General features: G+C 54.2%; 7 protein-coding genes and 2 pseudogenes across 8 annotated transcripts; 3 read left to right on the top strand and 6 right to left on the bottom strand.

Moving 5' to 3' along the window:
- Positions 1–5,196: 5,196 nt before the first annotated feature.
- Positions 5,197–5,290, top strand: LOC136382736 (U2 spliceosomal RNA; annotated as a pseudogene).
- Positions 5,291–15,378: 10,088 nt separating this feature from the next.
- On the top strand, positions 15,379–17,028 carry FAM240A (family with sequence similarity 240 member A). The gene is made up of 2 exons (XM_066351951.1): positions 15,379–15,521; positions 16,896–17,028. Exons 1-2 carry the CDS (start codon positions 15,379–15,381, stop codon positions 17,026–17,028), a joined length of 276 nt encoding a protein of 91 aa, XP_066208048.1.
- Positions 17,029–30,626: 13,598 nt separating this feature from the next.
- On the bottom strand, positions 30,627–54,492 carry ALS2CL (ALS2 C-terminal like). Of its 2 annotated transcripts, none has more exons than XM_066350695.1 (27): positions 54,394–54,492; positions 51,408–51,479; positions 50,323–50,447; positions 49,383–49,581; positions 48,954–49,022; positions 48,506–48,671; positions 47,780–47,911; positions 46,735–46,854; positions 45,255–45,313; positions 45,045–45,111; positions 44,285–44,481; positions 43,216–43,281; positions 42,713–42,811; positions 42,441–42,602; positions 41,621–41,732; positions 39,998–40,075; positions 39,122–39,252; positions 37,501–37,674; positions 37,281–37,377; positions 36,939–37,096; positions 34,720–34,788; positions 33,687–33,860; positions 32,988–33,027; positions 32,120–32,181; positions 31,864–32,013; positions 31,423–31,519; positions 30,627–31,060 (listed from the first exon to the last, which is right to left on the bottom strand). In XM_066350695.1, the coding sequence occupies exons 3-27, from the start codon at positions 50,423–50,425 to the stop codon at positions 31,007–31,009; spliced, it is 2,835 nt and encodes a 944-aa protein (XP_066206792.1). In that variant the 5' UTR covers positions 50,426–50,447; positions 51,408–51,479; positions 54,394–54,492; the 3' UTR covers positions 30,627–31,006. The 2 variants fall into 2 exon arrangements, with proteins under 2 accessions (XP_066206792.1, XP_066206793.1); XM_066350696.1 differs by having other exon boundaries at positions 39,122–39,216.
- Positions 54,493–59,554: 5,062 nt separating this feature from the next.
- TMIE (transmembrane inner ear) lies at positions 59,555–68,527 on the top strand. Its single transcript, XM_066350982.1, has 4 exons — positions 59,555–59,965; positions 63,101–63,218; positions 66,748–66,897; positions 67,162–68,527. Exons 1-4 carry the CDS (start codon positions 59,870–59,872, stop codon positions 67,245–67,247), a joined length of 450 nt encoding a protein of 149 aa, XP_066207079.1. The 5' UTR covers positions 59,555–59,869; the 3' UTR covers positions 67,248–68,527.
- Positions 68,528–69,714: 1,187 nt separating this feature from the next.
- Positions 69,715–73,624, bottom strand: LOC136381806 (probable threonine protease PRSS50). Its single transcript, XM_066350339.1, has 4 exons — positions 73,407–73,624; positions 71,692–71,975; positions 70,362–70,528; positions 69,715–69,945 (listed from the first exon to the last, which is right to left on the bottom strand). Exons 1-4 carry the CDS (start codon positions 73,622–73,624, stop codon positions 69,715–69,717), a joined length of 900 nt encoding a protein of 299 aa, XP_066206436.1.
- A 7,429-nt stretch (positions 73,625–81,053) lies between these two features.
- On the bottom strand, positions 81,054–90,353 carry LOC136381909 (serine protease 46-like). The gene is made up of 5 exons (XM_066350474.1): positions 90,272–90,353; positions 89,454–89,631; positions 89,070–89,329; positions 88,136–88,299; positions 81,054–81,308 (listed from the first exon to the last, which is right to left on the bottom strand). The coding sequence occupies exons 1-5, from the start codon at positions 90,351–90,353 to the stop codon at positions 81,054–81,056; spliced, it is 939 nt and encodes a 312-aa protein (XP_066206571.1).
- Positions 90,354–95,879: 5,526 nt separating this feature from the next.
- LOC136382281 (putative serine protease 45) lies at positions 95,880–99,697 on the bottom strand. Its single transcript, XM_066351370.1, has 5 exons — positions 99,643–99,697; positions 99,218–99,365; positions 98,478–98,752; positions 96,660–96,823; positions 95,880–96,335 (listed from the first exon to the last, which is right to left on the bottom strand). Exons 1-5 carry the CDS (start codon positions 99,689–99,691, stop codon positions 96,102–96,104), a joined length of 870 nt encoding a protein of 289 aa, XP_066207467.1. The 5' UTR covers positions 99,692–99,697; the 3' UTR covers positions 95,880–96,101.
- Positions 99,698–107,248: 7,551 nt separating this feature from the next.
- On the bottom strand, positions 107,249–110,713 carry LOC136381805 (serine protease 44-like). Its single transcript, XM_066350338.1, has 6 exons — positions 110,516–110,713; positions 110,345–110,417; positions 109,959–110,115; positions 109,092–109,357; positions 108,186–108,340; positions 107,249–107,488 (listed from the first exon to the last, which is right to left on the bottom strand). The coding sequence occupies exons 1-6, from the start codon at positions 110,711–110,713 to the stop codon at positions 107,249–107,251; spliced, it is 1,089 nt and encodes a 362-aa protein (XP_066206435.1).
- A 1,523-nt stretch (positions 110,714–112,236) lies between these two features.
- LOC136381804 (eukaryotic translation initiation factor 3 subunit K pseudogene) lies at positions 112,237–112,662 on the bottom strand (annotated as a pseudogene).
- Positions 112,663–121,963: the final 9,301 nt, after the last annotated feature.

Raw genomic sequence — 121,963 nt, 5'->3', positions numbered from 1 at the left:
CAACCTTTTTATACCTACTGCCCACTTTTGTATCTCTGTTAGTAGTAAAATTTTCTAACCGCCCACCAGTTCCACAGTAATGGTGATTTATAAAGTAGGGAAGTCACTTTAATTTATAAAATTTATAAAGCAGAGTTACAGCAAGTAAAAGCATATATGATAATAATAATTACTTACCAAGTACTTTATGTCGGATTTTCGCTAAGTTTGGCAGAATAAATCTTTATAAAATAACTTACTATAGCTAAATATCTTTTTATTTATACTTTGGTTGTTCAGCTACCGCCCACCATGAAAGCTGGAGCGCCCACTAGTGGGCGGTAGGGACCAGGTTGACTACCACTGCTTTAAACCATTGAATACTCTCTTCCGATTATTACAAGCTAATCTAAGGTGGAACTGAGGATGAGGCTTTTGAGTCAGTAGAGTTGATTACAATCAATGAAAGACAGTGTCTAGAAATGGAATGGAAGCATCTGCAAGAGGGCAAATGAGAGGGGATGGGGCAGATACTGGAGGTGAAGGACCAGGTGGGGACCCTGGGAGAAAGAGGTGTGGCCTGGGAGAGCAGGGAGAGGGAGGAAGCAAGTGGGCGGGAGAGGAAACGATCAATTGGATTACTTACTTGATGATTCGATGGGCACAGCGAAGCAAGTTGAAAAGCTAAGTCGAAGAGTAAGTTTCTATAGAAAACTATCGAAGGAAAGGACACCTGTCTTTTCTCAAGGTGTTGTAAAGAGAATAAAGTCTCCTTGGAATAGATAATGTCTACATTTCTCCAGCAAGAGTGCTTAATTGTTTATGGTTTTCCCCCCATACTACGCAGTTACTGCAACTGTTGTAAAAGAGAAAATGTTCCCAGCGTGCGTACTTGTAGACCAGGTGATAAAACTGTGTATTGTAAAACCCGTTTTAAAATAGATTGTGTATAAGCAAATAAATGCCCAGTAAAGATGGGAAGTATATTGACCCAAATGTGAACTGTGATTGCTTCTGGGTGGTGCCGTGACTGGTGCTCTGTGCTGGTGGGTTTTCTTTCCTCTGTGCACTGTTGTGTTTTCTGTGGTGAGGGTGGGTGACATCCGTTTTCACGGGAAATTGAGGAACTGGAAGAGCTCGGAGTTCAAGGCGCTGTCGGTGTTTCTGGCTTTGGTATGTGTTCTGCTTTGAGGGACAAGGCGCATTCTCATTTAGGTACTGATTGATCTACAACTCATGTTTTTCCAAATTAATGCTCTGCAGGTGCAAAATTCCAAGTGAGGGGGATTATTTGACAATGCCCAGTGGACAGAAGGTGAAATGGGTTAAGCAGGAAGCAGTGAGGACACCCTGAATAGCTCAGAGCCGAGAGGTGGGTGGCCCCATGTGGAGGGTTGGTCCAGCTGCTCGGGCTGCTCACTGGCCCCAGGGCCAGTTTCCCAGTCTGAACCTGGGTAGAACACTAGCACAGAAAAGGTTTTCAACAAATGTCCCCTCTCTTCTCTTTCTACCTACTCATTTACCACAGAGTATTTTACAACATTGTTTTGCCCAGAAATGGAAAATTTTAAAAATAAAAAACTTTGGAGTATTGAAAGAAACCTTCTCGTTTGCATGCAAATACTACATAACCACACAGAGAGGCTGGGACAGTTTGCCAAACGTGGGCATTCACGTCCCACCTTGTTTTGGGCCACATGATCTATATTTGATCCTTTTATTTATATCAACTTATTTTTTATTGTAAAATACACATTACATAAAACATACCATTTTAAGCATTTTTAAGTATAAAGTTCAATGGCATTAAGTACGCTCATGTTATTGGGTAACCATCACCACCATCCATCTCCAGAACTTTTTAAAAAAGATCTTATTGATTGTAGGGAATGGAGAGAGAGAAAGGTGGGGGGCTGGAGGGCTGAGAGAAGCAGGAAGCATCAGCTTGTAGTAGTTGCTTCTCGTTTGTGCCTTGACCAGGCAAGCCGGGGCTTTGAACTGGCGACCTCAGCGTTCCAGGTCGACACTTTATCCACTGCGCCACCACAGGTTAAGCCATCTCCCAAATTTTCTCATCTTCCCAGACTGAAACCGTACCCATTAAACAGTAACTCCCCCTCTCCCCTCCCCGAGCCCCTGGCCGCCCCATTCTACTCTCTGTGTCCATGAATCTGACTACCCCAGGTTGGAGGTAGAGTCATACAGTCCATGTCCTTTTGTGATTGGCACTCTCGGTCCCACTGTTCCTCTCTTCCCCCACCCCCGCCCTGGCAACCACGGGGGTAGGGCCACTCCATGAGCTCCATCCCCCCACAGGATTCAGATTCCAGAACACTCCATCATTGGCTAGTTTTCGAACCTGTCTCTCACTAGAATGTAAGGATCCTCAGCGTCTGTGCGCCAGCCAACCGCTGGGGGCGCTAGAGCTGCTCCGTAGGTGCGGGAGGGCGTTTCCTTATCTTCCTCACTAGCAGCTGTGCTTGTAAAACAATTAGCACTGCCTGAGTGCTACGTGCAGGCCTATATCCCCACGCAGGGAAGGTGAAAGGTAGACCGGGCAGTGGAACCATTTGACCAAAGGCGTCCCAGCACCGTCTGGCACCTCCAGCAGGCTTCGTTTTCCCTGCTGATTTGGCCAGCTGCACCTGCTGATCTGAAGGAAAAAAAAAAACAAAAAACACGGAGACATGAAGCAGAAGGTCCCCTGCCTTCTCCTAAGCAATATAGCACCTCTAAGCTACACAACTAGTCCTTACATTGAACGTGCGATGCAAATTAACCCTTCACAAATTAGCCCCAGTTCTGTAGGGCCTCCTCCCTGGCAGATGACAATACTAGTTCCAGATCACTCAGATTTCTTTTTAATTGGAAAAAAAGAAAAGAAAGGCAGGCAAGGACTATGGATGAGATAGATCAGCACGTCATCACGTCAATCAGAAAAACTGACAATTATTCTAGGATTTCATCCTCAAAAACGTCAAAACTGACTTTAGATTTAGCAGACACCCAAACAAAACCCACGTGCTATGAAAAGAAAAACAAATTTCATTTGGTATTAGGAAAAGTGAGATGATTCTTCTGTAGTACTTGGAGGCATTTGGATAAAAGATGCTTCCCCGCTATAAGGAACTCTGGGACCACTGGGTGTACAAATGCATCAGTTATACATAGAAACGTGGGCGGCCACTCTGGACAAATGATGGCCTTGATTAGATTCTTTGCCTAAGATCCTTCCCTCCAAGCTTAGGCAAATTACTGATGCTTTCTGTGCTTCTGAGAGCTGACGTGAGGCCTAGAGGTGACTTAATTATACAAAGAGTGGGACTGGTGCTTGGCCTAAACACATGCTCTATAAATGTCACTGTCACTGAGCCTTTGGAGGACTTAAGGAAGCTATGGACAAGGAATGCACATATGAAGGTATATATGAGGGCTTCGTGGATCCCTCTTGAAAGCTGTTCATGATCCGTGGACCTCAGGTTAAGAACCTTCCCTGAAACCACTGTGTATTCAAGCCGAAGATGACCTTGAACCCTCTCATTTACAGTTGAATAAAAGGAGGTCTGAGAAGGATGAGTCTTCAAGGCCAGACAGGGGCAAAGCCAGGTCTTAATCAGCCTCTGAGCTCTCCCAGCCTCCCAACCCCGCCCCAGGCTGCCCCCCTGGTGACACACCTTGGTCAGCAGGAGGAACCTGGAGAGAGCAGAGTCCTGGCAGACAGTGGTGGCCCTCGAGTCCACCTGCTGGCCTCCCCTGCTGTCCGGCAGCAGCCCCGGCTGGGTGCTCCGTCACCCGCAGATCTCCGGCCACAGTCCAGGTAGGGTCAGCATGCCTCAACTGGGCGCGTGTTCACACTTCCGCCTGTCCCCACTCAGCCAGGTCCCGGTAGAGGGAGGAAGAGGAGCCCCACCAGGCTGTCACATTCTCCTGACCCCTTCTCCACAAAGCCCGACCCCAGAGCTGGCCAGGGAGCTGCTCTGTGAGCCACCTCCAGCCTTCTGAGCTGTATATCCTTAAAATAAGAACGTGCTTGGCCGGACACGACTGGACTCAGCAGTCTCAATCTTAGTGTCTGGAAAGACCCCAAAAAAGTACTTGCCTAAAATAATCTTTTCCATGGCTCTGCAGGAGAATCTTCCCCCGTTGTCATTTTTCTTCAGAGATGACAGGGAAGACTCCAGTGCAGATGTCGGCGTAATCCGGGGCAGCTCACGAACCTCTGTCCCCTACCCACCAAGCAGAAACGGCTTACCAAAGGTAACAGAAGGCAGATCAGATCCACACAGGGGTAGGAAAGGTCAGGAGAGAGACTGCAAGCCAGGCCCTGACCATTTCGCAACTCTTTTATCTTTTTACCAAGCACGATTTTAAATAAGGCCCTTGCAGATAAATCACCACCAGGGAACAGACTTCTAATTCCTGATAGATTAGAGCATCACAAAGTGGTCCAGTGCTCCTGGCCCCAGGAAGGCACCAGAAAGCTCTGAGGGAAGGCCTCTGGCAGAGCTTGCTGAGGATGTCTCTTAGAGCAGCCCCAGCTCCCAGCTCTGGGTGAGTTGGGGTCTGCAGTGGACAGAGATCCGGGCTGCTTGGGAAACAGAACCTGTTGGGTCAGAAATTCCCGTCCTGCCTCTGCCTGGGCAGCCTGGCACTCAGGGGCCTGTCTACCTATACAAACCTCCTTCGCTGATCACCCCTCAACAGCAGCAGTGGCAGCGGCAGCGGCTGCGGGACTTGTCACACTGTCTCGTGTCTTCCATCATATCTGTCGTACTTATTTATCCCTTCTCCTTACCCTCTCTGGTAACTCATTAAATTAGACAATGTAACTGAAAGCATTTTGCAAACTAAAAAGTATCCAACAAAACCTGTTAATTTTTTAGCTCTGCAGGATCACAGTCATGACTCAGGACTTGACCTCCCCACAAAGTCAAGGGGAGTCTGGCAATCAGGAGCCAGGTCTGGGAAAGGAGTCGCTGAGACAAGACGGAGGGAGAAGTAAGATGCTCAGCGCTTCCCATGCAGCACTCATGGGTCCCGGTGGAGACACTCAGGCTTGCCCAAAGTGAGAGCCACCCAGGGACAGCGGAGTAAGGAACACAGCCCCACCATAAACTACTGCTGCAACTCTCAGACTTCCCTGGGATTTGGCCCAGTCTTCCAGAGACCTCTCTGCCTGCGGTGACCATATTTTACAAACAAACAAAAAGAGATATCATCGCTTCTCGGCCTTTTGGCTAAGATCAAGTGTAGTATCTGTTCTCATCAGTTTAAAAAGAGATACCATGGTTTCCAAGCAGTAGCATCCTCAAAAGTGAATAGGTTGGAATATTTACAGTCAGGAATGTCCTCAAATGTTGCTTGGGAAGCCCTTCGTATCTTTGTAACCCTGGTCACGGGCACCTTTTAACTGTCTGTGCTTGGTGGTACGGTCCTGTGAGGCTGCACACTCCTGAGGGCTTCTTGTTTTCCATTCAGTCCTTGGCCACATCCCAACAGCACTGGTCCTGTGTCACACAGCTAATGAAGTTGAACTGTCAGGAATCATGTGAAATAAACTGGATTCTAGAACCCACATTCTTAGATACCAAGCCCTCACTTTTTATTGACCAAACCCCAACAATCCCATTCTATTTGGTCATCTGTTCTTTAGCTGACCAGCTATTTTCTGTATAAACATCAAAGATTTAACTTTGAATCCCCGGCCGCCTCCTTATTTAAATAACCAGGGATGTTGATATCCCTTAGTCAGTGGTGGCTCAAATTACACCATGTGAACCAGGTTTTATATGGATAGTTACAGTTTGTGTTTTATGTGCTTAATATATGGGCTGATCTGGACAAACATATAACTTCAAGAGCACTTGCCTGCTTTGAGTTCAGCCCAACATGGGTCTGAGTCTCAGCTCTGCTGTATACAGCTCTGGGGTCAAGGGCATGTTATTCAGTCTTTTTTCAGCCACAGTCTTTGTATCACAAGACAAATTCATATGAGGACTCTCAGTGAAGAATCACAATATAACCTAACGTGCTTCACAATATAACACACATAAAAATTAATTTTATCTTCCCCTTCCCTCCTCTGGTAGAAAATTAGTCTCCTTTGCTTAAATTTAAACAAATTAAAATCTTTACTAATTTTACACTCTTTCTGACCGATGAAGCAGTTGGGATAACTAATATGCCCTGTGTCTGTAAACATTGTGAGCTCTTAGAGGGAACAGTTAGCTGTTAGGAAGAAAGATTATCTTATGTTAATAGGAAGGTTCAGTGTACCCAGCCCCAGGAAGACCTTTCTTGGACCAGTCAGCTTTCCCCAGAAAAGCATCCAAATGAAGGCCAGAAACACCGTGCCACCGTGCACCCCATTTAAATACTTCAGGTGTCGCAAAACCGACATCAGTGAGAGGTTGGGATCAGCTAAAGAAACACATTGGCTCCCTGATTTCTGCGTATTGAACTTGAAATTGTGCAGAAAAAGCCTAACCTTGTTGGGGGCAGTCCTTGCCCTCTCAATAGTGCATCTGACCGGGGAGACCCCTGGAAGTCTCCTCACCCACTCAATGAATTATAAACACAATGAAAGCTTGGAAATTCAGAAGATTGTCCATCCAAAATTCAGTTGAATTGGAAACTCATAAATGTTTTGTCTTTTGCAGTAACAAATTATGGAAGCTGTTCAATTCCATGCTAGGGGATTAAGTAGGTTTTTTCAGATCACTTCTGACCGCAGGGGAAGTAGCAACACTTAAGAAGCTTAATTTAATAAGATTTTGTTTTTTCTGAAAGGATTTGCTAATAGCTTCAATAAAGTTTAAGGAAGCTCATGTAACCAGAAAGGCTTACCCAACATTTAGCATGTTGTCAGTGAAAAAAAAAAAATCCTTCAAGATAAATTTTCACCTATTAAATATTCAGTTTCACTATGGATTTCTTCTAAAGAGAAAAAGGGACTATAAAAACTTTGACTACCGCTTTATCTATCTTCTCAGTTTGCCTAGAACATCAGCAGAAAGAAAGACACTTAAAGCAAAATAAGTCTTTTTACCTTAAAATATACTTCAGGGATATCAATGTTGCTCTGGGTGTCATTTTGGTGCTTAGAGGAGTGGCCCCCAAACCTACCTCTTGCTCTCCCCTATGAAAAACCCTCAACTGCCAGATTTAGTTCTGCTACTTCCTTAGACATTCACATTAGGGGGTGAGGCTTATTAAAATACCCCCACAGATTCAAAACCAGCTATTCCACCTGCTTCTCTACCCCAGGCTTCTGCAGTGGAGGTCTGAGCATCGACAGATATGAGCTATGGCCCAGCAGGGCCATTCCAGATGTTAACCTGAGAGTACAGCATGCTCTTAGAAGTGGCTTGAATGTTGCTTTCAGCTGAGAAGCCCTACTTGGTGTGATGCTGTTTCCTGGAAGACAGTCACCGTCCACTAGAAGACAGTCACCATTCAGTGCCAGACAGGTCACCGTTCACTGGGAAACGGTCACCGTTCACTAGGAAACAGTCACCATGGCCTGTCCCTGCTTCTGCGGCAGGAGAACTGAGCAGGCTGTGAAATGTCTTCACCACCCTCCATGCGTGGATTAGCGGCTCCAAAGAACAACAGGCCTCTCTAAGTCATCCTGTAAAGTGACTCCGAAGTGTGACTTGTCACACCACCCGAGGCTCCTTTACCCCCAGGGGTGGAGGGCGGCTTTGCCCCAGGCACAGCGGGTTCGTGCTCCCGGATAATCCAGAGCCTGTTCTGAACCATAAGGGGTTCCAGCCAAGTCATGGTCCCTGCAGGTTCTGCCAGAGCAGAGAGCTCTCCTGTCCTGGGGTGGGCAGGGGAGCAGGGCATAGGGGCTATTTTTCACCAGGAAGGAGGCCACCATGTTCCTGGAATGAGACCTCTGTGATTCCAGTCCTAATTCGGGGCCTGGAACCTTGAAAGGCTGAGGCATTTCTGAAATTTCGTCCACTGCACATATAAAGGGCCGGGACCCTGAGCTCTCAGGACCAGGCGTGGCCTTCGGAAGCCCCGGACCTGCAGTTCCCACCTCCTTTACACCATCACCACAGCCGCAGATTCATCTCCAAGGTAAAGGGTGTGGATTTGAGTGTGCCAGGGAAGGAAGTTCCTCCTGCACTTCTGGGGGGGAATGAGGTGGACATACTCCTTGCAAACCTCTCTTCTTCCAGCCTCTGGAATTCATCTTCACTACTGAACCCCTAACCATGCGTCTGCTTGGAGATGATTTTAGTCATCTCAATGGGGTCATATCATATCTAACTGATATATTTAGGTGACGCATTCAAAACAAGCTAAACTCAGTGCGGAAACCAGAAATCAGTACCAGCATTCAGTTAAAAAGGCTCCGAGCCTGACCAGGCGGTGGCGCAGTGGATAGAGCATTGGACTGGGATGCGGAAGGACCCAGGTTCGAGACCCTGGGGTTGCCAGCTTGAACGCGGGCTCATCTGGCTTGAGCAAAAAGCTCACTAGCATGGACCCAAGGTCACTGGCTCGAGCTGGGGATTACTCGGTCTGCTGAAGGCCCGCGGTCAAGGCACATATGAGAAAGCAATCAATGAACAACTAAGGTGTCGCAACGAAAAACTGATGATTGATGCTTCTCATCTCTCTCCGTTCCTGTCTGTCTGTTCCTGTCTATCCCTCTATCTGACACTCTCTCTGTCCCTGTAAAAAAATTAAAAAAAAAAAAAAAAAAAAAGGCTCCGAGCAGATGAGATTCTGTAGGAAAAACAGTGCATTTGGGGAGAAAGATGCTAACTCCCCCAAACCAACGGCCTCAAGGAACATCAACTAAGGAAGCTCACCCCTCAGTGGGCTTCACAAAAGACTGAGGCTTAAGGGGGTGTACTGAGTCTGGGTCTTTGTAATTCCCACCAGAACGCCTTCGACTTTCATATGCACGCGAAGCTAATCATAGGGGCTCTAATGAAAATGCAGATTTTTGATGCGGGCTGTGGTCCTGAGAACTCTGCCTTTGTAGCAGCTCCCCTCCCACCAAGCCCCAGAGCTGCTGGCTCAGGGGCAGCTGAGAAGCAGGGTCGGGTGGCTCTTCAGGGACTTAGACTTTTCAATGGCTGGATCTTATCAAATCCACAAAAAGTCAAAATACATTTTACTAAGAACATTTTCGTTCTGTTTTTAATTTTTTATTCATGCATTAACATATGGCAAAAAAAAATGGAGTCTTTTGTGTTTGCTCAGTTCTAGGAATCGGTCACACCTACAGCTCCGTGTAACCACCACCACAATCAGGATGCAGAACAACTCCCATCGCTCCCCCAAATTTCCTCGTGCTCTGCCTTTGTAGTTAACCTCTCCCCGACCTCTCACCCCAGGCAATTCTTATAGTTAATCTTTCTGAGGCCGTCGTATAAATGGGATCATAGAGAATTTATAATCTATTGAGACTGGCTTCTTCCTCTCAACCCTATGCCTTCGGGATTCCTCCAAGCTATTGAATGTATCAATAGTTTGCTTTTTTTTTTTGTATTTTTCTGAAGCTGGAAACGGGGAGAGACAGACAGACTCCCGCATGCGCCCGACCAGGATCCACCCGGCACGCCCACCAGGGGCGACGTCTGCCCACCAGGAGACGATGCTCTGCCCCTCCGGGGCGTTGCTCTGCCAAGACCAGAGCCACTCTAGCACCTGGGGCAAAGGCCAAGGAGCCATCCCCAGCGCCCAGGCCATCTTTGCTCCAATGGAGCCTTGGCTGCGGGAGGGGAAGAGAGAGACAGAGAGGAAGGAGGAGGGGTGGAGAAGCAAATGGGCGCTTCTCCTATGTGCCCTGGCCGGGAATCGAACCCGGGTCCCCCGCACGCCAGGCCGACGCTCTACCGCTGAGCCAACCAGCCAGGGCCGCTTTTTTTTTTTCTTATTGCTGCACAGTATCCCACTGTATGATGTGTGACAGTCTTTTTACCCCTTCACTCACTGAAGGGCTAATAGGTTGCTGCCACTTACCGACAATTACAAATAGGACTGTGCACAGGTGTACAGGGTTTTGTATTTCTCCAGGCTACATACCTGGGAGTGGGATGGCTGGTCATATGGCCATACGTGTAGTTTATGAGAAACTGCCAAACTGTTTCCCGGAATAACACCTGTACTGTGTTGTTGCCGTCCCAGCGGCAACACCCAAGAGTGCCAACTGCCCCCCCATCCTCTCTAACACTTGGCATCGTCCACATTTTTTATTCTGGCCCTTCTTACAGCGGTGAAGTGGTATCTCTTGGTGTTAATTTGCATTTCCCTGTGGTCAATGATGTTCAGCCTCTTTTAATGTGCTATTTGATATCTGTGTATCCTCTTTGGTGAAGTGTCTGTGGAAGTGCTTTGCCCATCTTTTAAAAGGGTTCGTTTGCTTCCATATTCTTGAGTTGCAAAAGTTCTTGACATCTTCTGGATACAAATCCTTTGTCATACACGTGATTGCAAATGTTTATTCTTCGTTTATATATGTTGTCTTTTATTCCCTGGGTGGTGCCTTTTGCACAGCAAACTTTTCATTTTGATGAAGCCCAATTTATTAATTTCTTTTGTGAATTGTGCTTTTGCTGTCTGTCATTTCTAAAAACTCTGCCTAACCCCCAAGCCACAAAAAATGTCTCCAATGTGTTCTTTTGAAACTTCTATAGTTTTTCATTTTGTATTCGATCTGTGATCCATTTTTAATTTTTGTATAAGGTATGAGGCACGTCAGGTTTTTGGTTTTTGTGGGGTTTTTTGCATATTGATATCTGGTTGTTACAACACCATTTGTTGAGAATCAGCTTGCGTTTATCTATAACAATAACCACCTTGGATTTTAATTAGAGTTGCAATAACTCTATAGATTAATGTGGAGGGAACTGATATCTTTGCTGTGTTGAGTCTTCCAATCCATTAACATGACCTCTCTCCATTTGTTGATGTTGTCTTTCATCTCGTTCATCAGCATTTTGTAGTAAATTTTTAGCATATTTTGTCCATGTTTTGTTAGGTAGCTAAGTACTTCATTTGGGGAGTTATTGTAGATGGTAGTGTGTTTTTCATTTCAGTTCCCAGTTGTTCATTGCTGGCATAGATTAATTTTGTGTGTTGATCTCATATCCTGCACCTTTGTGAAATACCCTTGTTAGTTCTAGGAATTACTTTATGGTTTGCTTCCCGTGCACTTGAACAGAATCTGTATTCTGCTGTCATTAGGTAGAGAGACCCATCAATTACACCTCAGTCTAGGTGGCCCAGGATGCTGTTCAGGTTCTCTGTGTCTGTGATGATTTTCTCTCTACCAGTGTCATTGTTTGGGATCAGAAAACATTGTGCAGCCCAGCGGCCAGTCTAGGCGCTCCGAAGCAATTTTTAAGGAGTCTCTTTCTGGAGGTCCATCCACCTCTGTGGAATCCCTGGGGATTTCCAACTCCTTGGACTCCCCTTTTTCTGCTGGCTGGCCAGAAACCCAGGGCTTTAGTTAACCTGTTCTGCCGTGAACCTCTGGTGGCCACACCCCTATCTGGGGTCAAACACCCAGGGGACTGAGCGGAACGCAGCGAAGATCCTCCCCGCCGGGTAGGACCACAGCGCCTCCTAGTGGAGCCAGTTTTGTCGTCCTCAGGATTCTGTGTCTGCAGACCCTGCGGATGCCGTCACTTCCATGGCTGCTGCCACGCCTCCCGCACCTTGGAATTTCCCGGAGACCCGAGAGACTGGAGAAAAGAAAAACAAGTGATTTCCCTCATCCTCTGAGCACTAGGTGTCTCCTTCCTCCCTAGAATCAGAAGGCTTCCGGAGCTCTCTCTGGCCATGTTCCCACTTGTGGGTTGCCTTGAGTCTAGACTGGGGATACCAGAGTACAAATAGGAAATTTAGCTCCGTGCAGAGGTCATTGGAATTCTGGTCTTCAGTGCCCCGGCTTCTGTCTGCCTTCCGAGTCCGAGTCCGCGGTCGGCTGCAGGGCGCAGTCTGTCCAGGCTTTGCGGCTGCGGTGGCGACAGACCGGGTGGCCTGTCCTTCCTCCTTTTTTTTTTTTTTTTCCTTCCTCCTTTTATCTGGAACTGGAACCCTCTGCTCTACTTCAAGCTGTAATATTTTCTCTTTTTTTTAAGATTTTATTAATTAATTTTAGAGAGCAGAGAGAGAGAGAAAGGCATGGAGGAAGAATCGGAAACATCAACTCAGAGTAGTTGCTTCTCATATGTGCTTTGACCAGGCAAGCCCGGGGTTCCCAACAGGTCAAGGTATAATCTTTAGGAAGATTTTTAAAATGTTGTGAAAAATAATTACTCTCAAAATAGTTGCTCTTAAAAGGTAGATACAAGAACTATTACGGTGGCATGCGCGGTCAGCTGGTGTAGACTCTCGCCAAGGGTCCTAAGAATGAGCAGTTTAAACCAAAAGTCTTTAAAAAGAAAGTAAGAAAAACACCTTTCACATTCCTCATCTTGGGTTTAATATTCCGGGTAACCTGAGATTTGGAAAATTAAGTGGTTGGCACAGCGTGAGGACTCACCACAGACAGATGTGCCTCTGTGTTGTTAGCTCACTGAACGGTGTTGGCCCCTCGTGCTGCAGAGATGCCGCACAGATGGTACGAGTTCAACACATTCGCTTCACTGAATTGATGGGCAGGTGTGACATGCTGTTGTTCTCTCTAAGCAAGATTCAATTTTGTAAAGTTCTTAACGGTCTTTGAAGTTATGGCTTCCCCGAGTAGATGCTGATTGGCCGGAAGGAGCGATACCAGTTCTCTCTGCGGACATGTAATCTGGTGGCTGGGTTCTTGGCCGTAGAGATACGGAGGAATTGAGCTATTTTTTTTCCGAGGACAATCCCCTGTGTTTTCCAAGGACTTTGCAACTATGGATAGTTTCCTCCTCACACTTCTTTCTGCAAGGTGAGGTAATGTCCTCATTTTAGAAGCCAGGAGACTGGGCCTGACCTGTAGTGGCGCAGTGGATAAAATGTCAACCTGGAACACTGAGGTCGCCGGTTTGAAACCCTGGGCTTGCTGGTCAAGGTATATGAAAGAACTACTACAAATTGATGCTTCTTGCCCTCTCTCTCTCTCTCTCTCTCTCTCTCTCTCTCTCTCCTCTCTATCTAAAAATAAATAAATTAATTTAAAAAATAAAAAAGAAACCAGGAAACCAAAACACAAGTGCTCACACATGTTACCTGTAAAGGAACAGGCTGGAATGACCCCTAGCAATGAGATGCCAACAGGGTCTCCCAGTAGCTTAGAGCCGGGAACTTGGATGACCCTCTAGTCCAGACACAGAAGACATTTTTCTCTACTTTTACTGGGGCATAACTTATGTGTAATAAAAATTCATCTCTTTGGTAAGTTTTGGCAACTGTATACAGCTGTGTAACAAGGTACACTAGAAACAAGGGACAGGTTACTTTTGTGACCTGAAGCCCTCTGTGCTGCCTTGCAGTCAGTCCCCTCCCCCATCCTGACCCCAGGTCACCCCCATCTTCTCCTGCCTCTCTGCTTCCACAGGACTGTCACCACAGGCCTCGGCACAGCGCGCTTCCCGCACCCTGGGTGCTCCTCCCCACCCCTCCCCCGTGTTCCCGCACCCTGGGTGCTCCTCCCCACCCCTCCCCCGTGTTCCCGCACCCTGGGTGCTCCTCCCCACCCCTCCCCCGTGTTCCCGCACCCTGGGTGCTCCTCCCCACCCCGCCCCCGTGTTCCCGCACCCTGGGTGCTCCTCCCCACCCCGCCCCCGTGTTCCCGCACCCTGGGTGCTCCTCCCCACCCCTCCCCCGTGTTCCCTCCCCCTAGGAAACGCCCTGAAGCCCTCAGACTATTCAGAGGACTCTCCTCCTGCCCCTGCCCCACCCCAGCTCCCGTCACAGGAGTTCCTGGTGCCTGTGACAATGCGTGTCCAGCTCACTCCATTCCACCTGAAACCACCTTCATGATCAAATTTGATCTTCAAAGAAATTTTTTTAAAAAAGGAAATGAGGCTCAGAGAATGTATTGACAAGCAGAAGGGGCATCGGGCTAATGGAAAAACGGATCTGGAGTTTGTTCATAATGGACAAACATCCGGCTTCAAACCCCTCTTGCCTCCCACTGGCCCCACGGCCCAATCAGACCCTGAGAGGGAGCCATGGTCCAGACCTTCATTCTGAGCTCCGGACGCAGGCGTCTAGATGCCCCTTCCAAAGGGGTTTCCCTTGGATGTCAGCACCCAGGCCACTCAGACTGTCCAGCACTGCTGTGGCCACCCCACCCCCCGAGCCCTGCTCTGGTGTTTCCCATCTTTGCACAGGCACAGTAGCTGGACCTCCACTGATACCCCGTCACCTTCATTCACCGAGCTGACAGCCCCAGAACACACTGTGAACCCGTCCACTCTCCATTGTCCTGGACACTGCTTCTCCCTGGACATTTCCAGTAACCCTCAAACTCCTTTCTCTCTCCCTCCAGTCCCTGCATCTGACCTGCCTGAGGGACCCACTGAGCTCTGGGAGTTGGGCAGAGTTTGTTCATGTAAAAAAAACAACTGAGCATTCTAGAGTGTCTGACATGTATCATTCCAAACACACGCACGCACGCACTGCAAACTGCTTGCGACAGACACTGGGACTCCTCCTGTGACAAACCTCTTTAGTGAAGGTCTTGGAAGCATTCTGAAGTCTGTGGCCTGCCGTCTGCTGGTTATGGCTGTGGGACCACAGGCGAGTTCTGTAACCCTTCAGATGTCCCACCTATAAACAGGGATGGTAACATCCGAGCATGGGGATGTTGTGAAGCGTAAATGCACACAATGCCTGCACAGGCTACGGTTGATGAAAAGCTGAGAAGCCGTTCTTCTGTGAGGAGGAAGGAAGGTCAGAGGTATTGACCAGGTGCCTCTGACTCGTCACACACCATGCGTTCCCATCACTGAATCCTGTGACTGTTGTTCTTCCCGCTGCTGAGGATCTGTAGCTGGGCAGGGTCTCCTGCAGATAAATGATGTTGATGCCCTCAAGAATCCGAGGGAGCCTGACTGGGCGGTGGCGCAGTGGATAGAGCATCGGACTGGGATGCGGAGGACCCAGGTTCGAGACCCCGAGGTCGCCAGCTTGAGCGCGGGCTCATCTGGTTTGAGCAAAGCTCACCAGCTTGGACCCAAGGTCGCTGGCTCCAGCAAGGGGTTACTCAGTCTGCTGAAGGCCCGCGGTCAAGGCACGTATGAGAAAGCAATCAAAGAACAACTAAGGTGTTGCAACGAAAAACTGATGATTGATGCTTCTCATCTCTCTCTGTTCCTGTCTGTCTGTCCCTACCTATCCTTCTCTCTCACTCTCTTTCTGTTTCTGTAAAAAAAAAAAAAAAAAAAAAAGAGTCCGAGGGAGCGTGTTCTCCCAGGGTTCAGCTGATATGTTTCGTTTCAGGGGATGAACAATCAGTACGTCCGCCGGGAGGTCTTCTGCCGGAACACCTGTCACGAGCTCAAACGCTTCTGGGAGAGGGAGATTGGCAAACAGACTTACTACCGAGAGTCGGAGGAGCACCGCCTGGGAAGGAGTGCGCTGAGGAAGTATGTGGCTGTTTGGCTATTTCTTATTTATTAATTCTTTACAATAGACTTTATTTTTTAGAGCAGGTTCACAGCAAACTGGAACAGAAAGTAGAGTTCCCACATATCCCTCCCTCCACACACAACCACCCCACGGTCAACAGCCCTCACCACAAACACACGCGGACACCCTCTGTCTGGGTCTTCATGTGTAGATGATTTTCCCGGAAGAATGCCAGATGGGCATCTCAGAGGACAAACTATTTTAGTTCTGCATGCATATGTTGCTGCCACCACTTACAGTTTGAAATTTTTCTCAAGTTAACCGAATGTATGGTCTAACTTTGATCTTTATAAATGAGGGGAAAAAATCTCTCCTCTCTGTCACTAGTTCTAGTGCATGAAGGCCACACTAATTTGGGGAGCATATATTTGGGTATTGCTTTTTTCTCTCCCATTTGATAATCTTTGTCCTTTAATTGGGTGATTTATATCATTAACATTAATTGGTTTGATTGGTTTAATTCTACTATCTCACTAGTCGTTTTCCATTTTCCCCCATCTGTTCCTTATGACCTTTCTTTTTCTGCCTTTCTTCACATTAATTTTTTTTATGATTCCACTTCATCTCCTCTGTTGGCTTTTTAACTATATCTCTGTTATTTTAGTGGTTGCTTTTGGATTTATATATACATCTGAACTTATCACAGCCTACCTTCAAGGATACATCATTTCTTGTAGAGTGTAAGATCCTAACAATGGTACAGTGCCATTCTCCCCGCCTGGCCTTCACGCTATTGTACAAAGTACATTTTGACTTCCACGTGTGTTATAAACCCCATGTTGCTTAATTGTCAGTTTTGCTTTCAATCAATGACTATCCTTTAAAGAGGTTTAGCTAGTAAAAAAGAGTTGTTAATATGATATGTACCCACACAGTTGCCTTTTCAGATGCTTTTTGTTCCACTCTTGTCCCGATTTCCATCTGGTGATTTTGAAGGGACTCCCCTGAACGCGTGAGGTGACAGTCTGCCAGGGATGAATTCTCTCAGTTCTTGCACATCTGAAAACCTCTGTTTTTGAAAGATAGCCTTGCAGGGTAAAAAAAATTCTAGAATGACAGGGCTTTCCCACCCCCACATACACACTTTAAAGATATTGCACCTTCAAAGGAAAGTTCACAGGATTAAGATCAGAATATTTTTTAACAGAAGTGCAAGTTAGAGAGTTGAAATGTGTACATATTTAAATGTGCAAGTCGCCTGCATACCTTTTACAGCCTGAACACACACACACACACACACCTTGGGGCGGCAGGGGTGGGGGGAGCTTTCCCTGAACCAACGGCCAAGGCGCCGCAGGCTCCGTTTACGGGTGTTTGGTTTCTATTTTCAGGCTCAGGGAAGAATGGAAGCAGAGACTGGAAACCAAGCTGAGGCTGCGGAACAATGCAGACGAGAATGAAAAGCGGGCAAACGTTGGCCGAGAGCTTCTCGCTTCCTTGACACAAGAGGATAGTAAGCACTGAGGTCGCTCTGCCAGGAGAAGTCAGTGCACGCGGCCGAGCCCCTTTCCTATGGCAACCAGGTCTCACACTGCGGTCTTCCCCCCCACACCAGGGAGGGGCGTGCCTGCCAGTCCCTTCCTAGTGCTCAATGGAATTATCAGCCAAGTCGGTCCTCTCTGCATGTCTCCAAAGATGAGATTATTTAATTATATGGAAATAAAGAATGCTCCAGGTGGCATCCTTTATTTCCATTTAATTGTCGTCTCATTTTGATCCAAATATTTGCGATTCTAAGCACGCCGGGAGGTCAGTCTCCATAACCGTACTCAAAATGTGGCACAGCAGTGTTGCCCCCATTTTACCCCTAGGAAATCGTTTCACGTAATCTTTTCTCTTGTTTTCTTTTGATGAGAAGAAAGATGCATCTACCTGTGGAAATAAAAGTATTGTAAAGAGTCATCAAAATAAGGTTTGCAAATAAATTGATCTATGCTGTTTTTTCTTCACATGAAATTAAGTTTGGCTTATTCAAAATTCAAAACAAACAAAAAAATTTTTTTGGCTTATTATCTAGACCCATTCAATAAGATCAGGGTGATTTTAATAAAACATAGTTGCTTTGCCATCACTGGTGTATGTGCTCTTCGTTTTATGGCTTTATTTAAAATCTCCACGTGCTGGTGCGGCTAAAATATATCTGGCTGCCCCAATGAAGTGTTTGCCATATAGATCCTGAACTTGGAGATGTCGCCGCCATTCCCCAGACATCCCTCAGGTCCCCGGGACAGGTTTGCTGATTCTTAAAGTGCAAACTGAACTGGGCCTGGGCCAACAGTTAGCCACCAGGGCAAGAGAGCAGAGAGACGCACGTGGTAAAGGACCTGACAGTTGTACCTCCGCGGCAAGAGAGCAGAGAGACGCACGTGGTAAAGGACCTGACGGTTGTACCTCCGCCCGTCCATGCGCGGGCGCAATGTGACCAGGAGACTCAGGGCAGAGAGGATTCTATCAATAGACAGTGTGGTGTTCCAGTCCTCTGAGTGCCCTGATGGGCCATGAAGTGCAGCCACCCACATCCCCAGGGAGCCAAGAAGGCTTCCTCAGGGCAGTGGGAGCCACCAGGAGGTCAGAAGCGTTGTGGGGAGCGCTTGCCGGGGTCCCACACTTCTACAACCCAGGGCACAGGGCTCAGAGCCCTCCCCAACTGCTCTGATCTCTCATGCAACCTGAGATTCAATTAAACTAATAAACTCTGGATTCCAGCTGGGTTCATTTGAGGTCATTTTGATGAAAGGAATTTTTGTTGGGCGTAGGAGGGAAATGGGAATTAAACAGAGGGAGGAGAGAGGATGGGGCTCGCAGGCTGGGAGGCTCTCCCCAGCGAAGGCCGGCCGGCCACGGCGGACTGCAGGGCGCTGCTGCTGGAATAAGATGCCGAAGAGCGAGGCAGGAAATGCGGGTGAAGATCCTTTGTTCATTCGCTGGTTCGCCACAGGCCCGGTCCTGCGCTCTACAACCAGACACAGCACAGGACAGACACCAGAAGCGCTGGCTCTGGAGGGGACAGCCTAGGGAAGACGTCCGGCAGATCAAGGCCATTCGTGTAAGGGACTGAGGCTCTGGGAGCCACAGCAGGCAATGGGGTCGCGCCCTGGCCTAGGGAGGGCTTCTTAAGAACAGGCAGGTTAAGACCAAGTCATCATAATCCAGGTGAAGATGGGATTCAGGGCTCCCGGGTCCTGGGGGCTGTGCGGGAATGCACTCAGCCAAGCCAGACGGGAGTGAGGAGAGGGGTTAGCAAGAGCTGGACCTGCAGAAACCGGCATGAACGGCCTGTTGCCTGAGAGGTGGAGCTTTTCTCAAGGGCCCAAGACGACGCTGAAGGGTGTTGACCCGGGTGTGCCACATGGCCATGGTTCTGGAGGGCTGTCCCGCCCCAAAGGAGGAAGGACAGAAGTGGGAAGGCCAGCAGGAGCTTCTGCAGATGCAGAATGGGAGAGAAGTGTGAGTACCATTTCTTTTCTTTTCTTTTTTAAGATTTTATTTATTGATTTTAGAGAGCGAGAAAGGGGGGAGAGGAGTTGGAAGCATTAACGTGTAGTAGTTGCTTCTTGTATGTGCCTTGACCCGGCAAGCCCAGGGTTTTGAACCGGCGACCTCAGCATTCTAGGTCAGCGCTTTCTTTATCCACTGCGCCACCACAGGTCAGGCCAGTACCATTTCTTACAGCACTGGAGGCCAGACGTCCAAGCTCAAAATGCCTGCATGCTCATTTCTTGTCTTGTAGATGGGCCCCTTTCCCACCATGCCCTCACACGGCATGAGGCTGGGTGTCTCTGATGTCTCCTCTTATAAAGGCACTGATCCTATCCCCACCCTCATGACCTCATCTAAACCTAATGACCTCCCAAAGGTTTCATTCATCTCCAAATACTATCCCATCAGAGGTAAGGGCTTCAACATATCAATCTGGGTGGAAGAGGGGGAATACAATTCAGTCCCTAGCAGAACGGGCTGCTTTATATCTGTGTAGCAAGTCCTGGACACATCCCATTCCTAAGACTGGCCCGGGTCGGCACAGCAAACACCGCGATCTGTGGGCCACCGCGCAGCTTGCACACCAGCCCGGGGCAGCCCAAGAGCAGCAGATCACAGCCATGCTGCCGAGGCTCTGGGAGGTAACTGACATTCGAAACAGAGCCCACAAACGCTGGCCAGGACATGCGTTCGTAATATAAATAGACTGACCGCCTGCTAAAATAGATGTATAAAAAGGGGAGTCTCATAAGCTTGTACTCAACATGTCCAGGGTACAGTCCAAAATTACTCCTCCCAAGAGCCAGGACAATCCTAACTCACATGAGAAAGCATGATCAGAGGACACAGGTGTTGGAATTAACTGACAAGGATTTTCACACAGTTATACCGACGCTCCAGCAAGCAATTACAAGCACTTCTTAAGCGATTTTAAAAATTAGAAACAAACAAACAAAAAATCTCAGCAAAGAAATAAAAATTGTAAAAAAAAGAACCAAATGGAAATTTTAGAAAGGAAAGCTATGATAACTCAAGGAATCAAACAAAAATAATACTGGCGGAGCTCAACAGCAGAATGGGGAATACAGAGAAGCGTGTCAGAAAACTTGCAGAAAGTTAATGAGATGATCTAATTTGAACAACCAAGAGAAAATAGGTTGTGTTTTTTTTTTTTGGGGGGGGGGTTGTTATTTCAAAGAAGGAATAGAGTCTCTAATCTACAGAAGGGTCATCAAGATAAAGCATGTATGTACCTGGTGGGTGGGAGGCAGGCTTTGAGAGAACTTGAGAAATGCGATTGGAAGATGCCATGACAGGCAGGTGCCATGCTCTGGGCTGGCTCTGGGCGCGGGTAAGATAAGATAGGGCAGGACCAGTGGTGGGATTCAGATAGCTTAACAACCGGTTCTCTGCCCTAATGACCATTTTAAGTATTAAAAAATGATATACCAAAAGGTACTTTATTATCTCATGCATTTAATACTTAAGTAAGAACAATAAAAGAGGTGCACAAAACTATATAGATTATAAAAAAGTTTTAAAATATAAATAAAAAAATATTAAATAATACCTGACCAAAAAAACCCACAAAACAATAAAACTGTTATTTAAGATATTTTCAATGACAGCTTGTCACCCCTGGTTGTTTGGCACTTATTCTCTTTACATTAGATGTTTGTTTACTGAAGTAACAAACACGAGAGAATTAAAATGTAGTATTTCATCAAAGGCATCATGAGTTTTATAATATGAATAAATATCACAAGCACAGTTCCGTCAATTTTTTTTCCACCTGTGGACGGAATGAACATGACTACAGGCACTTAGAATGCGCTGTTGGCGCAGATGAATGTTAAAAAAGAGTAAGGAAGGCCCTGGCTGGTTGGCTCAGCGGTAGAGCGTCAGCCTGGTGTGCAGAAGTCCCAGGTTCGATTCCCGGCCAGGGCACACAGGAGAAGTGCCCATCTGCTTCTCCACCCCTCCCCCTCTCCTTCCTCTCTCTCTCTTCCCCTCCCGCGGGGGGCTCCATTGGAGCGGGGATGGCCCGGGTGCTGGGGATGGCTCCTTGGCCTCTGCCCCAGGCGCTAGAGTGGCTCTGGTCGCAGCAGAGTGACGCCCCAGAGGGGCGGAGCGTCGCCCCCTGGTGGGCAGAGCATCGCCCCCTGGTGGGCGTGCCGGGTGGATCCCGGTCGGGTGCATGCGGGAGTCTGTCTGACTGTCTCTCCCCGTTTCCAGCTTCAGAAGGGTACAGAAAAAAAAAAAAAGAAAAAAAAAAAAAAAGACTAAGGAATGTAAATTTGTAATTTCCACATTGGGCGGCTGCCCAGGCGCCCACCTTAGAGAGAACCCTGATGACAAGTGTCATTTTAACAACCAGTTTGCCGAACTCAACAAAAAATCAGGTATTGGTCCTGCCGAACTGCTGCGAACCGGCTGAATCCCACCACCGCCCAGGACCCACACCCGGGGGCTCGGATCGTGAATGTGAAGGCAGAACCCTCGGCTGTCTTGGCATCCGGTACAGCCCTAGGGTCTGGAACAACAACTAGAACATGTTATGAGACACAAAACTTATCTGTTGGCTGAATGAATGGAGGCTTTGCGTGTAGCACAAGCACACTGCTTTATGAGAAAACTCCTGAACAACAGCCCGTTCACAGCAGGGCCCAGGAGGCTGGATCAACGTCTCTGGAGTCCCGTCACCTCCCGCTCTGAGCGGAGAGCCGCCCCGCTTGTCTGAGTTAGTCAACATGACACAGACTGACGTCAGTTGCTAAGCTGCAAAGGCTTCCCCTTCCTGCAAGGCCACTTCCCGACCAGGAGGCTTTCCGTGTTTCATAGTGTCCACACATTTCCATTTGGCCTATGAAATGAAGGGTGCAACAGGGGTGTGTTACTTCTGGAACCTTCCCACAGGGTGCCCAGTGCCGCTGAGTCAGGCCCGAGCCCGCCCCCGGGTGCGCTCAGCGGCTTCTCCTTCCTTTGTTGTGTTTCCCTGATCAACATAACTGTACATTTATACCCTGCATGGCTTGTGTGATGGGTGGTGCCTGCCCCACGGTCCTGGTCCGCCCAGGCCCCAGGGGCTGTCTTGGAGGACTTGAGACAGGACGAGGGGAGGTACAAAACTGAGAAAAGTAAAACCCACAGAGAAGAGAGAGAAAGTACCGTTTTCTGGAAAAACTCTTGTACGAGGGTGTGGAAGAGTGCAGTCTCCATCTGACTCATCCGGCTGGCAGAGGCCGGCCAAGGTCATTTAGTTGACTCACAGCGTTTAATTAAGCCAGCTGTGGACAGGACTTCAAGCTGCAGATGAAGCCAACCTCCAGTATTGACCTTAGCCACATCCCCCAGGGTCCTGGATCCAACCAGCTGAACAAATGCCATCAACCACCACAGATTGCTACTTTAAAAGCCAGGTGGCTTTCTCTGGCCCGAGGGGTTAATCCAGGTGTGGCAGAATGTACTAGCAGTTATAGACTCCACCTTGGCTGGCAAGGAGGAAGTCTGGGGAGATTCTACCATCCATAGCTCTGGCCAGCGACCTGACGCTGCCCTACTTGTTGTCCAGAGCCCAGGTGGTATCACTGACCACCCCAGCTAAAACCAAGGGCAAATATCCTGCCACCTTTCCTGACTGGCTGACACCACTGTAGGGAAAATGCCATCAGGGTTCCATACAGCGACTGAGGAACAAAGATAGCCTCGCTCTGAGATCTCCGCAGTTGTCTAAGGGCCACAGGATCCACAGGTGGTGTTTCCGTGAGCATTCAAAGTCTCTATCGTAACAACAACCCTAAGATACAAGTCTCCTGAGGGCTTGATCAGGCGTGTGGGCAGGGCTGGGGGCAGTCCTGTGGGACTGAGCCCCGTAACCTCTGGAATCTGACCCACCTCCAGGTCGATAGTGTCAGAATTGGGAGTTAAATCATAGGAAACCCAGCTAGTGACTGAGAATTGCTTGGTGGCGCGGGAGAGAAAAAAAAAAAACACACATGCATCGGAATTGGTGACCAGAGCCTGAGGGAGAATCCATTTCTTTGCCTTTTTCCAGCTTCTAAAGGTCTCATATTCTTGTGTTTGTACCTCTCCCCCATCCTTTTTTTTTTTCTTTTTTGTATTTCTCTGAAGTTGGAAACGGGGAGGCAGTCAGACAGATTCCCGCATGCGCCTGACCGGGATCCACCTGGCACGCCCACCAGGGGGCGATGCTCTGCCCATCTTGGGGCATCGCTCTACCACAATCAGATCCTTTCTAGCACCTGAGGCAGAGGCCACAGAGCCATCCTCAGCGCCCGGGCAAACGCTGCTCCAATGGAGCCTTGGCTGCGGGAGGGGAAGAGAGAGACAGAGAGGAAGGAGAGGGGGAGGGGTGGAGAAGCAGATGGGCGCTTCTCCTGTGTGCCCTGGCCGGGAATCGAACCCGGGACTCCTGCACGCCAGGCCGACGCTCCACCGCTGAGCCAACCGGCCAGGGCCTCCCCCCATCTTTGAAGTCAGCGACATTGATTGCATCTCTCTGGCCCTCCCGCTGAAGTCACCCCCTCCCTCGGATGCTCCTGTCCCCCTGATTAGCCTCGGCTCACCCAGATCCACCCAGATAATCCAGTCATCTGCCCATCTCCAGGTCCTTAACTTCATCACGTCTGCAAAGTCCCTTTTGCCACGTAAGGTGACACATTCACAGGCCCCTCGGATTAGGTCATGGACATCTTGGGGGGACAATTATTCTGCCTACCATGCCCAGCAATTTAAGAACTGAAAAGGCAAAACAAGACTACTCAAACAATTATAGGAAGCAGCTTCCTCTTCCTGGGGCTGGCAGAAACAATAGAAGAGGCTAACAATAGTAACACCTCAAAACCTGGAAGATGGGCCCTGTGGGGCAGGAGTCCAGCACCCTGAGACAGGGATGCACCTCAGCTGGTCGTGGGGCTTGTAAGGGGGTGCGGTGATGAGCTGGTTCTGCGCATGGTGAGAAATGCCAACTGGAACCAGCTGCCACCCACCCCACGAAGGCAACACCACCACCGAGAAACTGAACACATGGTTCTTTGGCCTCTGCGTCTCTTTAAAACAATTGTCTTCCACTTATTGTTATTGGTAATGGGTTTCCATGTATACAGGGGTATGAAGTTTCCCATCTCAAGGAAGTCCAGTTTTAAAAAGGAAGCATAGGCCTGACCTGTGGTGGCGCAGTGGATAAAGCGTCAACCTGGAAATGCTGAGGTCGCTGGTTTGAAACCCTGGGCTTGCCTGGTCAAGGCACATATGGGAGTTGATGCTTCCAGCTCCTCCCCACCTTCTCTCTCTGTCTCTCTCTCCTCTCTCTCTCTCTCTCTCTCTCCCTTTCTCTCTCCTCTCTAAAATGAATAAAAATAAAATAAATAAAATAAAATGAATAAAAAAAATTTAAAAAAAAAGGAAGCATATAACAAATGTTAATTAAATGATGAATAGTAGACACGAAGAAAGGACTGTTCTGTTTACTTATTGTTGCATTAAAAAGACACCACAGCCTGACCAGGTGGTGGCACAGTGGATAGAGCATCGAACTGGGATGCAGAAGACCCAGGTTCGAGACCCCGAGGTCGCCAGCTTGAGCGCGGGCTCATCTGCTTTGAGCAAGGCTCACCAGCTTGGACCCAAGGTCGCTGGCTCAAGCAAGGGGTCACTCGGTCTGCTGAAGGCCCGCAGTCAAGGCACATATGAGAAAGCAATCAATGAACAACTAAGGTGATGCAACAAAGAATTGATGTTTCTCATCTCTCTCCCTTCCTGCTGCCTGTCTGTCTCTGTCCCTCTCTCTGACCCTCTCTGTCTCTGTCACACACACACAAAAAAAGACACTGCAAAGCACTGGCTTGAAACACTAGCAGTTACTCATTTGTTCATGAATCGGGGCTGACTGGGCTCAACTGAGAGCTGCTGTTTGGGGGTGTCTGCACCCCTGGAGCTCCAGCTACGGGAACATGATCCCCGCCCCTCAGCTGCTGCTGCAGACCCTGACCAGCGGGTGTGTGCTCACACCCCTTTGAACAAGCAAACAAAAATGCCTCAGTGTTACTGTTAGGAATTAAGCCACGTTTACAGTGAAAACCAGGGTTTAAAGTGGTCATGTGAGTGGGGCCTTCGGGCCACTTCAGTGTCCTGGGTAGAAACGCAGAACCGGGATGGATGTCGCACGCTTGTCCTGGGAATCCTTGTGAGGTGTCAGCGCACGGCCACATGGGAAACTATGCCGGTGCGTGTGACACGGCCACATGGGACAGGCCTCCTGCATGTGACACCAGAACGCAACACACTGCCTCCACCTGGCGATGAACCAAGTTCTCCGTGCAGATGGAGCCTGCGAGTGTCAGGTGCAGCCTGGTTCGGCCACCTGACGTCGCTGTACCTCCACCAGCACAGGCAGCTGGTGGCCCCCAACAAAGCCAGGGGCCAGCTTGACAAGGAGTTTCTTGGACGATGGGGGTGGGTTCCCAGTGCTCTCGCCAACAGGCAGTCAAGAAAGTAACTGTTGGCCCTGGCCGGTTGGCTCAGCGGTAGAGTGTCAGCCCAGTGTGTGGAAGTCCCAGGTTCAATTCCTGGCCAGGGCACACAGGAGAAGCACCCATCTGCTTCTCCACCCTTCCCCCTCTCCTTTCTCTCTATCTCTCTCTTCCCCTCCCACAGCCAAGGCTCCATGGCAGCAAAGTTGGCCTGGGCACTGAGGATGACTCCATGGCCTCTGCCTCAGGCACTAGAATGGTTCTGGTTGCAATGGAGCAACACACCAGATGGGCAGAGCATTGCCCCCTGGTGGGCATGCTGGGTGGATCCTGGTTGGGCGCATGCGGGAGTCTGTCTGCTGGCTCCCCACCCCCACTTCTCACTTAGGAAAAATACAAAGAAATAAAATAAAATAAAGTAACTATTGTCCCATACAAGGTAGAGAAAGGTGTGTTTCTGATGCAGACACCATCACCCGTGATGGATTGAACACCTGTCAGCATTTGTCTTAACAGGGGAGAAGGCCACACCCCCAGGGGGGCTCTGGCCCCACCTTGTTCTGCAGCAGACCCTTGACCCCCACCTGCCTCCAGGGGGCGAAGGTGCTGCTTCACCACTGCCAATATTTCTTCAGTTTACTAGGGGGCTGTTTCGGTCCCATCAGCTGCCCCTACCCCTACTGGGGTCCAGAAACTAGTCTGTGTTCCGTTTCATTCGGCGGACAGTCTGCACACCCCTGCACATCCCGGGAGCTCATCCTGCCGAATGCACTGTGGAAATGGGTATGCCAAGTGTGAGTAACCCTGCTCCTCCCACAGTTAGGACAGTGGCAGTGGGACAAGGGCACAGCTCAGTAAGGCCATCCCCGTATAGAAAACAAGGGTGGATGTGGGGACAGACCACCACACACCAACCCCCGAGCTGCAGAAGCAGAGGTGCTGAAGGAAACCGCCCAACAGGCCGTATGGCCCTGGCCGGTTGGCTCAGTGGTAGAGCGTCGGCCTGGCGTGCAGAAGTCCCGGGTTCGATTCCCGGCCAGGGCACACAGGAGAGATGCCCATCTGCTTCTCCACCCCTCCCCCTCTCCTTCCTCTCTGTCTCTCTCTTCCCCTCCCGCAGCTGAGGCTCCATTGGAGCAAAGATGGCCCGGGCACTGGGGATGGCTCCTTGGCCTCTGCCCCAGGCACTACAGTGGCTCTGGTCGCAAAAGAGCGACGCCCCCTGGTGGGCAGAGCGTCGCCCCCTGGTGGGCGTGCCAGGTGGATCCCGGTCGGGCGCATGCAGGAGTCTGTCTGACTGTCTCTCCCCGCTTCCAGCTTCAGAAAAAATACAACAACAAAAAAAAAATAGAACCCTTTAAATTACACGTGTCAGTGACCTATGATTATACAGACTGGAGTCGGTGGCAGAAGGATGCTGACACTCAGCAGAGGTGACCCCTGGTGTTTGGATTACGGCAATTGCCAGGCATACGCCCTCTGAGCGCCGCCTCCTGGCTTGCACTGGGCCCTGGTGGGCAATGAGAGAGCAGCTCCCCACGTCTGGTTCCTCCCTGGCATACCCGTGATGGGATCAAGTGTGCCCTGTCCAGCAAGCATGTTCTAAAGTGAAAATGGTACATCCAAGAAACAAGTCAGCCGGCTGTCGATGGAACTTCCCACTGACATGTGAGGTGGCCAGGCACCCCCAGGTGCAGCTCTCCCCGACGTGGGGGCTGGGCCGGCATGTGGGCTCCTTGTGAACTTGAGTACACTAAGGTCCCACGGCAGCTGGGAAAGCATGAGAAAAACTATTTATAGCTATGTATGGAAGGAACACACAGAAAACCCTGCCCTGTGGACAGAGATGCAGACCATGGGACTTGTCCTGAAAAACACCCCCAGAATGCACCTTGTTACAATTTCAATGTGGTCTGGTACCTGACAATGGAAAAACTGGGTGATCAAGTCCCAAGCCCTGTAGGGACGAACACTGTGACAGCAGACTGTATGGAACCCATGGCCTCTGTTCATGACCCATACGGATGCCAGCAGAAAAGGACACTTTGGCCATGAACTTCAGTGGGACTAACAGGCTGACTGATTCTGCATCACACAGATGAAGACCACAGCCATGGGATACACCATCACACAGGGCATGGCATCAAGTTACCAATCAAAGCCTTCTGATGTCAGCACATGATGCCAGGGAAGCCTGGCTAAAGTGCCTAACTGCCAGCCTCACTGTCAAGTGACAAAGAGAGTCCCAGGGGGCACTGGACCTGCCAGTCCTGACAAAGAGATTCTCTACAACCCGTCCAGGGGACCACTGGGTGCTGACTACAGGGGACACGTGTTCTGGGTAAGACACGATACCCATTTGCAGAGTAAATGCAGACTATACTATCCAAGAACTCCTAAATGTACAGCTACGTATTTGAACTCCTTGAACATATTGGTCAGACAACGATGCCGCCCTCGTGGCCAAGAGTACCAGCAGCAGGCAGCTCTCTGGGAAGTCATAGGACATATCTGCCCATATCACCCACAGACAGCAGGTGCCATTAAAAGATAAAATAAACTCTTAAAAAAAGAAAAATGACCTAGCGTGCGGAGGACCCGGGTTCGATTCCCGGCCAGGGCACACAGGAGAAGCGCCCATTTGCTTCTCCACCCCTCCGCCGCGCTTTCCTCTCTGTCTCTCTCTTCCCCTCCCGCAGCCAAGGCTCCATTGGAGCAAAGATGGCCCGGGCGCTGGGGATGGCTCTGTGGCCTCTGCCCCAGGCGCTAGAGTGGCTCTGGTCGCAACATGGCGACGCCCAGGATGGGCAGAGCATCGCCCCCTGGTGGGCAGAGCGTCGCCCCTGGTGGGCGTGCCGGGTGGATCCCGGTCGGGCGCATGCGGGAGTCTGTCTGACTGTCTCTCCCTGTTTCCAGCTTCAGAAAAATGAAAAAAAAAAATCATAAAAAAAAAGAAAGAAAAATGAAAGGCCCTAGCCAGTGGCACAGTGGATAGAGTGTTGTCCCAGAGCACCAAGTCCTGGGGTCACTGGCTTGATCCCAAGGGCATCAGCTTGACCCCTGATGTTACCAGTTTGAACCCTGGTCAGGGCACATATGAGAAGCAATCAATTAATGACATAACTAAGTGCCACTCCTCTCTCTCAGAAAAAAAAAAAAAAAAACCTGAAAAAATCAGCAGACCCATATTGTGGCAATTCCCTAGAAATATACCACCCACTTAAATACACTGTTTAATTATGAGGTGTGTGCATTGGGGGTGGTTAGAACAGGTCCACAGGGTTACAAGAGACTCCAGCCACATAATGAGCCCTTGGAGAAACCAGGCTGCTGGGACCTCCAGGTGGCAGAGTGGAGCTGGGTGTGGGAGAGTCTCACCTGGGGCTTCTCTTCCCTCCTCCTCCACCTGCTGGACAGGGGCAGTTATGGACACTGGTGACAATCATCCTGAGTATGAGGTGGGTGATGTTCTAAACGGCACATTGTAATCACCTCAGGATAAACCCAGCCAGAGGGTGTGGGTTAGAAATGGTGAGATTTTTTTTAGAGAATCAAGTCCTGGTGCAGCAGGGAGAGGTCATGACCACGGGCTATGAAAGAGAGGAACCCCCTGGGTGGGGAAGGAGCACCTTGGACCGGGGAGGTCAGGGATGGTGGGTGGGACCATTAGCTCTTCTGGCTGTCACCTGCAGGACACCTGGCGCAACCTGTTAGGTCTGCCAAGAGGAAACACGAGGCCATGTGGGGTAAACAAAGTTTATTGTTACATCTGGGCGCAGGTGGGCTGAGGCCGAGAACAGCAGCCACAGCCAGTGCGGCTTACAGAGGCACTTTGACGGGCGCAAGGGCGGGAAAGCGGCTGCCCCTGCAGAAGGAAGACGGGGCAGACGTTCATCAGAGGCGGCTACGCCCACTCCTTGCGGTTAGGACAGGATGTCGGTCTCCAAGGGCTTATCTAGTTTCCCGGAGCACTTTGTCCTTGGTGGTTTCGTATACAAGCTGGGGTTCATCAGCCAGTCATCTTCCCACGATGGGGGGTGGGGGGCAGGGAGAAAAACTCGGCCCTTTCACTGTCGTCTCAGAATGCTGTGATAACCTTGCCCGAGACCGTGAGCACTGCCCCTCAATCCAGCTCCTGGACCCCCATTCTCTCAGACCTCCGACTGAGGACGGTTATGTTGACGGGAGGCAGGACAGCGACACAAGTGAATTTCCTAGATGCCGACTGTTCTCCCTTGGCCCCTCGTAGTAGTATTGCCAGTGCCCTGGGGTCTCTCTCCACTTGGTTTGCCAAACAAACCAAACCCAAACCTCTCTTGTGTGCTTTTTCCCAGACCGTGGAGAATGCTCCCAGTTTAACTGACTGCTGGGTCGGTCGTCCCCCATGAGACCAGACCGCCTTCCCCTCTCCTGATCTCTGCCAGCCGCCCTTGGATGAATCCTAATCCCTAATGCTAGCCCTAACACTGACCTTGACCCTAACCCCAACCTTAAACATATCCCTTTCCAAGGGGGCGCCCCAGGCCCTCGCTGATCCGCGGTGGGCTGTCACCCCTCTGGGACAGCTGACAGCCATGGCCATGTGGCCCTCACCTAGGTTCCTGCTTAGAGAATATTTGCTTCATTTACACGACACTGCACCCCATGTCACCCCCTGACTGCCCCTCATGTTCCCACAGCCTCCGGCCTTCCCTGGGGCTGCAGTGGGCAAGGGGCTCTGCAGCTGCGCATGGCTTCCCAGCACCCTTGGGGGGTTAACCTGACTAGACAGAGGCTGGGTCAGAACTAGGGTCCCTTTAGACGCCTGCCAGCCCCCACTTGGGTCAGTGATGGACCCAATTTCCCCAGCGTCCCCTTCTCTCCGTCTCGAAAGCACAGGTCGTCTGCTGGCGCCTTCAGGGGACAGGAAGCCAGCCCTCCTCACCAGAAGAGAGCTGAGACCATGTTTACCATGTTCCAGACCTTTAACCCATGCCCGGGGGCACAAGGGTGGCGCCTGGGAAGCCCCTGGTGAGGCTTGTTGACTGAGGCTGGGAGGCAATCCTGCAGGGACCTTCGTGGGAACACCACGGGGGTTTTTGGCAAAACCAGAGCCCAAGACCCTCTGTTCAAGCTGCCCCATGTGGTGAAACCAGTTAGAGAAAGCATTGCCGCCCCGCCCCCCGCACCCCCGGCTGAAGGCGCAGGTCTGGGTCATCTGAGACCGGTCTGGTGGCAGGGGGAGGGAACACCAGCGCTGGGGCCATGCCTGTCACCCCTCATTCTCATCCCGGTCGGCCGAGGCTGCCCCATCATCTCCCAGGGGAAACTCATCTCCTCCGAGGGCTGCCTGTGCCAGCCTATGCCACCCTCTGCGTGGGGGCCACGAGGGCCACGCCGGGCCACGCTGGCCCCACAGGAAGTCCACAGCGGCCCCTCTAGGCTCCACGGTTTGTCCAGGACAGGCTGAGCTACCAGAGCTCCCGGGAGTCCTAGTGGCTGGGCAGTCGACACATTTCGTCCCTCTGGATGTGCTGGTAACAGGACTGGAGGGAGAGAGGCGAGGCTGCAGCCATCTGCCCTGCCCGCTCCTAGCCACGTGCACGGGCTTCTGGGCCGATACCAGGGTGCGCCCACCTCCCAGGCCGGGACCACAGAAATGTCCCTCTCCCGCTGTGCTCAGGGATGCAGTCTGGGACACACTCAGGACCCTGGGGTCCCTCGGGCTCGGAGGAACTGTGGGCTGCCTCCCAACCCCTTCTTAACAAGGGTAGGACCAGGAGCTCCGCGAGGGCCCCTCCCAGAGAGGCACACACGTTGTGAATGTGAGTGAGCTAATCCCCACGATGGTGGCTGGGGCGGGGAAGAGGTCTTCCCCAGTGGCCCCGAGGACATTTCTGTCCCTTACCTCAAGAGCGGTGAGCAGGAAGTCATATAGGCCCCCTGTGCGGATGGGCTCCATCATGTCACGAATCAGGTGGATCTCGGCTCCCAGGTGCTGGATTCTAGAGAACCACCCCGCCCCAGGGAGAGGGGAAAGGAAGTCCGTCAGGGACAGGCACTCAGCTGCTGGGGAAGGAGACCTGTCCTGGGAGGCGGGACACGTGGGGTGGGGTCCCCGCTCTGCTTCTGACACCCACGGGGCCCAGGGTGGAACCCTCTCCTCTCTGGGCCTCAGTGTCCCTATCCGTACCAAGGAAAGCAGGGTCCATAAACCCTGACGTTCAAAGACTCCGCCGTTCAGAGCGTGTGCGGTGGGGGAAGGGCCGGGAAGGGGGGGAAGGGTCGGGAAGGGAGGGGAGGGGCCGGGAAGGGAGGGGAGGGGCCGCCCCGGCCCCGCCCAGCTCACCCGGCTCGAGACACCACATAGATGAGCAGCGGCAGCAAGTCGTCCATGGGCAGCTTGTGCTCCTGGCCCAGCACGCGCGACACGGTGGCCTCGATCTCCCCACATGTCCTCTCCAGCACCTCCAGCTTCTCCCAGGGGTTCATCGTGGCCCTGCAGCGGGGCGGCTGGCTCCAGATCAGGCGCTCGGGGCGGTCCCAACAGCAGCCCCAACACTCCAGCCTCTCACCACCACCCCCCACTCAGGGGGCAGACTCACATGATCTTCTGCAGGCACTCAGTAGCTGACAGGAAGCACTTGTCCCTGACCAGGGAGTGTCTCTGTGTGGCAGGGGAGCAGGGTGGTGAGGCCACAGTCCCCCTGTCACATCCACAGTCCCCCTGTCACACTCACCCCATCCCCATTAGTGGCTTCTGCACAGCCCTGCCCAGAGAGTTGAGTGACCCAGAGCAAGTCACAGCTCCACTGGGCGCCTCAATTGACTCACCTGTAAAGGGGGGTAAATGGTCGGCAGGAGGTTGGATGGAAAGGGAAAAAAGACAGTAAGTAGAACAGCCAACAGTCTGTGGGTGCGGCCCAGCTCTGACTGCCGGTGTCAATGGCTCTCGTACCCACAGACTTAGTGCAACGCCAAAGCCAGGGCCCCCGGGCGTTTCCGACTCAGTGGGTCTAGGGTGGGTCTGAGAACCTGCTTTTCTAACCGCTTCTCTAACTGCTGATGCTGCTGGTCCCACAGTGCCCAGGGAGTGCCAGCCACCTCCCCACAACCATCCTGTGAGGTGGACCAGTGCTGCAGCGGAGGGCACTGTCCCAGATGAGGAAACTGAGGCACAGGGATCAAATACTATGCCCCTGGTGGCAGAACCAGTACAACAGTGGGGCCTGTGTTCGAGCCTGGTCACTGGGGGCCACCAGCTAGTCCCTCGCCCACATGGAAATCAGAACAACTTGGGAAGTCTGGTGTCCCCTCCCTCACCCACCTCTGCCCCTCCCCTAGTCCTCTGCGGCCTCTGACCGGCAACATGAGGCAGAAGGCCACTCGGCAGCCTGAGCGAATCTGGGCTCCAGCTCAGGGCTCAGGCCACCCCTTGGGGGGGGGGGGCAGGTAAAGAGCCCACCCTCTCACCTGATTGCTCGTCAGCTTGAGGTCCTTGGGCCACAGGTGCCTGAAATTTCAAAAGTGAGACAGGAGGCTTTGCCAGGGAGAGGGCAGGGTCTGAGGCCAGAGGGCAATTTCCCTGTGCCATGTCCCCCAGCGGGGCTGAGGACAGGAAACGGGCCCACAACGCCATCCCAGAGCGCATGTGTGGAGCCCAAGGCAACAGGGGGCCGAGAGGGATTCCTGGGGAAGGTAGACCACTGGCCCCAAACACGAAGGTGCCTCGGCCGCTGGAGGGGGCGTACAAGAGAGACACCCGGGAAGCTGTGGGCCACAGCCAGCATTCAGGGTGCACTCAGGGCCCAAGCTAAGCCAGTGAGCTTTGCCAGAGCTGCTGGGAAGGAGACAGCAGCTCCCTGTGGACAGTGGGGGGCCTGAGCTGGGAGAGGAGAAACCTTGAGTGACTGGTGCTACGCCTGTTACCACAGGAGGCGTCACAGACAGAGCAACACAGAGAGAGGTACCGCTTCCCTTCTTCACGCAGTTGAGCACCTAGATCCAGCCACACCTGAACCAGACCCCAGTGCAACCCTAGAACTTCATGGATACATGGCCAATTAATGACCCTCTCTCTTTTGGCTAAAGACAGCCTTAGTGAAGTTTGTATCTGCTGCTACATAAAAGCCCTAGCAAAAGTGGTGGTGGTGGTGGTGGTGGGGTGCTTACTTCTGCACATCCAAGAACTCAAGAAGCTTGGTGTCCGAGAAGAGGCTGAAGTTGGTGATGCCCCGGATGTACAGACTGTCCTCCTTCTCATGCAGAAGCAGGTAGAGAGTGAAGAGCTCTGAGTAGAAGCTGGGTAGCATGAGAGGCAGCATCAATCCATACACCTGCTGGTCCCTAAATGACAGCGGCCAGGACAGGCTGGGGTCAGCAGGGCAGGAGCCTGGGGGTGGTAGCCACTACTTAAGCTGCCCTCCAATGAGCCCATATTAATCCTTGTCCCACAGCCGTGTCCCTGCCTCCAGCCTCCTCATCTCCCAAGAAAACCCTTCCCAAGCCTCCGTCATAGCAGTATGGTGGTATCTGTGGCCACCTCATTTGACTTTGAGAGCCCACACGGCAGAAGGAGCAGGGTTTTGAACTCCATTTGACTGAAAGCAAACCAGGGTCCCAAATGGACAAGTGACTGGCAGCAAAGCCTTCAGCGGCTCTTCTAGGACAGTCCGTTCCTGCCTCCTAGTTTTCTGTGCTTCCTAGGACTCCGGGGGGAAGTTCTCCCTAATCTCTAACCCCACTTCTCATGCCTCCTGCAATGCAGTGACAGAAAGGCCTCTCTAAGCCTGGAATCTGAAGGCAAATTGTAAAGGTTGATCTCGGGAGACTGGGGGAGACAGATTTAAAGACCCACATAACTCTTGCTGGGTGACCTCAGACTCAGCTGCTGCCAAGCCCCAGGTCCCCCATCTGCGCACAGGGAAGGGAGGGTGCCTGGGGCAGCCGCTCACCTCTGCACACTGGAGAGGCGCGGCTGCACTAACACATACAGAACAGGGAGACGGCTGATGCACTGACCCCTCCCTGGGACAGAGGTCATGGGTCATTCTGATCTTTGAATGCTCGATGAACAATGCTTGGTCAATAGCCTTAACTCCCAACACTTCCCCAGAAGCAAAGATGGGAGGCCTCCCGGGACTGGAGCCTGGAGGCCCCGGGGGGAGAGGACCCTGCAGACCCCATGGGGGCCCGAGGCAGCTACCTTTTCTCTGCGTCTTCCTCTTCCTCCAGGGCCTGGCCCTTGCGCTGTAAGGCAACCTGCAGCAGACCCCTGCAAGCCAGCGAGAGAGGAACAGTGTGGCTGCCTCCTCCCACAGAGCCCAGAGCTGAGCTCCACCTGCCCATCACCAAGGGCAGGGGGCTCCACCCCCCAGAACCAGGGGGCATGAACCTCAGAGCCCAGCCTCCTGGACCTCAGCAATTAGGAGCCTGGGAGGACAGGATGCCAGGCCGAGTCCTGGAACCCAGCACAAGAGGGCACTGCAGTGTCCACGGCCCATCCGTAATGACTGACGGGGGGCAGCTCAGCCATGACTGGCAATGGGGCCCGAGGCCAGGGCCAGGGTCGGGCTCAGCCTGCAGTGTGGTTCCGGTTCCCCTGGGGTCAGGGGTCAGCCAGGGCCTGGTCGGGCGGCACAGTGGCCAACCCCCCTCTGGTTCTCTCTCCACCCAGACCTGAGCGAGAGGTACGCTTCTCACCCGGGGCTCCAGGCAGAGCCCGGTCCCCTGGGGTCAGGGGTCAGCCAGGCCTGGTCGGGCTGCACAGTGGTCAACCCCCCTCTGGTTCTCTCTCCACCCAGACCTGAGCGAGAGGCACCCTTCCCGCCCGGGGCTCCAGGCAGAGCCCGGTCCCCTGGGGTCAGGGGTCAGCCAGGCCTGGTCGGGCTGCACACTGGTCAACCCCCCTCTGGTTCTCCACCCAGACCTGAGTGAGAGGCACCCTTCCCGCCCGGGGCTCCAGGCAGAGCCCGGTCCCCTGGGGTCAGGGGTCAGCCAGGCCTGGTCGGGCTGCACAGTGGCCAACCCCCCTCTGGTTCTCTCTCCACCCAGACCTGAGCGAGAGGTACGCTTCTCACCCGGGGCTCCAGGCAGAGCCCGGTCCCCTGGGGTCAGAGGTCAGCCAGGCCTGGTCGGGCTGCACACTGGTCAAACCCCGTCTGGTTCTCCACCCAGACCTGAGTGAGAGGCACCCTTCCCGCCCGGGGCTCCAGGCAGAGCCCGGTCCCCTGGGGTCAGGGGTCAGCCAGGGCCTGGTCGGGCTGCACACTGGCCAACCCCCCTCTGGTTCTCTCTCCACCCAGACCTGAGCGAGAGGTACGCTTCTCACCCGGGGCTCCAGGCAGAGCCCGGTCCCCTGGGGTCAGGGGTCAGCCAGGCCTGGTCGGGCTGCACAGTGGTCAACCCCCCTCTGGTTCTCTCTCCACCCAGACCTGAGCGAGAGGCACCCTTCCCGCCCGGGGCTCCAGGCAGAGCCCGGTCCCCTGGGGTCAGGGGTCAGCCAGGCCTGGTCGGGCTGCACAGTGGTCAACCCCCCTCTGGTTCTCTCTCCACCCAGACCTGAGCGAGAGGCACCCTTCCCGCCCGGGGCTCCAGGCAGAGCCCGGTCCCCTGGGGTCAGGGGTCAGCCAGGCCTGGTCGGGCTGCACAGTGGCCAACCCCCCTCTGGTTCTCTCTCCACCCAGACCTGAGCGAGAGGTACGCTTCTCACCCGGGGCTCCAGGCAGAGCCCGGTCCCCTGGGGTCAGAGGTCAGCCAGGCCTGGTCGGGCTGCACACTGGTCAAACCCCCTCTGGTTCTCTCTCCACCCAGACCTGAGCGAGAGGTGCCCTTCCCGCCCGGGGCTCCAGGCAGAGCCCGGTCCCCTGGGGTCAGGGGTCATCCAGGGCCTGGTCGGGCTGCACACTGGCCAACCCCCTCTGGTTCTCTCTCCACCCAGACCTGAGTGAGAGGTGCCCTTCCCGCCCGGGGCTCCAGGCAGAGCCCGGTCCCCTGGGGTCAGAGGTCAGCCAGGCCTGGTCGGGCTGCACACTGGTCAACCCCCCTCTGGTTCTCTCTCCACCCAGACCTGAGCGAGAGGCACCCTTCCCGCCCGGGGCTCCAGGCAGAGCCCGGTCCCCTGGGGTCAGGGGTCAGCCAGGCCTGGTCGGGCTGCACAGTGGTCAACCCCCCTCTGCTTCTCTCTCCACCCAGACCTGAGCGAGAGGCACCCTTCCCGCCCGGGGCTCCAGGCAGAGCCCGGTCCCCTGGGGTCAGGGGTCAGCCAGGCCTGGTCGGGCTGCACAGTGGCCAACCCCCCTCTGGTTCTCTCTCCACCCAGACCTGAGCGAGAGGCACCCTTCCCGCCCGGGGCTCCAGGCAGAGCCCGGTCCCCTGGGGTCAGGGGCAGCAGCTGTCCACTGTCCAGTGTGCTGCTGAGCTCACCGGTAGGCGGCCCAGAGCTCCCGGGCGTGCTGCTTCACCTCCTCCTGGGCCAGCTCCTGCAGGTGCTTGTTGGCCCCAATGCCCGTATACGTGGCCTGGAAGGTCATCATCAGCATCCGGACCAGCTTCCCCAGGGGGTGCAGCGAGCTGCTCAGAGCCTGGCCAGCGCATAGGCAACGAAGAGGGGCTCAGGGCGGGGGCAGGAGCCCAGTGGGCCCCCACAAGGCTGCCCGGGCTGCTCCCACTGCATACAGGGGAACACTGAGCCCTGAGTAGAAGGGGCCCACGCCCTGGGCCCTCAGTCAGCACCGGGGCAGTGAGAGGGGTCCCCCGGGCCCTCACCTTCCGGAGGCACTGCTGCAGGGCCTCGGGCTCCCGGTGCTGCAGCAGCTCCTCCAGGACGTCTTCCATTCTGCCTACACTGTCCTCCAGCGGGGTCCTGGGGCACCACGCACACACACACGGCTCTCAGCCACACCGGAGCCAGCTCCACCCCCTCCAGGAAGCCTCCCAGGCGTCCCCGTGGGTAGGTGGGCACACAGCGCACACACCCGGGCCTCACCTCTCACAGCACAGGTCCTCCTGGGACTCCCGCAGCTCCTTCAAGCTCTGCACGTGGAAGCCCAGCAGGGCCTCCTGCCGATCCCCGGGGCAGCCCGCGCTCACGAAGTCCCGGAAGGGGCCGTAGACACCCTGCCAGCGGCTCTCCACAGGGAAGGCGCCCAGGCCCAGCTGCCTGCGGTGGAGGTGGTGGAGGGAGAGGGGTAGAAACGGAGCTGTGGCGACAAGGAACCTTTCTAGGCCCCTGGAGAGGTGGGGCTGGCCAGCCTGGCCCAGAGGCAGGGCCCCGGAAGGGCGGACAGACGGGGAATACAGATGTAACTACCTCCAGCGTGCCAGGAGGAGGAAGGAGACGCTGAGAAGGACAGACAGAATCGACTGCTTGGTAGAGTAATTTTTAAAAGGCCACACAGAGCCCTGGCCGGTTGGCTCAGCGGTAGAGCGTCGGCCCGGCATGCGGGGGACCCGGGTTCAATTCCCGGCCAGGGCGCATGGGAGAAGCGCCCATTTGCTTCTCCACCCCCACCCCCTCCTTCCTCTCTGTCTCTCTCTTCCCCTCCCGCAGCCAAGGCTCCATTGGAGCAAAAAGATGGCCCGGGCGCTGGGGATGGCTCCTTGGCCTCTGCCCCAGGCGCTGGAGTGGCTCTGGTCGCGGCAGAGCGACGCCCCAGAGGAGCAGAGCATCGCCCCCTGGTGGGCGTGCCGGGTGGATCCCAGTCTGGCGCATGCGGGAGTCTGTCTGACTGTCTCTCCCCGTTTCCAGCTTCAGAGAAAGAAAAAAAAAAAAAAGTAAAAGGCCACACAGAGCCCTGGGAAGGTGACAGGAAGAGCTGGAGACCCAGTACAGCTTCGGCCTAAGAGAGACCAGTGCCCGGAAGTGCAGAATTCCCAGCCAGGAGACCCTGCTCTCGCCCTCCGTACCTGGAACCTTCCTCAGCTTGATCCTGTCTTGGCCAAAAGGCCTGGGGTTCTATGGAGTATTGCCCTCCATGACACACTCCCAGATTCTCCTACACCTGCACCCCACCAGGCTCAGTCACGCCCCTAAGGTTTGCCCTCCAAGCTCAGCTCCTACTGTCAGGGAGAAGCACGCAGGGACGGTGGGTCAAGAAGTTAGCTGTACCCCCTCCCCAATTCCGAGATGCTGGCTGGTACTGCGCTCCGTTAGAACCGCTGCCCTCACAGATGCCCTCGTCAGTGCAAAACCAAGTTTTCCTCCTTCACTTAGCAAGTTCCCTTCTTCCCCTTGGCTGCCAGGGAACTCAAAGCTAGACTAATGCTCACTCATGACTATTAGAAGGCCTATCTGCACCTCCCTTTCTTTTAAGTTCAACTCGCACTTCTATTTTCTATTTTATTCTTGTTTGTTTCATTTCATAGGCTGTCCTGTACCTTTCCCAGTAAAAAAGCAAAGCCTATGTGCACTATTTTATTCTAGGTTTGTGACATGTGGAGTTATCACCCCAGGGCCCTTGATTCCAAGAGTCTCTGACTTAAGGGTTGTGTGACCCGGGCTCTGAACTCTCCAAAGAGCTAAGAGGTTGGACGGGAAAGCCCCTCTGAGTGGACCTGAGTCCCTGGGGTGGAAACAGACACAAAGATAGCCCCAGACAGGCTCTCACCTCTTGTAGGTACTGCCTGGATCGGGCGGGAGGGCAGCCGTGTCCAGCTCGCCTTGGACGTGCAGTCCTGTCCTCGTCCCACGGCTGAAGGAGCCCTGCAGGGTGAAGCCATTGAGGAAGGTGATCTTGCCCTGGAAGCCCGGAGAGGGAAGCAGGGATGTCTGTCCACTGTCTATCCGATCAGGTGCCCTTCCATGCAGCCCCAGTCACAGAGACTAGGGACTGTGGTGGGTGGCCTTCCCTCCACCCATTTAATCAGCCCCACCCCGAAGGGCTCCCCCCACCAAGAGCTCTGCCCACCTCCCAGGGCATCCGCTCCGAGGGAGGAGACAGGAGGAGAATGAAGAAGGGCCTCAGAGCTCAGAGTGGAGGGAGCCACCACTGCGGGGCCTGGACGGGCCTGGGCCACTACCGGCCCTGGGGAGGGGCAATTCTTTGCTGCACGGGGCTGTCCCATTCCTAGTACTCCTGGTCGCCACCCATCAAATGACAGTCATAAAACCAAAACAGCCCCCATGTTTCCAAAGGCCCCACTGAGGACACAACTGCCCCCTGCTGGGTCAGCTCGGGCAGGAAAGCCACTCCAGGACACCTGCCCAAGACTCTGATGATGGGTTGGGGGGTTCCCAGCTAGGAGGGCTGGAGGAGGACACAGCCAGGGGACCACCGGCAACTGCTGTGCCCAAAGCGAGCCCACCTCTTTCATTCTGACTCCCACCAGGATCCAATCACACTCCACAGCAGGAGGGTCCCTGGGACGCGTGGAGGTGGGAGAGGCTCTCTCCTACCCTCTGGACCCGCTGCCCGCACCCTCCGCAGGGCTAGAGGTTACAGACTCCAGTCCTGGCCCTGGGCGGGAGCGGAGCCGGCCCTCACCTTCCCCGTGAGGATCAGGTCCCTGGTGAAGGTGCCCTCGTACAAAGAGTCATCTTCATAGAGAAGGATCCCTGGGCCCTAGGGAAGCCAGGAAGAGAAGTGGTGAGTTCTAAAGGGCCGGGAGAGGTGGGGGGTGGGGCACAGTAGAAAAGGGGGAGGTGGGCATTGGTTGATGGAGAGCAGGGTCCTGAGCCCTGTTGCCCTTCCCAGGACTGTGCTAGGCGGGATGCCAGCCCCCGGCTGGCTGCGCACGGAGCATGAGCCCCACGGGCCTCGTCCTCAGTTACCCTGGACAGCACCCTGGGGCCTGGCTCCTCCTCCCCAGGGACCTCTCTCGGGAAGCCTCCTAGGGAACCTCCCTTCACTCCTCTGGCTCAGGAAGGGGTGTGCTTCTCCGGATCACCCCCACGCTCTGCGCGGGAGGCGGGGGGGGGGGGTTGATCAGATGCGTTTGCCGCACTGGCTGCCAGGAAGCTCAGCGCCAAGCGGGGTCCGATTTCTGCTCTGCTTATCTCTCAGTCCATCTGAGGTGCCCATTCTTGCCTGTTCTTCCTCCTTCCACCCTTTCTAGAACAAAGTGTAGCACCAATAGACCAACAAGCCACGAGAGCAGCAGCAGCCATCAGGCCGGAGCTCAGCCAGGTTCCGGGGTCCCGGCAGGGTGCCGGTGAGCCCGGAGGTTAGCGCCGGGTGGCTGGGCTCAGGAGGCCTGGGTGAGAGCCTCCGTTCTGCCACTCGGTAGAACGCACCAGTGGGCAGCTTCTCTGACCTCGCTGAGCCTCACATTTGTTATTCATAGACTAGGGACAATGATGTGACCCACAGGGCTACTGGGAGGACCCTACAAGATCGTGTTAAAAGTCAGAGCCCAGAGCTAGGCGCTCAGTTAGGGGTCCATAAGTGGTGGGTGTGCAGGCGGCTGTACCACCAGTGCATGGCAACACTAACTTCAATCTTATTACTTCACTGAGTTTTGTGGGGTTTTTTTGTATTTCTCTGAAGCTGGAAACAGGGAGAGACAGTCAGAGAGACTCCCGCATGTGCCCGACCGGGATCCACCCAGCATGCCCACCAGGGGGCGATGCTCTGCCCCTCTGGGGCGTCGCTCTGTCGCGACCAGAGCCACTCTAGCGCCTGGGGCAGAGGCCAAGGAGCCATCCCCAGTGCCCGGGCCATCTTTGCTCCAATGGAGCCTTGGCTGCGGGAGGGGAAGAGAGAAGGAGGGGGGGGAGCGGGGGAGAAGCAGATGGGCGCTTCTCCTGTGTGCCCTGGCCGGGAATCAAACCCGGGACTTCTGCACGCCAGGCTGACGCTCTACCACGGAGCCAACCGGCCAGGGCTTCACTGAGTCTTTATGACAAGCAGTTAACTGGATTGCTGATGGAGACACTGAGGCTGGGAGGGGCAAGGGACCTGCCCAAGGCCAGGGCAGGTGGGTGGCAGGACTGCAGTCCTGACCAGGTCGGGTTCTGGTACCTGGGAACCCAGCTTCCTACCTACCACATCCCCCCCAACCAGCCTCAGCTCGGCCTCAGGGTCCCCGAGCTGGAGCAGGCAGCCCCAGAGTTCAGCCCGAGCGCAGGGAGACCGCAGCTCAGGACACACGCGGGTCACCCCACTCACCACCATCTTGTCTGCCTGGAAGGTCCCCTGGTAGCAGACTCCCGCCTGGGTGACCATGACCCCCGGACCATGGCGCTGGTCGGCCCGCCACATGCCGATGTAGCGCTCGCCCCTGGGGGGAGAGGGAGGGCGGCCAGAGCTGAATCAGAACCGTTCCCACGCCCCTGGCCTGTGCTCCGCTGTCGTGTGTGTGCATGGGGTGGGGGGGTGGGGGAGGCAGGTTAAAAAATGACATCACCTGAATCCACTCAACTCAGACACCAGGAAGAGGAAGTAAGAACCCCCAAGAGGGTGGATGTGGGAGAGAGCCTATCTGGGGGAGGGCATCCTGGCAGGCTTCCTGGGGGAGGTGGCAGGAAGGACAGATGGAAGGGGGATGCCATTCACACACATGCAAAGCCATGGAGGTAGGAGTGTGCAACAGATATGTGGGTATGTTCACCGGTCTGGAAGGCCGGGGGCGGCACACACGGGCGCCACGGCAGGAATGAGCTCAGAGGAGTAGGCGAAGCCTCAGGTGCCAGGCTGGGTCCCTGCACTTTGTCTCACAGCCCAGAGAGCCGAGACTGCTCTGAGCCTCAGATGGGACCAGATTAAGGGTTCAGAAACTCCCTTCAGACAGCCCAAGGAGGGGCCAGAGCAGCTTCCTGAGCCCGAGACCACCGAGGGAGCAAGGGGGGGGGGGCAGTGAGGACGCCAGAGACTCCGGGGGGCAAACAGGCGGCTCACTCTGACCACAGGAAACCCTGCTTTGAGGCTGTCTGGCCTGTGAGGGTCTCCTTCCCCCCCGCCCCGTCCCGGGCCGCCGTGGAGGGCTCACCTGTCACCGTCCTCCTGGACGCCATAGCCGCTCCTCAGGCCCCTCTCCCAGTGGCCCGTGTATCTGGAGGGCTGAGAGGCTTGCGGGGTGATCTCGAGGACCCCAAACCCGTGCCGCATGCCTGCCCGGAAGTAGCCCTTGTACACCTTCTCAGTGCTATACCTGGAGAGGGTCACCAACAGCTGGCCCTGCCTCCCAGAGGCGGCCCAGGGGACATGCCTGGACCAGGAGCCCCCTCCCCCCCCCCCGCCATCAGGCCAAGGGTCACTTACTCACAGATGCCGTAGCCACACATGCTGCCTTCCAGCCAGTGGCACTTGTAACAGTCAAACTTGTCCTCGGAGGCCTGGGGCACCAGGAGGACGCCAAAGCTGTCCGTGTGGCGGGCAGGGAGGGGTCAGCATGGGGTTCACCGCCCTCACCAGAGACGCTCCAGCATACCCTCTCCGTGCCACCCAGGAGGGTCCCTGCCTCCAGGGGCTTTCTCGGGGATGGGCGGAGCCTCACAGGTGCTCAGCCTGTCTCTCCTTCCCAAAGGGCCCTCCCAGGACGCCCCTCCGTCCTGCCCCCATGCACCCCTGGGAGTGCTTTCGGGCCCTGGACCAGCCCCTCCACGGCCCCGCTCTCACAGGGGAACAGAGGTGGGCGCTGGACCACTTAACCTCTAAGTTCCTGCTTGGGTTTGAAAACTGGGGAGGGGGCCAGGTTGGTGACCACTGGCAGAAGCGAAAACCACTCTCTTGCCCCAACACTCCCACATCAGCCCCAGCCTTACCCGTGCTCCACACCTTGGCAGAAAGTGCCCACGTGATTCCGCCCATCCGGCCACTTCAGGGTTCCCCTGGAACACAGTCGAGGTCCATGGGCATCAGGCTCCCCAGAGCCACCCTCCAACACACGCAGGACCCCCAGCCAGTCTCCGCCGCTGACTCTGCAGAGGCCTCGCTTCCCCTCGGGCGGGGCTCCGCCCCACCCAGCCCTCTTCTCTGAGCCCTGTGGCCCCACAGGCACGCTCAGCCCTTCCTCTACCCTGGGCACAAGGGCCCCAGCAGCCTTGAAGGGCACACTCACCACATACTGGAGGGAGAGTTCTGGGAACATCCAGGTTCCCTTTTTGCCTTGACCAACGGGAAGCTCAGGACTAAACTTTAAGCTCAAGCCAAACACTAATCATGGGGGTTCCTACCCTCCTCCTCTCCTGTTCAGACACTGCATGGTCTTGTCTGGCTTTTTGTCCCCAGGCTTCCTCAAGCCCTTTAGGAAGCGTCAGGGTATCAGAGCCATCAGACTTGCGAGTGTAACCTTGGCGAGTCCCCTCTGCGTCCTGGGCCTGTTTTCCCAGCTGTAGCACAGGGCGGGCCACGTGTTCTTCATGTGGGGACGGGTGGACCTGAAACTGTGGCCAGCTCACCCTATGCCGCCCCCCTCCCCCGCCCCGAGGCCTTGGACAAGTCAATGCCAATCATGGGCGTCAGTTTCTGTACCTACAGAACGGGTGACAGCACTCCCCCAGGGCATTCTCGTAAGGACTGACGAGGACAAGCCACCTCGACCGCCACACAACGCTACGAAGATATGAGGACTGTTCTCCCACCCCCAAGAACAGGGGGCGTCTGCACAGCCTGCAGGCCAGCCACCTGGCATCTGCCCCCCTGCTCCCGTGTCACCAACACAAGTCTTTATTTGGCACAGACCTACTGTGGGCCAGGTCCTGTCCAAGAGAACTTCAAGGAAATGCTAAGGGACAAACAGAACCGACCGACTGGCCACAGGAGTAAGAGCCTTTGGTTCACGCCACGCGGGTCCTGTCCGCCCGACACCCAGGAGGAGCCCCTGGTACTCACTGGCCGTGGGGTCTGGCCCGCCACCACTTGCCGTCATAGGTGGCCTGGCAGAGGTGACCCTCTGCACGGAAGGTGTACACGGCGGTGCGGCAGGCGGGGGTCTCTGAGGTCTCCTGGCCCGCCCCCAGCACCGGGAAGTCTTTCTTCTCACGCAGGGCCTGGCACACAGCCTGGGTGACCTTCTGCCGCCAGACCACCTGACGGGGACAGGGGAAACAGGACAGGTCCCCGCTGGTGGACGCAGCCCCTGGGGAGCCTCCTCTCTGAGCTCTGTGACCCCACAGGGGCTCACAGCCCTCCTCCACCCTTGGCACAAGTGCCCCAGCAGCCTCCCAGGGCACACTCACTACAGCCCGTAGGGAGGATGGGGACTCCGGAACAACCATCTCCAAGCCCGCCTGCAACCCCGCTCGACCACTAGGAGGAGTCTCCAACTGCTCCACGCTGCTCCCTGGACCCTCCGTCCAGACCTGAGCCCCTGTCTGCGGTTTCGGGGCCTGCCCCGGGCAGGCCGACAAAACCACCAGACAGGGATCAACACAGGCCCCGACGTGGTCTCTACAGAGAAAACTGCCAGCCTCGACGGCATTCTGATGCTTGAACCCGGGCAGCCCCTGACTCACGCCGACCAGGACACCCAGGGAGCCTCCAGGGTTGTAGACTTGTGCCCCCTTCTCCCCTCCCCTCCCCTCCCCTCTTGTCTTCTTCCCTTGGCCTCAACCCCACCCCACCCCCCAAGTCACAGTTCATCCGCACTCACTTGGCCCTGGGACTTCTTGCAGTAGAAATAGAACTCCTCCTCGGGTGTGAGGAGGTAAACCATGCACCTAGACAGACGGAAGTGACAAGTAGGCCCCGGTTCTGTCCAGAAGGGTGTTGGGGAGGGCCCAAACTGGAGCCCTGGGGTGCGGGCAGCTTTCATGGAGTCGAGGGAGGAAAGGCCCGAGTGTCACTGGTGGAGGGGGCTCACCTGTCCTGCTCAGGTTCCACCCACACCAGCTTCAGATCAAAGGAGTGGCCACTGTTGCCCTGGAAGTAGACAGGGCACAGGTGTCATCCAGAGCCACCTATGCTTCTGGCCTGGCCTGGCCCCAAGCACCAGCCTGCTAGCACCCCCCTCAGGCACCCCCCTCAGGCTGCTCAGTGCGCATGCCCAGCACCGAGTCCCTAACCACCCCTATCTGCTCCCCACCTCCAGGGCAGTGCCTGCAGCTCCCTTCCCAACCAAGGGCCTGCCAGGGACCCCAGGATCGGCCTCCCCTGCTCCCCAATCCTGGTCCACCACGGCCACCAGAATGCTCTCTGGGAAACACAGCTCAGGCCCCATCAGCCCCTGTGGGAAACCTAAGGACCACGCTTCCCGGGGAGGGAGACCTCACTGCTGAGCCCACCACCCGAGACCACAGAGCCCTCCCACCCACCCTCTCCACGCCACGGCGCCACGGCCACGCCACGCTCACACCTCCTTACGCCTGCCCCAAACGCTCCTCCACCTGCCGTTCCTTCCACCTGAAACCCCATCCCTGCTCCGCCAGCCAGGCCGAACACCCCTTCCTCTGGGAGATGCTGTGCATAACCTCCCACCGGCCAGGCAAGCGGATCACTGCCCCACTGCCGCAGGGGGAGAGGGCGCCAGGCCCAGGGCGGATGGGAAGAGGGGTGCACCAGACACAGGCCGGGGAGTGGAGTGGGTCCAGCAGAGACACAAGAGCATGCAAAGGCCCAGAGGCAGGGAAGAGCTCCGTGCACTGAAGTGGCAGTATCTCTCCGGTGTACTTGGAGCAGAGTGTGAAGTCAGGAGTGGATGGGAACGCAAACCGGATCAGAACAAACCCCAAAGCCAGGCTTCAGGGGACGCCAGTTTGGGCGTGGCAAGTGGCATCTCCCCCTGTCTGCAGGGGGGTTACAGACTGACAGGTTGGGGGACAGGGGGCAGAGAAGACAGTGCTGTGGCCATCACAAGGGCAATACGAGGTCAGGGGGATGAAGTTCCTGGCCATGTCACAACCCGAAACCCAGGCCTTGCTCCCCCGCCCCCGACTTCTGCGTGCTGAGGGCCCAGGCCCTGCTGCTGCGAGGCAGTCTTCCCTGGAACCCTGGCCACACCCTGAGTGGTTCATTCAGCCCCTCTCAGCCACCAGGCCCCCCCCTCCCCCGGACCTCCCATCTGGGGCTCCTCCCCGATCTGAGGAAGAGAACTGAGTTGTCCAGCATCAGCCTCGCTCACAATCATCCTGTTCTCCAGACGAGGACCCCAAGGGAAAGACCGGAGCAGGGACACCAGCAGCCTTTCTGCACAGCCCACACCCCTTCGGGACCACGCCTGCTCCTCCCCCACCTCGGCCTTCTGTCCTTCTGCCCCCACACATGCCCAAGTTCGCACTCCCACCCGCTTCTCTCTGCCCCACTCTTTTCTCCGCCAGACCCCAGGCCCCCAGACCTCCTCCAACCTGCAGAAGGATGAGGACATCGTTGAAGAGCAGCACGCGGTCTGCCCACAGCGGGCTGACATCCACGAAGATTTCCTCGCTGTCCTGCAAGAGTCGGCGAGCCGGGGTGCAGAGTGCGTCCTGGTGAGGGAGGGGAAGCGCGGGGCTCAGGCACCTGTCCTGATAGGGCAGGCCACCCCCCTGCCTGCCCCGCCCCTGGCCTCCCCCGCCCCCAGTCCCACCGTTTCCGGGAGGCCCCTGCGACAGGGAGGGACACTGATGGACAGTGACGGGGCTCCCAGGTCTGTAGAGTCGTTCCCAGCCATTCCCAACAGGGTAGCACAGTCTCTCCTGAAGTGTCACTTTGTCCCCCCACCCCACCCGCCTCGGGCCACGGCCCCTCCTTAGCTCCTGCCCACTCTCAGCTGGGGGTCCGCAGTGCCCCGCCTCCCTCTGGCAATTCTCACCCTCCCCAGCCTGTTCTCCTGACCCTCCACCCAGGCCCGAGCCTGTCACACCCTCTTGGGGTGCACGGGATGGTCCCCCCTGCAGGGACAGTACGTGCCACATTGGGCAGGGACCAGGCATGCAATCCTTTGGTGGCACCCCAGGAGAGGGGGACAGTTCTGCCGACCACGCTTGCCCAGAGCAGCCCATGGCTGGGCCCTGGAGGCACTCAGCGAATGACTGAAGACAGCTAGACGGAGGGCGTGCACAGCCCCCTGCCTCCGCCACCACCGCCACCACCGAGGGCGTGCACAGCCCCCTGCCTCCGCCACCACCGCCACCACCGAGGGCGTGCACAGCCCCCTGCCTCCGCCACCACCGCCACCACCGAGGGCGTGCACAGCCCCCTGCCTCCGCCACCACCGCCACCACCGAGGGCGTGCACAGCCCCCTGCCTCCGCCACCACCGCCACCACCGAGGGCGTGCACAGCCCCCTGCCTCCGCCACCACCACCGCGTTTCCAGACGGGGACACTGAGGCAGGCAGAGCGCAGCGCGCAGCCCCAGCACCCAGCAGGCCCCTGTCCGAGGAACCCCTCCCCTGAGGCTGCACACTCACCCTCAGCTCGCTGTCCAGGCTACGCCAGAGGGCCTGTGTGGCCGCGGCCTGGTCCAGCGCCTGCCTCATGAAGGACTGGAGGTCTTCAAAGAGGGCGGCTGCGTGCACCACCAGCTCCCGGGCAGGGTGACCCTGAGGGAGACAGGGCCGCCAGGGCAGGGAGCTCATCAGGGCCCGCCCCCACTGGTGGAGAGACTGCAAGGGGCCCGGGGGGTGTGATGGGGGCATACAGGGTACTATATCAAGTTATTGAGTGGGACACTGGAAACCATGTCAACACAATAAATTTTAAAAAAACCCAGAAACACAAAAATACATTGCCCCAGCCAGTGAGGGCTGCCCCAGGCCTGGCCTGCATCTAAGCCTAAGTTCCCCCTTTCTCCCAGCCAGCGCCTCCGCCAGGCAGCGACCCGCATGCAGGTGCTTGCCAGGGAGTCGGGACCATCCCGACTCTCCCACTGGGCCCGAGCCCTGTGCCCGCACAACCCAGCCTGTGATTGCACATCTGCCCCCTGGGTCTCTGCCAGCTCCACCAGGGCAGGGCCAAGAACCTCAGATACCCAAGGGCAAAAACACATCCCCCCCAGAGCAGGGCCATGTCCCCGACGCCTGGCCAGGCCCTTCTCAAACCAGGGGCTCCTGAGCCAGGGCCCTGCATCTCCCCACCCCGGGCTTCCCCACGGGTGACAGGCCTGGAGAGCAGCACCTCGTGCCCCTGCCACGTACCTCCCCGGTGGTGTCCCTGAGGCTCAGCAGGTGACGCACATACTGCTGCACGTGGTGGGTGAGCAGCTGGCGGAGGGCCTGGGCCAGCGCGGTGCCCACCGGGCCCTCGGAGCCCACGCCCCGAAGGAGCAGCCGCAGCTCCTTCTGCTTGTCCTGCCAGTACTCGCTGAGTGGACAGAGGGCCCCACGCCGCCGTCACTCTCCCCTCCGCCCTCCCTGCTCCCACCACCCGCGGCTGGCAATGCCCCCGGGTCCCAGCACCAAGCCCAGACCCCAAACCTCTCTCCTACAGGCAAAGGCAGAGCCTGAGTGGCCCTCTTGGGAGATTTAGCAACAATATCTCAGCGTTTCAATGGGTTAGTGATCACAGCCATCCACCCAAGTAGGAGTGTCCCCCTTCCCTGCCCCAGGGTCAGCCCTGGCTAGTGGATTCCTGGAGTCTGCTCACCTCGGCCTCCACTTCACCGCCTTCTGAAAGGCCTGGACCACCATGCAGCTTGTGTAGCACTCGATGTACCTGCAGGCAGCGCAGGAAGCACCCTGCAGCTCCAGCCCCCTCCACTCGACACTCACCCCTTGCCCTTCTGGGGTCCCCAGATCCCACTCACTGAGTGGCTGCAGCCCTGAGGGCCTAGACAGTGGCCTGGCTCTAGGCCCGGGTGACCTCAAGTCCTGACTGATCCAAGGAGACAAGTCTAACCCACGAAATCTTTCTTCCCCGGGAGGCCTTCACGCTCGGGTCGAGGGTCTCTGAGCACGCACCAGGCTGTTGCCCACGCCCACGGAGTCCCACCCCAGGTTAGCCCCAGGCCCGAGCCCTGGCCCCGGAGAGCCCGGAGCCAGGTGGCACCCCGACACCCGCTCCGTGCTGTCTTACTCCATGTGGACCCGCAGGACGCCATCAGCGCTGCACAGCAGCTTCAGAGATTCCAGGCCAACGGCGGCCGGGAGGCGCAGCCGTTTCCGCAGCGAGCGCAGGCCTTCCTCCGTCGTCTTCTGCAGCTGCTGGGTGCTCCCCTGCAGCTGCTGCAGGAGCCGCCGGCACTCCCTGCCCTGGACGTCCAAGGGCTCTGGGGCTGTGTGGCAGGGCACAACCGTGCTGTGAGGGGGGAGGGGGCCGCTCCTCCGTCCAGGGAGCGCACAGAGGCCCCGGGTGGTCACCTGAGGGCCAGCAGCACCCCAGAGCCCTGGAGCTGCAGCCAGAGTCCTGCCTTCCCGGGGGCTCCTGGGGCAGGACTGGGAGCCCATCTGCCCCCTCGAGCTCAGCAGGGCACAGGCAGGCTGGAGGGGTGGAGCAGCTCCCTCAGGGACAAATACAGTCACCTATCCACCACCTCACCAACCAGGGGCAGCACCGATGTCCTAGGGGCACCAGCTACTAACTCCTGACTCTTGGCTTCCTGGGGCCCAGCATGTGGGGTCTGCGGGGTCCTGCAGCCCCTGCCATGCACAGATGCACGGGCACAGCCTCCCGAGAGGAAGGCACCCGGCCCAGGTCACTTCGCAAGCGGCACCCAAGCAGGAGGAAACACCTGCCTTCTTGTCATGCCTGGGGGACAGCCGGATGAGAATTCAGCCAGAGAATCCAGGCCTGGGCCCTGGGGGAGGTGGAATTTCAACTCTAGGCAGAGCTAGTTCTACACTAGCTTGGGGCTCATGGCCTGGCCCCTCAGGGTCCCTCCGACAGACAGCAACTGGGGGCCAGGACCCCAGTCCCATCAGAAGTTGCAGCTCAGAGGGCACAACAAGGTAAAACTCCTGTCCCTGGAACAGTTCCTGTGTCCCCCAACCTCCCAGGGCGGAGAACTGAGACCCACCAGGCACAAGCAGGGGCTGGAGGACATGCTTGTTGATTCGGGCAAGGGCGGTCAAGAACTCCTCCTCCAGCCGCAGCAGGGCCGTCTCCACAGGGCTGCACATGGCCTGGGCGCCGCCTCCGGGCCTGTGAACGGGGCAGAGATTAGATCTGGACCGCCCCAGAGGCAGCAGGGTCAGTGCCCACCCTCTCGGGCGTGTGCTAGAAGCAAAGCTCACGACCACCCCATATCAGAACTGCGCAATGAACTCAGGTCACCCCAAAGGGTAGTTCCCAGACTGGCCACTGAGCCCTGGCCCACTCTCTACCTGGGCCCAGCGGAAGGGAGCCTACAGGAGTCGGAGACAGGACTCAGAACTACCAAGGGAAGTATCCCTGGCTTGGTCACTCCTGGGCTCAAACACCCGCCATGGCTCCCAGGGCTCAGAGGGACATCTAGTGGTGCTCTGTTCTAGCCCTCTCTGCGGTGAGTCTCTGGAGACAAGGACAGGCTGTCAGAAGAACCCAGCCTTTCTCAAGGCCATGGCTCAGGACTTCCTGTCACCCCAACAGGGCTGGGTAAGCAAGGAGACATCTGGGGGTTTGAGGGGGATTCTGCAGGAGCCATGAAGGATAGGCAAGAAATAGAAAGGCAGAGAGGAGAACAAGGCATTGCCGGTGGGGGAGCCAGGAGAGCAAAGGCTCATGGGTAAGAGGGCCCAGGCTCTGCAGGGGGCCCACCAAGAGCACCCCGAGGAGCCGACAGAGGAACCGTGGAGGACCTCAGAGCAAGGGAGTAATGTCAGTCAGACTTGGGGACTGTTGCAGAGGAGATGGTGCCAAGCAGTGAAAGGGTGAGGTCAGGGTAGGCGGGAGCTAGACCCCCCAACCCGGCTGACCCATGGGTGTAGGCAGGTGGGCTCAAGCCTTTGGACTTCCTGCCCTGAAATAAAGGGAGCCTACAATCAGTCAAGGGTCACCTGGGAATGTGGCCTCCTGCCTGGAGAGAGGGGTAGCCAGGGGCCTGGACTTAAAACGCAGCCCCACAGACAGGCCACAGCCTCCGAGCGAACACAGCCCTCTCTCACCTGACCTTGGTGCTCTCACCTGGCAAAGGCGGTCGTCCGTCCAGCTGCGCCTCTCGCTGGCGCTGACACTCGGGCTCTGGAGTTAGCCGACCTGGATAGGTGCAAGTGACATCACCGAGGCAGCCAGTGATGGGCAGGGGACACAGGCAGAACCAAAAGGAAAAGTGAAAAGGGGTCTCCTCCCTCTCCCTCCAGCCCAAAGGAGCCTACAACTCCCAGGACATTGGTTCTGGGGCAGAGCGGGGTGGGTGCCGCAGAACCGTGGCCAAGGGCCGGGGCCCAGTCCTTCCCGCCCCACCTTTCCTGCTGGGGCTGCTTTGAGAGGGCGAGGCTGCGGCGGGAGAGGCAGGAAGGGGAAGTGGCTAGAAGCCAGCCACAGCCATCTGTCTGCCTGTGCAGCAGCCCTGAGCCCCCCGGGTGGGGAGAGGTGGCTGCACGTCAGCTCAGGCAGACTAGGGGAGCCCAGCCGAGGGGTCGGGGTGCAGCAGGGTGGCCTGGGCCCACCTGACCCTCACTCGTATCTCCAGAAATGGATGGAATGGAAAGGCCTTTTGGGGGGTGACCTTTCCACCCTCAGAGGGCAGGCAGCTGGGCTCTGAGCTGAGAGGTGAGGACAGTGGCTAAAAGTGGAGGAAGGAGGGGGCAGCCAGGGTGGGAGGTGCACACGGGCGCCCAATCAGGGTGAGCCCGGGTCTTGCAGTAAATAACTTGCTCCTGGGAGGCCTTGATCACCAGGACCCCCCACATTCACCTGGGCCACAGGCAGCCCCACCCACACCATTGTCACACTCAGGAGGAGGGGCTCTCTGCCCCTCTCTCTGAGCTACAGCTGCTCCCCTTCCCTGGAGCTGTGGCCCATTCCTCAGCTGCTCCCCCAGGACCACCTGGGGCCCCGACCCAGCTGTTCAGTCCTGGCCATGCCCCTGCTTATCCACAGCCCTGCTCCTCCCTGGGCCTCAGTCACCTCCTCTACTAAAGGACTAGATCAGAGCTTCTCAAACATTTGTCCTCCCTGAAAAGGATAAACTAGTGGAGGGGAGTGGCTCTGGGTTTGGGGCGGTGGTCTTCACCTCCCTCGCCTCTCAGAGCTGCCTTGGGATGAGCCGCACAGATGTTGTTTGCAGACACTACTCAGGGGCCCTTCCAGGTCTGGGGCCCCAAAAGGATCTCTAACCCTAGGAAACTGAGTCACACTGTCTGGAGGAAAGGCCAGAAGTCAAGCAAGGCTGGTGAGGTGGTGTGCAGGGGAAGGCTGCGGTTGAGGCTGGAGGTCTGGTCTGATGGCCCCCAAGGTTAGGAAGCTTTGGGCTTCATCCTGGAGGTGATGAGGAAGAGGGTGAGGGCAGAGGTGAGGCCGGGCATGAGAATGTGTGAGTGTCTGTGTCTGCAGGGGAGAGGGAGGAGGAGGAAGTACTGAGCTTAACACAAGAGGGACTCAGCAGGAGTCCTCCCCTCTCTAACCCCGTCCCACCCCAACCCACCTCTCTCTGATCAAGGGCATGGCTTCCTTTTTTTTTTTTTTTTAATTTTTTTTTATTCATTTTAGAGAGGAGAGAGAGGGGGAGAGAGAGAGAGACAGACAGAGAGAGAGACGGGGGGGAGGAGCTGGAAGCATCAACTCCCATATGTGCCTTGTCCAGGCAAGCCCAGGGTTTCGAACTGGCGACCTCAGCATTTCCAGGTCGACGCTTTATCCACTGCACCACCACAGGTCAGGCGGCATGGCTTCCTTACACCCTCTTTATCCACCTCTAAGGTTCCGTGGTGGCAAGCTGCACATGATATATATATATATATGGGGAAACTGAGACCCAGAAAGAACAGGAGAGCCCAGACACACTGTCTGTGGAGTACATACAGATCGGACCCAGGCCTCTAGCTCCCCGTCCCACCAGGCTCACCTGAGCTAGATGGTTCTGAGAAGCTGGGCCACTTATCTGAGGGCACACAGCAAGTTCCAGGCAGGGCCCAGCCTACCTCCTCAGGCAGCCTTAATGCTCACCTGGAGGTGGAGTAAGCACAGAACTGGCCAGTCCTGGCATGCCCAGGTGAGTCAGCTGCCTGTCTCTGTGTCAGTCTAACCAGTAGCCAGACCTGCTGTCTTCCCTGCATTCCTAGCCTCCGTCCATTCTGGACAGGGTCCCACTCGTGCAGGGTCACTGAGGTCTCCCCTCCCCTCTCCAAAGCCTGGCCCCTGCGGCCCCTCAGCCACACCCTGTCATGTCACCCATTCTGGTATTTCCTGGTCTGGACAGGCAAGGAAGTTCTGCTTGCTGTGGCGAATTTTTCCTGGGCTGCCGTGGAGACCCCCTGATCAAACCAGCAAGCCCAGGGTAGACTGCTGGGAGGGGCTGACCAAGGGAGGGGGCACTGAACCATGACAGCTGACCCCTCAGCCTCCACTTCCACCTCTCCCCCAGCACCCTTGCTCTGCCCCTCCGTGGTTCCAAGCTTCTCGTCCTGGAGGCTCCTCCACTCCCAGTCTGTCGCATACTTCACAACTTCCCTTCCTCCCCCTGCCCAGGCGCACACAGTCACTGGAGTTTTCCAAACAAGGGCTCCTGTTCCAACCACCAGGCATTAGCCTATGCAGTTCTCCCTGCAGGCAACACCAGCCGGTGTCACCTCCTCCTGGCAGTCTGTCAGGCCAGGTGAGGCACCGAGACACTTGCACGGTGGCCCAGGCCAAGCCCCAGAGCAGCGCGCTCTAGCTGTCGTGCAGGACCCGGCCCCGGGGCGCGGCGGAAGGGGGGAGAGGAAGAGATTGTCCCTAAACTGCCTCTAAATCTGAGCCAGCCCAGTGACCGCGGAGCAGGGAGGACGGAGCTTGAACCCCATGGGTCGGAGGGGACCTTCGGACAAACTCGTGCCTCCGGGACCGAGGAGCCGTAGAGTGACGGCGACACGGCTGCCCCGGGACGCGGAGGCGAAAGTCCCACCAATAGCGAGGAGAGCGCGGAGCAGAAGAGGCCGCCCACTGGCGCGCACGTCCACCCCGCCCTTACCTATGCGGGGCGATGCCCCGTAACCCCGCCGCTGTCCGCGCCGCCGCCCGCACGCTGCCTCCGCACGCGGCCTCCCCTCGCCCTGCCACGCCACGCCCCTCCGCGCCACGCCACGCCCCCTTGCCACGCCTAGCCACCGGTGTTACTCAGCGCCCGGAGCTAGGGGCCGGCCTGTAAAGAGGTGGCATTTTTCTACTCTGCGCCCCGAGGTCCCTTCTGAGGTTTCCCGCTGGTGTTCTTCAGAGTCCGGAGTCTCCTGGGACCCAACAAGGGGGAGGGGAGAGGGTGTGAACTTGACCCTTCGCCCCCACCCCCAACACACACTCACACGAGCCCAAGCTCTCTCTGCTCACTTCGCAGGCAAGGGCTTCCAGGAGAGCCAGAAGGGGCCTTCGTTTCCTCCTCCTCCCGGCAGGGCTTTCCCAGTTCACCTCGCCCCTCTCCTTCCAATTCTGATGCCCTTCTGTCCTGGGGTGTAGCCTGTGACCTCCTTGACCCGCAACAAGTCACAGAGGCCGGCACAAGTGGAGCGCGGGGTGGGTTCATGAGAGTAGGGTAAAGCCAGGCTGCCCCGCCACCTCTTGGGCTGGGTGGCCACGGCTAGCCACCACTCTTGTCTGTGACCTTGGAGAAATCCTCCCCCCCCCCACCCCACCCCCGCTCCTGGGTCTCAACGTGGTCCGGTAGAGCGTGAAGCCAGTGGTTGCCTCGCCAGGGCCTGTGACCTTGGAAAGGGTGATGTAAGCCTAGTCCCCAAGACTTCCTGGGGGAGGAGGGACCATGGTTCCTGCCTGTAACAAAGGAGCCCGCTGTCTGACCCCTTCCCCCTCTGGCCTCTAGGCCAGTGCCCCATCGCTTCTTGTAGCACACAGTTTTCAGGGGGTGACCAGCAACACTGGGCCACCTCTGCCTCTTTCCACTGAGAACACTGAGGTCAAAAGGGCTGGTTCAAAGACAGGCAGTGGAAGAGCGAAGAGGGTGGCCCACCAACCTCCTGCGCAAGTCTGAAGTGGTGGCAGGCATGTCCTCTCCTGCCAGGTTGAATGAAGAGAGATCTTGGTGGAAGGGGTGCATGGCCAGTTCTAGGGGTTCCTTAGCAGATGAGCAGGGTCTGGGGGGAAGACTGGGGGTCCCTTGGCACATGGGAGTGGGCAGGCAAAGGGGTCTTTGGGGCTTGAGGGGAGGGGCCGAGGGCTGGAGAGTGTCCATGGCCACATGTGGAGAGAGCAAGGTCATTCAGGAGCATGTAGCTCACCCCTTTTGACAAGTAGGGTAGGCAGGGCCCTAGGCAGGAGGGATCAGATCTTAGGCTGTGTGACTATGACAGCCCTTCCCCTCTCAGCCTCAGTTTCCTCATCTGTGCCTGTAGCCAAGGGAAGACAGTGCTGCTTGGGCTAAAGCAGGAAGGGAAGGGCCCCACCCACTTCCTCCCCAGAGTCCAGACTTCCTGTTCAGCCACATCTTGGGGAATTGGAAGAGAGGGGGCTAGTATTCGCTCACCCATTCCCCACTCACTGGGTGACATTGCAAAATCCAGTTTTATCGTCTGCCAGATGAGGCAAGGCCTGCCCAGCCTCTCTCCCAGCTCTTCCCTGACTTGGAGCCAGGTAATATGTAGTGCCCTGGGTAGTGCCCCGGGTAGTGCCCAAAGGACAGCCTCCACTGGGTCCACCTATCCTTGGCTACCTGCAACACAGCCAAGGGCCCTTGTCCAATCCCCCACACCCCCACACCCCCTGCCCGCATATACGATAAAACAGTAATGTGGGGCGTGTACAATCTGTGTGTGACACACAGACTCATCTACTGTTGAACCTACTGGCAGGGCCTGCATGTTGCACAACTCAGGTGGCAGCCCTGAACATGGGCACATGTATGCAGACCATTCGCCCATACGACACATGGACACAGACTCCATGGAATGCACACCGAGACTCACAACCAGACACACACACAGGCAAGGGCAAAGGGCACGTGTGCTCTTGTATATACACATGCCTTGGGACACAAGTGCATGCTTATGCACACACAGGTATCACCCAGGCCCAACCAGCCCCAGAGCTATTCTGGGCCGGGCCTGAGGCCAGCAGAGTCAGACACTGCCAGCTCCCAGCAGGCCAGCGGCTTGTCGTGGGCCTAGGCTGCCCAGCCCCCACCCCCAGCCCATGCTAAGTTCAAGATGCCCCAGGTCCCAGCCTGACTCTGACTGGGGGATCGCTGCTTCCTACCCCCTGACCTCCCAGAGCTAAACCTTGGGGTTTCAGGCTTCAGGAGAGAGCTCTCCACAATGTCCCCTGGCCACAGCTGACAGACTGCTCATGACTTCCAACCCCGAGGCCCCGGAAGCTGCACTGGGTTCTTGCAGGAAACCCACAGGAGCTAAACATAGTGCACAAGGGGCAAACAGGGCTCTGCAGGCCAGCATTCAGGCCACCAGGCATGGAGGGGACACTGACTTCCAGGGAAGTCAGGCTGGGGGGCCTGGGGGTCCAGAAGTCCCAACTATCCCAGACCTAATGGGCCCAACAGGGGGCAAAGAGATATGGAAACTTGCTGAGAAGTAGAAACAGCACTGGACAGTGGGCAGAGAGCCCTGGGCGAGGGGCTGAAGATGGAGTTTGAGGCTCCCATTCCTGAGTGTCTACAGGCAGGGCACAGCCCCTATCTGGGCCTCATTTCTTCGTGAGCAAACGGGGAAAGAATAAAAAGATGAATAAAGCTTTTAGCTGTTCCTCTCAACATGGTGTTCACTATGGAGAACTGGAAAGAAGGCTAATGTTCGACAGCAGGGTGATTGAACAAGATGTTGGGTTTCCCTACAGTGGAATGCCACACTGCCTTTAGCAACAGTGACAACAACAGTGGTAATGACTAGCATTTACTGCAGGCTTGTGATGTGCAGCTGCCAGGATACTGTAGTCAGCCCCATTGTACAGAGGACAGATTGAGCTCAGAGAGGGTAAGGAGCCCACTGGGAGCACACAGCTGTCAGTATGATTGTGCCCCACAAGACTGAGTTCTAAGCATTAAAGCACTAAACACTTTAGAAGTTATAAAGCTACACATTTACAAGAAACATCATTTCAAAGTTTAATTACTTAAATTTTCTCTATGGTAATTTAGTGAATTTGGGATAACTTTAATTTTTTTTTTCCATTCAACTTTTGCCACCTTCAGAGGGCAAGAAAGGACAGTTGAATAATAAAACTTTCACATGGTGCTTCTTATAAATTTGTAGCTTTATACTTCTGAGGTCATTAAAGCTTAAAACTGCACTGAGACTTTCAGAATACCTGGTTATTTTAAGTCATTTTGAGTTGAAGCCTGTGTGATAGTATTTGATGGTGCTTTGGGGTTGGGGGTAGGGGAAATCTGGGGTGCTGGTGTTGAGTAAAAAGCCCTGGGGAAAAGGTATGTGATAACTAGCCTACAGTGAGGTCTCAGCTACAGAGCAGTGGAGCCCACTGGGAGCAGTGGCCAGCTCAGAGGACAATGGGGACACACATGATTGTATTCCCTTTCGATTTCTTCATTGGGCTTGCCCTGCTTCTTGAATAGAAAGGTGATGAACTTTACAGGAAACAGTGACACCCTTCCCCTCCTGGGCTGAGCCGCCCTATCAGGGTGCAGTCAGCAGCCACATAATTGTTAGCTCGTATAACGTATAACCCTCCCTCAGCCCGGTGGTGATAGTCTTGTGCTCTCCACCTCAAGATGAGAAAATCAAAGTACAGAAGAGTAATGGTTTGCCCAAGGCCACTGTTAGCTTCACCCACCCCAGCCGGGTCCAGCCAAGTTCTCTCTGACCCCACATCCCAAGGTGACCCCATGTTCCTGGCTGGTCAGTGTGGTTTTCCCTAGCCTGACCCATGACAGATGGCATGAGGAGGTGGAGCATGGATGGAGAACTGAGGCAGGTGATTTAGGAATTCCCGTTTGCCTGGCCAGGGCAAGCCTGGGCAGGGGGTGGGGGGCAGCCCACCCAGTCCCCCAGACTTTGGCACACATTGTGGAGGGCTCCTTGAGAGGTCCCTTGGGCCAGCCATGCTCTGTCAGTGGCTCTTTGGCTTTCCTGCTTGCCCTGTCGTCTTCTAGTCCTGACACCTGTGAGTGTCGCAGGCCGGCCCTCTGCCCTCTGCTGCAGCCTGCCTTGGTGCTTGCTCATCTACAACACCTCCCAGCAAGAGCCCCACAGGCTCTGGATCTATGGGGTCCCCAGCTCTGAGCTTGTCTCCACTGGTGTTCTTGGTGATGAGGAATGCAGGGGTTCAACACCTGAGCTGCTTTCTCCAGCACTCAGCAGCCAGATTAATAATAATGGAGGGAGGGGGGAGGAGGGGGAGGGAGGGAGGGAGGGAGGGGGGAGGGAGGGAGGGGGGGGAAAGAAGGAAGGAAGGAAGGAAGGAAGGAAGGAAGGAAGGAAGGAAGGAAGGAAGGAAGGAAGGAGAAAGCAAGGAAGGAGGGAGGGGGGAGGGAGGGAGGGAGGAAGGAAGGAAGGAAGGGAGGGAGGAAGGAAGGAAGGAGAAAGCAAGGAGGGAGGGAGGGAGGGAGGAAGAAGAATGAAGCAGAAGGGTCCCCCCAGCAGGCTGCGGCACCCCCAAAGTCCTCCCAGGTCTCCCAGCCCCCCAGAGTTCCCCTCCCTCCTTCTCTCCATCCCTGCTGTCAAGGTTCACCCTGGGGTCAGGATCCGAGTGAGCTGTGGGCCAGGTCCAGTGTGAGGTCAGGGTTGAGGCTCAGGCTTTGGCGGAGGCTGAGGGTCAGCCAGAGTCAGCCCTTCCAAGGGAGCCTACCCTGTCCTGCTGGCTACAGATGCTGACTCTCTCCGGAACCTTCCACGGCACCTGCAGCCAGCCGGCAGCTCTGGCCATACTATCCCCTGCTCCCCATCCGCCACCCCCAGCTTTGGTGTCCAGGGTGACCAGAGCCGGCTCTGGGCAGAAAGCCAGCCCAGAGAGTCCGGGACTTCCCTAAGTGCCTGTCGCCATGACAACCTGCCTGCCCTGTCCCCCTCCACCTAGGCCCAGTACAATTTCTCAAACTCAGAATGTCAAAATGGGAAGGGCCTCCTAGATCAGCAGACCCCAGCCCCTCCCCTTCTCCCAGACGGAGAAACTGAGGCCCGGTGGGGAAAGGAGGGTGGGACCTGTTGTTCAAACCTGACCCCAGCTCGTCCTCCCTCTCACCCACTCCCACCCCAGGTCGGTCCAAGTCGGGGGTCGGGGTGGGGGAGGGGAGTCTGGAGCCCGATCCTCCCGGAGGGGGCCGGTCCTCCACCCGCGCTGAAGTGGCGGCGGGCGGCACAGCAACCAGACACCCACGATGAGTAAGTGATACCCACTCGCAGCCTGCGACCAGATCGCCACCGTAGAGCGCCAGCTGGCCAGGGGGCAGTCCCTGGGCACCGCTGGGCATCGCTGGGCATCGCTGGGCTGCTGGACCTGCGGACCCGAGCGGCGGCGGCGGCGGCGGCGCGAAGATGGCGGGGCGGCGGCGGGGCGCGGGGCCCCTCTGGGCGCTGGGCGGCGCTGCGCTGGGGGTCTGCCTCGCGGGGGTCGCCGGGCAGCTGGTGGAGGTGAGGCCTGGCGGCGTGAGGGGGCTCAGAGGGACCGACCGTCACCGTCCAGGCAGAGGATGGGGTGGCTGGGGGGGTGCCTTTCTGACCCGGAGCTGCCTTTCCTTCCCTCTTGCCCTGGGAGACCTGGCGTAATGGCGCGACACTGCCCTGCCCCGCAGGCTTCCAGGCTGTGCGGGAAACAGGCCCTCATCTAAGGTCCTTGGCCTGATGGAAGGACACAGCCCCTGATCTCAGGGGCATTCGTGTGACGGAGACTCATCCTGATCTGGTCTTGAGGATTCCCTGTCTGATTGGGAGATACAGCCGTGTCCAGTCGGCAGGAGTCACTCAGGGTCTCCCCTTCTAGTCTTCCCGTCTGACGGAGGCCCTGGACAGAGGGAGGGGGAATAGTCCTTCGTTTCGCTGACCTCTAGTCTGATAGGGGAGATTATTCCCTGATCTTAGGTGGAGGAAACAGCTTCTGCCTCCAAAGACTGTCCAGGGTCCCCTAGACACAGCCGTGGGAAGGTGAGGGCATTCCAGGCTGGAGGCTGGGGACAGAAGGGTGAGGAGACCCTTTATAGAGCAACCACATGTTGGCTTCAGCTGCGTGCGGCGGAGCATTTGGCCCTGGAGGGAAGGGGCAGGCCAGGCAGGACCCAGGGCCTTGGTCCTGGTGACAGTGGGGAGCTAGCAGAGGCTTCTAGCAGGGAAAAATCGCGATGAGCCCTGGTCTGGACGGAAGAGAACAAATTGGAAAATGGCATGTAGTTGGGGGAACTGGGAGGATCTGCTGAGGGTATCCAGGAGGAGGTGAGAAAGATGGCTGGGTGGCCGGCCAGGAGGGGCCGGGAGCGGCAGGGTGGGGCCCGTCTGTGTACCCCATTGCTGCCGAACCAGGAAGGAGCGCCAGAGGCAGGCCCGACCCAGGATTCTGAAACATGAGGCCAAGAGGAAGGACCAGGGAGGAGTGTGGGAACGGAGCCCATACTGGCAGAGTGTAGAGAGAGCAGGGAGGCACCCAGGAGACCCCTGAAGGGGCAGGTGCTAGGGAACAGGATGAGAGAGGGAGAAGAGAGCCTTATCCCGAGGGCCTGAGGGGACGCAGATGTGAACTGAAGGGTCTCAGGGACATGGGTGGGGACATCCTGGAGCCGGAAGCTAGCCTGTGCCTACTGCTGACAGGGGGTGTGATCAGAGGGCTGGGCTGGAATCGGATGTCAGCTCCAGTGTCCCTGTAAGGGGAGCCGGGCTGGCTTGAGCTGCATGGAGTGTATTTGGGTCCCTCACTGGCTGTCCTGAGGCCTCAGATGCAGAATTGAGCTGGGGGGTGGGGTGGGGGGGGTGTCAATCTGAGCCAAGGACTCTTCCCCAGCCCCCAGGAGCACTTCTGTCCCCAGCTCATTAAGGGAAATTGCATCTGGAGTCCATCTACCTGCCATCTGCCTACAGCCTGATCTGAGGGGAGGCCGAGCCCGGGGGATCCAGGGAAGCAGCAGAAAGACGGGCGTGGCTGGTCTGTGCACGGCACCACCCGCCCCAGCCCTACCGCCTTCACCCCTACGGGCTGTGAGGCTCTGATGGGGACCAGGGCCTTCGAACTTCAGAGTTCATACCTCCAGCAGTGCCCACCACAAGGAAATGCCAAAATACTACGTGTGACCCTCCGCCCAAGACCCCACCACTGCCCAGCCCCTGGCCCTGACATCACCCAGGTGTCCTACAAGCATGTGTATGCCCAACCCCACGTGTGCCCCACTCCGCACAGGTACCCTGACCCCACACCTGTGCCTGACCTTACATCCATGTGGTATTCACCCCAGTCCACCCCGGTGAAGAGAAAAGAGCTGGGAGTCGTGGAGCAGTCCTGGCACTAAGGTCCTCTGGGTTCCCAGGGGCATCTGCTGGTCACCTTCACATTGCTGAAGGGTGTTCATTAGATGAGGACGCACCAGGCTGTGGGAGGAACCCAGTCCGTGCCTGTGCCCCAGGGGGAAGGACGGGGTGGAGGGCGGCTCTGGGCTGCCTTTCCTCCCCAGAGAGCCGGAGAGGCTTCTCAGGAGTGTCCTTGTTTGGTTAATCAGAGCACATGTGGCACAGGTGTCCCGGGGTCCTCTCTCGTTCTGAGCACTAACTCCCATCCATACCCTGTCAGCCCCACAGATCAGGAACAGGTCTTGCTCAGACCCCCCCCGCCCTGAGCAGGGCTGGGCCCACTCAGGCCCCAGAGCAAAGCCATGTACACTTAGAACCCCCAGGGAAGGGCCATGTCTTCTTCAGTCCCCCAGGGCAGACCCATGTCCCCTAGAGACCTCCAGGACAGGGTCATGTCCCCTCCGTCCCCCAGGGTAAGGTCATTACACTCAGATACCGCAGGGCAAGTCCCCTCAGTGTCCCCTCAGTCCTCCAAGGTAGAGCGTGTCTCCTAGACCCCTAAATATGGGCCGTGTCCCCCTCAAGCCCCCAGTGCAGCTGGGTCTGGATGGGAAGGTGGGAGGCACCTGGCTCTGCTCTGCTCAATTTGCTCCAGCTGTGCTTATAGCTTCTGGCCTCCAGGTGTCGCTGCTAAATCATTTATCTGGTCCAGTCCTGTAAGGACTGTCCTTAGCCTTCTAGTCAGAGGAAGTGACTCTGGTAGGGTAGGCGAGTGTTGGTGTCACCTGGTGCGGGTCTGGGCCAGGCGGCAGAGTCATGGGCCCTGACTCCAGCCCCACCCCCCACCCTACACTGGGGATACAGGCGAGCCAAGTCCGGAGGGCAGCACAGACTTTGCCTTGCCTCTGGCCTTGGTCCTGAGTCCCCACCGCCTGCGGGGGCCCAAGGCTGGAGCAGGAGGAAAGTTCTATAGGCTGCCTGATGGGCCTTGGGCCTGATGAGGACAGACCATCCCCTCTGCCCCTTTGGGCCTTTGGTTTCCCCAAGTACCGACCACCCTTGCACCCCAAGTCCCAGCTCCATGTTTCTGAGGCTCTGCTATTTTCTCATTCTAAATAGTGAGGCCTAGTCTAGGGCATTAGTTGTGAAAGTCGAAGACAGCTGGTTCTGGGAGATTCTGAAACGCTTGCGCTGAGTATTTGCTGAGACCTGGGCCTCTCCCGGCCCAGTCCCACCCCGGCTGCTGCCTGGCTCACGCCCCGCTCTCCCCCTCCACAGCCGAGCACAGCGCCGCCCAAGCCCAAGCCGCCCCCGCTGACGAAGGAGACGGTGGTGTTCTGGGATATGCGCCTGTGGCACGTGGTGGGCATCTTCTCTCTCTTCGTGTTGTCCATCAGTGAGTAGCCGCTCCCTGCCCTCCCCAGACTGCCGCAGAGGGAGCGCGGAGCCCCCACCCCCCAGCACCACCCCCAGGGGCTCAGAGCAGCAATTCCGGGCAGTGCAAGCAGGTCAGGCGCCCGCAGGAGGCCTGCTGTGGTTTCTGGCACCTCCCGATCCACACAAAGTCCCTGTGGAGGGCTGACAGGCCCGTGGTGACCTGAAGTATTCTGCCCGACCGGGGATGCAGCCACATGGCAATTACGGTAATTACAGGGGACTCCATGAACCAGGACGAGGACGTGTCATTTTTCCCGATGGCAGGCCTCTTGATGCTTTTCCTGCAGTTTGGCCCAGCTTAAAGGGCCCACCCCCAGGGGCCCAGCAAGGCCACCCTGGCCGCAGCTCAGCCCAGAAGCTCCCCAGACGCCCTGCAGATGTGCCTCCTGGGCTGCAGACCCTGCCTTGTCAAACACCATGGCCTCGAGTGACTCACACCCCCCTCAATTAAAAGCAGGAGACCCCTTTCTCTCCTGGGACTGGGGGCTGCTTGACACAAAGTCACAACAGAAATGGGCTGGGCAAGCTCCTATCAGCTGGGCTTTGGGGGGAGGGGTCCTGAGTTAAGGGGAGGGGACAGAGAAATGCCAGTCGGGTGGGGGAGGCCACGATGGCAGTCCGAGGAAGGTTCCTACAGGCCAAGGGGAGTGGGGAGCAGTCCTCTGAGGGCACACGGAGGAGGATGAATGGGGTTTCCAGGCTGGAAAGGCACCCCATGTGGATGCAATGGGGTAGGCAGAGGTGAGAGGAACCGGCCTCCATGAAGGTCCCAAGTAAGCCCTCCAGGATGTTTACTGAGTGCAACCTGGATTGGGAGCTGTCCCGGATGGGGTCCCCTGAGAGCAGGCCAACAGCACAGGCCCATCCAGATGTGGGCTCCATGGGAGACAAGGGCTTCTGATGTCCATGTGCGTCTCCTGGCACCAGAAGTGTCCTCCCTGCGAGAAACTGTCCACCCCATCCCCCCACCATTTCTTCGTGACCAGGGTGGGACCGGGATTCGAGCAAGAGGCAGTATTTTGCTTCTAGCCAAGGCTGAGAACCAGTCGGGCTTCTCGGTGGAGGCCCCACACAGAGAGATGTGGCTTCGGCTTCAGTCCCGCTGCCCACGGAGGGGAACAAGCCCCACACCGACAGGCAAGGCTGGGAGGCATCTGCCCTGCTGGGGCCGCAGGAGCCATCTGGGGTGCGGACACGGGGAGCAGCTCTGGGGCACCCCGGGGAGCAGGGGTGAGGGCGCTGAGTGGCCGGGGCCGCAGGAGCCATCTGGGGTGCGGACACGGGGAGCAGCTCTGGGGCACCCCGGGGAGCAGGGGTGAGGGCACTGAGTGGCCTCTGCTGGGCTCTGCTAGGCTCCACACGGTCAAGGTGCCTGGGGCCACACAGAACGTTGTTGTGCCAGACCCAAAGAGGCACCCGGACATCGGTCACACCGACCGACTCCCCCTCCTCACCCCGTTTCCTAGAAAAGGCTCAGGGGCGGTCCTGAAGGCCCCAGAGCAGCAGAGCAGCACTGTGGACCTCCATGCGGGGGCTCTAGGAAACAGGGGTGTACAGCCCGGCCTCCTGAGGGTGGAAACAGCCTTCCTGTCCCCAATCTGCCTGGGCCGAGGAGGTGCTGCTGTGACGGCAGCATCACCCCCGGGCCCTTGTGAAGAGGGCTGGGCTTGGGTGGGATACCTCTGGGGGTCTCCTCCTGCCTGGGCCCTGGAACTCGGTCCAAGGTGTTTTGTTTCTCTCCTTCTTTGAAGAAAAGCAAGCAGGCCGGGCCTGGAGAGGGGGCAGTGTCTGCGCCCTGCCCTGGCCTCCAGCAGCTGCCCTTGGGGCTCCCTTTGAAGCCCGGGCCTCCCAGGGTGGGAGCGGTCCTGTGCAGAGCCCAAGTGTGCGTGGTCCGGAGGAGGTGCCTGGTGTGTGGCTGGAGGAGGGGGCCCAGGCCATGGGGTTGGGTTGCAGGACCAACCTTGGGCATCAGGCGTGCATGGCGAGGTCTGGGGAAGACCAGCACCCATCGCTTTGGATAGGCAAGGCCTTCTGTCTACTCAGGCCTACCGCAGACAGCAGAGTTCACTCAGACCTACTGCTGGGGCCCTCGTGTAGCCCCTCCCCAGAGTATTCCTAGACGCTATTGCCCCCGCCCCCGCCCCATTCACGCATTCAGGAGTCCAATCTTGTCCTCAGCAGCAAAGGCTTTGGGACTATCTCACTCACTCATTCATTCATTCATTCATTATTTTCCCTTTCATTCTGTGAATCTGGGTGAGACTCAGCAGGACCCTATTTGGCTGAAGTTGCACGAGATGACTCCAGAGGGTGCTCCAGCGCAGGCTACGTAGGTCCGATCCGTCTTCCCCAAAATGTGCCCGGCTTCTCCTGCCAGGCCCTCCTGTCCCCAGGAGTCTGCCAAGAAGTCATGTCTGGTCATCTGGTTTATAATAGGAAGCAGTTTCATCCCCTCCCCTGAGGCTGGGACCAAGGTGGTCAGACTGTGGGGGCCTCAGAAAAATAAACTCAGCCCAGCCAGGTCCTGGCAGCCCTGCCCAGCCGTGCCCATCGCCAGGCAGGCCAGCTCCCTGCCCTGGCTCAGCTTGCGTGGGTGCAGCCGCCCTCGGCAGGAAAACCGCTCCTGGAATAACTCTGTCTGAGGTGAACGCCCCAGGGCCGGGTCTGTGTCCTCTCAGCTGTCACAGCCAGGAGGAGCCCCGGCTGGTCCTCAGGGAGGTTGAGGACTCAGCTTGGGGCCGGGTCTGTGTCCTCTCAGCTGTCACAGCCAGGAGGAGCCCCGGCTGGTCCTCAGGGAGGTTGAGGACTCAGCTACGTCCTCCGGTGTCTGAGGCCGCTCTGGCCTGCTCTTAGGAGCCCGGGGAGGAAAACCTAGGACCTACACGAAGCCCAGAGGCCTGGCTCGCCAAGCCGTGGCTTGAATCAAGGTGCAGCCGTCTACCCTGCCTTCCAGGGATGCTCAGTCTAGTCAGAAGGACCCTCAGGACCAGGCCCGGTGCTAAATGAAAATATGAAATCCATTGTTCAAAAATTATTGAGAATTTCATGCCCGGCCTGTGGTGGCTTAGTGGATAGAGACTCGACCTGGAGCACTGAGGTCACCGGTTCAAACCCCGGGCTTTATCAGGTCAAGGCACATATGACAAGTAAGCAATCAACAGCTCAAGTGAAGCAACTACAAGTTGATACTTCTCACTCTTCCCTCCTCTGTAAAACCAATAAATAATATATATTTTAAAAAGTCACTAAGCATCTCAAGACAGTGAGGGCAGAGCATTAAGCCAAGCACCAGGCCCTTCTAAGAGGGGGGCCTTATGAGACTGCAGGGTCCGGCCCTGCTCAGGTGACAGCTTTGAAACCCCAGGGCCTACGGCGCTTTGGTCAAGATGTGAGACACACTAGGTAGAGGAAGGCGTGCCCGAAGGGTGGGCACCTTCCTGGGGGCCTGAGCTCCGGCCCAGGCCAAGCCCGCTCTGTCCTCCCTCCAGTCATCACCCTGTGCTGTGTCTTCAACTGCCGCGTGCCGCGGACCCGCAAGGAGATCGAAGCCCGGTACCTGCAGCGAAAGGCAGCCAAGATGTACACCGACAAGCTGGAGACCGTGCCACCCCTTGAAGAGCTCACAGAAGTCCCCGGAGGTGAGCGGGCCCAGGCCCCCAGCCCCGCTACCGCCCAACCCTGCGGAGCCAGCCGGTTCCTCAGACTGGCCCCCTAGTAGATTTAGGGAGGGGACCCAGCTCTGTCCTTGGACACCAGAGCACAGAAATTGGTCAGAGTGAGGCAGGTAAGACAAGGAGGTATTGTGCAGGAAGGAAGAAGAAAGCGAAGGACTGCAGTGGGAGGCTGTGGTGCGGGCCTTAGGAGGCTGGCTCACTCCTGTCGCATGCCTCTTTACCCCACAGGTGGTAAGAAGAAGAAGAAGAAGGACACTGTGGACACAGTGGCTGTCAAGGTAGAGGAGGACGAGAAGAACGAAGCCAAGAAATGATAGAAATGAGGAGAGCTTCCTGAAGGCGGCAGCAGGGGCTGGCTGGCCCTGGGGCTCAAGTCCTGGCCAAGGGCCAGGCATCTTGGATTCCAAGCTCATCCATGGACCACAGAGGTTGTAGAACATCCTCTCTCCGCTCAGAGGGGGCTGCTGAGGTCCATGGCCAAGTCCTTATGGCCAACCAGGGGCAAGGACAAGACTACAGGTGTCCCACCTCCCAGCCTGGATTCCGCTCCGGATTGTACTCCATCCACACAGCAAAGTTGGTCTAGGACAGTGGTCGGCAAACCGCAGCTCACGAGCCACATGCGGCTCTTTGGCCCCTTGAGTGTGGCTCTTCCACAAAATACCACGTGCGGGCGCTACCTTGATAAGGAATGTACCTACCTATATAGCTTACGTTTAAAAAATTTGGCTCTCAAAAGAAATTTCAATCCTTGTACTGTTGATACTTGGCTCTGTTGACTAATGAGTTTGCCGACCACTGGGCTAGAGCCACTGTCCCTCTGCAGATCCAGAGCAGCCTCAGATACCTGCAGATATGCCTCTGTCCCACCCCTTTGGCCAGAACCAGCAGTGGCTCTAAAGGGGGGATGGGATGTGGTTCACTTCCGGAAAGAGGCGTGAACTGGCTGGATGACCGGAAGCTGTGGCGGCAGGAGGTTTTCAGACGGAGCTAGATAGCAGTCCCGGGGGCGAGGGGTCTGCCCCAGGCCTCGTGGGGGCTCTGGCCCAGTGGAGCAAGCTGAGGTGACCAGAAGCAGAACCTCCGACCCAGCAGTCCAAACTTCTGGCAGTGAGATGTGCTTAGTTTACACATCGTGATGAAGATGAGGCCGCTGGGAGGCCGACAGAGGCCCGGGGCTCGGGGCTCGGGGCTGGGGCTGCAGGGTGGGTCACGGGCATCGAAGGCCGAGGCCAGAGGGCCGGGCGTAAGGGAAGAAGCTGGCACGTGGGCCCCCCCCTTAGGGAGCCAGGGGATATTTGAGATGTCAGGGGGGCCCTTGGGCTGTTCTGTGAGCATCTCCCTTGCTCAACAGTGGGGGGAGGTACCAGGGCCCAAGGGGATCACCGGAGGGGGCAGCTAGGGGTCCTGCCCTTCTCAACAACAGTGCCTAAGAGAAGCTCTGCTGACGGGAAGGCCCAAAGGCCACCGGGGGACAAGCCCCTTGGGATGAGAGACGCACAGAGGGCCTTCCCCATGGCAGCAGACACCAGCTGAGGCGTTCTGACCTTCCTGGGCCCGGAGACTAAGGAGACACCAGCGGTTCCGGAGCCAGGAGAGCTGGTGGCAAAGCTCGTGCCGACCCTGCAGCTGGCAGAGATTTGTAAATAAAGCCGAGAGCCTTCTCATAGCTGAATGATCTGGAGTCAGTGACCCCTCAGGACACCATGTCCCTGGAACATTTATGTGAAGGGCGATGCAGCCACCAGTGATCGGTGGCAGAGGCCAGGCTGAAGTTCCCTCCCCTGACTTTTCTCCAAGCCTGAATTAGGACGAGCTGGAGGGAGAGACGGCGACCAAGGGGCGAAGGGGCAGCTTCGGCCAGCTGGGCCCAGCTGAGACAGGGCATGGAGCCAGGGAGGGAGCTGCCCGCTCTCCACTCCCCTCCACTCCCCCCTCGGCTTTCAATAGCCCTTCGATGGTCTGAGCCCGGTGCTGGGGACATAGAAGAGTCACAACTGGGTCCTGACCAGGAGCAGTGAGGGGACAGAGACTTGTGGCAAAGGTCATTCTAGCCACACAGGCCAGAGCCCTCCTGTGTGGCTGGGCAGCAGAAGCCCAGAGGGGCAGCTTGTAAACCTGGGGGAGTCCAGGCCCAGGCTCCCTGACCTCTGACCTGGGCCTCCACTAGCCCTTTGTGAATAGGCATGGCTGTCGATGGTGAGGATAATTTCTGACCCCGCTGGGCACCTGCCCCAGTCTCCAGGCAGGGGGTGGCCCTGGGAGGTCAGAGTTCACTAGGGTGCTTCAAGTCAGTGACAGGGCGTGTTCTAGCCACTGACCAGGAGATGGTCAAATAGCCTGACCGCCAACAAGGCATCACAGAAAGAACCCACCCAACTCCCTGGCCCAGACGGAACTGTCCCCTCACCCAGCCTCACACCTGCCCTGGCAGCGCCAGCTTCAGCCTGGGCAGCACGTGCTAGGCCCGCCTTCATTTGACCCCAGTGCCAGCACCCCCACTCCCTCCTTCTGCAGGAGTCACCCCCAATCTCCGGCTGGAGGCCGACCCTGGGCCTCTGCACGTTTCAGGGCCCGGAGTCCCCGCCGCCCTGTATCCGGTCAGTCATCTCCCACGCAGGCAGGCCCAGGCAGGAGGGAGCACGGGGAGGAGAACTAACTGTTTAATTGAGCACCTGGTCTCTGCCCTGCCTTGTGAGGACCAGCAAGTGGCATCCTCTGGACACAGACGGTGAGGGGGGCCTGAGGAGGGAGGGCGCCCCCGGGGGTGGCCGGGGAGGGTCAGCGGGCAGCAAGGAGGCTGAGGGGCAGCGGCAGCGCCAGGAGCAGGGCCCCAGATGGAGCGGGCAGAGGCTGCCCGTTGACGCGCTCCCAGATCCACTGTTGGTAGGCGGAGACGCGCAGGAAGATGGGCGGCGCCTCGCCATTATTGCAGCCCGGGCCCCAGCTCACCATTCCCACCAGGTACCACGTGGTCTCCACGGGACAGGCCAGGGGCTCCCCGCTTATCTCCTGTGGAGGGGTGGGAGGACAAACAGGTCAGGGAGACATGACCCAGCTCAGGGACAAGCAGGGTGCCCTCACACTTCTTCCCCCCAGCCCCCAAGTGTCACATGGCTGAGAGGTACCCAAGATACCTTCTACAGCAGGCTTCACCCCCCCTTCTCTCTGGTGCCGTCCCCCTCCCCCCTTAAACCCACCCTCTGTCTTCCCAGCATCCCCACTCCCCACTCTCTCACCCGACCTCTCTTCTCCACCCCGCCTCCCCTTCCCCAGTCACCCCTGCTCATCCCCTCCCTGCCCTCCCCCTCCTCTCCCTCCTCCCTGCCCTCCCCCTCCTCTCCCTCCTCCCTGCACTCCCCCCGCCCCCCACCCCCAGCCCTGGCCAGGTGCCTTGGAGGTCAGTGAGCCAGGGGACAGGTGCTCACATAGCAGAACTTCTCCCTGTCGGTGTCTTCCGCACACATCATCTGAGAATTGATGACCCGAACCACGGAGGGGACTTTGGAGAATTTGTGGTAGAACCCGTTACACTCCCTGCTGTTCAGGATGGTGACGTCCTTCTGCAGAATGGTCCGGGACTGGGGCCACTGACCTGTGGGACGGAAGTCCCACTCAGGCTTGGTGGTTCCGCTCCTGCCCACTGCCGCCGACCTTGTCGTCAACCTTCCTGAGCTCCTCGCCGCTGCCCCAGCCCCGTCTACGTGCCACACAGCCCGGGAGGGCTCCCCAGGCCCAGCCCACCTGCCATACTAGCCGCCTCTTCCCAAGCACCCCTTGAGACAGGCTGGAGCTGCCCACCTTCTGGCCTTGCCGGACCTGGTCTTGCTTCTGGCGGAGCCCAATCTGCGGCGTCCATTCCCACCTCAGCATCTTGGCTCCTGCCCGTCCTTCCATCCCGGATGCCTGCCCAGCCCCTCCGAGGTCCAAATCCCTCCTTTTCTCAAGCCCTCCTCAAAGGCCTCTTCCCCCCAGACACCCCTCCATGGGTCCCAAGCACAGCTTACTCCTGTCTCTGTCCCTAGCCCGAGCTCCTGGGAGAGAAGAGACTGCTGACCATTCACAGCCGTTCCCCAGACAGGCCATGGCCAGGAAGACCACAAGCCACTCCCTCCCCTGGGCCGGAGCCCCTGTGGGCTGTTTTTAGGCAAGCTGACTCCATGATGTTACAGGGTAGGGCACCTTTCTAGTGGGAAAGAATAGGGGTCCCTGAAGGGAGTAGCCATTCTTGGGGTTCATAAGGAAACGGACCCTTGGATGGCCTGGGACAACACCCTGGCTCTTTGGGCCTTGCTCCTAAATGGAGATGACATGGAATCGATGACCCTGAGTGACTCCCACCCTCTGGGTACAGCTTGAGCTTGGCCAGCCATGGAGGGCCCTCTGGGGAGCTTTTCATAGTCACAGAAACCTGCTCCTCTCATCTCGATGTTCTGCTTCAAGTCGTGGGTACCGTGGGCTTGTGCAGACAGCACATTACTCTGGCCCTTCTGCCTCAGGGAAGTCCTGTTTACATGCCTTGGCCTGGACCTGAGGGTTCATGGGCAATCCTGTCCCCTACGGCCTGAATGGTCGTGACGTGCTCACTGCTGAAACCGCAAGGGGAAGAAGACCTTGGATATCAGAGCCCAGCAGGAAGGTCGGGGCAGGGGGACTCTTGGGACAATGTCTCAGAATTGTCTGTCCATGGCAGACCCCAGCCTGTGCTCAGAGCCTCCCCCACACCACCCACCCCGGTCTGGGGAGACCTTAACTCACCATTAAACCTAGGGAGTCCCCAGCCCGTCACAGTGCAGAGGGAGCCATCCTGTATCACGTAGTCCCAGCCAGGCAGGCAGATGGGCCAGACGTACTTGCTGTACTTGAGTGCCCACTCAAGCTGCAGGAGGCCGATGTTGTTGGCCTGGCCAACCCAGGACCATAAGCGACGGGGCCGGTAGCGGCTGTTCACGATGACCTGGCGCGCCGGGACGTCGGAGGTCGTCTGAGCCACCTCGTGAATCCAGGGGCTTCCCACTCGCACCGAGTAGGTAACATCATGCCTAGGGACACCACCAGGGCAGTCTACCATCAGCTCCAGGCACCCCTGCCTGGCCTCCGCCCCACTCTCGCACTTTGAGAAAATCCAGGCAAACCACCGACCTGCTTCAAGCCCCCTGAGCCTACACAACAGACATGATCAGGGCCCCGCACACACAATTTGGTCATGTCCTCACAACAACCTTCATTTTTCTTTTTTTTTCTTTTTTTGTATTTTTCTGAAGCTGGAAACGGGGAGAGACAGTCAGACAGACTCCCACATGCGCCCGACTGGGATCCACTCGGCACGCCCACCAGGGGTGACGCTCTGCCCACCAGGGGGCGATGCTCTGCCCCTCCGGGGCATCGCTCTGCCGTGACCAGAGCCACTCAACGCCTGGGGCAGAGGCCAAGGAGCCATCCCCAGCACCCGGGCCATCTTTGCTCCAATGGAGCCTTGGCTGCGGGAGGGGAAGAGAGAGACAGAGAGGAAGGAGGGGGGGCGGTGGAGAAGCAAATGGGTGCTTCTCCTATGTGCCCTGGCCAGGAATCGAACCCGGGTCCCCCGCACGCCAGGCCAACGCTCTACTGCTGAGCCAACCAGCCAGGGCCCAACCTTCATTTTTGTGAAGGAGAAAACCAAGGCTCATGAGGCCCTGTGACCAGCTCAAGGCTACTCAGCTAGGAAGTGGTCGAGGTGGAATGTGGACCCAGCTTTCTTTTGTTCCAAACCCTGGCTTCTGTCCAGCACCCCATGCAGGGCCCTGGAGGTGACAGGGGCCTCGTGCAATCAGCCCTGACCTTGCCCTCTGGCCTCTTGCCCCCAGGTGCCCTGCAAGTCTCTGTGTTGACCCTTAAGCTCGGGTGGCACTCCTGCCCTGGTCAGCCCTCGTGGCCAGCACAGATGTCACCCTCAGGCTGCTCCCCTGGCCCCAGAACATGGACACGCCTTGTCTTTCATCCCTACACCAACCAGACTGCCCTGTGAGCATCTGTTTTCTTGTCCGTCTGCCCTGCCACCTGGGAGACGTGATGTGCCCCCTCTCTGCCCCCCGCGCCCAGGCCAGGGCCTGGCCTCCTAGGAGTGTCAGAGTCTGTTGGCTGAATGAAGACAGGAACAAGGAAGTGAAGCACAGGATGTAGAATGAAAGAATCGGGGCCTTCTTTCGGAGGCGAGGAGGAAGGAGGCCTGGACAATGGCTTCTAAGTCCCGTTCCCAGTCTGCAGAAGACTGCCCGGGGTTGAGGGGCCCGACCGAGGAGGGCGACACGCACCCTGCTCCCAGGGAAGAGTCTGTGAAACTCAGTCCCCACCTGCGTGGAGCTGGGCCAAGGCTGGGCTAGGACTGCGGGCTTCTGCCGAGGCCACAGCTGATGGGCCAGCTGGTGAGAGAACTGAGCCCCGTGTGGCTCCAAATGCCGTTCCGCACCCCCCGCCCGCCCGCCCCGACTCACTGGATCAGGCAGTGGGCCACAGTCACCACCCACTTGGAGGAAATGAGGGTGCCCGCGCAGATATGTGTGCCATTGGCCCGCACACTGACCATCCAGGGCCACCGCCGAGCCATAGCCTCTGGGTCCACAAGGGTGGGGTCGCTCTCGTGGGACATGCCGCAGGCTGAGGAGAAAGGTGAGAACTTGATGAGGGAGGGGGCCTTCCAGCTGCATCCCATGGCTCCCTCCCCTCCCCTCCCCTGGGCCTGATCTCCCACCTCTCCAGGCCTCTGGCTCGAACCCATCCAATGACTCTCCTTGTCCACCGGTCATCACATAATGGGTATCTAACCTCAGAACGACCTCAACACTCCCCAGGACCCCTCTCCCTGTCCCCACTGCCCAGGCCCCAGAGCACGCCCACTGGCCCCTTTTACCTGGCCAGATCAGTGGTGGGATTCAAATAATTTAACAACCAGTTCTTTGCCCTAATGACTATTTTAAGTAAAAAAAAAAAAAAAAAAAGATATACCGAAAGATAGTTTATTATTTCATGCATTTAATACTTAAATATGAACAATAAAGAGGTATATAAAACTAGATTGTAAGAAAGAGTTCTAAAATATTAATGAAAAAATATTAAATAACACCTGACAAAAAAACAATAAAACTATTATTTAAGATATTTCCATATTATTTCTTGACTGGCATCCTCACTTGCAATGTTTTCCACCTGTGGACGGAATGAACATGACTACAGGCACTTAGAATACGCTGTTACGCAGATGAACGCTAAAAAAGAGTCAGGAACGTAAATTTGTGATTTCCACATTGGGCGGCTGCCCAGGCGCCCACCTTAGAGAGAACCCTGATACAAGCGCCATTTTAACAACCGGTTCGCCAAACTCAACTAAAAATTAGGTATCGGTCTGACGAACCAGTGCGAACAGGCTGAATCCCACCGCTGGGCCAGACCCTTCACAAACTCATTGGTGTTTCCATCTGGTTCCCCTACTTCATCCAAGGCAGACCCCTCTCCCTCCTCTGGAAACCCTCTCCTGTGACTCAGCGAGAGAAAGGCAGGTGACCTAATAGAAAAACAGGCTGCATGCACGAACAGACACAGCCCGGGGAGGAAACGCCTGCGGCGACCAGCCCAGAGCCCCATCAGTGCTCTGGGAAGGGCAGACGTGAATCACAGGGAGGTTCATTCCACTCCATGCACCTGCTAGGTAAAACTAAATGTCCCCGATGCCCCGTGCTGGTGAAGATGATTGCCCTCAGACAGCTCATTCTGCTGAAGGGGGTGTCAGTGGGTGCAGACACTTTGGAAAAGGTTTTAAACTGCAGATGCCACACATCCAACATCACAGCAGCTCCACTCCTAGGCGTCTTCCAAACGGATTAGTGGTTTGTGAAACCAGAATAAGTGAGCCACGCCCAGCATTTGTGAAGGTTAACACAGGAGAAAACTCGGCCCTGAGTGTGAGGCCATCAATGGCAGTTAAATTGTGGGAACTGAGTTCCAGGATAAGAAGTATTTCCCAAGGGGGTCTCAGTTACACATGCTTGAAAGCCACTGTTCAAGACAACGCCTGTATGCAGGGGTCGGGAATCTTTTAGGCTGAGAGAGCCATGAACGCCACATATTTTAAAATGTAATTCCATGAGAGCCATACAATATGTTTAACACTAAATACAAGTAAATGTGTGCATTTTATGTAAGACCAACACTTTTAAAGTACAATAAGTCTCTGAATTCTTTTTAATAACGTTGTTACGCTGTTGTTAACCAATGATGAATAAAGTACTTCTTACCATTAATGAGACTTCTGGTGCTGCATGGTTTTGCTGATGGCTTTGTAGTCTGGTTGATACGTGGTGAGGTTAAGCTTCATGCAGGCGTTGAGACTTCCATCCGTTAAACATGATCGTAGATTGGTCTTAACGTTCTTTAGATGTGAGATAGACTGCTCACATGCATATGTAGAGCCAAACATTGTCAGTACAGCAATACTCACATGCTGCAGTGTGTGGTATGTGACGGGAAGCGTGTTTCAAGTTTTGACAATCAGCTGGTCCGCAGGTTGAATTTTTTTCATTTCTCCCCACTTGTGTTTGCTCGCCAACTCTGCTTGCTGTTGTGCAAGTCTTTCCAAATCTTCATTCAATGACTTGAACTTATTCACCCACATGTCTGAGGCCTTCAGGTCAGCGGCTTGTAGCTCAAAATCTCTGACGGAGACACAGGGGATGTAACTCAGGTCGGCGCTGTCCACTGCACACTCGTGTGGATGGGTGATGAACTTAAAAAGATGAGTGCGCTCACGAAATTCTCCAAAGCGCGCTTTGAATGACTGCAGGAGATTAGATGTGAAGCCTGCTAGCTGCTGGAGATCAAGATGTTGAGCAGGGTCACTTGCTGTGCATGCATCTTGAAACTCTCCCAGTTTTTCAAAGCGTAGTAAACAACCTGTTTCAATATTGGTGATGAAAAGTTCCAGCTTGTTTTCAAATGCAAACACTGCTTGTTGAAGGGATAAGCTGTATTTCCAACGCCTTCAATTTTCCAATGAGCTGGTTCAGATGTTCAATCATGTCCATGAGATAGTAGAACTTCAGGAGCAACTCAGTGTTAGCTAACTCAGGATGCTCGACGTTTTTCATTTCAAAAAAAGTCCGGATTTCGCTCAGACAAGCCGCAAAACGGCTGAGCACCTTCCCTCTTTTTTTTTTCCATTTTTTTTATATTCTTTTTTTTTTTTTTTTTTGGAAAGGAGAGAGAGGGAGAGAGAGACAGAGAGAGGAGAGAGAGACAGAGAGAGAGAGAGAGAGAGAGAGAGAAGGGGGGAGGAGCAGAAAGCATCAACTCCCATATGTGCCTTGACCAGGCAAGCCCAGGGTTTCGAACCAGCAACCTCAGCATTTCCAGGTCGACGTTTTATCCACTGCGCCACCACAGGTCAGGCGAGCACCTTCCCTCTTGACAACCAATGCACATTGCTGTGCAGAAGCAGACCAGGATAATTATTTCCAACTTCATCCAGCAGTGTTTTAAACTGGCAATCATTTAAAGCTCGGGCAACAATAAAGTTGACCACCCAAATGACCAGCGACATTACCTCACCAAGCTGCTCGCCACACATCTGAGCACAAAGCACCTCCTGATGTAGGATGCAGTGAAAACTTAGGATGGGTGTCTTTTCATGTTCACGAAGAAGCATTATGAATCCTCTGTTTTTCCCCACCATGCACTTAGCACCATCAGTACACACTGAAATAAGTTTATCCATCTGTAGATTTTTCTCTTTAGCAAACTCAGTGAAAGACTTGAATAAATCCTCCCCTCTTGTCTCTTTCATAGGCAAAACAGCAAGACTTTCCTCACGTAGTGTGTCACCGACAGCATAACTTGCAATCACACTGAACTGGGATAAATGGCTTACGTCTGTTGACTCATCCAAAGTAAGAGAAAAGAATGGTGCTGCATTTATGTCCTTCATGTGTGTTGCCTCAATTTGATTTGCAATCATGATGGTACGATAGTGAACAGTTCTTGCCAACAGAGGCATGTCTTTTATTCATTTGATCATCTTGTCTTTATCTGAAAAGTCGTCAAAAAGTTCATTGGCAACATCGAGCATGAATGTTTTGGCATACTCCCCATCTGTGAATGGCTTTCCGTTTCTCACAATTGCTAAAGCACCAGCAAAGCTAGCCGAATCCCAGTCACCTTGTTGGGTCCAAACATGGAGTTGCTGCTGACTAGCTTGCACTCTGCACAGTAGCTCTTGACATGCTTTCTTCCTGCTGTCCCCGCTGGATATTTTGATGCAAATGTAGTATGTCATATGTCGAAGTGCCGCTTTATATTTGACCATTTTATCAATGTAATTTTATCATTGCATATTAGACACACTGCAGAACCTGCTCTCTCCACAAAGGCTAATTCCTCTGTCCATTCCTGCTGAAAAGCACTATACTCCTCATCTTTTTTTCTTTTAGCCATCTTCTTCGTCAAAAGGGTTTCTGCAATTAGCTAGCTGACTATTTGATTAAAAGGAGGTAAGTTTACTTCCTGACCTCACAACAACCCACGTACATTATGCACTATCCAATAAAAATTTGGTCCAGAGGACAGCTGTGATTGGCTCCAGCCACCTGCAACCATGACCATGAGCAGTAGGAAATGAATGGATTGTAATACATAAGAATGTTTTATTTTTTTTTTTAATTTATTTTTATTTATTCATTTTAGAGAAGAGAGACAGAGAAAGAGAGAAGGGAAGAGGAGCAGGAAGCACCAACTCCCATATGTGCCTTGACCGGGTAAGCCTGGGGTTTTGAACCAGCGACCTCAGCATTCCAGGTCGACTCTTGATCCACTGCGCCACCACAGGTCAGGCCTGTTTTATATTTTTAACATTATTATTTTTTTTTATTAAAGATTTGTCTGCGAGCCAGATGCAGCCACATCTGGCTGGCAAGCCAGAGGTTCTTGACCCCTGCTTGTGTGGGTGCCCCAAGGCATGGGCATGAGGGTTCCCTGGAAGCTAGGCTGCAGATCCCCGCAGTCCGCGGTTGGGAGCAGACGCAGGAGCAGACGCAGGAGCAGGCTAAACACGCGGCACACCGCAGCCCCTCCCACTTCCAGTGCCTCCACAGGCCACTCCCACTTCCGGTGCCTCCACAGGCCCCTCCCACTTCCGGTGCCACGTACCTCACCGGGATGGGAAGGGCTTGGCCCATAAGAGGTGCTCAGTAAACGCTTCTAAGAGGCACATCGATCCCGTCTCACTCCTGCCTGCCCTGTCCTCCTCTGTACGTTCTGAACCCAAGGATCAAAAGGTCCTTCAGAACCACAAGGCCCCGAAGACTTCCCCCGACACCCTCTTCCCCCGTGGAGTCCACGGTACTCACGAAGAGGTACTTCAGTATCGCCTTGAGAAACAGTGGTCTGCAACGGGGTGGCGGGGGCCTTCTGAGTAAGGTGAGGCCCACCTGAGGGGCAGGCGGCCCCGGGGGGACAGGGGGTGCCCGGGTTCGGGGTAGCAGCCGTGGACAGGGTCACCGGGGCCTGGGCTGTGCTCAAGCCATCTGTGAAAGGATACAGAGAGAGTCAGAGGTGACAGCGGCCCTGCTGTGGGGGAGGGGAGAGGGCTGGGCTCACCCGCCGGCCTGAGCGGCAGCAGCAGCAGCAGCTGTAGCAGCAGCGGGAAACCCGCCTGGACCAGGGAGGGCGCAGGTGTCTTGCACCAGGAATCCATCCCGGAGTAGCAGCGACTGGGCTGCGGAACTTCCCTAAGCGAGCGCGCCCCCCACTGGCCGCCCGCCACGGCTTCTGGCGTGTGGTGGGTGCGGGCGTCCCTGGGCCCAGCCTGCGCAGCGCCCCCTAGCAGCCACCTGCGATGGTGCGCCTGGTGTCCCCTGGCGAGGGCGCCCCCTAGTGACTGGCCTTCCTCTACCCGCCAGACTAGTTAGTGTCTGGCCTGTGGGTGCCCGTGAACTGCCCTGTTTCCCACAGCGCCCCCCTCGTTTCCTCACTCTGCTTGGCCAACTAGTTTCCTGGAGCCCCTCCGCTGACCTCGCCAGTTCCTGCGCCTCCCGGCTCCCGCAGCCCACTGCCCTGGGCTGGTTCTATGCCTTCATCCCTCCCCAGGTGAGATGGCCCAACCCCTGATGCTGACGTCCCTTCCCTCCAGCCCGGTAACCATAGTTAAAGTGACCAATCATCCTCCTTTAGGCAGGACAGTCCTTCTTTTGTAAGTTCCGCCCTCCCTCAAAAAGTGTCTTCCTACGTGTCCTCCTTTTTGATATTGGAAGACTAATCTGTAAATGTACGTATTTGATCGATGCAGTTGATCCATTGCAGGTGATGTGACGTATTTGTATCTAAATGAGAGGGCCTGACCTGTGGTGGCGCAGTGGATAAAGCATCGACTTGGAAATGGAAATGCTGAGGTCGCCGATTCGAAACCCTGGGTTTGCCTGGTCAAGGCACATATGGGAGTTGATGCTTCCAGCTCCTCCCCCTGTCTCTCTCTTCTCTCTCTCTCTCTCTCCCTCTCTCTCTCCTCTCTAAAATGAATAAATAAAATAAAAATTAAAAAAATAAATGAGTACTTTTTTCTTATAATTATTATTAAAAATTAATAGGCATGTAAGTATAATTACAAAATAAAATATTGCAAATGTTTTTTTTTTTCCCAAAGATTTTATTTATTTATTATAGAGAGGGGAAAGAGAGAGAGAGAAGGGGGGAGGAGCAGGAAGCATCCACTCCCATATGCGCCCTGACCAGGCAAGCCCAGGGTTTTGAACCGGCAACCTCAGCATTTCCAGGTTGACGCTTTATCCACTGCGCTACCACAGGTCAGGCTGCAAATGTTTTTATTATGCATTAATCATATTATAGTGTATTGTTGCAATGAATAAAATGTTTCTTTTATTTACGATATTATTTTCTTCAATTTATTTTTGTCCTCCTTTTCATTATAAAAAAGTTAGTCACCTTAATATAGTGGGGTTTCAGCCCAAGTTACTGAAATTAAGCAGATTGAAAGTTTGCAATAAAGATTTGTAAAGATTGCATAATTGTAAGCAGTGCAGCGCCCTCCCCACGCAACCTCCATTCAGCAAATGCCCTTCCCTTACAGGTCCACCTACTTCGGAAAGATGGCCCAGGTGAGGTGCCTACTCACAGGGAAAGAGCAGGCCACTTTGCATGCTGAAATTTGGGGAACATTTTGATGGCTCAGAGAGATAGCTGGATAGTACATTTAAAAAGTAGTGTGTGGGGGCGAGAAGCCTATGAGCAGCTTTGGTTCAAAGCTGTTGGAGAAGTCTAGCCTAACAAAAAGATAAGGTCAAAGTTAGAACCAAACCAGGACATTCTCACTTTTTCCGGGCGGGGCCTGCTTTCTCGGGAGGAACACTCAGGCTGGCCGTCAATGTTCCTGTCTCTGAGAAGAGAACAAATCACAGCCACTAGCTTTCAGGGCCCCACAGGGCAGAGGTAGCTGTCTGCTCTGAACCCAAGACCCAGCAGGTCTGAGGGACCCCCACGCGCCCCACACACAGGCAGGCTCTGCCCTCTCAGTGTGGCTAGCCGGGGCCAGCCTGTCCTCACTCCCCGAGGCAGCTCAGGAGCTCCAGGCGAGGTTGACCTCACCCAGCTCACCCAAGCAGGCATTCCACCTTGCCCTTCCCGCCCCCTACCAGCAGCCACCCCTGCCAGGGAGAGGAGAGAAACTGGTCAGAGCCTCTGGACCCTTAGGGGGTGTATGAGGGGTCAAGAGAGAAGCCCACACTTTCTGGAACAAGGTCCACAGTGCGGGTCTGGTCTTTGTTTCTTGGCAAGAGGCCAACCCTCTCAGGAAAGCCTGAGGGCAGCTGTTGGTCAGAGACTCAGGCGAGGGTCACGGGGGCCTGGGGCCAGGACCATCTCTGAAGGGTTCCCAGCCAGACCCAAGAAGAGAGATAGTGACTTCAGTGGCAAAAAGTATAAGAGCATCTTTATTGGACAACTGAAGGAACAGTGGCTCCGGGACCCTCCCCCAAGGGTGCGCTGCCCTGAAGTCCTAAGCTCATCCAGCCTGCGCCTCTTCCGAGGGCAGGCAGAGGGGAGGAGGAAGCAGCCTCCTGGAGTGACATCCCTGGAAACAGCACTCACAGGAGCCACAGGGAGCCCAAGGAAACCAGCAGAATGTAGCCCGTGAGGAAGAACGGGCTCAGGAAGGCGGGGTGGGCCCTGCTGATGAACTCCATGTCCGAGATCTGCGTCCGGATCCACTGGGAGAAGAAGGAGGTGCTGGTGTAGATGTTCGGGAAGCGGCGCTGGTTGCAGCTAAAGCTCCAGCTCGCCACCCCCATCTGAATCCAAGTCTTGTTCACTCGGCAGACCATGGAGCTGCCGGAGTTACCCTGTGTGGGGGAGGCAGGGAGCGTAAGGGGGGCAGCAGGACAGTCCACAGCAGGCCCTGGGTGGACCTGTCCCTTCCCGGCCGGCCACAGGCTTGGCATGAGCGGTGTCAGGCCTCTGCTGTCCCCGAGACTGTGGCCTGGGATGAACCTGCTCTGGGACATGGGAGCTCTGCACTAGGGCCCAAGCTGGGGACCGTGCTGGTCTCTCCCTTTATTCCCCTTCTAGTGCTCTGACCATAACTCCCTGGTCTTCTCCTGAGCTTTCCCTTTAAATCCTGGTGGGCCTCCAGCATAGTGCCCTTGACCGTTTTCTTTCCTGCAGTCTTGCTTACAGAGTGACCTCTCTGAAATGCAAACCAGCCCCTACTCTTCTTGTGCAGAGCAGGTGCACAGATAAGAATAACGTTTACAAAAGCGTACAGCAATTAAAAGGTTAACGGCTGTTATTTCTGCTGATGGTGGATTTATATTTTAACAACTTTCTTTATAGTCTTCTGTATCGTTGAAAAGTTTTATAAATTAGAAAGAGAAACAGAAAAATGGTTCTTTCTCTATAGATACAGATAGAAGTCTTTTTAAGATAATGCTAACCAAGTTCTGGCTGGATGGCTCGCTTGGCTGGAGCATTGTCCTGCAATGCGGAGGTGGCTGGTTCGGTCCTTGGCTGGGGCACATACAGAAACAGATTGATGCTTCTGTCTCCCCCTTACCCCCCTTCCTCTCTCTGGATTCAATAAAAATAAAATATTTTTAAAATAGAAAAAAAATAAAGACAAAAAAATATAATGCTAACCAAGATTTATAGGACATAATCTAGTGAACAGTGCATAAAACACTTAAGGAAAAATAATAATAAAACTATACCGGCCTGACCTGTGGTGGCACAGTGGATAAAGCGTCAACCTGGAAATGCTGAGGTCGCCGGTTCAAAACCCTGGGCTTGCCTGGTCAAGGCACATATGGGAGTTGATGCTTCCAGCTCCTCCCCCCTTCTCTCTCTCTGTTTCTCTCTCTCCCTCTCTCTTTCCTCTCTAAAAATGAATAAATAAAATTAAAAACAAAAACTATACCTAAAAACATAAAAGAAGACCTACATGAATGTACAAATATACCACTGTGCTTGGATGAGTCACTTAGAATAATGTAATGATACCAGTTCTCAGCATTTGGCTTCCTACAGTATGAAAGACTTGCTACCCTACCCAACCTTGCTAAAAATAACTAAATATGACCCTGGCCGGTTGGCTCAGTGGTCAGCCTGGCATGTGGAAGTCCCAGGTTTGATTCCCGATCAGGACACAGGAGGAGTGGCCATCTGCTTCTCCATCCCTTCCCTTCCCCTTTCTCTCTCTCTCTCTCTCTCTCTCTCTCTCTCTCTCTCTCTCCAACTCCTGCAGCTATGGCCCAGGTGCTGAGGATGGCTCAATGGCCTTGCCTCAGGCACTAAAATAGCTCTGTTGCAGAACAACAGAGCAGTGTCCTGAAATGGGAAGAGCATCCCCTGGTAGGGGGGCTTGCTGGGTGGCCAATTGGGGCGCATGCAGGAGTCTATCTCTCTGCCTCTCCACCTCTCACTTAATAAAAAAAATAAAAGATAACTAAATACATGTGATTTTTAAAAAATTGTCATTGTAAATGCATGAATGAGCTGGCAAGAAAAGAAAGACTCCCTGGAGTCCAAAACCCAAGAGAAGGCTAAAACCCAGAGCACTGTCAGCAAAGCCCAGGAGATGGCTTTTGCCCCAAGGCCGTTTGCCAAACCCATTGACACTGGGCTTAGTTCTCACAGCCTTGTTCCTGGGTGCAGGAGACAAAAGGCAAAACCCAGGTCCGTCCAAGGAGGGGAGCCTAAGAGGAAACCTCCTCCAAAAGGCTACACCTCCAAAAAAAGGACCACACCTTCCAAGGGAGGATCAACTGGGAACACTTGCCCTGGTGAGAACTTGCGACTTGAATTCATATGGTCTGGGTGGTGGGTGGTTCAGAAAACCCGAGCCAAGGATGTTGTTTAACGTGCTCCTGGGGTGGTCATATGCCCGGGTATCTGGCAAACGGAAATATAGTTTCTGTCTGAAGGAACCTGCTTTTTGAGCCATGCTTCAGAGAATTCCCACAGAGAACATGCTAAAAGAACAGGTCCTCACTCTTCAAACATGAGCCCACACACGAGGAACGAGCAAATGCCAGCCAGCAGAAAACACCGGGAGCGAGCTGAGAGCCATCACGCAGGAGCTTCGGGAAGTGTCTCACGGAAGCTCTGCCAGCTCGGTGGTCAAGGGGTGGGTCTTAATTGTCCCCTTCTTGCTTCTCCAGACATAGTTTATAAATATTCCTTTGTCTCTAGCCCACGTCAGTTCTCCTTCCCTTGATCTCTAAACTTCACGCAATTCCAGATAAAGTGCCTGCAGAAGGAGCTGTTCAGGACCTTGACAATCTGATTCTAAAATTGACACTGAAGACTAAAAGTCCACGGATTCTATGACAGGTTTGAGAAAGCAAAGCAAATTGCAGAGTCAGGCTGGGGACAGACTTGACCCACCAGAGACTTAGAGCCATTTCCAAGCTGTAATTACAGAAACTGTGGTCCTGGCATAGGGGCAGAAAAACAGACCAATTGTGCAATGGAGAGCCAACACGATGTCTGAACGTGAGGAGACTTGGCACAGGGTGATGGCTGCGGGGAAGGTCTCTCTTGTAGGTGGCATGGGAAATGACAGAGAAAAATGAAGTCGGACCCTAACCATATCAGGGCTCCAGAGGAATGAAAACCCTAAAATGGGAAAAATTAAAAAGATAAAGCTAACTGAAAACATGTAGGGCCATGACTTTATGACTTAGGCTGAAGCATATGTTTTAAAATAAGACTCGCCTGACCGGGCAGTGGCGCAGTGGATAGAGCATCAGACTGGGATGCGGAAGACCCAGGTTCAAGACCCCGAGGTCACCAGCTTGAGCAAGGGCTCATCTGGTTTGAGCAAAAGCTCACCAGCTTGAGCCCAAGGTCACTGGCTCGAGCAAGGGGTTACTTGGTCTGCTGAAGGCCCGCGGTTAAAGCACGTATGAGAAAGTAATCAATGAACAATTAAAGTGTTGCAATGTGCAACGAAAAACTAATGATTGATGCTTCTCATCTCTCTCCATTCCTGTCTGTCCCTGTCTATCCCTCTCTCTGACTCTCTCTCTGACTCTCTCTCTCTCTGTCTCTGGAAAAAAAAAAAGGTAAATAATGGACAAATTGGGTAAAATAGTTTAAAGCACTTTACAAAGGGTTAAAACTTCCAGTTCCCAAAGTCTTTTGGCAACTTTTTATTTTGAAATATCTTTAGACTTACAGGTAACTTGCACAAGTACAATATATGGAGATTTACTAATTGTTAATGTTTTACTAGATTTGTTTTATAATCTTTCTCTTAATTTGCATAAGTATATGAGTATTATATAAGTATTGGTCAAATAAGTTTGTAAATATGATATATATGTTTGCTCACTTATAGTTTGCATTGGGTGTGGGGACAGGCTGTAAGCAGGCAGGGTGGTTATAGCCTAAGGCTTAGTGGGTTTTTTTGTGGGTTTTTTTAGAGACAAAGAGAGAGTCAGAGAGAGGGATAGACAGAGACAGACAGGAACGTGAGAAGCATCAATCATTAGTTTCTAGTTGCTTGTTGCAACACCTTAGTTGTTCATTGATTGCTTTCTCATATGTGCCTTGATTATGGGCCTTCAGCAAACCGAGTATCCCCTTGCTCGAGCCAGCGACCTTGGGTCCAAGCTGGTGAGCTTTTGCTCAAACCAGATGAGCCTGCACTCAAGCTGACGAGCTCGAGGTCTCGAACCTGGGTCCTCTGCATCCCAGTCTGACGCTCTATCCACTGCGCTACTGCCTGGTTAGGCCCAAGGCTTAGTTTTAAGACTAAGCTTTTCCCCACACCCTTGACTGATTGCATGATGTGGGGTAGTGCACTCTCATGAGGAATCCCATTATGCCTCAGATAAGTGACTTTGTATCAGAGACTTCCTTGTTTGTATATTGGATTAAAGGTTTGGATTTCTACACTATAAACTGCGGCAGACCGGGAGCTCTCTCTCTCTCTCTCTCTCTCTCTCTCTCTCTCTCTCTCTCGGTTCCTGAGATTAGCATTAGAGAGGAGAGCAGAGAAAGGCCATGTGGAGGAGAGGAAAGGTAGCCAAGATGGCAAATGCTGAAAGAGAAGCCAGTTTGTGTAGAGTTTGTGCAGAGAGAAGGAGATGGGAAACAGAGGTGAATAAGGCTAGTGAGGTAGATATCTTTGATTCTAGGAAACTCAGATAAGTCAGTAGCTTTGTGAGCACTGAATGAGTGGGTTTTGGAGCCCAGTGTGTGTTTTTACTTGCCTGCCAGGTGCAAGCTAGGATTAAAGGTGATGGCTCACCAGTTTTTGGCTCCATTGTTTCATTACCATCTGTCCGAATCTAATGCAAACCTGCATGGGCCAGGCAGCTGTGATGGTGGCAGTGGCTACTGGCTTTACAATAAGTGTATGTGTGTGTGTGTGTGTGTGTGTGTATTCATATATATATTCATATATACATATATATTCATATATACATACATACATGTGTATGTACACATATAGTATAAACCGTTATTTAAGGCTTTTTATATGTATAGAAAGAAATGTTAGGGAGATGAACTAAACAACTTAGAGTAGAAATTTCTCAGTAGTTTTACTACATACAGGGAAGCCCCATTTTCTAACCTTTGCACTTATATACTACTTAAAAAACAGGAAATGTATGCATTTTCTTCTAAGTCACAAAACATAATATTTTAAAATAATATAGAAATAATGGAACCACAACAGTACAAAATTTAAAAGATGAGCCTGACCAGGCGGTGGCACAGTGGATGGAGCGTCGGACTGGGATGCAGAGGACCCAGGTTCGAGACCCCGAGGTTGCCAGCTTGAGCGCGGGCTCATCTGGCTTGAGAAAAAAGCTCACCACCTTGGACTCAAGGCCGCTGGCTCAAGCAAGGGGTTACTTAGTCTGCTGAAGGCCCATGGTCAAGACACATATGAGAGAGCAGTCGATGAACAACTAAGGTGTCGCAATGAAAAACTGATGATTGATGCTTCTCATCTCTCTCTGTTCCTGTGTGTCTATTCCTATCTATCCCTCTCTCTGACTCTCTCTCTGTCTCTGTAAAAAAAAAAAAAAAATTTAACTATATACCAGGCCACCAAACAAGTCTCAACACAATTCCATACAAATGGCATTCCTGTAGAACTAATCCTATGACAACAGAGAAACTGAGTTGGAAATCAATCACAAAAGTGCTCAAGTAAGCGTATATTTGGAAATATAAAAATATAATTAAATAAGTCATGGGTCAAACTGAAATTAAAATTGGGAATTATAAATGATATTTAGAACTGGATGACAGTAAAAATGCTACACATCAAAATACCTAAAGCATTAACCTAAAGCAATATTTAGAGGCAAATTTGTAGCCTTAAATACTGGTATTAGAAAAGAAAAAAAACCAAAAATAAATTCTCTAGGTATCCAACTCATGAAGTTAGCCTATTTATATATAAAAATTTGATCTATGAAAATTTTTGTTCAACTAATGGTTTTGGGACAACTGGTACTCCATATGGGGAGACAAATAGAAATAAACAATTCTCTAATGCCATCACAGAATGAATGCTGGTGAATTCAAGACCAAAATGTGGAAACAACAATTTTAAAACTTTTAGGCAAAAAATATAGAAAAATGTCCTTATGGCTTTGAGAAAAGGAAAAATTTCTTAAATAAGACACAGAAATTATAAGCCAGAAAGAAAAACATGGATATATGTTTAACTGATATAAAATCTAAATTGTTGTTCAACAAAGGACAAGATAAACAAAATAAAAAGATAAATCAAAAACTAGGAGAAGATATTTGCAATATACACAATGAACACAGAATCAGTGTCCAACTTAGAAAACAAGGGCACACAATAGAAGAATGTGTAAAATATCTGAATAAGTGATTTATAGAAGGATCACCACAAATGGTGAAACATATGAAAAGATGTACAGCTGCACTAGTAATTGGGGCCATGCACATTGCAACCCCAGAGGCACACTATTCCTCACCCATCAGAATGGAAAACATGTCACAGTATGACAATATCAAAAGTTGGCAGGATATGAAAAAATGGAATTCTCAAACACCGCTGTAAGAGTATATAGATCAATACGATCACTTGGAGAACAATTTGGCAGTTACTATTCAAGATGATGGTTTGCACAGCCTCTCATCCACCAGTTCCTTGCAGGATGCAGATCATGGAGAAATTCTGGAACATCCGTAGGGAGATGTGTGTAACAACATTCAGAGGAGCCGAGTTTGTGATATGAAAACGATTGGGAACTATCCCAACATGGGAGAATGGATAGACTGTTGTGTATTCACCAAAGAGAATGTTGTAGATAGAGCTGATTAACTAGGGCTGCACGTATCACTACGGCTAAATCTCAAAAGCGATGTTGAACAGAAGATGCAGGAGGGAGAAGCATGTTCACAGAATGAGTCCATTTATGCAAAACCGGTTCTGCCTAGCACCTGGCTCAGACCCAGGTATGTGAATGATTGATGTGCAGACACACTCAAATGGCTTAGAGTATTGTCACCGTGACCATCATTGTGGACAGGAGCAAAGAGTATTTTCAACCTAGTTTTACAGACTGGGAAGCAAAGCCCTGGGAAGGGAGATTTGTATGAGGGCTCCCACTGTCATGGAGAAAAGAGGACATGGCCCCCGAAAGCCCCTCCCTGCCCCTAGCCACACACTCCGTACCTTACAAGACTCTACACCCCATTGGGAGATGGCACACAGCGCGTCTTTCCCGATGGACAACTTCTGGCCCTTCAAGAAGAGGAACTGGTACTGCTGGTTGCAGACCTCCTTGTTTACAATCTTGACAGACATCTCCTCAAGACTGTAGGGGGACTTTGGGACCACTAAAGAGAGAGAGATCCTACCTCAGCATCCCTTCAACAATTGGGCACAACTCCATCTTGGGGTTTCCACATTCCCTGAGGTGGAGGGCAGGGCCACTTCCTGGGGAGGTGATCTACCAAGGCCCAGCCCGGAGCTTAACCTTTGAAAAAGCCTACGCTCATTTAAAAGACTAAGCAAAAGTCTCCCAAGGTGCTTAGAGTGACATCCAGGCACTGAGGACAAAGAGAGATTACCCCGGTAATTCAGTGTTCATGAGAGTGAAGAGCTGAGCACTGCTCCATGGCTACCTAGCAAGCTGGTAAGACCCTAGAGCCCAGACTGTGCCACCCTCTGGGAGGCAGGACCCCACAGAGGCTCTTTCCAGAGCCCTGGAGCGACACCAAGAAGGGGCAGACCTCCAGAAATTGTTGGTGTCTCGAGGTAACAGGTGTTCAGCTGCCCAATGCCTAGGTACCTCCTAGACACGGCCCTTTTGCCACCTGCAGACACGGAAGGCCGTTAATGGTCAAGAATTAATTTCCTACCATCCTGCAAGGTGACGGCTTGGCACTGGATTTAACCTGGGGAACTGAAGTCCATGGAGGCCACATGTGTCTTCAACACTAGAGCACTGTGTATATCTTCCTCTCAACAGAGGCCAGGAGAGTGTGCAGCACGTGTAAGTGCTTAGGAAATGTTTGCTGATGGAGTGAACTGAGTGAAGAACGAGTAACAGGGCCCGTGTGTTCTGAAGGGGCAGGTGTCCTGGAAACTGCCTGCCTCCACTCACCTTGCCCGTCGGGATAACCCCACACAATCGCCCAGCACGAGGTTCCAATAGATGGCGCGAGTCTGGAGGTAGGGAGGCAGACCGGCTGGACGAGGGGGGACCAGGAGACAGGGTCTCTGAGCTTCAGGAGGGCAATGTCATTGGATATGAGGTTGCTGAAACTCTCGTGGATCACGATGTGAGAGAGCGGGAGCTGCGTGCCGTTCTCTGGGAGGCGCTGGACACCCACCATCACGGAGTACTCCTTGGGATCCACGGACCTGCGGGGCCGTGGGGAGGAGGCAGATCACCAGCCCTAAGGCCGCAGTTCGCAGAAGCCCAGGCTCACCGGGGCCTCCCAGGCCGGAAAGCCAAGCCCCCGGGAGCGGCCGCAGCCCGACTGACCTCTGTAAGCAGTGCGCAGCCGTGAGGATCCACTGGTGGTGGATGAGGGAGCCGCTGCAGATGTAAATACCCAGGAAGAGGATGCTCACCTGCCATGGCCACTTGCCCACCTCCACCAGCTGCCCCTTCACCACCTTGCAGGACATGTTGGTCTGACCGCAGCCCCAGAACCAGGGATCTGAGGAAAGAAATAGAAAGGGGCCATGCCAGCCCCATGCAAATGCTTAGGCAGCAAAGGCAGCCCTCAGACCCCTGTGCACAGCAGACCATGGAGGCAGAGGGAACCGCCTGGCAGCCGACACAAGCAGCCACTTGCACACACACCTGGGCAGCTACCAGGTGGCCCAGGAATACATGTGGTCAGCAAGGGTGGCCCCAGAGACCTCCTGTCACATGGGGCTCCACACTTTTCACCCGCAAAGACTCTCCTGAAAACTGGTACTGGATCCTCAAGCTCTCTGGGCCGTGGTTTCCGATGTGAGACCGGGATGTTGGGAAAGCCCCCCTCCCAGGGTGTGGAGACAAAAGCTGTCTGAAGGTGCCGTCTGCCCAGTGAGCAGTCCCTCGCACATCCCATCATTATCACAAGCCCGATTCTCCTAGAGCGTGCCCCCCAAACAAGCTCATCTGTCCCTCGGACGTTAGCTTGTTCCCCAATTTTTAACAAGGCTCTTTCCTCGTGGTCACGGTGGGCTGCCCCAGGCTTGGCACACCATGCAGTCTGGTGAAGATGTAGCCATCAGGCATGAGAGCAGGTGACACGGTCACCCAGGCAAACAGATCGCTCCAGCCCCCGTCCCGTGGCCCTGAAGTCCTACCTTCCACATAGAGCGGATTCCCAAGTCTGGCAGAAGAAAACGAAGGTGTGAGGCCCTGAAGGTCCCCTGACACACACCCCATGGCAAGCTGGTGCCTGGCGCCGCTGGTCCCCACACAGGAACGTGGGGGCAGGGCATCTCCAACGTGCAAGGATTCTAGAACTCGCGGTTTGTTTATTGAGGGTAGCCGGGGCGGAGGGGGCTCTGCCCCAGGGCTGGGGCTCCCACTGCTGGGGTCGCACAGGATGCGGGAAAGGAGGCAGTGTGGTCCTGAGGTCATGGCAGGGCCCCATCAGGGCACGCGTGACGCTGCTGCCAGGCACCTCCCTGGGACGCTGCTCCTGGTGCCGGGCCCTGGGCCTGTGGTTGCACCTGGTGTCTGGCCCATGGCAGTGCGCCGGGGCCTGGCCTGGCCCTTAACGTATACCCATGGGCACAGTCCCAAGCCCGTGACTGCAGCAGGTATCTGGCTTGTGGCCGTCCCTGCAGCCTGGCCTGTGAGCACCCCCAGTGCCCAGCCCCAGCTCCCTTAGGAAGCCCTTCTGGGGGCCCCTCTGGAAGTACGGACGCTGAGACATGAAGAGGGGACGGCTCATTCCCGGTGTGGGTCATCAAGCTGTAACTAGAGTTTTCCTTTTCCCCACAGGTTTTTGCATTTTTGAGAGAACATCTCCCGGGTGGAGGGAGGCCCAGTGTTCTGGGCTGGGGAAGGTGGTGGCTTCCTGAGAAGCAGCAGCTTGCAGGCCTGGGTCTTCCTGAGTCAGCAGAATAACTGGCATCCTGGGGCCCCTCCCCACCACCCCACCGAGGTCCCCTCCCGAAGATCCCATGCTCCTCACTGTCCATGAGGACAGACGACTCCTGACCCACCCCATTCCCAGTGCTGGGGGGGGTGGGGGGAGTAAGCCGGCTGTTCACGCACTGGGGGCGGGGGTGGGGAGATGGGCGGGGCCGCCACTGCCGAGAACTTCAGCATCACTTAGGGAAGCGGGAGACGTGCCCACCCACAGCCTGCAGCCCCATCCTGGTCGTGCGCCCCGGAAATGGCCAGCACGGGTGCAGCGGGAAAGCCTGGCAGTGCCATCGGGCAGAGCCCCAGGCGGGAGCGACATGACTGCCACCAAGGGCGGAGGGAGGCACAGACTCCGCAACAGCAGTGACAATGGACACCTAGGACATGGTCAACCTCAGAAACGTATTTCTGAGAGAAAGGAGCCAGACACAAAAAGACACATGTTTATGTAAAGTTCGAAAACCAGGCTGACCGAACTATTTTTAGGGATACATGGTAGAAAATCAAGGAAATGATTATCCCTACAATCAAATTTCCTCTGGGAGGAAGCAGGGTGAGGAGGGAGGGAAGGAGAGAGAAAATCAATAAAACACAACAAGATAATTGAATAAAGATACATTCCTTTTTTTTTTTTTTTTTTTCACAGACAGAAAGAGAGTCAGAGGAAGGGATAGATAGGGACAGACAGACAGGAACGGAGAGAGATGAGAAGCATCAATCATCAGTTTTTCGTTGCGACACCTTAGTTGTTCATTGATTCCTTTCTCATATGTGCCTTGACCGCGGGCCTTCAGCAGACTGAGTAACCCCTTGCTCGAGCCAGTGACCTTGGGTCCAAGCTGGTGAGCTTTGCTCAAACCAGATGAGCCCGCGCTCAAGCTGGCGACCTCGGGGTCTTGAACCTGGGTCTTCCGGATCCCAGTCCGATGTTTTATCCACTGCACCACCACCTGGTCAGGCAAGATACATTCCCATTATAAGCACCAAGGTGAATACAAAAAAAGTCAGATTCGTATATTGGGTAGAAAAAAATCTACTGACATGCTACTTACTAAAGACCCACCTAAAACAAAGTGACACAAAGCAATTTAAAGTAAAAAGGTGGGCAAAAAATATCAAATATATGGAAGCAAAAATAGAAATGGCAATGTTAATCTCTAAAAATCTGATTCAAGACAAAAGCTTTACACAGAAATTTCAATTTATTTATGTTTAAAAAAGATAAAAATTACAATGACTATTTAACATCATAAAGTTCTGTTCATCAACAACATAACGTCAAACATATAAAGCAAAATCAACCAGCAATACACAAGAAATTGAAAAGCCTCACTTGTAGTGGGAGACTCTTCAACTCTGTGTCTTTGAGGAATGAAATATCTATAAAAATCAACCACACACTAGACTACTAAGGAAACCACAATAACTTCCCTAAAAGTTGAACTAGTTTGGCCCACATTTTTTAGCATGATGCAATGAAACAGGGCTTTAATAACAAAAGAATAAGCAAAATAAACTAAATTATTTGAAAAAAATTTAAATAAACTTTTTTCACTTATTCAAAGAAATGAAAACATTCTCTAAAACTATTGAGAAAACACTAATAATTAGAGTAACAAATAAAAAAAACTTACTGGGTGTGTTCAAAGCAAATCCATAATCTTAGAGTTTATTACTGAATATCAGAAATGAAAATAAATGAATTAAATGCTCAAATCAAGGAACCATAAAAGGTACAAAATAGGCCCTGGCCGGTTGGCTCAGTGGTAGAGCATCAGCCTGGCATGTGGAAGTCCCGGGTTCGATTCCCGGCCAGGGCACATAGGAGAAGCGCCCATCTGCTTCTCCACCCCTCCCCCTCTCCTTCCTCTCTGTCTCTCTCTTCCCCTCCCGCAGCCGAGGCTCCATTGGAGCAAAGATGGCCCGGGCGCTGGGGATGGCTCCTTGGCCTCTGCCCCAGGCGCTAGAGTGGCTCTGGTCGCGGCAGAGCGATGCCCCGGAGGGGCAGAGCATCGCCTCCTGGTGGCAGAGCGTCTCCCCCTGGTGGGCGTGCCGGGTGGATCCCGGTCCGACGCATGAGGGAGTCTGTCTGACTGTCTCTCCCGGTTTCTAGCTTCAGAAAAATACCAAAAAAAAAAAAAAAAAAAAAAAGGTACAAAATAAACTCAGGGAAAATCTGTAGGGAACATGTACAAAATATAAAATTATACCCTAATTGGTTAGAGCAGCAGAATTAGAAATGAACTCTATGATATGAGCCAGTTATTTGAAAAAACAAATATTAAGTAAGACAAAGGTATATTTTATATTGATTGGGTATAAACCTCACCAAGATGGTACAGTAGGCATGAACCTTGTACTCCTAACAACACAGCTTTGACACATAAAGCAAGAATTATTATAACTACAAGAAGAAACAGACAAAGTCTTAATTCCTGTGGTAAACCTCTCAGAAATCAGTGGATTATATAGACATAAAATATTGGAAGTGTTGAGAGGACTTGAATAACACAATCAACAAGCCTGATCCAACCAGTTTATAGCTAGAACTCCGTTTCAAAGAACACTTTCATTTCAAACATTCACGAAACCGTCCACTAAAACTGACCAACTACTAGGCACAAATAAAACCTGAATTCCAAAACGCATAAATAATTAATTCCATATTGTGATATAATTTTTAATAGAGAAAAAGGAGAAGCTTCTACCCTCCCCCCAAACTATGCAACAGGAAATTAAATAACACCCTTCTACTTAACTCTTGGGTTAAATAAGAAATATAGTATGAAATTAAAAATATAAAAATAAATGACAATGAGGTCAGTACATATCAAATCCTATGAAATACATCCAAAGTAAGACTCAGAGGAAATTTTATGAAATTAAGTGAAAATATTAGAAACCAAAGAAGTCTAGAATATCAAACTGAGCCTACTCAAGAAGTTAGAAAAAGAACAATAAAATACATTCTTCAGCCTGACCGGTGGTGGCACAGTAGATAGAGCACCGACCTGGGATGCTGAGGACTCAGATTCAAAACCCCAAGGTTGCTGGCTTGAGTGCAGGCTTGCCAGCTTGAGTGCAGGGTTGCCAGCTAGAGCATGGGATCATAGACATGACCCATGGTCACTGGCCTGAGCCCAAAGGTCTCTGGCTTAAGCACGGGGTCACTGGTTTGGCTTGACCCACCCCACCCCCATTTAGGCATGCATGAGAAGCAATCAATGAACAACTAAAAGCGACAAACTATGAGTGATGCTTGTCCTCTTCCTCTCTCTCTCCACCCTTCCCTCTCTATATCTGTCACACACACACATGCAAATACATAAATAAACAAAGAAGTCCCTCGAAAGTAAAAGGTTAGAATTATTGGCCCCGACCAGGCGGCTCTGCGCATAGAGCTTTGACTGGCCATGCCAAGGCTGCGTGCCCCCAGTCAGGGCACATATGAGAAGCATCCAATGAGTGCGGAACTAAGTGGAACTGTTGCAGGAACAAAGGAAGTGACTCCCAGAGGACAAAGACTCCCGGACAACATGCTGGAGGAAGCGGATTAGCCAACGGAGCAACGGAGCCAATCAGGCACCAAGTCACGAGCTCCCCGAAGTTGGCTTTTCTGAGTCATATACCTTTACAGCTTCAGCTATCATGAAAAGGCGCCTGACTTCTTTGTCTGCAGACCTACGGGACTTTTGTGTCTCCGGGAGGGAAAGGGGTATGAGAAGAGGTTTGGAACTTTCGCCCTTGACTGTTCACATGACTGTTCACACATCCCATTTCTCTTGATTGTGTTGCAAGTTACTCCAGGGAGCTGATAAAGGGCTGCACAGCTGTGGTTTGTTACTTTTCAAACAACTCAGTCAGCCCTTTGAGGCCTTCCTCCCTCAGAACTAAATGAAACAAGTTGGTGCTTCTCTCTCTCTCTCTCTCTCTCTCTCTCTCTCTCTCTCCTTCCCCCTTCTCTAAGTCAATAAAAAAAAAATTTTTTTTTTTAAGTAAAGGTTGGAATTACTCAGGTGCTAAATAGCTTGGTTGCCAAGCAATGGAGCAATGACCCCAGATGGGCAGAGCATCGCCCTGAAGGGGGCTTGCTGGGTGGATCCCAGTCCAGGTACATGCAGGAGTCTGTCACCCTGCCCCCTCCCCGTTTCATTTAAGGAAAATTTTAAAAAGAAAAAGAAATAGCCTAAAAATGGGTGCTGGTTAAATAACCTCCAGTATCATTGTGGGTACTGGGATAGGTTTTCAAGGCATCTAATTTTTTTTAAATGTAGGTTGTTAATAATACATATACTTAACATCATAAAGATACTTTACCTAAGAATGCTACTGGTGACGACTTCTGGGCAAGGGAGTGGCACTGTGGTGGGGTGGATGAGGGGGGCAGTCACCGGTATTTCTCAATTGTTTTAGTAAACCACAGGGCTGTATTCAGATATTGTTCATAATTTTTTTTAAATGTAAAGAAAAAAAATGTAGATGTGAACATGTAATACTTTTGTAAGCAGTAGTTTTAAATGCCATTTAAAAAAGTAAAAGCTGATTTGGGTCCTTCCTACTGTCAGCCTATAAGGAGTGTTCCAACCGCACCCTTCCAGCACACCCACTTCACAGATGAGGAAACTGAGGCCTCAAGCCTTTTCCCTATACCCCAGCACTAGTGATAGAGCAAAAACCATCAGCCCCCTCGCTAGGGAACCAGCTGGTTGAATGAATTTCAGGACACCCGGCCCTCCCCCAACCCCACAACCACGAAGGCCACCAAGAAAAAACAGAACCAGTTCATATTTGCACAGATTTAATCCTTGCTGTTCCAGACCCCAATTCCAGAGCCCTTCTAGGCCACTCTTCCTTTCTCCAGGTCCCAAGACCTAGTCACCCACCACATCCCTCCCTGCGGGGATGCAAGACCAGGTCTCCCAGGGGCCACTCTGTCCCCACCTTGACTTTTGTTGAATACAAATACATGACCATGATCTAATCTTGATCTGGCCCCATTTAGAGAAGTAAAACAGGATGGAGAAGGGAGGGTGGAGCTCAGAGGCCTCGCTGGGGATGCGGCAGCCAGGACAGGAGGAGGAGCCAAACGGAGGTGCAGGGGCCCGACAGAGCCCCGTTGCTCACTTGAGTCTTGATCCATTTGCTGTATTTGGTGACACGGGTGTACACACCTGGATTCTGTGCTTTGGCACAAGCTTTTTCCCAGGACAACACCCCAGCCAGAATCCACTTGTCCTCGACTTCACAAGCCAGCGGGCCCCCGGAATCTCCCTGGGCCAAGAGAGAGGAGCGACAGGAGGCTCTGGGCCCAGCCTGGGGCCCAGGGGACCCAGAATGCCCACTCTCTGAGTTCCACCTGGAAGAGTCTTTCTCTCCTTCAGGATCTCACTATCGGGGGTCACTATCAGCTCCAGAGTTGGGGACCCATCCCAGAATATTAGACAAAACCAAAGTCATAGGGGAGAAAGATGGGAGCAGAGACCTGGCTGGTGACGGGGATGAGGGAGGCCGAGCAAACCCCTCCTCAGGGAATTTCCCCCACCTGGGAGTCGTTCCCCACAGAAGGACAGCTCCCAGAACCTCCCTGGAACTCACATAGCACAAGTTTTCTCCATAGTTGGTGGCACAGACCATGTCCCCCAAGACAAGGGGGACGATGCGGGGGATGGTCGACCTCTTCCGATAAATCTGGTCACACTTCTTGTTGTCCATGATAAACACCTCGGCCTCCTGCAGCTTTGGGGTCAGTGTGGCGTTGGCTATGGAGGAGCCCGTGGGGTCAGAATTAAGCCCTCTCCCCACTCAGCCCTGGGCTTGTCTCCGTATCTGTCACCTCCATCCTGGGACTCAGCCACGCCGTGCCCCTGCACGCCTCCACGCCTCCTTCCCTTGGCCCCTCCTCTGCCGTGAGGATCATGGCTGGTAAGCCCCTAACCCCCTAAGGCTGTTTCAGGACCCCTTTCTCGGGGGGGGGGTGTCTCAGGACCCCTTGCTTTTGAACCAAGTGAGCCACGACCCCAGCTGCAATGCGACCACTGACAAACTGAGGCCCCGGCCACATGCTGCTGCTCTTGGGCCTCCCAGCTCCGCCCCAGCTGTGCCCTCCACCCTCGGAATAAATCCGCTCCTCCCACAGGCATCTCGGGCAGACCCTCTGCCCAGAGCTCATCGGATGGAACTCAAGATCGCCTGACAAAGTCTTTCCCCGTCAGCCCGCGCCCCCTCCACACTCAGGGATGAGCTCCCTACAGGCAGGGCATGTGTTCCCAATGCCACGAGTTCGGCATGTGGCAGATGCTTGAAGTCTGTCAAGTGAACAAATGAATGAGTGAACTTGTGCTTCCTGACTGAGTTTTTGTAAGGCAAATGATGATGCCCAGCCCAGGCACGACTGGGCCTGGATGAGGTGAGGTGCCCATAGCAACGGACAGCGGTTCCCACGTGAGGAGCAGTCCTAACACACCCACGAACCAGGGGCCCGAGATGACAGCCATGAGCTTCCTGAGAGGCACCGTGAGGGGGTCCCACAAGCAAGGCCCCGGAAGGAACCTACCACCCCCTCTGTGATACCGCCCCCCGCCCCCTAGAAGGAACCTACCACCCCCTCTGTGGTACCGCCCCCCGCCCCCTAGAAGGAACCTACCACCCGCTCTGTGGTACCGCCCCCCCGTCCCCTAGAAGGAACCCACCACCCGCTCTGTGGTACCGCCCCCCGCCCCCTAGAAGGAACCCACCATCCCCTCTGTGGTACCGCCCCCCGCCCCCTAGAAGGAACCCACCACCCCCTCTGTGGTACCGCCCCCCGCCCCCTAGAAGGAACCTACCACCCCCTCTGTGGTACCGCCCCCGCCCCCCTAGAAGGAACCTACCACCCCCTCTGTGGTACCGCCCCCGCCCCCCCTAGAAGGAACCTACCACCCCCTCTGTGGTACCGCCCCCGCCCCCCTAGAAGGAACCTACCACCCCCTCTGTGGTACCGCCCCCCGCCCCCTAGAAGGAACCTACCACCCCCTCTGTGGTACCGCCCCCCGCCCCCTAGAAGGAACCTACCATCCCCTCTGTGGTACCGCCCCCCGCCCCCTAGAAGGAACCTACCACCCCCTCTGTGGTACCGCCCCCGCCCCCCTAGAAGGAACCTACCACCCCCTCTGTGGTACCGCCCCCCGCCCCCTAGAAGGAACCTACCACCCCCTCTGAGGTACCGCCCCCCGCCCCCTAGAAGGAACCTACCACCCCCTCTGAGGTGCCGCCCCCCGCCCCCTAGAAGGAACCTACCACCCCCTCTGAGGTACCGCCCCCGCCCCCTAGAAGGAACCTACCACCCCCTCTGTGGTACCGCCCCCCCGCCCCCTAGAAGGAACCTACCATCCCCTCTGTGGTACCGCCCCCCCGCCCCCTCTCCATCCTGCTCACCTGAGAAGCGCTGCTTAACCTGGCCCCAGCCAGTCACCCAGCACTGCGTCCCAACCTTCAGGTCGTAGGTGGGCTCCGGGAGGCAGATGGGCTGCACGTACTTGCTGAAGACGGCAGGACTGTGAAGCCGGAGAAGGGCGATGTCGCCCATGATGAAGGTCCGGCCCCAGTACTTGGGGTGCATGATGATGTCACTCACGGGGATCGAGATGGCCATCCTGGGGTTTGTGGGCTTCAGCTGGGAGGTGCCAAGAACCACCGAGTACTCTTTGGTGCTACAGGGGGCACAGAGCCACACCTGATCGGTATCAGGGTCCCCAGCAGCATTAAGCTCCTCCCTCCGCCGAGGACCCCCGCCCTTAGCAGCCGTCCTGCTGATCCAGCCTGGAGGCTCTCAGGTCAGAGACACGACTGCCTCCCCATTCGTCATTCAGATTGGTTCAAGGTGGCCTGGTCTGTGTGTTGTGCACGTAGGTGTTGGTCTACATGTATGTTTTCATGTGTGAGGGGCGGAGGGGCTTATACTGTTTGCCTGTTTAGGGTCTGGTCTTGGCTGCTCGGGGTCCCTGTCCCAGCTCAGTCCTTGGCCCACGGTGAGCTCCTGCCCACGACTCCCTTGTTCTGGGCATCCCTTCCCACTCCCTCCACCTCCCTCTTCTCACACCGCTTCCTGGAGGACACGCGGCTGGGCCTGTGGCAGCCCTGCCTCTGGAGGGCCTGGACACGCGGGCCACACTCACCCTTGGATGCAGTGGGCAGCGGTCAGCACCCATCTGTGGTCAATGAGGGCCCCTCCACACACGTGCTCGTTCTCCAGTCGGAGGCTCACCTCCCAGGGCCAGTGGCGGGCCATGTCCAAATCCTCCGACCACCAGGGTTTGCCACAAGCTTTAGGAACAAGTGGGCCAAGGAGACACAGTGACCACCCAGAGCAGGATAAGAATGACTGAGACTAAGCTGCCCCTGGGGTAAACCTGGGGCCCAAAGCTGTAAACCTGGGGTTTGTCCCCATTTCAAAGAGGGGAAGAGAAGGGCGGTGTCCTGTCCACAGGCACTGAGGTAGGCAAACATGACAATGACAGAGATAAAGTGCATCCAGATAGAGACGTCACAGGAAGGAAGGAAGGAAGATACTGAGACACCCTGGACGCAATCAGCACAGAACCTCCAAACAAGGGAGAAACACAGAAAAGGCCCCAGGACAAGACATGCATTTTCTTGCGTCTGGAGTTAAGTCCCCAGGCCGCGTACTGAAAAGCTATAATGCTGGCTGCATTTCTCACTGCCTACCGGGCTCAGAGCCAAGGCAAGCCCCTGACTTCCGCTCTCACACAGACCTTTCCAGAAAGAACCCAGCCTGGAGCCCCACTCACAGCTTACACTCTCAGTGTGCACGCAGTTCCCACAGTCAAGCTGTACGATTCTGTGAATGAACACAGATGCACCTACTGTAAATAAAATATTAGCCGACATCATTTATTTTTTTTAATAATGCTCTGTGATCACACGGAGATGGTCCCAGGAGGGGAAGGGTGGTCCCACAATGGAAGAGCTCTCCCTGTATTCTCTACACAAAGATCATGGGCTTTTCTCAACAGACACAGAGAAGGGCCTTTGAAAAATGCAACACATAGTTATGATAAAAACAAAACCTCTTACTTAGCAAACTAGGAATAGAAAAGAAATCCTTGCCCTGGCAGGTTGGCTCAGTGGTAGAGCGTCGGCCTGGCGTGCAGAAGTCCCGGGTTCGATTCCCGGCCAAGGCACATAGGAGAAGCGCCCATCTGCTTCTCCACCCCTCCTCCTCTCTTTCCTCTCTGTCTCTCTCTTCCCCTCCCGCAGCCGAGACTCCATTGGAGCAAAGATGGCCCGGGCGCTGGGGATGGCTCCTTGGCCTCTGCCCCAGGCGCTAGAGTGGCTCTGGATGCAACAGAGCAACGCCCCAGAGGGGCAGAGCATCGCCCCCTGGTGGGCAGAGCATCGCCCCCTGGTGGGCGTGCCGGGTGGATCCCGGTCGGGCGCATGCGGGAGTCTGTCTGACTGTCTCTCCCCGTTTCCAGCTTCAGAAAAATACAAATAAATAAATAAATAAATAAATAAATCCTTAACTTTATAAAAGTTTTATGCTACAAATCTACTGTAAACATCATATAACAATGAGGAACAGGCAAAGAGAATCTATCCTGCCAGAAGTCAGTGATAATAGTACCTCCCTGGAGGAGGGGGGAGGAAGTCACTGAGAAGACATACGGGACCTCCTGGGGGCTGGCACCGCTCTACTTGCCTGTGTGGTGACTGCACGGGTGTGTTGCTGTGTGATATTTCATGAGCTGGACACTCATAATTTGTGAACTGTTTTGTGTAGATATAAGACTTCAACAAATTACTTTCAAGGTCAGTCATATTCCTCTACCCCAGCACAACCAACAGAAAAAATATTCAAATCAGATACATTTTTCAATAGCAAAAATGCATAAAGCGCCAGAGAATGAACCTTTCCAATGCTATGCAAGATTTCTGTGGCGACACATTGAAAACTCAAATAAAGAACTCTGAAAATTATTGGCATAAATGCAGAGGCACCCCTTGCTCTTAAATAGAACAACTAAATATTTCAGATGTAATTTTGAGAGGGAGGCTGAACCTCCCTGAAGATGGATGGGAATGTTCTTCAGATGTTTCTTTAAGCCTCTCTTAGATAAGACTCGAGTTTCTCTTCAGGCACTCCCCCCGAGCAACGTGTCTGCACTGGCACAGGTCCATGCCAGCCCACGCGGGAACCTGGGGAACAGAGATAACCACTCTGCGCCCGCCTCAGTCAGTGTCAGTCAAACCTGGAGAACAAAGAAACAACTCTGCCTGCCTGAGGAAAGCCAGGGCTATATAAGCCGGACCCCAGAGCGGTTGGGGAACCACACTCACTGGTCGGGTGCACTCCCCGGATGCACCAAGCTCCCTCCCTTGCTTCCTTTCCCTCCATCTTGTTTCCGGTAAACCTCCTTTTTGAATGTTTCATCTCTGCTCTTGGGGAAGGGGGGTGGTAGGGGATGCGGAAGGCAAGAAGCCCTTCTCTGGTGACAATTTTTCTCAAAATTAATGCTCAAATGTTACTTTCCACGTTAGAATTTTTAAGAACTATGATAAGCTTACTCTCAAATTGAAGTAGAAAATTAAAGTAGCTCAGCCTTTGGGGGGAAAAAAAAATAGATCAAAGAAGGGACATTTGTCCTAGGAGATATTAAAACACACCATCAAAGCCATAACAACAAATTGATGTTGTAAGGTCGGTGGGCAATGGGGGAAGGTCACATGAGGAACCAGACCCTGGAACTTTGGCTAGAACCACCCACACCCATGCACCAAAAGAAACTTCCCAGGAGTCCTTTGGAAAAGAGCGACTGTCTGCCAGCCAATGAAATTTCGCCACATCATATTAACTCGCCCACCCTAAGCAACCCTTTAAATTTTCCCCAGGTGGGTTCCCCCATGCGACTTCTCTGGCCCCCTTTTGGCAGACCAGAGAACCTTGTCCAGGAAGCGCTCTGAATAAAGCTTTTATTATTCCACACTTCCTGGCTATGCCCTACTTCCTCGGTGGGGAAAAATACCTTACAGGTGTGGCACTGACAAAGGCAGACAATGGACCAAAGGAAACAATAGTGAACTTGAGAGTGTTCCATGGAATACAGAAATTTAATGTACAGATAGGAGCCACCACAATTGACGGGGAAAACTGGTGGCTTATTGAGTGTACGGTGCTGGGGAAATTGGCTCACTATAGAAGAAATAAGAAAACAAAACCGGATTCCTTTCTAATCGCCCTGGAATACCTAATCACAGAAGGTAAATCTATCAAGTTAAAAGCAGACCATGTAATGTGGGTTAGGATAGCACTCCTGAAACAAAACCTCTAAGCACACACCAGAAAGCATTACACCGATGACCTTGATTACATAAAATGAAGGCTTTTTGAGCCCAGGAACAAAATTAACAGACCAATGACATATTGGAAGACACTATTCACAACATCTAACAGCAATACAGGACGTTCATTAGGAATATATAAGTAACTCTAGAAGATCAACAAGCAAAACGAACAGACAATATGCAAAAAATAAGAACAGGAAATTTATTAAGAGGAAACTCAAGAAACCAAAGGCACAGTAAGCCAAATGCTCAAACGCGTTCGCAATGAGGGAAGTGTCAATTAAATCAAGAAGTCATTTTTTAACCTATTAGATTAGCAAAAATAATGTAAAAGCTGGGTCGTGCCAAGGGTTGGTAGATCTGCAGCGACGTGTACACCTTCCACAAACTGCTGGTAGGAATGCAGAGGACTGGCCGCACTGAAATAGGAGCAGTAAATAAAAGTATGGTGTCGAAGTACATGTTTGAAGTTGGTTCGTGTCCTGGGTTTATCTAAGGGAGGAATACGCTTAGAAAATACACACCGAAGTACCTAGAGATAAAGAACCACGTTGTACGTCACCCTCAACTGATTCTGAAAATATTATGTGTTCTCTTTGTACTATTTGTATTTTCACTGTTTTGTAAGCTTAAAATTATTTCCAAATAAACATTTTTTTTTAAATCGGGCCAAATGAAAAAACAAGGAAACTGGAGAGAGACCTGACATACATACCACGTGTGTAAGTTAAAAATATGCGCACACAAAACTACAATCTACAATATGTATTCCTACAAGAACACAGCAACAGGAAGATTCACACTGAATATATATATATAAAGGTGGGGAAGAGGGCAAAGACAGGGAAGAGGAGTGGAGCATGGACAAGGCAGGAACGACTGACTGATTTAGTCAATCAAACAATTCCTAACAAATCAGGGTGTACCCGTGACAATGGAGGCCCACCAACGCACAGGATAAACCCACCTTCCGCCCTGGAGGTCTCAGGAAATAGACAGAAAGACCCAGAAGAGCCAGGCTCCGCAGGCACTGCCACAGGGACCAGGAGGCTCCATTTGCAAAGGAACAGTTTAGAGCTCAAAAGGTTTCTCTGTAGAAAAGGGACACCTCGCTGCCACCAGATAGAGCCTGGGCTGAATTCAGAGGCTCTGCACTCCCACGGGAGACCCCGGAGTCCTTTCCTCCGCATTGCTAGGTCCCTGAGTCCTGCCGGCCCCAGGCTATCCTTTAGAAAGCAGGCCAGCCGCACTACATCCCGGCTCCCTAGGGCCTAGGAACCCTAGGGCAGGGGACATTTTTCAGAATATACCCTCCCCGAAACTGAGGCTGGCCTGAGGTGGGGCCTGCCCTACCCACCTGGTTTGTTGTCATCTTCTTCGTTACCTGGAAGAGAAAAGGGGGACAGAGATGAAGCGAGAGGTCAGGACAGGATGACAGTGAAAAGGTGCATCTTCATTATTTCGTTCATTTATTCATTCACCAAATATTTTCTAATCTCCCACTCTGTTCTCGGCCTGGAGCCCAGAGCTGGTGAGGACAGGGGCACTCTGATGGCGGGAGGAAGTGGCTGACCCACTAGGAGAAAAGTCAGGGGTCCCAGGAGGCTGCAGGACTCGTTGGGGGGTGAGGAGGTGGGTAGGAGGGTAGGGGGGGGAAGGGGCTGGGAGGGGGTTGGAGAAGAAGGCCGGAACAGCCGCTATGGAGGCAGAGGCTCCGCCTCACCGGAGCTCCCCAGTGGCAGCGGCAGCAGCAGCAGGAGGAGGAGGCCGGGGCTCAGGCCTCCAGGCCCAGCGTGGAGGACTGACGACGACAGCGAAGCGGCCATGGGGCCCGGGGGCGTCACCCAGCGATTGCAGAGCCGCAAAGATGCCGCAAAGATGCGCACGAGGGCACTGCTAGGCAGCATGGCGTCTCAGCCGCCCACTGACGCCTCCAGCACGTTACCTGACAGATTTCTGGGCACGAGACCCCCACCCCCTCCCCCGCGAACGGCCATGTGCGAGGAGTGTGATGGCGCCCTAGAGTCCTCCTGAACACTGACTGCCCTGTGCCCCCACCTCGTGCCTGTTCCTGCAGGGTGACCTCGGGGCTCTGAATCTGTGATTGCCCCGTGAAAGCACCCTCAGTGAGTGTCTCAAACTGGTCACAGTGCCCCCCAGAACATGGCCAGGGAAGGCACACCCAAACCCCAGGAGCAGTGTTGGTACCTTGTCACCCAGCCTCTGACCACACTTTTGGTCCCCTGAGCTTGGTGCATTGGAGAGCTTCACTATTTATATTGGTTTGAGAATCTGGGACCAGGTAGAAAGCACAAAAGAACAGTAAGGACAGGGGATCAGGGAAGATGTCTTTGAGAGACCGAAGACTTGAACAAGGACTCGGGAAGCGAAAGGAGAGGCATTCCTCCTCTTCCACAGACCACAGACAGACCACCCACTGCACCGTGCAGCTCCAAGACGCGAAGGGCTCGGGCTTTCATGGGTTTTTTACAAAAGGATGCCACCTTTGAATCCGCTGGTGTGGATCCCCTAAGATTCCTTGTCAGGGACTGAAAGCCAGCAGGGTCTTTGGAGTTTAGATTTTGGGGGGACAGGTGTGGGGAACTGGCAGTAAGCTGACAGGCTGCCCAGACCCCCACCTCACTTGTTCTGTGAAGTTGCTAAAGGCTGTTTTTTTCCACACCTCCATGTTAGCTGTGGTGCTGGATTGTTTATACTCCTCCTATCCTCCACATCCCTGGAAAGACTGGAGGCAATTTCCTTTTATTCCTTTGTTTTGTGAAGTTAAGATGTTATGTCTGGTGAGAGTTTTCTGCACTTGGTAGAATTCTTGGGATACCTTGGAAGTGTGACTTTGTTTTAATGATCCCTTTGATCTGCTAATGGCCTCCCTTTGCCCTATGAATAAAGCAGGTAGGGGGGTGGAGGCCCCCCTTTTGCAAACTGTCTTCTGCATTGCAGGAAGTCCTCCCAAGCCCATCCTTTTTCTCTTTAGGTCTATTTTCTTAATTCCGCACCATTCCCACCCAGGACCTGGAATTACTAGCCGTGCTGGTTCGCAGCAATTCCTGCTTCTCTTGTCCAGTGTGGAGGGTCCAGCTCTGGGGACCATATTCCCCAGCCTGGCATCCAGGGGGGTTCACGTGAATTCCCACCTATAGGAGGTGACTAGAGGTGATGTGCATCACTCCCATGCCAAGGCAGTCAAGAGGAGGTGGCCTTCTGTCCGTGTTGCTGCAGAGCAGTGGTTCTCAAAGTGTGGTCCTCGGAGCAGCAGCAGCACTTAGCAACTTGTTCAAGATACACGGCCTCAGATCCCACCCAGACAAACGGGATTGGGAACTCTGGGAGTGGAACCAGCAGTCGGTAGTTTATCAAGCCCTGCAGGGAATTCTGATGGAATTCTGATGCAGATACAGCATGAACCGCAGGGCTGAGTGGAGCCATAAGGAGGAAAGCTACCTGGTGACCAAGTTATAGGAACAAGAAGCTAAAGTGACTGTCAACCAACGGTCAGTGGCTTCTTAAAGCAGCTGGTTGGACCTGTATTAAGAGATGGGGTTCGCTGTAAGCTCTCAGTCTCTCAGCATCAGCCATCCTCAGGCAACATGGACTGACATAGACTGCCCCCTGAAGCCCTCGGACAATCTGGGAGGAAGGCCTTTACCCCTGCGGGAGCAGGGAACAGAATATTGGGAGAGAGGTGGTCAGCATCTAGACACAGAGACTCAGGGACACGGACCCTGGAATAAGAAGAAAGAATTAGATCCCAATAGAGAGCCTCTCACTTGCCCTCCTCCCGAGGGGAACGCCAGTCTGGGGTAACAGCGTGGGGGGGGAGCAGGAGAGGACAGACGTTCTGCCTGCCCCAACGTCACTCTGGCTCCAGGTCCAGTTTCTCTTGACCTCCTGTTCTGAGCTGTAGAAGCTTTTAAATTAGGCTATAAAGCTCCCTGCAGACATGCGGACAACCATCCCAGGAACACAGGGAGCAGGACCCGGCTGCCTAAAACCATTCCTAGGACTTGCAGTGAGCAGATGGAGCTGCACTGCTCACTCTAGGGCTTAATAAAAACTCTGCATACTTCCTAAGCTACATGGGAAGCTAGTCCACCACAAGGTGTGTTATATGCAACCTCACAATGTCCAGGATAGCAGAGCTTCAGAACACACAAGATATTCTCCAAACATTTATTCAACTGACGTCAGGAAACTCCACACGCCTTAATGTCTCATAACAAGTTGGGGTGAGCCCGGATGTGGACCCCAGGGCACTGAGGAAGAGGGTTCCAAGACTGGTTGACCCAGGAAGGCTTGTGTGGCACAGGCTGGCCACACAGAGGGATCCGCCCTGAGGTGCGGAGACTTCTCCCCACCCAACACAACCGAGTCCTGTGGAAACCACACCACAGCAGGGACAGGGCAACGTCTCGGTCACTCTCTCTGGACCATCACCAAGCTGACTGGCGTGACAGTGTCAGGTGAGAGCTTGGAACCACCCAGGTCTGATGGTGTTCACCGTTGACAACGTCTCTTCCCTGGAGACGTGCTCCAAGATGTCCACTTTGCAGCACCTGCTCCGCCTGGCAGGGCAGCTGGCCCTCCAGCTGGGACGCTTTCACCCCTCCCTCCCAGCAGGCAGAACACAGCCGAGGTGTGGGCGGGGCTGAGGCAGGGGGCTGGAGCACCAGACAGGGACACTGTGGGACTCCAGTCTTGCCTCTGCTCTCTGTGGTGTGGCTTTGACAGGGTCGGTGGGTCCCAACTGGACAGGTCGGAGGGCAGGACACTGAGAAGGAGTGGGGGTGGGCGGGGAGGCCTCGGGGCAGACCGTGTGGCGGTGATCACGGGGTCTCCAGGATGCACGGCAGGGGCAGCAGCAGACACAGGGGGAGGAGGAGGAAGACTGCCGAGCCTCCAGAAGAAAGCCGACTCATCTGGTCAAGGACCCAGTCCTTGTAGAAACTAACTTCTGTATAAATCCCAGGATAGCCTTTGCGACCGCAGCCGATGCCCCAGCTCACAATCCCCACCTGGACCCATGTGTCATTCAATTCACAGACCAGAGGACCCCCCGAGTCTCCCTGGAGAAAGAAAAAGAAACAAACAGAGAAATGGAAGAGAACACCGTCACAACAGGCTGACTGCCCTCCAAGGCAGGGGGACACGGGCATGCGTGGGGCTTTCCGGGAATGGAGGAGGAACAACCAGAACAGGCTGACTGCCCTCCAAGGCAGGGGGACACGGGCATGCGTGGGGCTCCCCGGGAATGGAGGAGGAACAACCAGAACAGGCTGACTGCCCTCCAAGGCACAGGGACACGGGCATGCGTGGGGCTCCCCAGGCACCCACCATGCCCAGGCTACTGAGGAGATTTGGAAGTTGAAAAAATTTAAAAACCATTTGTACACATACTCAAAAATGGTACATAGAAATACTGAATACAAAGAGAATATGTAACACTGAGACAGCAGTATGAATCAAGTCCTGCCCTGAGTACACTGCCTACCACATAGAAGGGGTTCAAACCGTGTGACCTGTGGTACCGTGTTCCCTGCCTAAACCCCCCCCCCAGCCCCCCAGGCAGAATGAGCTCCTCTCTACTAAAGGGCTGGGTCAGGCACGCCCAGCGGAGCCTCAGCGCCTTGTCCCATTGGTCCCCTTAATTTGAATGAAGGGTGAATAGAGGCGCCGGCAGGTGATGCAGGCCCTGCTGCCTGTGGATGAAGGACCTCCGGGGACAACCACAGTGAAGAGGCGACAGAAGGGCCACGGACTGACCTTGCAGGAATCCTTTCCTTGGGCATTGTAACCACAGACATGCCCTTTCCTGACTACGTTACTCTTAATTTCCAACTTTTTCTTCATGATCTCATTACATTTCTCATAGTGAATGATCTTTTGCTCAGCCTCCTGAAGCACTTCTGCCTTCTGATCTCCTGAATCTGTAAAGATAATTAAGGAGCAGGTGGCTCTGCTAGTGGGCCAGGAGACTCTGGCACCCACCCTGGGTCTCACACGGTATGTTCGCAGACACCCTCCCAGGGCACCGAGTATTGTCCGCACCTGACATTGGAGGGAAATGAAACCCAAAGTTGGCATGAGCAGAGCAGGGAGTAAAAACCAAAACCAAGACAAGAGAAGGAAGGACCCATCAGGACAGGAAGAGGTAGGCCCTCCTTACCAGCCTGAGAAATCAAAACCAAGTATCTGTCACTCTGAGTACCATTAGTAACAGTGACAAGTATCCTATAACTCAATAAAGAATCTTTAGTTTGGAGCAGGACCACAGACTCTTGGACAGGAGTGCCCCAAGATACCAAATCCAGCCTCTCCCCAAGGACAGGAGGCCCTACAGCTGCACCGAGAGGCCTCTGCTCACCTACAGAAAACTCCCTCAGCACCAGGGCAGGTACTTCCAATTCGGACCAGGTCCGATGAACAGACTCATCAACTCCCCTTCCCTGAGCTAAAACCCCCCTTGCTCGTCACCCTAGCCCCTGGGCCCTGACATACAAACAGAAACGGCAACGCCATCGACTGATCCCCAGCACCATCCCCTCCGCCCTCCGCCCTCCGCCCTCCCCCTCTCGCTAGAGAACTGCCTCCGGTGTCTCCCTTCAGCCTGCAGGCCGGCCTGGGGCCCCAGGCAGCCTCTTCCCTGGCCTGAATTTGCAGCAGTTTTACCTTCTTCCCTCAGTAGTCCCCATCCAGTCACCCAGCAGTCCGTGTCAGTTTGCACCATGAAAGACTTTTCAGGGAAGCACACAGGCTGGATGTGTGAGGAGTAATTCACGGGGAATTCGAGCAGAATCAGAGCAATGTCATGTTGGATTACTCCAAGAAAGCTGTAATCCGGGTAGATAACGATGTCTCGAACTGGGACCGTGACTGTCGTTGGAGAGGTCTTCTTCCTGTATATGTCTCCCAGCACCACTGTGTACTCCCAAAAGCTGCAAAGAGATGCTGCAGGGTCTAGAGTCCCCTTGCACACGTGCCAGGGTTCTTCCCAGCCCAGCCCTACCTCCGGTGCCAGCCATCGGCCACGCCCCTCCCTCCCAACCACAGCCCTCCCCCAGACCCCTGGCCACTCTCTCGAGTGGTTCTCCAATGAGCAGCAACATAGCACGTGAGGACTTGTCAGAAATACAAATCCTCGGGTCCCACTCCGGACCTACTGCGTCAGAAACTCGGGGGCTGGGGACAGGCCATCTGTGTTTTAAGGAACTCGGCAGGTGTTTCTAGGCCCCTTGAAGTTTGAGACCACTGATCTAACCACACTGCTCTGCACACTTCACTCCCCTTAAATAGTCCCCACACACAGTCTCCCCCTGGCATCTCTCCCCGCTTCTTGCCACTTGGTGGAGGCTAATCAGCACCGGCTTGACACAAGTGGCTTTGAACCCGAGTTAGCGTCTTGCCTTTCCAGGCTACTGAGGGCTGAAACCTCTGACTACAGCCTGAAGAGGAGGGACCGGGACCCCTTTACTCAGATCAGGGAGGACAGGACGGGCCCGGGGCCCCCCAGCCAGGCCCGGAGCCTGGAACACTCACCCGTATATGCAGTGGGCCGCCGTCAGCACCCACCGGCTGGCAATGAGGGAGCCTCCGCACACGTGCTCATCCTCCACCCTCAGGCTCACCTGCCACGGCCACTTCTTCTCTGAAGCCGGCCTTCCGCCCACGATCCTCATAGTCCGATGGCCACACACTGGGGCAGGTCAGGGAGGGGAGGAAGGGAGGGAGTAAGGCGGCTGAGAATGCCCAGAGCGAGGCCATGGCCGCCTCCCCACAGCCCTCAGACGGTGGGCATGTCCTCTCAGGACTCCAGGGCAGGCCTGGGGCCACCCAGACTCCCCGGGGGAAAGTCACAGCCCCTCAGCCCCTCCTTCCCACCCAGGCAGGGACCTAGGCCCGTTGGCTCCACCCAGAAACATCACCTGGGGAAATGGGCCGGGTTCCCCCTGCTTTGGCCTTTGCTGCTGCTGCTAGTGTCGGTGGAGCTGAAAGAGCCTGTGGGAATCACAGGCCTCAGGGTAAACGCCACCAAATGGAGGGACGCGGAAGCCACTCGGGATTGGGGGGGCCTCATAGAGTCCGGGAGCCCCTACCGGTGGCAGTGTCCTCCTCAGGGTCGCCCCGGGGTCCTGGCGGGCGCCCCCCGAGGGCGTCGGGGAGGGGGTGGCGGTGAGGGAGGGCCACGCAGACCCGCCCTGCGTCCCCTCCGCGCCGGCCTGGGCCCCATGGAGCCGGGGCTGAAGGAGCAGGAGCCAGAGCAGGAGGCCCAGGGACACCGTGAGCACCGCCATGGCCTTCGCCCTCTGGTGGCGCCCCCTCGCGGCGGCGCCCGCCTCTGCCTTGGAATTGGTGGGAAACGGGAGTCCTGGGAAGAATCACATCACACAGCGGCCGCCGGGTCACCTGGGGGTCAGGGCCTGGCACCACCTGGCTGCGGAGTCGTCACTCAGGTGAGTGGACTCTACTTGCGTGGACTCTACTGGGGCGCTTCCCAGGCACTCAGCGTGCCCCGGCCTAAGTCCCTGGCCATGAGAGGCAGCCACCCAAAGCGCCACGTTCACGTTCACGCTCACGTTCACGTTCACGCTCACGCTCTCCTTCACGCTCACGTTCACGTTCACACTCTCGTTCACGCTCTCGCTCTCGCTCACCTTCACGCTCACGTTCACGTTCACGCTCTCGCTCACGTTCACGCCCACGTTCACGTTCACGCTCTCGCTCACGCTCTCGCTCACGCTCTCGTTCACGCTCTCGCTCACGCTCACGTTCACGCTCTCGCTCACGCCCACGTTCACGCCCACGTTCACGTTCACGTTCACGCAGATGCATCCCCAACTCCCTGATGCACCTGGATTAGGCCTTTCTCAGCGTTTACTTCCGCTACTTGTTTGCAATAAAAATTTAAACTCCTTAGCATAAAGGTTGCACTTAACATTACTAACCACTGCTACCTTAAAAAAGAAAAATCAACACCCACATGATAAGAGCCATTAGCAGAATGCAAATTAAAACCCCAATGAGATAGCACTGCACACCTAACAGACTGGCTAAAATGAAAAATGGTGACAAGCCCGACTTCTGACAGGGATGCGGAAATATTGGATCATTCATCCATTGTGGTAGGAATGTAAAATATTATAACCTGCCTGGAAAACAGATTGGCGGTTTCTTAAAAAATAAAATATGTAACTACCATATGACCCAATAATTGCACTCCTGGGCATTTATCCCAGAGAAATAAAGATTTATGTTCACACACACACACAAAAATAACTGTTCAAATGTTTATAGTAGCTAAATTCATAATACAGTCGTCCCCCCTTATCCACGCTTTCGTTTTCTGTGGTTTCAGTTACCCGTGGTCAACTGCAGTCCAAAAATATTACATGGAAAATTCCAGAAATAAACAATTCATAAGTTTTAAATGTCCCTTCGTTCTGAGAAGCATGATGAAATCTCGTGCCCCTGCCCTGTCCGGCCAGGCATGTGAATCAACCCTCTGTCCAGGGTGTCCACCGGCTACTCCCCTTCGTCGCCATCTCCAATATCAGGTCGACCGTCTCAGAATCACAGTGCTTGTGTTCAAGTCACCCTTATTTTAATCATGACCCCAAAGCACAAGAGTAACGACGCCGGCAATTCGGACATGCCCAAGAGGAGGTATAAAGTGCTTCCTTTAGATGAAAATGTGAGTACACACTGCAAGCTATTCTGAGACAGACCACATTCACGTAACTTTTATTACACGATATTATTATCATTGTTCTTTTTTTTTTCCCTTAAGGCAACAAAACTTTATTAAACGCCTCCAAAGTTATTGGGAGGAGGCCATGAAGCTAGACACGCTGTCAAAGCCGATCGGCTCCATGATGCCCCTGGCTGTGACAGTCTGGCCCAGCTCATCGGTGCTGCAGCCGCGCTTGCTCATCCACACCGTTAGCTGGCTGTCCATCAGGTCCCCGAGCATCTCGGCCGGCAGCCAGCAGCTGATGTGCTGATAAGCGATACTCACAAATTGGCAGATAAATTTCCGGGCAGAATCTTCCAAACTAGTTGTACCTTCCAACAGGTCCGTGTCTCCATCCAGGGCTTGCCAGAAGGCCTGGAAGTGGCAGGTGCCCGGCTGGTCTCCCGAGGTACAGAATCTGTTGAAGGCCCATTGGATCATGCACTTGGACAGCGTGAGGTCAGTGTGGGGCAGGTTGGTGAGGGCCTTTAGCAGGATCTGGGCAGTGATCATGGTCTAAAAAAAGGCTAGGTGGAACTGGTACAGCTTTGGGACAGCCAGGTTGGCTCCCAGAGCATAGCCATTCTCCTTGGCCTATGTCTCCACATAGCACTCCAGGGTGGCCCAATTTTCAGGCTGGTACCTGTCAATACCCTTGAGCAGCTGGCCCACATTCACTCACATCTGTTCAATCACCATGACTACTATCACTTCCCACAGGGGGAAGGAATCGAAGTTCCCATAATAGTTCTTTTCTTATTCCGAGTTGTTGTTGATCTCTTGTTGTGCCTAATTTCTAAATTAAACTTTATCATAGGTGTGTATAGTACATAGTACAATTTACCCTTGAACAACATGTGGGCTAGGGATGCCAATACCCTTCACAGTTAAAAATCCACATACAGCCTGACCAGGCGGTGGCACAGTGGATAGAGTGTTGGACTGGGATGTGGAAGGACCCAGATTCGAGACCCCGAGGTCGCCAGCTTGAGCGCGGACTCATCTGGCTTGAGCAAAAAGCTCACCAGCTTGGACCCAAGGTTGCTGGCTCAAGCAAGGGGTTACTCGGTCTGCTGTAGGCCCACGGTCAAGGCACGTATGAGAAAGCAACCAATGAACAACTAAGAAGTCGCAATGCGCAACGAAAAACTAATGATGCTTCTCATCTCTCCGTTCCTGTCTGTCTGTCCCTGTCTATCCCTCTCTCTGACTCTCTGTTTCTGTAAAAAAAAAAAAAAAAAGAAAAATATAAGAAAGATAAAGTACATTTACAATACTGTACATATTTATGGAAAATATCCAGATATCAGTAGACCCATGCAGTTCAAAGCTATGTTGTTCAAGGGTCAACTGTATATATAGGAAAGAGAACTATCCATGGTTTTAGGCATCCACTGGAGGTCTTGAAATGTATTCCACACAGATAAGGAGGGACTACAATAGCCAACATCTGAAAACAACCCTGCAATAGACAGAATAATAGCCTCCCAAAGCTGTCCCCGTTCTAATCCCTGGAACCTGTGAATAGATTACCTTCCATGGCAAAAGGAGTGTGATGAAATGAGAAATGTTGAGGGGGTGAGTGCACCCAGATGAGTGGCCACAGTGTGTTGTAGTTCCTCCCATCACGAGGTGAAGTCAGGCAGCCTTGTTAGGTGGGGCTGCATGATCTGGCAATTCCCAAGGTGCTAGTTTGCTGTGGTGAATAACAATGTTGTGAGGTGATTCTGCTACTTCCTATTTAGAGCGTCACAGTACACTCTGCTACTGTTTTGGAGGAAGACTATACTATCTGCAGCAAAGAAACTACACTATTTGAAAAGCAACTCCTGTGGTGGCACAGTGGATAAAGCGTCGACCTGGAAATGCTGAGGTTGCCAGTTTGAAGCCCTGGGCTTGCCTGGTCAAGGCACATATGGGAGTGGATGCTTCCTGCTCCTCCCCCCTTCTCTCTCTCTCTCCTCTCTAAAATGAATAAATAAAAATTAAAATAATAGTAATAATAAGTTTAAAAGAAAAGCAACTCCTGACACACTACTGAATGTCAGACTGAGGGACCTTCAGTGAGGAAGAGCTCAACACCTCCCACCATAGGATGGATATTTAACCACACATCTATTCTATGACCCATCCCTCCCCCCCAGCTTTACTCCCAAAAGGAGCAAAAGCATATAGAACAAAACGTCCTGTACTCCACGTTTATTGGCAGTGTTAGTCATAATAGCCCCAAACTGGAAACAACCCAAATGTCCATCAACAGGAGGATAAACAAACTGTGGAATAGTCACATGATGATTACTATTCAGCAATAAAAAGGAATGAATTAATGATACAAAAACAACATGGAGGAATCTCAAAAACAGTATGTGGAAGGGAAGTAGCCAGACACAAAAGAGCACTTACTGTATCGCTCCATTAATATGAGGTTCAATTACATGCAAATCTGATCCAATAGCAATCAGAACAGTGCATACCTCTGGGAGGGGATGATTAAAACGGGACACAAGGGAATATCCTGGATTGATGGAAATATTCTCTGTAAAAATTTGTGTGATGTTAGGCCCTGGACAGTTGGCTCAGTGGTAGAGTGTCGGCCTGGCGTGCAGGAGTCCCTGGTTCGATTCCCAGCCAGGGCACACAGGAGAAGCGCCCATCTGCTTCTCCACCCCTCCCCCTCTCCTTCCTCTCTGTCTCTCTCTTCCCCTCCCGCAGCCAAGGCTCCATTGGAGCAAAGTTGGCCCGGGCGCTGGGGATGGCTCTGTGGCCTCTGCCTCAGGCGCTAGAATGGCTCTGGATGCAACAGAGCGATGCCCCAGATGGGCAGAGCATCGCCCCCTGGTGAGCATGCCGGGTGGATCCCGGTCGGGCGCATGTGGGAGTCTGTCTGACTGCCTCCCCGTTTCCAGCTTCGGAAAAATAAAAAAAATAATAAAAATAAAAAACTGTGTGATGTTAGCATGGAGTATACATTTGTGAAAACGTATAAAATTGTATGAGACAATGTGCACATTTTACTATCTATAAAATATACCTTTATAAAGAAAACAATATAAAATTTTACTAAGAGATAATAGTCATTTATTGACATAACAATTTAACCTGAAAAAAAGGTTTAAATTAATACAGAAGGAAGCAATGGTATATAGCAAAATAGAAATAAAAAGGAATTTAGTCTTAGTAAGACATGACTTTAGCCCTGGCCAGGTAGCTCAGCTGGTTAGAGCATCGTCCAGATAGACCAAGGTTGCAGGTTCGATCCCCAGTCAGGGCACATACAAGAATCAGCCAATGAATGCATGGATGGGTGGAACAGCAAATTGATGTTTCTCTCTCTCTCTCCCCTCCTCTCCTTTCTCTCTCTCTCTAAAATCAATAAATGAAAGAAATTTATTTAAAGAAATGACTTTTAATACTTATATTCATTACCACCCAGAAATAAAGCCCCAGAGAGAATACCAAATTGAATTTGTTAGGATGAGATTTTTCTATGAATAACTGAGACCAAAGATGACAGTGGCTTAATTAAAAGAGCAAGTTTTTTCTCTCCTGCATCAAGAGCTGTGATGGTCACCCTACAAGTTCCAGGGAGCCCAGTTTCTTCTCAATTCCTGCTCCTTACCCTAAGCATGCTTCTCATGTCCCCAAATCCCATCACCGCGCAGACATTCCAGCCAGGAGAGAAGAACGAGGTGAGGAAGGGCTGTCCTCACTCTTAAGAATACTTCCCAAAATTCACACCCCCCATGTGTTTACACTTTATTGGCCAGAGTTCGGGCCACACTCAGATATATTGGGTGGCTTAGAAATGCAGTCCTGGCCCCAGCCGGTTGGCTCAGCGGTAGAGCGTCGGCCTGGCGTGCGGGGGACCCGGGTTCGATTCCCGGCCAGGGCACATAGGAGAAGCGCCCATTTGCTTCTCCACCCCCCTCTCCTTCCTCTCTGTCTCTCTCTTCCCCTCCCACAGCCAAGGCTCCATTGGAACAAAGATGGCCCGGGCGCTGGGGATGGCTCCTTGGCCTCTGCCCCAGGCGCTAGAGTGGCTCTGGGCAGAGCGTCGCCCCCTGGTGGGCAGAGTGTCGCCCCTGGTGGGCGTGCCGGTCGGGCGCATGTGGGAGTCTGTCTGACTGTCTCTCCCCGTTTCCAGCTTCAGAAAAATACAAAAAAAAAAAAAAAAAGAAATGCAGTCTTTACCTGATCACCCATTCGCCCAGACAGAAAGGGTCAAAAGATGCCAGGGGACCCATTATCAGTCTTGACCCCAGTCCATTTCTTTTTTTTTTTTTTTTTTCATTTTTCTGAAGCTGGAAACAGGGAGAGACAGTCAGACAGACTCCCGCATGCGCCCGACCGGGATCCACCCGGCACGCCCACCATGGGGCGACGCTCTGCCCACCAGGGGGCGATAATCTGCCCATCCTGGGCGTCGCCATGTTGCGACCAGAGCCACTCTAGCGCCTGAGGCAGAGGCCACAGAGCCATCCCCAGCGCCCGGGCCATCTTTGCTCCAATGGAGCCTCGGCTGCGGGAGGGGAAGAGAGAGACAGAGAGGAAAGCGCGGCGGAGGGGTGGAGAAGCAAATGGGCGCTTCTCTTGTGTGCCCTGGCCGGGAATCGAACCCGGGTCCTCCGCACGCTAGGCCGACGCTCTACCGCTGAGCCAACCGGCCAGGGCAACCCCAGTCCATTTCTTTATCCAACTAAATATTCACATGGATCTTCTTTTCAGCTGAAAAACTCACAAATGCCCTCCCCAAAGAAGGTAACCCTCCATCTCCATGAACAGGGAAGGGGATCGGGCAGTCGGGGGCTCTGCATCACGGCCACGAGCTCCTCTGGGCCCGTAGGGCAGTGAAGGGAGTGAACCAGCACAGACACAGTGAACCCCAGCCTATCCTCTCCCTGGGCTTCAGCCCTGTGTTTTGCGTAGCTTGGCCAACGGGATCTTGTGCTCAAGGCTCTACATCCTAGAGGGGGAGTTGCTGAAACAGGCTGTTCACAGGGCTTGCGGTCAGTCCAGATGCAATGCCCTGAGTCCTCTTGCTCCAATCTCTCTCGCTTCCTCCTTCCCAGAGGCAATCTGAAATCTCAGCAAACTCAGCTACAAAGTTCCCTGCAGACACGCTGATGGCTGAGGAGAACACAGCCAGACCCAAGTGCTGGAAGCATCTGTGGAACTCACATCAGGGTCCACAAGGCCCACCCCTCTCTCTGCAGGGGTTAGAAAGCATCAGAAACCTCTTCCTAAAAAAAATGTGAGCTAAGTTCTCTTCAGTGGCCCCACATCCCAGACCAGTTGAGATGCAGAACAAACAAGCCATTCTCCAAACATTTATCAGCTGACGTCAGAAATCACACTCCTTCATGTCTCAGCACAGCTTGGGGTGAGCCCGGATGTGGACCCCAGGGCACTGAGGAAGAGGGTTCCAAGACTGGGTTGACCCAGGAAGGCTTGTGTGGCACAGGCTGGCCACACAGAGGGATCCGTGCTGGGGTGCAGGGACTTCTCCCCCCCCAACACAACTGAGTCCTGTGGAAACCACACCACAGCAGGGACAGGGCAACGTCTCGGTCACTCTCTCTGGACCATTACCAAGCTGACTGGCGTGACAGTGTCAGGTGAGAGCTTGGAACCACCCAGGTCTGATGGTGTTCACCGCTGACAACGTCTCTTCCTTGGAGACGTGCTCCAAGATGTCCACTTCGCAGCACCTGCTCCGCCTGGCAGGACAGCTGGCCCTCCAGCTGGGACGCTTTCGCCCCTCCCTCCCAGCAGGCGGAACACAGCCGAGGTGTGGGCGGGGCTGAGGCAGGGGGCTGGAGCACCAGACAGGGACACTGTGGGACTCCAGTCTTGCCTCTGCTCTCTGTGGTGTGGCTTTGACAGGGCCGGTGGGTCCCAACTGGACAGGTCGGAGGGCAGGACACTGAGAAGCAGTGGGGGTGGGCGGGGAGGCCTCGGGGCAGACCGTGTGGGGGTGATCACGGGGTCTCCAGGATGCACGGCAGGGGCAGCAGCAGACACAGGGGGAGAATGAGGAAGACCCCTGGATACAAAGAGGTAGTCTGGTTTTACCACTGCAACTATCCACTTAGCACAGAAGGCAATGTCTGTATAAATTTCAGGCTCATTTTTACAACCACAGCCAACGCCCCAGCCTACAATCCCCATCTGGACCCACATATCATCATACTGACAGAGCAGGGGCCCCCAGAATCTCCCTGGAGAAGGAGAAAGAAACAAACTGTTGGATTGGGAGAGCACCCGGGAGGAGCAAACTAAACCGGTCGCACCCCACGGCCCCGGGGGGATAGCACGCCCCGCCTTCCCCACGCCCCGCCTTCCCCACGCCCCGCCTTCCCCACGCTCGCCCCAGGCCCTAGTTCCTGCACAGGTGAGAACTGAAAACTGAAAAGTTAATGGGAAAACTAGTATCTTCTGAGGATATTATGACTGGTTACTTCCCAAACTGCAGTCGTGGTTAAACATTCTGGATATCACCTCTGATGACAGCCCCCTCGATCCTTCCATCTAGCCTAAAGTCCCCCTAGAGGCCCTAAGCCCTGAAGCCAGCTCCCTCCATAGTGTGAGCTCCACTCCCAGACGTACCCCACATCACGCAGAACTCTTCTTGTCCTTTCCCAAACCTGCGCTGGTGACCCCACCACTAACCAGCTCAGCCAGAGACGCTCAACTTCTCCCTCACCGCCAGTCAACAAGAACTGAGGATTCAATCGTTGTTTTTTTTTTTTTTCTGTATTTTTCTGAAGTTGGAAACGGGGAGGCAGACAGACTCCCGCATGTGCCCAACCGGGATCCACCCGGCATGTCCACCAGGGGGCGATGCTCTGCCCATCTGGGGCGTTGCTTTGTTGCAACCAGAGCCATTCTAGCACCTGAGGCAGAGGCCACAGAGCGATCCTCGGTGCTCGGGCCAACTTTGCTCCAATGGAGCCTTGGCTGCGGGAGGGGAAGAGAGAGACAGAGAGGAAGGAGAGGGGGAGGGATGGAGAAGCAGATGGGCGCTTCTCCTGTGTGCCCTGGCCGGGAATTGAACCCAGAACTCCCGCACACCAGGCCGACGCTCTACCACTGAGCCAACCGGCCAGGGCCTGGATTCAACCTTTTAAACTTACCTTCTTCACACACACCCCCACCACTGTCTCAGGTCCTGCTCAGGACTCAACATCTTTCCCTAGTCTACAGTCCTGCCTGGACAGTATCTAGAAACTTGGTACAGCATTCCAGGCCACTCATATTCTGACTCCAACCCCCTTCTCTGGCCATAGTTACCAGCTCATTGCTCCAGACCTGTAAAACTAAACATGACAAGTTCCCTCAGACCTCTGAGCCACTGTATATGCTTTTCCCTCTCCCTAGAATGCTGTTCTCCTCTTTCTGAAAAATCCAAATACTCATCCTGTAAGGCCTGGCTCAAATGCCCCCTCCTCAGAAAGGCAGCTTGGTGCGGAGGGCAGACTGCGGGCCCAGGAGTCCTGTAGGCACTCATAGGCGGACCTTAAACTAATGTCTTCAGACCTCACCACACCTATAGAATAGGTAAGTCTGTGCTGTGGGCTTGTGCTGTGGTTAAACTAAGCTAACGTGGGTAATGCTCACACCAGCACCGTAAGTGCCGCATAGAAGGAACTCAATGAAAGGAACTTAGGTTATTCGTATTACCTGTCTGTCAGGCACTGAGGGCTGCTCCCTTCTAAGGAACAGGCCAGGCCAGCTCAGGGGACCATGAGGGGTTCTCCCCATGCACCTCCTCAACTAAGGGTGAAAGGAGGAGGCAAATAACCCAGGCCCTGCCCCTGGGAATGAGGAAGCTTTGAGAGAACCACCTAATGCAGAGACAGAAAAAGGTCCATGAACTTACCTCACAATGGCTTCTTTTGCAGAAACAGAAAAAGCCATTCTAAAACTCCTATGGAATCTCAAGGATCTGACTCTCAAGGATGGATCTGAAATGGCCAAAATAGTCTTTTTTTATTTTTTATTTTTCTGAAGCTGGAAACGGGGAGAGACAGCCAGACAGACTCCCGCATGCGCCCGACCGGGATCCACCCGGCACGCCCACCAGGGGCAACTCTCTGCCCACCAGAGGGCGATGCTCTGCCCCTCCAGGGCGTCGCTCTGTCGCAACCAGAGCCACTCTAGTGCCTGGGGCAGAGGCCAAGGAGCCATCCCCAGCGCCCGGGCCATCTTTGCTCCAATGGAGCCTTGGCTGCGGGAGGGGAAGAGAGAGACAGAGAGGAAGGGGGGGGGTGGAGAAGCAAATGGGCACTTCTCCTATGTGCCCTGGCCGGGAATCGAACCCGGGTCCCCCGCACGCCAGGCTGACGCTCTACCGCTGAGCCAACTGGCCAGGGCCAAAATAGTCTTGAAAAAGAGAATAAAATTGGAGGACTCACACTTTCTGATTTCAAAACTTACTACAAAGCTACAGTAATCAAAACATTGTGCAACTAGCCTACCACCAGACATACAGACCATTGGAATAGAATTATAGAATAGAAAAACCAGAAAAATTCTCACATATACAGTCAAATAATTTTCAACAAGGATGTCAAGAATGTTTAATGGGGGCAGGACAATATTTTCAACAAAGGTACTGGGCCTGATCAGGCGGTGGCGCAGTGGATAGAGCATCAGACTGGGATGCAGAGGACCCAGGTTCGAGACCCCAAGGTCGCCAGCTTGAGCGCGGGCTCATCTGGTTTGAGCAAAAGCTCACCAGCTTGAGCCCAAGGTCGCTGGCTCCAGCAAGGGGTTACTCGGTCTGCTGAAGGCCCGCGGTCAAGGCATTTATGAGAAAGCAATCAATGAACAACTAGGGTGTTGCAGCATGCAATGAAAAACTAATGATTGATGCTTCTCATCTCTCTCCGTTCCTATCTGTCTATCCCTGTCTATCCCTCTCTCTGACTCACTCTCTGTCTCTGTAAAAAAAAAAAAAAAGGTGCTGGGAAGACTGGATACCCACATGCAGAAGAACCCTTACCTTACACAATACATAAAAATTAACTTAAAATGGATCAAAGATTTCAATATAAGAACTAAAACTATACAATTCTTAGAAGAAAACATAAGGAGAATATTGGATTTGGCAGTGATTTCTTGGCTATGAAATTAATTTGGACTTCATCAAATAATAACTTTTGTGCAGGATATTACCCATAGAGTAAAAGATAACCCATAGAATTGGAGAAAATATTTGCAAATCCCGTATCTGATGAGGGATTCATATCCAAAATATATAAAGAGCTGCTACAACTCAACAATAACAACCAAAAAAGTTTTAATGGACAAAGAAATTGAATAGACATTTCTCCAAAGATACACAAATGGCCAATAAACACATGAGAAGATGCCCAGTATTTCTAACCATTACAAAAATACAAATCAACATAACAGTAAAATACCACTTCACACCCATTTTGATGGCTAAAAACAAACAAAACAAAATACGACAAACAACAATACAGAAAATAACAAGTGTTGATCAGGATGTGAACAAATCGGAACCCTGTACGTTGCTGGTGAGAATTTTAAATGGTACAGACACCGTGGAAAGAAATACGGCAATTTCTCAAGAAATTAAACAGAATTGACATGTGATAGAAATTCTACTCCTATCAATGTAGGGATGTAGCCAAACAAACCGAAAGTGCAGGCTCAGATAAATATTTGTGCACCTCTGTCCATATCCTCAAAACCAGTGAATACGTTACCTTACCTTAGAAAAGGGAGTCTGCAGATGTAATTAACCTTAGGGACTTTGAATGGGGATATTATCCTGAACTGTCTGGGG

The sequence above is a fragment of the Saccopteryx leptura genome, chromosome 10, assembly GCF_036850995.1.
Source record: "Saccopteryx leptura isolate mSacLep1 chromosome 10, mSacLep1_pri_phased_curated, whole genome shotgun sequence".
NCBI lineage: Eukaryota > Metazoa > Chordata > Mammalia > Chiroptera > Emballonuridae > Saccopteryx > Saccopteryx leptura.
Note: the sequence above shows the minus strand (reverse complement) of the source record. Positions and strands in the feature narration are given on the sequence as shown.

Coding starts and splice junctions, on each gene's coding strand:
- LOC136381805 (XM_066350338.1), bottom strand. CDS start 110,713: ATGGCGGTGCTCACGGTGTCCCTGGGCCTCCTGCTCTGGCTCCTGCTC. Junction 110,116..110,344: donor AACCCGGCCCATTTCCCCAG/GTGATGTTTCTG, acceptor GACCTGCCCCAG/TGTGTGGCCATCGGACTATG. Junction 109,358..109,958: donor GCGGCCCACTGCATATACGG/GTGAGTGTTCCA, acceptor ATCTCTTTGCAG/CTTTTGGGAGTACACAGTGG.
- LOC136381806 (XM_066350339.1), bottom strand. CDS start 73,624: ATGGGATGCAGCTGGAAGGCCCCCTCCCTCATCAAGTTCTCACCTTTC. Junction 70,529..71,691: donor GGGACTCCCTAGGTTTAATG/GTGAGTTAAGGT, acceptor TCCGTCCCACAG/GTCAGTGGCCCCAGTCCCGG. Junction 69,946..70,361: donor ACAGGGAGAAGTTCTGCTAT/GTGAGCACCTGT, acceptor ACCCCTCCACAG/GAGATAAGCGGGGAGCCCCT.
- ALS2CL (XM_066350695.1), bottom strand. CDS start 50,425: ATGTGCAGCCCTGTGGAGACGGCCCTGCTGCGGCTGGAGGAGGAGTTC. Junction 32,014..32,119: donor GAGTGCCTGCAGAAGATCAT/GTGAGTCTGCCC, acceptor GCCCCGCTGCAG/GGCCACGATGAACCCCTGGG. Junction 31,520..31,863: donor TATGTGGTGTCTCGAGCCGG/GTGAGCTGGGCG, acceptor GTGGTTCTCTAG/AATCCAGCACCTGGGAGCCG.
- FAM240A (XM_066351951.1), top strand. CDS start 15,379: ATGAACAATCAGTACGTCCGCCGGGAGGTCTTCTGCCGGAACACCTGT. Junction 15,522..16,895: donor GGAAGGAGTGCGCTGAGGAA/GTATGTGGCTGT, acceptor TTCTATTTTCAG/GCTCAGGGAAGAATGGAAGC.
- TMIE (XM_066350982.1), top strand. CDS start 59,870: ATGGCGGGGCGGCGGCGGGGCGCGGGGCCCCTCTGGGCGCTGGGCGGC. Junction 63,219..66,747: donor TCTCTTCGTGTTGTCCATCA/GTGAGTAGCCGC, acceptor TCCTCCCTCCAG/TCATCACCCTGTGCTGTGTC. Junction 66,898..67,161: donor GCTCACAGAAGTCCCCGGAG/GTGAGCGGGCCC, acceptor TTTACCCCACAG/GTGGTAAGAAGAAGAAGAAG.
- LOC136382281 (XM_066351370.1), bottom strand. CDS start 99,691: ATGCATGTCTTGTCCTGGGGCCTTTTCTGTGTTTCTCCCTTGTTTGGA. Junction 98,753..99,217: donor GCTGCCCACTGCATCCAAGG/GTGAGTGTGGCC, acceptor TGCCCCCTGTAG/CACCAAAGAGTACTCGGTGG. Junction 96,336..96,659: donor ATGGAGAAAACTTGTGCTAT/GTGAGTTCCAGG, acceptor CTCTTGGCCCAG/GGAGATTCCGGGGGCCCGCT.
- LOC136381909 (XM_066350474.1), bottom strand. CDS start 90,353: ATGGGGTGTGTGTCAGGGGACCTTCAGGGCCTCACACCTTCGTTTTCT. Junction 89,632..90,271: donor GAATCCGCTCTATGTGGAAG/GTAGGACTTCAG, acceptor TTCTTTCCTCAG/ATCCCTGGTTCTGGGGCTGC. Junction 81,309..88,135: donor GGGGTGTAGAGTCTTGTAAG/GTACGGAGTGTG, acceptor TCCCCCACACAG/GGTAACTCCGGCAGCTCCAT.